The sequence below is a fragment of the Capricornis sumatraensis genome, chromosome 9 (assembly GCF_032405125.1).
Source record: "Capricornis sumatraensis isolate serow.1 chromosome 9, serow.2, whole genome shotgun sequence".
NCBI classification, from domain to species: domain Eukaryota; kingdom Metazoa; phylum Chordata; class Mammalia; order Artiodactyla; family Bovidae; genus Capricornis; species Capricornis sumatraensis.
In genome coordinates, this window is record NC_091077.1 from 6,258,771 (window position 1) to 6,399,306 (window position 140,536).

Here is a 140,536-nt window from a genome sequence, read left to right on the forward strand (position 1 = left end):
TAGCAGCACAAGTCATAAGAGCCAAAAGTGGGAACAGTCCAAATGTTCACCAACAGACAAATGAACAAACCATGATGTGTCTGTGTGTGAGATAATAGAAAATGTGTAGATAGATTTCTGCCACCTGTTCCTGGCACAGGAACAGCAACAAGCAACTCTTGTCACCCACTAAGTGATAGGAGCACCAGGAGCATCTTTTGTTCGAATGAAGTGATTCTGATTGGGCTCCTGGATGGCAGCTGATCACCAGAAAGATGGAGCCATGAGTAGAAGACTGGAATTTTCGATCTTACCCTCTAAGCTCCAGAAAGAGAAGAGGGGCTGGAAACATAGTTAACAATTGACCATGCTTATGTGAGGAAGCTTCCATAAAAATTTCAACAGTATGGGGCTCAGGTTCCAGGTGTGTGGACACATCCACACAGAGGGAATGATGCATCCTAACTCCACACGGACAGTTCCTGGGCATAGCACCCTCCCAGACCTCGCCTACGTCTCGCTTCATCTGGCTCCTCATCTGTGTCTCTTATCATAACCTTCAATAAACTGGTAAATGGATGTGTTTCCCTGAGTTCTGTGAGCTGCTCTGGCACAGAATTGAATCCAAGCGGGAGAAGGTCATGGAAGCCCCTTCTAGTCAAGTCAAACAGAAGTTGTGGGTAGCTTATTACTTGTAACTGGCCTCCGAAAGGAGGGGCAATCTCATAGAACTGAGCCTTTAGCCTGTGGGATATGATGTTTTCTCCAGACTGACAGTGTGAGAATTGAGTTGAATTGTAGTACACCCAGCTTGTGTCACAGAATTGCTCAGTTTTGGGGGGAAGATGACGCATAGAGCTGGTTGTCAGAAGTGTTGTATGATTGTAGCGTGTGAGTAAAGGAGACATACAGAAGGACTGGGTTTTTTTCTTGTACAACTTATAATCCAATATTATTCAGCCGTCAAAAAGGAGTGGAGACGCACACGTGCTGCAGCGTGGACGGAAGCATCATGCTGAGTGAGAGAAGCCAGACGCAGAGGGCCAGGGTGTGTTGTCCTATGTGTATTAAATGCCCAGAACAGAGATGAAAAGCAGGTCAGTGGTTATTAGAGCATGAGGGGAAAGGAGGGAGTCAGGGGTGGCTGTTCAAGGCTACCAGGTATTTGGTGGGCTTGATAAAAAATGATTAGAAAGTGGAGAGAAACAACTTCCCACCATAGAGCACAGGGAATTATATTCAATATCCTGTGATAAACCATAATAGAAAAGAATTTATATATATAAAAAAATGAATCACTGCTGCACAGCAGAAATTAACCCAACAGTATAAATCACCTATACCTCAATAAAATTAAAAAGAGAAAGCAGAGAGAGCTGGTGATTGCACAGCATTGTGGATGTACTAAGTGCCCCCTGACTCATCCACTTGAAGATGGTGAATTGCATGTTAGGTGAATATTCCATGAAATGGGGAGGAGCAGTGCTGTGAGATGTGATAGGGACTGACTTCCGGGATATGTTGTAAGTGAAGACAAATCACAGCACAGAACAGGGCACACGAGGTCTACCCCTGTTACCCGACACGTACGAACAACAGGGAGGTGAACGAGTCCCTGAGAATACGGGTATTTGTGGAAGGAGCGTAATCCAGGGACATCGAGAAAGGATTAGATGTGCTAGAGGTTTGTTGGAGCCCCCGGAGGCCATCCCAACAATGCAGGTGTCACCCTGAGAGAAGAGAGGGAAGGAAAGGGGATGAAGAGAGGCTCCGGTAGGAGCAAGGAGAAGGTTCCTGCCAGGTCAAAGTACTCTTCCCTTTCTTAAAGATTTTATCTTGATGTGGGCCATTTTTAAGTCTTTCTTTAATCTGTTACAATATTGCTTCTGCTTTAATTTTTGTTCTCTGTTTTTGGCTGTGAAGCATGTGGGATCTTAGCACCCTGAATGGGGATTGAACTTGCATCCCCTGCATTGGAAGGTGAAGTCTTAATCACCTTGCAAAGTCCCAAAGGATGCTTCCTGATCCAGTTCAGTTCAGTCCAGTCACTCAGTTGTGTCCAGCTCTTTTTGACCCCATGGACTGCAACAGGCCAGGTTTCCCCGTCCATCACCAACTCCCGGAGCCTGCTCAAACCCCTGTCCATCAAGTCAGTGATGCCACCCAAGCATCTTATCCTCTGTCATCCCCTTCTCCTCCCGCCTTCAATCTTTCCCAGCATCAGGGTTTTTCCAACGAGCCAGTTCTTTGCATCAGGTGGCCAAAGTATTGGAGTTTCAGCTTCGGCATCAGTTCTTCCAGTGAATATTTCTGATTTAGGTCCTGCCTGATGTCAGCGTTAACCTCTGTTGCTGATAAGCTGGAGCATTCCAGATCATCACAGTAAATGGCATGAACCACGTACCACTCCTTCTCTGACCCATGGTCCTTCTTGTCGCTTGCCTACCACGTGGCAAATGACAAAGGCGGCTGACGTTGGCTGGCTGGGTCCCGTGGTCCGTGTGGCTGTACCAACCCTTCATCATGGCGGGTGATTTCTGTGCGCTGTGGATGCTGATACGGGAATTCCTGCGCTTTCGTCCACTCCTGACTCTCCATCGATGCCTCTGCTCCAGACCTCCTTGACTTTTTAAAAATTAATTAACTGATTAACTTGGCTGTGCCGGGTCTTTGCCGCAGTACGTGGGATCTTCTCTACATTATGCAGGTCTTTCGCTGTGGCTCCGGGCTCAGCAGTCGTGGCTTATAGGCTTAGTTGCTCTGTGGTGTGTGGTATCTTAGTTCCCTGACCAGGGATCAAATACTCATCCCCTGCATTGGGAGGCGAATTCTTAACCACTGGACCACCAGGGAGGTCCCCTCATTGCAGTTTTGATTTGCATTTCTCTGATGACCATTGAGCGCCAATACATTTTAGGTTAAGTATTTTCCATGTAGGGGCTTCCCTGGTGGCTCAGCGGTAAAGAGTCCGAATGCAATGCGGGAGATGGGTGTTCAAACCTTGGGTCTGGAAGATCTCCTGGAGAAGGAAATAGCAACCCACTCCAGTATTCTTGCCTGGAGAATTCCATGGACAGAGGAGCCTGGCGGATTAGAGTCTGCAGGGTGGCAAAAAGTCAGGCGCAACTTAGCAATTACACCACCGCCACCAAGGAGAGACTGAAGTGAAAGTGAAGTGAAGTGCAAGTCCAGCTCTCTGCGACCCCATGGACTGTACAGTCCGTGGAATTCTCCAGGCCAGAATACTACAGTAGGTAGCCTTTCCCTTCTCCAGGGGATCTTCCCAACCCAGGGATCAAACTCAGGTCTCCCGCCTTGCAGGTGGATTCTTTACCAGCTGAGCCACAAGGGAAGCCTGACTTAAGGGAGATGACAACTAAATACAGACTTTGTTTGGAACCTGATTCTAACACACCAGCTGTAAAATGTCATCTTTTGAGACAGCTGGGGAGATTGGGAGATGGGTGATGCATCGTGGGAGCCTAGGAAAATTCCCATTGTTTTTCGAGCCAAGTGGCAGAGAAACAGAGAAAAGACTCAAGGCCTGGGAGTGCTCTAAAATAAAGTAAAAATACATTGAGAATAGAGTAACCTTGAAAACATCATGCTGAGCGGAGGAAACCAGCCACGAAACCCCACATCATGTATGATTCTGTTTATATGAAATGCCCAGAACAGGCCAATCCACAGAGCTGGAAAGCCAATTAGCTGTTGCCAGGGACTTCGGAGGAAAATGGGAGGGATTGCTCATGGGGATGGGGTTTCCTTTGGGGGATGAAGGGAGTGTTCTAGAATAGAACAGAGAGAATAGAGAGAGGTGATGACTGCACAACACTGTGAATATATTAAACAGGATTGAATTGTACACTTTGAAGGGCTTCCCAGGTGGCACTAGCGGTAAAGAACCCCCCTGCCAATGCGGGAGGCATGAGAGATGCAGGTATAACCCCTGGGTCAGGAGGATCCCCTGGAGGAGGGCATGTCCCGCTCCAGTATTCTGGCCAGGAGAATCCCATGGACAGAGGAGCCTGGTGGACGAGTCTGTGGGGAGGCAAAAAGTCGGACACGACTGGAGCGACAGCACACACATACCCGTTTGAAAAGGATACATTAACTAAAAATTATGGTGAGGTATCACCTCATACTGGTCTGAATGGCATCATTAAAATGGCTACAAATAACAAGTGCAACAGAGGGTATGGAGAAATCGGAACCCTCCTACACTGTGGGAGGGAATGTAAGTTGGTGCAGCCACTCTGGGAAACAGTATGGAGTATCTTCAGAAAGCTAAAAGTAGAGTTGCCATACCATCCTGAAATCCCACACCCGGGCGTATATTCAGACAAAACTCTAATTCAAAAAGGTGCATGCACCCCAGTGTTCATTGCAGCACTATTCACAATAGCCACAACGTGGAAGCAACTTACGTGTCCATAGACAGATGAATGGATAAAGAGGTGATACATGTGTTCAGTGGAATATTACTCAGCCATAAAAAATGAAACAATACCATTTGGAGCAACATGGATGGATGCAGAGATTATCATCCGAAATGAAGTAAGTCAGAAACGGAAAGGCAAATACCATATGACATCACCTATATGCAATAAAATATGACACAAATTAACCTATCTATGAAACAGAAGCTTCCCTGATAGCTCAGTTGGTAAAGAATCTGCCTGCAATGCAGGAGACCCTGGTTTGATTCCTGGGTTGGAAAGATCCCCTGGAGAAGGGATAGGCTACCCATTCCAGTATTCACAGGCTTCCCTTGTGGCTCAGCTGGTAAAGAATCCTCCTGCAATGCGGGAGACGTGGGTTTGATCCCTGGGTTGGGAAGATCCCCTGGAGAAGGGAAAGGCTACCCACGCCGGTATTCTGGCCTGGAGAATTCCACGGACTGTATAGTCTATGGGGTCGCAAAGATTCAGACACGACTGAGTGACTTTCACGAAACGGAAACAGACTCACAGACGTAGAGAACAGAGCTGTGGTTACCAAGCAGGAGGGATGGGACAGGAATGGATTGAGAGTTTGGGGTTAGCAGATGCAAATTACCAAATACAGAATGGGTAGATGAGGCCCCACTGTACAGCGTGAGGAACTATATTCAGTGCCCTGTGATAAACCGCAATGGAAAAGAACACGTAAAAAAAGACTGTATTATATGTATCGGGCTTCCCTAGTGGCTCAGACAGTCAAGAATCTGCCTGCAATGCAGGAGACCTGGGTTCAATCCCTGGCTCAGGATCCCCTGGAGAAGGGAACGGCAACCCACTCGAGTATTCTTGCCTGGAGAATCCCACAGACAGAGGACCCTGGCGAGTCCATGGGGTTGCAGAGTCGGACACAATCAAGCGACTAACACACACACATACACACACACACACACACACACACACACACACACACACACATATACATGCTGCTGCTAAGTCACTTCAGCCATGTCCGACTCTGTGTGACCCATAGACGGCAGCCCACCAGGCTCCCCCGTCCTTGGGATTCTCCAGGCAAGAACACTGGAGTGGGTTGCCATTTCCTTCTCCAATGCATGAAAGTGAAAAGCGAAAGTGAAGTCGCTCAGTCATGTCAAACTCCTAGCGACCCCATGGACTGCAGCCCACCAGGCTCCTCCAACCATGGGATTTTCCAGGCAAGAGTACTGGAGTGGGGTGCCATTGCTTTCTCTGATATACATACATACATACATATATATGTGAATCACTTTGCTGTACAGAAGAAATTAACACATTAATCAACTATACTTCAGTTTAAAAGAAGTGCATTGTAGGTGGTGTGAAAGCTGTTTAAAAATAATGAAGAGGGTAAAGGAAGCCTGTGAGGCCAATGCTTGACAATTTAGAATCTGAGAAATGGGTCCATGGTGCGGGTAATATATGATTCTCTCAATTTAGCGGTATGTTTTAACATTGCCTGGAGAATCCCATGGAAAGAGGAGCCTGATGGGCTTACAGTCCATGGGGTTGCAAAGAGTTAGACATGACTGAGCGACTAACACTTTCACTTTTTCACTTTGAACATTTTTATAATGAACAGTGGGAGTACCTCATGGAGGATGACGGACATCATTAAACCAGTGATTCTCACCTGCTCTAATAGAGCAAGACCCAAGTGGCTGGCAGCCCTCAGTGATATGTCCTGGTAGGAGGTGGACCAGGGGCTTAGTCAGGGCCTCAGGTTGGGCTGACTACAAGCTGGAGCCAGGACCCAGACTCCAGTCAGTAGGACAGGACAGCAGTCACTCAGGCCTGAGAATTCCCTGTGCCAATGGAGTCTCAGCAGAAGGTTTGCCAAATCACAGAGGGAATTAACATGGACAGTTCCTGGGCACACGGTCCTGGGGCATTGTCAGCTGATTTCCTGGCTACCTGGTTCTGGGTGGGTCAGAGTGGCTTCTTGGGTCTGAATTGTCCAAAGATGGGTTCATGTGTGCCTGGTTTACCAAACTCAGCATAATGAACCCAGCTTTGCTGCAGAAAAGGGGGCTTCCCTGATAGCTCAGTTGGTAAAGAATCTGCCTGCAATACAGGGGACCCTGGTTCGATTCCTGGATCAGGAAGATCTGCTGCAGAAGGGATGGGCTACCCACTCCAGTATTCTTGGGCTTCCCTTATGGCTCAGCTGGTAAAGAATCTGCCTGCAGTGTGGGAGACCTGGGTTCAATCCCTGGGCTGGGAAGATCCCCTGGAGAAGGGAAAGGCTAGCCACTCCAGTATTCTGACTTAGAGAATTCCATGGATTGTATAGTCCATGGGATCACAAAAGAGTCGGACATGACTGAGAGGCTTTCACTTGCTGCAGAAAATAGGTTTGAGGTTTATCAAACAGGTCCACATGGAATTTCTATATGATCCAACAATTTCAGTTACAGGCATAGACCCAGGAGAAGTGATGGAGAAGGAAGTGGCAACCCACTCCAGTACTCTTGCCTGGAGGATCTCATGGACAGAGGAGCCTGGTGGGCCACAGTCCATGGGTCACTAAGACACGACTGAAGTGACTCAGCAGCAGCAGCGGGAGAAGTGAAGACACCTGTTCAAACCAAAACTTGCACACACATATTCAGAGTGGCGCCGGTATGGAGACTAAACAGCATCTACCAAAAAGCCAGTGGGTCGGACTTCCCTGCTGGTCCGGCGGTTGAGAGGCTGCCCACCAATGCAGGGGTTGTTTTTGTCGTTCAGTTGCTGAAGTGCCCAACTTTTTGCGATTTCACGGACTGCAGCACACCAGGCCTCCCTGTCTTTCACTATCTCCCCGGAGTTTGCTCAAATTCATGTCCATTGAGTCGGTGATGTCATCCAACCATCTCATCCTTTGTCGCCCCCTTCTCCTCCTGGGACACGGCTTCAATCCGGGAAGATCCCACATGCTGCGGGGCAGCTAAGCGTGTGAGCCCCAGCTACTGAGCCCGCACATGGCAACTCCTGAAGCCCGTGCTCTACAACAAGAAAAGTCACCACAAGGAGAAGCCCAAGCACAGTAGCCCCTGCTTGCAGCAACTAGAGAAACAAAAAATAAAGAAACTAGCTTGCCTTGAGAATCCCAGGGATGGGGGAGCCTGGTGGGCTGCCGTCTATGGGGTCACACAGAGTCGGACACGACGAAAGTGACTTAGCAGCAGCAGCAGCTTATAAGCATGCTTTATTAAAACCAAAACCAATGGGCCAATGATGAAATCAAAGAGGAGATCTTAAAATATCTTGAGACAAATGATTATGAAAACACAGTCATACAAAATCCATGCAGTCAAAGCAGTTCTCAGAGGGACGTTCATGGCAATCTAGACGATAAAAGGGGATGAAGCCCCAACACACCTCACATCGTGGATGAACCTCAAAGCCATTACAATGAGTTTAAAAAGCCAGACACAAGGCTGCATGTCGTATTACTCTATTTATGAGAAATATCCAAACAGGTAAATCCTTAGAGACAGAAAGCAAATTAGTGGTTGCCGGGGGCTGGGGGAGAGGGCTGGGGAGTGCCTCTTAATGGGTGCTAACTTTCTTTCTGGCATGATGAGAAAGTTCTGGAATGAGGCAAAGGTGGTGGCTGCACAACATTGGGAATGTACTAAACGCCACTGAATCGTTCACTTTAAAACGGTGATTTCTACATTTTGGGAAGTCGGCCGCAATGAGACAGAAGAAGGTGGCTTTGGAACTGCTCTGCCGGTGTTGGGTGCTATGCCTTCTCTTACTTCCTGTATCATCTCAAGACAGCTGCCTCCTTCCCTGACCTCCTTTTTTAAGTTTTGGCCATGCCACGCAGCATGTGGGATCCCAGTTCCCTGACCAGGGATTGAACCTGCACCCTTTGCATTGGAAGCTCAGAGCCTTAGTCACAGGACCACCAGGGAAACCCCCTGGGCCCCTTTGGAGTCCTGTGACCTGGGGGTACTGTAGCACCCTCTCCCACCTGATTCTGGTCCCCACTCAAGGACAGGACAGTCCCCACTTATTCCTATGTCCCCAGCACCCAAAGACACCAGCACACAGTAGGGGCTCAGCAGCTATTTGTCGAATGAATAAATGTTGGGAAAAGCACGAGCTCCCAGCTTTACCCTGAGCCTCTGCTTTGCTGGGGACTTTCTACCCCATCTGGGGGACAGGGGTGAATGGGGGGCTTTGCTTGGCTAGGAAACCCTGATAGAGCCTGGGCCTCTAAGGAGGGCCCAGGAGGCAAGCAGGGTCCGAGCCGCTCTGCCGAAGGAACAGCGTCATGACACGGCCTTTCCACTCTGCGGTCAGCCTCCCAGCCTCTAGAACCATAAAACAGCCCTTCTCGGACTGGAAACAGTTTCTTTTTAATATATTCCTGGAGGCGTTGGCAGGGCCTGCAAGGAAAATTCCAGGGGAGTAAGGAGAGAGGTCTTTGGCATCCACTGAGGGCCTGGAAGGGGTAGCCAGGCCTAGGGCCTGGGGGTCCCAGCTGTCCTCAGGGGAGGCCGAGGGGCAGCAGCAGGGCAATGATGCTATCGGGGTGTTATCTGGGCCTGGGAGGCTCCTGAAGACCAACAGACCTCCCCGAGTCCTGTGGTGGCGCAGATGGCAAGTGGCCTGGCCCGTCAGAGACAGTTCTCCACAGGAATTCATATAAAGCTGCTCTGAGATATTCCCAGCAAATATGAGCAACCCGCAGGGTGCTGACGTCTAAGGAAGGAGCCTCCCAGTGCCCAGCACAGCGCAATGGGGTCCGCACACCTCCCCTGTCTTCCTATTGCCCCAGGATGAAGTCTAGACTTCATTGTCTGGCCTGTCTCCCCAGCCCCCTGCGCTCCACCACACCCAGGTCTGGGAACACGGCCTTGTTCTCACCACCCTCAAGCTTTTGCCCACACTGGTCCCCCCAACCTGAGCACCCTTTGCGGCCTCTGACTGGTTTATTCTCATAGCTCCTTCAGCTGGAGCTTAGATGTCCCCTCCTCCTGGCCCCCCATGGCTGCACCCCAATCATATCTCCAAGCATTCAGCCATGTATTGAGAGTGAAGTTCTTGGTTCTAAATCCTGGGGCATTGCTGGGAAGGTTAGGGGGCCTCAGAGGGGTAGATGTTCCTCAAACCTTGACATTGGGGCTGGTATATCCCTTTGTCCTCGAGAAGACAGCATCCATTTACTGTGTTGGGAGTGATGGTACAGGCTGGGGATAAAAGACTGTTTGTATTTCTGTGAACATACACACAAAGAAGATAATTTCAAAGAGTGAAGAATGTTTGGAAGAAAGTTGAGTGAAGGGAATTTTGCTCAGGAGTTGAGGAGGCCTCCTGAGGATGGTGACATTTAAGCTGAGATCTGAAGGGCAGGAAAGTACCTTGTAAATAGGAAGAATGAGAATTTCAGACAGAAAGGATGGCTCGTGCAAAGGTCCTAGAGTGGGAAAGGGCGTAGCTGTTGGCAGAACAGTGAGGAGGCCAGCGTGGCTGGAACAGGGTGAGGGAAGGAAGAGATAGGCGGGAGGGATGGGATGAAGTCGGATCAGGTGGGGCCTTGCAGGCCACAGACAGGAGGTGGAATTTATTCTGAGAGTAATAGGGAGCCATGGGGGGGTGTGTGAACCAGAGAGGAGCAGGATCTGATTTATGGATTGGAGACATCCCCTGCGGCTATGCTAGGGAAGTGGGGGCAGTGTCCAGGTAGGAGTCAGCAGGGCGGAAACCAGGGCCAGGCTGCAGGGAGGAGCACATTGCTTGGATTTGTATGTTTTGGAGGCTGAGGGGACGAGGGCTGCTGACAAACTGAGCGTGGTGGGGGGTGGAGGGAGGAGTCTCAGACGCGGCCCAGGCCTTAGGCCCAGCGTGGAGTGGATGGTGAGGCCGCTGGGAGACAGACGGCCTGGGAGAGATGACATCAGGGTACCAACAGCCGTGCCTTGGGCATGCGGTCAAGGTGTCTGGTTGGCACCACATGCCTGGGCCAGGCTGGTCGGGATCCAGGTAGAACCATGGGCCTTGTGGGCCAAGAGTGGCCTTTGACATCAGGCCTGGAGCGGCTCCACCTGGGAGAGGCAGGCAGGGGCGCAGACCCGGCGGTAAACCCCCAGGCTTTGTGCAAGTAGGCAGGGCTCAAGTTTTCTCCATGCGGATCCTTTTGTTCCAGCTGGAAACCGGGACCAAGTCGAGAAATCCAGACGTGGAGTTGGAGGCAGCCCCGGGACCGTGCGGTCTAGGGAGGCCTGGCGTCCAGGCATCCGGCGGGTCAGGCCTCCGTGTGGCATCACTGGGCATGGCCCGGTCGGCTGTGGGGGGCAAGAGCGTTTCAGCGTCTGGCTGCAACTGCAAAGGTTACAAAAATAATCACCAGCGCTGAGGCCTCACCCCTCTTGGTGTCAACCTAAGCGCTTGGTGGAAAAACAGGCCGCGGGCCCCCCGCCAACCCACAGAGCTGAGACCCGCCCAAGGGCCTGTTTAGGAGTGGCGACAGGGGTCAGGAGGGCAAAAAGCTAGGTCCCAACATTTCTCTGGCCATGAACGGTGACTCAGTTTCCCATCAGAAATGGAGGCATTGCTCTGCACTTGCAAGGCCTCCTGAAGCACCAGTTGCGCGTCCTGCCCAGGACCCTGCACTGGGGACCAGCCCCTCAGGCCAGCCAAGGCCCACCCTGTCCAGAGGCCCTCCCGGGCCCATGGGGCAGGGTCTGAGATTCACTGGACACGGACTGTCACGTGCCTGGGCCTCAGTTTTCTGTCTCTGCAGGGAGGAGAACAGCAGCCCCCACCCCAGGGAGTCAGCATTATCCTCATGACAACTTCCTCAGGTCAGACCATTCACGACCCAGCTTGGCATCCCGTGGACGAGACCCCAGCACTCCTAAACCTTCCAGAACCGGGGCACAAGTCAGCGGCTTAAAACCAGGTAGGGTGAGAACCAAGTTGGAATCGCTTTCCAGTCTTCTGATCCCAGTTGCTAGGAGGAAGTGGTTCAAGTGTGACTTAAGAAGTGGGGACAGGGGCTTCCCTGGTGCGTCGGTGGTAAAGAATCCACCCACCAATGCAGGAGACACGGGTTCAATCCCTGGTCCCGAAAGATCCCACATGTCACAGAGCAACCAAGCCCATATGTGCTCCAGAGCCTGGGCACCTCAACAAGAGAAGCCGCTGCCTGAGAAGTCCGTGCACGGCAACTAGACAGCAGCCCACACTCACAGGCCGCCGCAGCAACAAAGACCCAGCACTGCCAAAACTAAATTAAATAAATAAAATTATTTTTAAAAAAAGAAGAAGTGGAGACAAGTGGCGGGGGGCAGGGGAGGGATGGAGAGTTACTTAACGGGGACAGAGTTTCAGGTTTTCAAGCTGAAAGTGTTCTGGAAATGGATGGCAGGGACGGTTGCCCAACAACGTGAACACATTTCATGCCAGCGAGCTATACACTGATCATAATGGAAAGTTTTATGTGATGTGTTTTTTTCCGATCATTGTTTCTGGCTGCGCTGGGTCTTCATTGTCGCGCGTGGGCTTGCTCTAGCTGCGGCGAGCTGGGATTACTCTCCAGTTGTGGCGTGTGGGCGGCTCATTGCAGTGGCTCCTCTTGCCGGGCTCCGGGGCACAGACGTCAGCGGCTGCGGCACGTGGGCCCCAGAGCGCGCGGGCTTCAGTAGTTGTGGCAAGAAGGCGCCGTAGTTGCAGCCTGGGGGTTTTGTTGCCTCATGGCACGTGGAATCTTTCCAGACCGGGGGATCAAACCCATCTCCCCGGCGCTGGCAGGCAGATTCCTAACCCCTGGCCCAGCAGGGAAGTCCATGTTACATGTTTTCACTACAATAAAACATAATTTTAAAAACAGAAGGGTGGGGTGGGGGGTGGGGGGAAGGAGGCTGAAGACAAAGAGGCCGTATATCGTTACGACTGGTTCAAGTTGCTGTATGGCAGAAGCCAGCACAACATTGTAAGGCAATTATCCTGTGGTCGGAAAGAAGATGGTGAAGACTAAGTCAGACCTGCTTCTCCTTTACTGTGTGGCCCTGAGCTAATGTCTTGGCCTCTCTGGGCTTCTGCTTGCTCCCTGCCTCCCTCCGTTTTCTGCCCTGGATTATGGTCACAGACCCGATCTTCATGACTCCTTATGCTTCCGTATTACCCCCATTTCAATACCTCAGGGCTTGAAGTGGAGCTGGGGGAGCGAGGGAGACAAACCTCAGGTGAGCAGCCTTGGCATGAGCGATGGGATGAGAAATCGGTAAGCGCGGCTCCCTCTGCCACCGCCAACCGTTTTTAACTAATAAGACTGGTGGCAGCGGCCGTTCCAGGCAAAGCCTGTTTCCTTGTGATGTTCAAGGTTGCCTGGTACCCGGGGGAGGTCAAGAGGCCAGCAGAGGAAGGAAGGTTCCTGGGCTGGGCTTGGAGCTGCCCCCAGTGGCAGGGTTCCAGGGAAGCCTGGGTCAGAGCTGGGACCACCACCCTCCCCACAAGCAGAAGGTAACAAGAGGCGCTTTGAACACAGCGTTTGGAAATGGAGGCAGAGGATGGAGGCTTGGCACAGTACCAGGGTCACCTCCCTTACAGATGGCATCCGAGAGCCTGTAATCCCAGAATGGCCACTAAGACAGGAGGCAGGTAGGGGGTCCAGTGTCCACTGTTCGCCTCTGGTGGCGTCCAGGAGGGGCTTTCCCCCACCTCGAGAGGATGACTTCAGTGTGTGGCCTCTCCAGTCAAAGCCCTGCACCTACAGACAGGAACCTGAACTGGGCCGACAAGCTTCAGTCCTAAGGTCTCTGCTGGGCCTCGCGGGAGAAAGGTGCTCTGTTTCTGCTGGATCGTGGGGATGGGGAAATTTAAGCCTGACCCATCTTTGCCACTCCAAGAAGCAGGAAGAAGGCTGATGAGGGAGACGCAAATCAGAACCACAAGGAGACATCACCTCACACCCACTAGGATGACCGTAATCAAAAAAATCTAAAAACCAGGTGCTGGCAAGAATGTGGAGAGATGGAAACCCTTGTGCATTGCTGGTGTGTCACGTGTTGCAGCCGCCGTGAAAAACAGCAGGGCGCTTCCCCAGAAAGGGAACGGAGCTCATCATAGAATCGTAAGACCCAGCGGTGTCACCCGCAGGCTGAAAACAGGTGTTCAAAAACTTGCACACACATGTTCACAGCGTTCTGTATTCACAACAGCCAAAAGGTGGAAATCACCCAAACGTCCGTCAACTGGTGAACGGATGAACACAACGCGGTCCGTGAGTCCAGTGGAAGGCAATTCTGGCACAATAAGGCATGAAACTCTGATACGCGCTACAACGGGGCTGAGCCCTGAAGACAGGCTGAGTGAGGGAAGCCAGACGCAAAAGGACGCATGTTGCATGATTCAATTTATATGAAATGTCTAGAACAGACAAGTCCACGGAGAAAGCAAGCAGAGTAGTGGCTGCCAGGGGCTGGGGGCAGGGGGATTGGGAGTGACTGATTCTGGGGACGGGTTTTCCTTTGGGGAGAAGATGAAAATGTTCTGGAACTAGATAGAGCTGATGATTGCCTGATATCACAAGAGTACCAAAACCTACTGAATTGTACACTTTGAAATTTGTTGAAATGATCTCCATGTCATGCGTATTTTTTGACAATTCTTTGAGGAGGAAGACAGCTGACAGAAACAGATCTTGAAGGTGGATCCAGCCATACCTGAAGGTAACCCTGATGCTAACATAAGGCAGCAAGGGATGAGCTTTCTCCCCTGTAACTTGGTGTTTCAGAAAATCCGCTGTTTTTGTTCACACCCATGTCCCCATCATGACGAGAGCTGCCGTCCCTGCAGGTGCTGGGGGCTTCGGGAGGGCTGGAATCCCCTCCCTGGCCCTCTGCTTCCCCATCTGTAAGACGGAAGGAAGGGAAAGTTCTTTCACGACAGCAATGCCAGGTCCAGTGAGCACTCACTACGATCGTGTTTGGTCCCCACGGCAGCCCCATGAACAAGAGGATCTGAGTTCGGCAAAGGGAAGGAATTGCCGAAGCCCAGGCTCCCACCTTCCATGCTCGATCACATTGAGAAACAGGAGGATGGGGCTGGGGAAGCCCAAGAAGAAGCCCGTTTTGGTGGTGGCAAGCTCACTCTTGCCAGCAGGCTTGAGTCTGGGTCTCAGCTCTCACCCTCGTGATCCGGGCCAGCAGTCTTCACCTCTGGGCCTCAGTTTCCCTCTCCAAAACAGATTGGTTATTCCGGGCTTCAGGTGTCAGGTCTGCTGGGTGAACAGCCCCTGGAGAGTCCATTAATGCACGGGTATGTCTGGTGCAATCTGAGCTGGGCTGTGACTCCTGGCGTGGGCAGAAACAGTGCTGGGGGGCTGCTTCCTGTCGCCGCCACCCGGAGGCGATGCAGCCAGGATACAGCCTCCCCCTCGAGTCATGTTGCTGTTGGCTTTTAAGAGGATGTGGATGTAGAAGGAGCCCGTTGATTCTTTTTCCACTTGCTGCTGAGCACTCGGCGTCCCGGCGCGCCTGGCCGGAGGCTGGCACTGGTTCTCGGCACCTGGACAGCCTCACTTGGCCCTGGCAACAGGGGACTCGCTGAGTGTTTGGCGGCTGGCTGGCTCCAGGCCTTGATGACGGCGTGGTCCTTCTCTCCTGTGGCTGCCCTAGGGGTGGAGAGAAAGTGCCTCCAAGCTTCCGTGGCCTCTGAGAGCCTCCCTGGCCAGCCAACAGGTGAAGGTGGAGCCGAGGCGGTGTTTCTGATGGGCTCGGTTCTGAGACTCCATCTGACGGCACCTCCTATGTGGGATTTCTGGGTGCTGTGTCTCAGGCCCCCTAGGATTCTGTGGCGTCCACCATCCCACGGTTCTGAGCTCCTGTTGACTAGAGGCCACATTCCCTGAGTCTGTGGGCTTCGATCACTGCGGTCCCGTGGCCCTGGGATCCCACAGTGCCACAGCTCAAGCATGCTGTGGTCCCAGGGCTCCATTAACTCTGTGCTGTGCCCCCGCCATTCCTTAGCTCTGTGACTCCTGTTCTGCGGTCCTGGGATGCCTGGATTCACGGGAACTTCCTGACTTTAGAAAAGAGTAAGTCATTCAACTCAGCAGGAAACAGTCAGGAAAACTCATGGAGCGGGTGGGTGTTCCAGTGACCCCTCTCCCGGCACCCTGTGGGCCAGCAACAACAGCGGCATCACCCCTTTTCCAGAGGGCTCCATGCACTTCTCAAAGGTTACCCCAAGAGTTGCTGTGGTTTGGCCATTCCTGGGTGGGTTTGGGGCTTCCCAGGTGGCTCAGTGGGTAAAGAATCCGGCTGTGACCAGGAGATGCAAGAGACTCGGGTTCAATCCCTGGGTCAGGAAGACCCCGTGGAAGAGGGCATGCCAACCCACTCCAGTATTCTTGCCTGGAGAATCCCATGGACAAAGGAGCCTGGCAGGCTACAGTCCACAGGGTTGCAAAGAGTCAGACACGACTGAGCATGCACGTATACACGCGAAGGAGGGTTTGACTGAACACCCAGTCCCCCTCTGTGGGGCGGGAATAGACACACAGGCCGGCCCGCCTGGTCTGTCCTGAGGGAGTGCCATTTAAGTCGGGGTAAGTAAGGGTCAGGCAGGTGACGAGCAGAAGCAAGAGTGCTCCAGGTCGGGGGCAAGGCCTGTGCAGGCGTCCTGACGTACGGAGAGACCTTAGAGTAGGAAGTTCAGAGCGGGGTGGTCAGCGTGGCTAGAGGGAGCCACGCCCGTTTACATTTCTTTGTCTCACGTAGAAGGTGAGGGAGACAGAGAATGGACAAAGGCACCTGCTGTGTGCTTCGCCTTCTCTCTGGATTGACTTATCCAGTGACTCTGAATGGGGCTGCCACATAGCTCGAGAGGCTCCAAGGAGAGGTATCTGTCCATTCGTCCATCCATCCTCCCATCGGTCTGTGAACCATCCGTCCACCCAGCCACCTCCCCTTCTATCCCTCTGTCCACCCATCTGCCTGCCTATACATCCACCTATGTGGCCACCCCATCCATCCACCCATCCGTCATCTCTCCATCTCATCTGACTGTCTGTCCATCCATCCCCTGATCCAGCCAGTCAGGTTATCTTCTATCCAACTATCCATTTACCTATCCATCCATCCGTCATCCACCCAGCCATCCACCCAGCCATCATCTACCCATCCATTCACCCAGCCATCCACCAACCGTCATCTATCCATCCACCCACCCATCCATCATCTATCCATCCATCCATCATCCGTCATCCATCCATCCATCCACCCATCCATCCACCCAGCCGTCATCTATCCATCCACCCACAATCCGTCATCTCTCCATCTCATCTGACTGTCTGTCCATCCATCCCCTGATCCAGCCAGTCAGGTTATCTTCTATCCAACTATCCATTTATTTATCCATCCATCCGTCATCCACCCAGCCATCCACCCAGCCATCATCTACCCATCCATTCACCCATCCATCCACCATCCGCCATCCACCCATCTACCCACCATCCGCCATCCACCCATCCACCCACCCATCCATCATCTATCCATCCACCCACCAACTGTCATCTATCCATCCATCCACCATCCATCATCTATCCATCCATCCATCATCCGTCATCCATCCATCCATCCACCCATCCATCCACCCAGCCGTCATCTATCCATCCACCCACAATCCGTCATCTCTCCATCTCATCTGACTGTCTGTCCATCCATCCCCTGATCCAGCCAGTCAGGTTATCTTCTATCCAACTATCCGTTTACCTATCCATCCATCCGTCATCCACCCAGCCATCCACCCAGCCATCATCTACCCATCCATTCACCCAGCCATCATCTACCCATCCATCCACCATCCGTCATCCATCCATCCATCCACCATCCGTCATCCATCCACCATCCGTCATCTATCCATCCATCCACCATCCGTCATCCATCCACCATCCACCATCCGTCATCCATCCACCACCCGTCATCTATCCATCCATCCACCATCCGTCATCCATCCACCATCTGTCATCTATCCATCCATCCACCATCCGTCATCCATCCACCATCTGTCATCTATCCATCCATCCACCATCCGTCATCCATCCATCCATCCACCATCCGTCATCCATCCATCCATCCACCATCCGTCATCCATCCACCATCCGTCATCCATCCATCCATCCACCATCCGTCATCCATCCATCCATCCACCATCCGTCATCCATCCACCATCCGTCATCTATCCATCCATCCACCATCCGTCATCCATCCATCCATCCACCATCCGTCATCCATCCATCCATCCACCATCCGTCATCCATCCACCATCCGTCATCCATCCACCATCCACCATCCGTCATCCATCCACCATCCGTCATCTATCCATCCATCCACCATCCGTCATCCATCCATCCATCCACCATCCGTCATCCATCCACCATCCGTCATCCATCCATCCATCCACCATCCGTCATCCATCCATCCATCCACCATCCGTCATCCATCCACCATCCGTCATCCATCCACCATCCGTCATCCATCCACCATCCACCATCCGTCATCCATCCACCATCCACCATCCGTCATCCATCCACCATCCGTCATCCATCCATCCATCCACCATCCGTCATCCATCCATCCATCCACCATCCGTCATCCATCCACCATCCGTCATCCATCCACCATCCACCATCCGTCATCCATCCACCATCCGTCATCCATCCACCATCCACCATCTGTCATCCATCCACCATCCGTCATCCATCCACCATCCACCATCCATCATCCATCCACCATCCACCATCCGTCATCTATCCATCCATCCACCATCCGTCATCCATCCACCATCCGTCATCCATCCATCCATCCACCATCCGTCATCCATCCATCCATCCACCATCTGTCATCTATCCATCCATCCACCATCCGTCATCCATCCATCCATCCACCATCCGTCATCTATCCATCTCATCTGACTTGTCTGTCCGTCCATCCATCCCCTGATCCAGCCAGTCAGGTTATCCTCTATCCAACTATCCGTTTATCTACCCATCCATCGCGTCTGTCCATCCATCCATCCGTCATCCAGCCATCCACCATCCGTCCATCGCTGATTTGTTCTGATGCGTCCATAATGCGGGCGACGCAGTGGGACTCAGCAGAGGATGCAGTCACATGGCCGTGCCGTCCATCTGTGTCCCTGAAGCATGGTAAGTGCCGTGATGGACTCTTGAGGCCCTTTGGAGGCCAGAGTAGCTACTAACCCAGGTGGACAAGGAGGAGGGCACGATCTTAAAGGGGAAACTGCACTTGGGAGCAGTCACTGCCCAAGTCAGGGCCTGGAAGGCAGAAAGAGATGGGGCTGGAGAGGTCCATGGAGCCCAAACATGGCTCAGGGCTCTGTGTCTCCACAAGGCTCCCATCACCACGTCACTTGTGGTCCAGGCTTCTCCCCTCCATCATCCCCTTGACCCTCTGCTCCAGCCACACCTGCCTCCTCACTGAATCTCCTATGTATCAGACACATCCCCCGCCCCAACCCCGGAGGCCTTCATCCTTGCTCTGCTCTCAGCCCTGGATACTCCTTACCACCTGGATCCCGCTCACGTGTTCAGGCCTCAACACTAACACTCCCTGGCACAGCGGTCTCCCTGACTCCGGGGCTCTGTTTCCCAGCCCATCCTGCCGCAGCTGGTATGCACTTGTCCACCTCCAAGGGCCCCTACCGCCGGGCTGAGGGGCTGAGCCCGCCGTCCTCCCATCTGCTTGTGCAGTGGACGACGTTATTTAATCTCATCCTATTGTCTGCGAAGCATTTTGGGGCACCCATTGCAGGCAGTGCTCTGCCTCTGGGGCTGGGGCTTCTCCCTGCCTGGTAGCCTCCCTCCCACACTGGCCCGTGCACCTCTGGGCCTCTGCCTGCCAGGTGGCCAGTCGGTAAACACACCCCTCCCTCGGCCTCCTGCCGTCACTGGCTTGAACAAGGGCCTCCTGTTGATGAGCTGAGGCGGCAGCTGGAAGCAGACGAGGAGGAATTGGGGGCAGGGCTCTGTTTCCTGTGTTCTCTGCTGCCCACCCACCCACAGGGGCCCCTCTCCCTGCAGCAAGGCTGTGTGCCTTCCCTCTCTGAGCATTCCCCAAATCAAGGAAGCATGCTGAGACTGCCATGCTGAGCCTCAGTCTGCCCACCTGTAGAGGGGGGATGAGAGCAACCACCAATATCGAGAAGTGCCAAGTGGGCATTCACCCTCGGCGATGGCCCATACTCTGTGGAGTGTGTTTCTCTCCGAATAAATCCACTTCTTACCTATCAAAAAAAAAAAAAAAGTGCCGGGTGTAGTTTTCATGGATTAATGTACTCGGGTTTTAGGATGAGCCTCAGAGGCTGGGGTTCTTGTTTGTCCTCATTTCACTTGGATTTCTAGTGCCGCTGATAAACTGCAAACAACTTTAGGCATTTTCATGTTTCACTTCACTAGACAGAGAGAAACACAGACTGAGGGAGAGAAGTAAACTCCTATCGTGAGCCCGTAGGCAGTCGCAACACAGACACTGGTTTGTTTTGCTGTTACCTACAAAACGCTCATTAAATGTGAGAGGAAAGGAGAAAAAAGCAGGGCGGTCATTTGTCCAGCCACAGTTATCCCTGGAAAATTCTGAAGAGAATAGTGGTGTAAACCCATTCTCAGAAGTCAGTGCCCATTGAATGCCGCATCATTAAATTCCAGTTGGTCCCTAGTGAAGCCCTTTCTCCCCGAGGCAACTCTGTAGTCCATTCTCTAAACTGGAGAAGTAAAAATCTACATTACTATTAAAAGTAAATCTACTTTTGAAGGTACCCTCCCCTACCCCATTTAAAAAAAAAAAAAGAAAGAAAAGAGCCACAGAGATGCTAAGCACTTGTCTGAAGCTGCACAGCAGAGGTGGGAAATGAAACTCTGGGTCCTGGTGCCAGAGGCTGAGGCTTCCTGGCCGTCTCCTGCTGCCTCCCACGATGGTCAGCTCCTGCCCCCCGAGGCTATGAGGAGAGGGGACGAAAAGGGAAAACCCACAAAAGTGACGTGGCAAGGTTTCGAGCCCTTGGCACTTACTCATGGCACCCCACTCCAGTACTCTTGCCTGGAAAATCCATGGATGGAGGAGCCTGGTGGGCTGCAGTCCATGGGGTCGCTAAGAGTTGGACACGACTGAGTGACTTCCCTTTCACTTTTCACTTTCATGCATTGGAGAAGGGAATGGCAACCCACTCATTCTTGCCTGGAGACGGGGGAGCCTGGTGGGCTGCCGTCTATGGGGTCACACAGAGTCGGACACGAGTAAAGCGACTTAGCAGCAGCAGCAATAAAATTGTAGCCATTATATTTATTGTTATTTTCCTCTTTATCATACCTTTTGGAGAGCCTGAGATAAATGACGACACAGTCAGGGCAAATGGAGGATGGAAAAAAAGTCAGGGCTTGCCAGAGTTCACAGAGCAAGTCAGGGTGGGTCTGCCAGGCTCCAGTGCCCAAATGGCACCCCTTCTGCCCCACCACCCCTCTCCCCACTGCTTGGTCCTTCTGGAGAGCTGGGTCCAGCTGGGCCATCCAAGGCAGGCTGGGTCAGGCTCCTCAGCTGCGGATCCAGCAGTAGCTAAGTGGCCTCCCTCGCTGCTGTAATGAATTCCCCAGACCCTGAGCCTGTGGCTGGGCCCGCCCAGGGCAGGGCGGCTGCCTTCCCGACATACTTTCCCTCTGGATTCACAGGAGAGGCGGCTGGGCAAGCGGGGGGCGCCCACATGTCTCCTGGCCCAGCAGAACTCTGCCAGGGAGGGCTCTGAAGCCTCAACACACAGGCACCAGCCCCTCTGCCCAAGCCTGGCCAGGCTCCCGGAACCGCTGGGTCTAACGTGGTGGGAAGGGGGGCTGGCTGGGGCGCCAGCCAAGGGCTCAGGCCAGGAGGTCCCAGGCAGCAGTCTTCACAGCTAATGAGGGGCCTGGGTTAGCACTTCTCATCTACAATCTGTGACCAAGGGCAGAGAGGGGTGGTGTGAAGGCCTTAGGGGTCCTGCCTTCTCCAGGTCTAATCCTGGCTGTGTGACCTTGAGCTGTCTCATTCCCTCTCTGAGGAAAATGTAAGTAAGAACATCCTGCGGTATGACTGACATTGTGTATAGGTTCCGTATTGTATAATGGGCTAACACTGGAGGCAGACCCTGAGCTCATTCAGTCCTCTCAGCAGTGACCACTCCCACGTTCTCGGCGAGGCAGCTGAGGCACAGAGAGGTCAAGCAACTTGCCTTAGGTCACACAGCGAGGCTTTGCCCAACTGACATTCGAACCCAGGCCATGTGGCTCCTGAGTCTGTCATACAGTACGGCGGTAGCAGGGGTTACTGTTATTAATAGTAACGATGGCACATGAATTATAAGAAACAATATCCATGTGCCACTCATCGTGGCAGGGCTCTCTGCAGGCCCAGGGCCCCCGGGAACGGAGGAACAGAACAAAACACAGACATCCCCAGTCCCCTGGGAGAGCTCATCCTTTCTCTGCCAGAAGCACTCTGTCAGGCATCCTAGGGGAATGTCACGCAGCCCCTAAGCCCTGCCCAAGAAGAACAGGGAAGGCTTCCTGAAGGAGTGGGCATCAGAGCCAGATCTTGGAGGAAGGAGAACAGTATTTGGGATGGTGGGGAACAGCAGGTACAAGGGCCGGAAGTTCACCCAGAGTGAGTGTGTAATGTGAGGCTGCCAAGGTGTGCGAGGGAGGAGGGGGCTGCTGCCTGGAAGTGGGATTTCAGAGCCAGCAGGATCCGAAGGCAGGAACATTAAACCCGATTGCCTGGCTGCAGGCCTCTGCTGTCTGATCTGCAGCCTGGGACAGCCTCAGGACTGCCGCTTTCGCCATTCCCCCTGCCTAGAAGTTTCTTCCTCACAGCTCCTCATGGCCCAGCCGCGAACACGGCCATGTGTGTCCACGCTTCTAGCTCCATGCCAAGCCTGTGGCAGGGGCTTGGCTCCCATGGGCCCTCGTCCTAGCTGCATGAGGCACACGCAAGCCTAGGGGCCCTCCTGGAGCCGTGGTTTTCCCAAGAATCCCAACACCAGCCGGGAGCGGCCCCCAGGTGTGCCGGATGCCAAGGGAAACAGGAGGTGAGCTCATAGCCCTGCCACAGGCATCAGGGCACAGGCTTCACTAGAAGTGCCCAGGTTGGGATTGGCTCTTCCTATTCAGCCTCCCCTCCAGACCCACCACTCCTCACTCACCCCTCTGGGGCTCCCCATTGCCCTCCGGAGACAGCCCCAGCCCTGTACCACCTGGCACCAGTTCTCCTGAGCCCCAAGATTTCTCTACCCTGAGATCAATCTGCCCAGCAGACCAGACTCACTTTTGTCTCAGGGCCTTTGCACATACTGTTCCTCTAGCTAGAATGCCTTTCAGCCATCTCTTTATCTGGCTGTGGTCTCTTCACCTTCCTGGCCATAGCTCTGTGTTCCCTCCTCTTCTAAGAAACCTCCCCCGACTCCCCCTGATGCCCCAAGCTGGGTCAGGCACCTTCTTGGAGCTCCCACTGCTGCCTGTCCCTTGGGATGATTATGGGGGGCTCCCCACGAGGGAGGAGCCCAATCTGGCTTGTCCACTTCGTGTCCCCAGCCTCCTGCAAAGGACATGGCACATAGCAGATGGTCAATGCGTTTGTGGAATGAAAGAATGTGGCTGAAATATCCCCAACTTCAAGCTTCACATGTTTCTCTCTGCCGGAATTGTCCTACCTTTTTTATCCCCTGATCTGAGTCTTCCTTTCTTGTAGATTTCTTGCCACCTCCTCCAGGAAGCCCTCAGTGACTTCTCTGCAACCTCCCACTAGAACAGATCTGACAATGACCCTACCTTGGCTTCATCCCTGCCCCTCACAGTGGCTTTCAGCTATTTGCTTCGCCTCTCTGGACCTCAGTTTTCCTGCTTATAGAATAGAGGCTGCAAACACTGGAGGGTAGCAGTGTATAGGGTTAATACCAGAAAACAGAGGTGTTTTGTAGCTTAAGAGCATGGCTGGGCTGGGAGGATTTTCCTGATTAGCAATAATTTCTATTTTTATTACAGGCTGTTCCCACAGAGCTGGACTGGAGCTCTGATGGTATGGGCAAAGTCTCGACAAACAGAAGCACAGGGCTCCCCTTCAGACCTCCTCCAGCCAGACTCCCTTAATTTGCTAGTCCTCCTGCGGGGAGGGACACACACACAGGCCGGTGCACAGGCCGGGTGACTGAGTGGGCTCCGGCCTCTGGGTGACCGGGTTGTCCCCACTACCTACTCATCAACCAGAGAACTGCAGAGAGGAAAGACCAGAAAGGGGCTGGGGGAGGAGGTAACTCCTAACCTTAAGCCACTCTTGACTCAGTTTCCCCAAGTGTGAACTGAGGGGAGCCGCTATGGGGAGGCTTGGCACGCAGCCGTCTCTCAAACAAGTGAATAAGAGGGCTGGAGGGCGGTCCTGACTGATTCCCCGCCCCGCCAACCTCAGCCCAAGCCCCCGCTGACTCAGTTTCCTCGCCCGATCCGAGTTCAGCAGCGCTGGGCGGGGCCTTGAACGTGGAGGCCAGCGCCGTCTGTTTACCTTGTGGCTGGACGCTGGGCAGGGCCGCGGTGGGCCGTCCCCCGGGCCGGCCGCGCCGCCGGGATAAATAGGCCGCTCGGCCCCCGTGGGCGGCAGAGAGCGAGCCGCAGTCCAGCTCCCCGCCGCCGTCATGGTTCTCGCCGCCGCCCGCGTTCTCTTGCTCACGCTGGCTGCCCTCGGCGCATCAGGCCAGGGGGAGATGCCGCTGGGTAAGCCGCTCCTCCCCCACGCCGTGCCTCTGACCCCCAGAGGGACAGGACTCGCGGGAGGCCTGGGGTCGCGGCTCCTTGAGGCTCGGGGAAAGTTCACCGGGGCGTGCCGGGTGGAGACAGCAGGCAGTGGGGCAGAAGCTCAAGAAATGGGGTGGGCGTCAGGGATCTCTGCGGCGGCGGGGTGAGGAGTGGCGATGGGGGTCGCCGGTCCCCGACGCCCCACCAGCGCCCCCTGTCAGCGCAGGTGGGGACCTGGGCCCGCAGATGCTACGCGAACTCCAGGAGACCAACGCGGCCCTGCAGGACGTACGGGACCTACTGCGGCAGCAGGTGCCGGCCGGGGGTGGGGGGTTGCGGGTCAGGGGAGAAGACAGAGATTTGGAAGAGGGGAAGTGGGTCTCGGAGGCAGGGGAGGGTGGGAAGTGGGAAGGGACCGGAGAAGTTGGTCCTGATGGAGGTGAGAGGGGCCGACTTTATGGAAAGGAAGCGGGGGGCGGTCTCAGGGATGCGGCGTTCTACGGGAGAGAGTATGGATCCTTGAGGGGAGAAAGAAACCCCAGGGAAGGAGGAGAAGGGGCTGGGAGAGTAGGGATCTGGGGGTAGGGAGTCCGTGGGGAGAGGGTCCGCGACGGTGGTGTCATGGGGAAGGAGTCTGAGAGCGGGAGAGGGGAGACCGGCGGGGGAGGAGAAGGATGTCCCGCTGACCACACCCCATCTCCCTTGCTCCAAAGGTCAAGGAGATTACGTTCCTGAAAAACACGGTGATGGAGTGTGACGCGTGCGGTGAGCGCAGCCGGGGCGACGGAGACGGGGTGGCCGGGGAGCGAGAAGAGATGGGGAGACAGAAACAGATCCAGAGAGCAGAGGACAGACCGGGAGCAAAAGAGAGAAGACAGAGGTTGACAGAGATGGAGAGATTGGATGAGAGATGGAGAGAGAGGAACAGAAAGGGGAGAGAGAGAGACTGTGGGAGGGGAGACCTCCAAAAGAGCCAGAAACCTTGCGAGAGACGCTGGGAGGTGGAGTCGCGGAGGGAGAAGCGAAAAAAGACAGTCGGGCGCAGAGATCGAGAGACTGCAGAGACCTGGAGAGCGGAGCGCTCCGTACGGGGCGGGGTCGCGGAACAGCCAGGATGCTGCCTGGATGGGAGCGCTGTCTCGACAGGCTCCACCCCTGGGCGTGGCCTTAACCACTCGCGCCCCACTCCCTGCAGGGATGCAACCCGCGCGAACCCCCAGACTGACGGTACGGCCGCTAAGCCAGTGTTCGCCCGGCTTCTGCTTCCCCGGAGTGGCTTGTACCGAGACAGCCAGCGGCGCGCGCTGCGGACCCTGCCCCGAAGGTTTCACGGGCAACGGCTCGCACTGCGCCGACGTCAACGAGGTGCGTCTGCCACCACCGCCCCGACGAACCCCCAACGCTTGCCCCACAACTCCCCACCGCCCCGCCCCGACGACCTCCTCGTCCGCTGGGGGTCCTCCGGGAGAGGTCTCCCTCACCTCCGGGGGCGCACGTCCAGACGACCTCCCCACCGCCGGGGGACAGTCACCCCTACTACGCCCCTCTCCGCCTAGGATGCCCACCGTGACGACCTCCTCCGTAGCCAGTGACGTCCACCCCGACGACTCCCCTACCGCCGGGAGTGGTCCCCCTCAACGACCCCACTCACCACCGCCCGGGGTGGCCGACCCCAGAGACCCTTCCACCACCGGGGTCCCCCCGCCCCGGCAACCTCCTCACCGACGGGCACGCACACCCCGACGACCACTTCCCCCTTCCGCTGGGGACGCCCGCCCTCAAAATTTCTTCCCCTGTCCATGAGCATCCAGCCCACCGGGTCCCAGAAACAGCCCCACTCCAGGCAGGCCCTTCTCCTCGCCTGGTCTTGCCCTTTCCCACATCAAGGCAAAGCCGTGTGTGACCTGACCTCTGGGACAATAGCCTCTGCCCTACATGGCACCCCCCTCCCTCCTATAGCTAGCTGATGGCCCTTGAACTTTACAAGTCCAGTAAGCCCTAAGGCGCCTCTTTCGGGGAGGCCCCGCTCCTCATCCTCTGATCCTCCGGGCCCTTCCTCCTCCAGTGCACCGCCCATCCTTGCTTCCCTCGCGTCCGCTGCATCAATACCAGTCCCGGCTTCCGCTGCGAGGCTTGCCCACCTGGGTTCAGCGGCCCCACCCACGAGGGCGTGGGGCTGGCCTTCGCCAAGGCCAACAAGCAGGTGAGGGCCGTCGGGGGTTGGCAAGCCGGGAGGAGCATTTCGAGGTGGGGGGCATTTTGTTAAGTAAACTTCAGCCTCGCAGCCTGCTTGGCTCCAGGGGCAACGGATGGGGACAGGAGTCTGGGGAAGAGGAAGTTAAGGGTTTCCCATCAGGGATGGTGGGGACTGGAGGAAAGATTAGGAAAGAGGTAGGATTCAGAGGATTCGTGACTCGGGTGGGAGGTCTGGGGGTATCTGCCTGGGAGCGTTGACCAGTGCGCTCTCTCCCACCCAGGTTTGTACGGACATTAACGAGTGTGAGACCGGGCAGCATAACTGCGTCCCCAACTCTGTATGCGTCAATACCGTGGTAAGGCCTGGGAGGAGAAGGAAGGATTGAGAGATGGGGAGGGTGGGGCGGAAGTGTCAGGCGGCCGGGGCTGACCTCCTGTGGCCCGGGCTCAGGGCTCCTTCCAGTGCGGCCCGTGCCAGCCCGGCTTCGTAGGCGACCAGGCATCAGGCTGCCGTCGGCGGCCGCAGCGCTTCTGCCCTGACGGCACGCCCAGCCCGTGCCACGAGAAGGCCGACTGCGTGCTGGAGCGTGACGGGTCGCGATCATGCGTGGTGAGTGCGGGCAGGCCAGGAGTAGAATGGGATGAGGGTGCGGGTGTAGGGCCACGCCAGAGCACCCACTGACTACCCCACCCGCAGTGCGCCGTCGGCTGGGCTGGCAATGGGCTCATCTGCGGCCGCGACACAGACTTGGACGGCTTTCCAGACGAGAAGTTACGCTGCTCTGAGCGCCAGTGCAGAAAGGTGGGTGCGGCGTGGAGGGCGTGGCCTGGTAGGGGTGGGCGGGGCTACTGGCCACGCCCCCAATGCCCGTTGTGCCCACCCCTAGGACAACTGCGTGACGGTGCCCAACTCAGGGCAGGAGGATGTGGACCGGGACGGCATCGGAGACGCCTGCGACCCGGACGCCGACGGGGACGGCGTCCTCAATGAGAAGGTGGGGCAAAAGTGGGGGCCTGGGAGAGACCGGGTGGGGGGCGTGTCTCCGGGTGACGGGTGTGGCCTCAGAGGATGATCTAGGGGTCCCAAAGGACTGAGGTGGGGTCCATGCAGAGGAGGCGGGGCCTCGGAGCTGGACAGTCTGGGGAGTGACTTTTGACTCTCTAGGACTGCCTATCCCCTAACCGGCCCTCACCTCTAGGACAACTGCCCGCTCGTGCGGAACCCAGACCAGCGAAATACGGATGGCGACAAGTGGGGCGATGCGTGCGACAACTGTCGGTCCCAGAAGAACGACGACCAGAAGGACACAGATAAGGACGGCCGAGGCGACGCCTGCGACGACGACATAGACGGCGACCGTGAGTTCTGGGCGTGCGAGGAGAGGAGAGGCAAGGGCGGGCACCAAGGGGTGGGGTTTGGCTGGAGGTGGGGCTCGGCCTCTTCTGGAAGCCGGAGCGAGTGAGCTCGCCTAGGGCGCCAGGAACCGCTAAACCTGCTCCGCGCACAGAAATGCAAGCTGAGAGGCCGAGGGAAAGAGGGAAGACCTTTTGGAGGAGGGAAAGGGGGACCGTGCGTTAGATGCTGCAGCGGAAAGAGGACAGAGCCGTGAGCATGGGGGACAGGGCCCCATGGAAGAGGTACCATTTTTACAGCTGGGCAGAGACTCAAGGTGGTGCACACGCTGAGCCGGTCCCTTCACCGCTCCATTCATTTAGTCTCTAGGAGGCTGGCTGGGGACTGGGCATGAAGACTTAGTTTAACTTTGTAGTTATTGGGAACCAAAGGTGGAGTGGGGACTCTGTCCCAGGCTAATCCCAGGTCGGCACCTGCTCTGCTGAAGCCAGCCTGGCCCCAGCCCCATCTGGGGATCCGGTTCTGTTTCCTCTGCTTCTCGCAGGGATCCGCAATCCGGTGGACAACTGCCCCAGGGTGCCCAACTCAGATCAGAAGGACACTGATGGTGATGGTGTAGGAGATGCCTGTGACAACTGTCCTCAGAAGAGCAACGCAGACCAGGTGAGTGTAGGCCAGACTCCAGCTGGGGCAGACCCCCAGGTGAGTCCCAGGCTGGTTAGCAAGACTCCAGGCCAGTCGGAACAACTTGGCTGGGGTTGGGGCGGGGGGAGGGGGGTGTGCGGGTGGGTGTTGCTTGGGCTCAGGAAGATCTTGGCTCTGGAACTGGGGGTGGGGGAGAGGCTTCTGAATTCTTCTGCCCTGATTATGAACGTCTGTATCCTCCCCCTCCTCTGGCCCCCAGAGGGACGTGGACCACGACTTCGTGGGAGATGCTTGCGACAGCGACCAAGACAAGTGAGCAGGCCGTCCGGGGCTGAGGTGGGGACCCAGCGTGGGCAGCGCCCGACCCGGCTTTTGCCTCACTGTCCCTGCTCCACCCACTCTAGGGATGGGGATGGGCACCAGGACTCGATGGACAACTGCCCCACAGTGCCCAACAGTGCCCAGCAGGACTCAGACCACGATGGCCAGGGTGACGCCTGCGATGACGATGACGACAACGATGGGGTCCCCGACAGTAGGGACAACTGCCGTCTAGTGCCCAACCCGGGCCAGGAAGACATGGACCGTAAGGCCGGACGCAGGTCCTGTGGGGCAGGGCCAGGGTGAGGTTTGGGGTGGGCATGGTGGGGGCAGTGGCACTTGTGAGCCGAGCTGGAGGCGTGGCCTGGGCAGGGCCAGTAGCTTGTATGGGCGTGGCCAGGCCTGGGGCGGGGCCTGGAGCTCATTCTATCATTGCGGGGGGGGGGGGGGGGGCCTCCCACCTCCTCTCAGGGGACGGCGTGGGCGACGCGTGCCAGGGCGACTTTGATGCGGACAAGGTGGTAGACAAGATCGATGTGTGTCCGGAGAACGCTGAGGTCACCCTCACCGACTTCCGGGCCTTCCAGACGGTCGTGCTGGACCCTGAGGGCGACGCGCAGATAGACCCTAACTGGGTGGTGCTCAACCAGGTGGGGGCGGGGACTAGGCGGGAAGTGAGGGGAGCCCAGGACCACCGCAGCCGGTCCTAAACTGGGGGCGGGGAGCCCAGTCCTTCTGGCCTGACGCCCTTCGTCCTTTGAACCTCACCAGGGTATGGAGATCGTGCAGACGATGAACAGCGACCCAGGCCTGGCTGTGGGTGAGACGCGGGGGGGCCAACTGGCTGTGGGTGAGACGCGGGGGGCGGGCCAAGCCATGCAGGGAGCTGCTCAGGGGGCGGGGCCGGAGGAGAGGCGGGACAGGGGCGGGCCTGGACTCGGGAAAGGCGGAGCCAGGCTAGGTGGTCTGGACTCTGGGCTTGGGCGTTCTGTACTCCGAAGGGGCAGGGTTCGGGGACGGATCCGGATCCCGGTAGGACAGGGGCTAGCGTGCCTTCTTCTCCCCAGGTTACACGGCCTTCAATGGCGTGGATTTCGAAGGCACGTTCCACGTGAACACTGCCACGGATGACGACTACGCTGGCTTCATCTTCGGCTACCAGGACAGCTCCAGCTTCTACGTGGTCATGTGGAAGCAGATGGAGCAGACGTACTGGCAGGCGAGCCCGTTCCGTGCGGTGGCAGAGCCCGGCATCCAGCTCAAGGTGCCGGGCCCTTCCTGAGCGCTCGGTTTCAGCGCCGTCTCTGAGGCCCCCTGCCCTTCCACAGACCCACAAGCCTTACAGTCCCCGGCATGATCCTACGGACCTCGAAGGCTTTCTACCGAAATCCTCCCAGTTCCTCCCACAGGTCCTCAAACATGCCCCCAGGATCCCCTAGTCTTCCTGTGGGCCTCCAAACCCCCTCACAGAGCCCCAGGCTTTCTCTCCGGTTCCAAATCCTCCTGCAGACCCCCTAGAATAGAATAGATCTGCTCAGTCGTGTCGGACTCTTTGCCACTCCATGGACTGTAGCCTGACAGGCTCCTCTGTCCTGGATTCTCCAGGCAAGAGTACTGGAGTGGGGTGCCATGCCCTCCTCCAGGGGATCTTCCAGACCCAGGGATGGAACCCCCATCTCTGGCATCTCCTCCATTGCAGGCGGGTTCTTTACCACTAGCGCCACCCGGATCCCAGTATTTCACTGAAACCCTAAAATTCCCTAAGTCCTCTAGACTCTAGTTTATCCTACCGACCACTGCTGCCCCCTATAACCCACCTGTAAACCTCCATGTGGCCCTCAAGGCTTCCTTGGGGGGGTCTCCCATCCAGGCATACCAGGGATCCCCACCACTCCTCTATGACTCAAAGCTCCTTGCCCGTCTGGGGGCCTTGGTGGCCTGTATGGTCCCTGACCCCACTCTCCTCTTCCTGGATGTGGTAGGCCGTGAAGTCCTCCACAGGCCCTGGGGAGCAGCTTCGGAACGCACTGTGGCACACGGGGGACACAGCGTCACAGGTGCGGCTGCTGTGGAAGGATCCCCGGAACGTGGGCTGGAAGGACAAGACATCCTACCGCTGGTTCCTGCAGCACCGGCCCCAAGTGGGCTACATCAGGTGGGAACCCGCCCTCCGCCAAGGGGCCCGGAGTCCCTATTCATCCCTCGCTCTTGTGGGAGGGAGTTGCTTCGGGGGGCCTTGGTCCCCTTACCTGTAAAATGGGAATAGTAGAGGCAGAAATAACTGTTTGGCCTTGGGGTATGATACCCCTCCGAGGACACAGGGAGGGTTCAGGTCTGGCAGAGAGCTGCTCAGTGGGCGGGGCCAGAGGGGAGGCGGGACAGGGGCGGGCCTGGACTCAGGAAGGGCGGGGCCAGGTTGGGCGGCCTGGACCCAGGACTGGGGGTTCTGAACTGTGCACATACATAGCAGAAGGTGGGGTCTCACCCACTCCCCGTTTCCCAGTCCCCACTCTGCGCTGCCAGGAAGTCCAGGCGCTATGTTTAGCATCTACTGTATGCGCGCCCTGCACATCCATCGTCACACAGGGGAACTGAGGCTCAGATCAGGAGCTCGCTTTGTCCTGAGTGTGGCCCAGGCAGGGAGACACACAGTCCCTTCTCCTAGATAAGAGATGCTAGTTCACTGGGCAGGGTGCTGACGCTCTGAGAGGGGAGGCCTGGCCTAGGACCCTGGGTCACGGTCCCCTCCTGCCCCGCAGAGTGCGATTCTACGAGGGCCCAGAGCTGGTGGCAGACAGCAACGTGGTCCTGGATACAACCATGCGGGGTGGTCGTCTGGGGGTCTTCTGCTTCTCCCAGGAGAACATCATCTGGGCCAACCTGCGCTACCGCTGCAATGGTAAGAGGACCCTCATCAGGGCAGGCGGGGAGTCTGCACCCCCCAGCCTCACCCGCCTCACCTGATCACCCTCTCTCCACAGACACCATCCCCGAGGACTACGAGGCCCAGAGGCTGCTGCAGGCCTAGGGATGGGGTTGGGGACCCGCCACTGGGTGACAGCCACCCGCGCGGCTGCCCTCCCCATGGGAGGTCGTCGGCATCAGGCCCCAGGAGGCAGTTGGCCTGGGGGGTAATGAAGGGCTCAGGGAAGACAAAATAAAGTGTGTCTGTGTGGCGGAGGGGCTGGCTGTGGTCTCTGCTTTGGGGAGACGGTAGGGTCGAGTCTCTGAGGGGAGGCTGGCCTAGAGACCCCAAACTTGGCAGTGGTGGTGGGGACTGCCATTGACTCCCCGCTGACTGCCTGGGGCCCTAGCAGCCTGACGAGGTGTCGGGCTTTAATTTGCAGGCCCCAGGCCTGCTGCTTCGTCCCCTCCGCGCCCCTGGACCATCTGGCCTGGGATCCTGTGGAGTGTGTGTGAGGGCCTTAGGCCTGGGGGTCCGTGTTCATGCGTGTGTGGTCTCTGGGCAACTCCCACCTGGTGCACCGGCGAAACCCACATCTCACCCTTGAGGCGGGAGAAGAGGGGAGGTAGAAAAGGGAGGAGGCAGAGGCGGAAACAGTGAGTTTTTATTATGTTTCATCACAAAGGGTGCAAAGGTACAAAGCTGACGGCATCCGCGCCAGAAGGATGGGCAGGGGCTGGCCGAGTGCGCCCTGAGCGCCTGCCCCCGCCTGCCATGGGCACCCAAGCGTGCAGCCCACGGGACGCCTACAGCACAGTGTACATGCTGGGGAGGGCAGAGCCAGCCTGGAGAGAGGGACACAGGCGGGGCAGGGCCGGGACTACAGGGTTTGCATATATCAGTGGTACTGCCCAGCTCCTGGAAGGGGAAGGGCAGTTTCCTATGGAGGGCGTGGCAGGGTCAGTGGACCTCAGCTGCCACAGCCCTCCCTCCCGAAGTCTGGTGGCAAGTGCCACAGCTGTGTCCCCTTGTCCCCAGTTGGCAGGAGGTCACAAATGACAGGCTGGGCATTGACTGCCCCCAGATTCCACAACCCTGTGAGAGGAGGGCAGCCCACGTGTCTGGCTCCTGAGGACAGGGTGCTGGGCGCTGGTCAGAAGGTGAGGAGAGCTGCCTGGAATTAGCTCCTGACATCTAGCCCCTGCCTGCTACCCTGCCTTGGATGAGCCTAGGACCCAGATACCATGGACCTGAGCTCCTAATGACAAGAGGGAACTGAGGCCTGGGTCACAAGAGTCTTGCTCGCCCCCTGGTGCCTTCAGAGGTACCCCAGTGCCCAGGCACTGGGGCTGCAGGTCACCCCGCCTCTGCTAGGGGAGAATTCTTGTCTGTGGCCCGGTGCCTGTGGCATACCCATGGTTACGAGAGGTGCCTGAGGCCCACCAGCCAGGACCCCCAAAAGCTGAAGGAAACCAGAAAGAGCTGGCTCAGGCCAAACTGACGAAGGAACGTCCCAGGGACCCCATCATACACCGTAAGACCCCCTCCCCCCAGGCATGGGGGCCCAGGGTCCCCTGAGAATGGAACAGGGTGGAAACAGACCAGGCTGCCCACTCACCCCAGACAGGCCTCCCAGGGCAGGGAGAGGCACCCAGTCCCCCCCGCCCAGCTCTTCAGGTTGTGTGGCGGGGGTGCAGGCTCAGGCGGCCACAGACCCCTCACCTGAAGCATCACGCCCAAGAGCACCAGGTACCCTTGACCTGGCACCTCGGTGCCCCAACCCCACGCCAAAGGTACCCTGGTGCCTCTGACCACAGCTCCCTCAGAACCCAGGGAGGGTGGGGGGGGGTGCTCCCGTTTTGTCATGACTGGGGTGGGGGCAGGGGAGGTGGAGGGTCTTTCAACCCCACCAGGCCTCACCACGCCCAGCCCACACCCTGGGGTGGGGATGCCTTCTTTAGACATGCGGGAAACTTGGCATCCCGAGTCGGGGCAGGAGGGTGGCAGCATGTCTGGTTATGAACTAGCTCAGGGTCGGCCCAGGCGTGGAGGTCTGGGGAAAAGTGTGGCATCCCAGGAGAACTCAGCCCCCAGGAGGTCTCTGGGTCCACAGAAGCCCCTCAAAGAGCAGTGCTCGCAGGGACTCTTCAGACCCCGGCCGTGGGAGCCCTGCCCAGCCCCACCACAGGCCTCACACCTTCCCCCATCTCCCGTGAGCAGGCCACAACCAGCCCGCACCCAGCACACAGCCCCTACAGCAGACAGCTACCCTGGCAGGACGGACAGACGACACGGGACCTCTCATCCTCCACGCAAGGGTCTCACCAGCATCTGATGGACAGACAGATGGAGAGCCACTCTCGCCCACCCCCATGTAACACATGGGCCTCATAACGGCCCCACCTGGCCAGCCATCCTCCTCGGAGGTCGGCCGCCTGAAGCAATCAGGCCCAACACACCTAGGATGTCATAACTCTCCTGGCTCAACCCTCAAAATCCGCAAGTAGATAACGGTACACAAAAGCCAGTCAAGCACCCAAAGCCGGGCTCCCAGCCCCTGTGCACACCCGCCAGGCAGGCAGGTGGCCCTAAGGCCAGTGGAGAGGCTGGAGGTTAGCACAGAGGTGGCATTACACACCCACCTGCCCCTGCCTTCCGGCCCTGCAGGCCCGGTCCCAGAGAGCTGCGTGGACTGCAGTTGGGGTGGGAGCTGGACCCAATGCTATCAGGGTCCCTTCTGCTGTGCGCCTGTCCCCAGCAGGGAGCCTGGCCAGCTTCTAGGTATTACTGGCTGTGGGTCCCCAAATTTTGCTGAAGGACGGATCTGCCCCCTGAGCTTTCCACTGAGGGTCTCAGGGCCCTCTACCCCAAGGGGCTGGCCCCCACCGTTCCTGCCCAGGAGAGTGCTGGGGGGAGCAAGGTGAGCCGGGAAAGTGGAGGGGGCGCTGCAGTCTACCCCAGCAGCGCTGCCGTCTCCCCTCTGGTAACAGCACACGTCCTCACAGGTACCTGTGATGGGGTGTGACCCCCAAACAGACCCGCCTTCTCCTCCCCCACGTCCACCCTGGGCACTGCAGGGGGTGAAGCTGAAGGGCGGGGGTGGGGCAGGGATACAAACTCTCCTCTCTGGAGAACACAGAAAGAGGCTGACCCCAGGTCTCATCCTCATGGGGGGACACGCTCCCCAGCCCGGGGGCTCAGAGGACAGGGGGCAAACCGAGGCACGGTGCGTGCTCCCGAGGGATGGATGAGGGGAGCTCAGCCGCGGCGAGTGAGGGCGCAGTGGCGGGTCTGTGTACATGACGCAGGGGCCCCGGCTCACCCCTCACGGCGCAGCTCGCCTGGAATCACAGTATTTTCACATCACAAGTCAAAGGGCTGATTGCCCTAAGCTGTCCTTTTTCTAAAAGTCTTGGCAATTCAAGAATACTTGGAGAAGTGATATATAAGAAAAAACCCAAATCCCCTGTTGTAGACTCCCCCTCAAGGCCTGCCCAGGGCTAGGAGGGGGCAGTGAATCCTTTGAGGATGCTTGGCCGCTGCTTTCTGGCTGGGTCCCCTCCCCAGGAAAGCTCTGCATCCACGCCCCTCATGGGCCAAGGCCGCCGTGTTAATACAAAGCCACCTGTGCTCCTGGCCACGGGATTCGAGAAACGGGCCACAGGGCTGGACCCCCCTCCTTCCCTGCCCACCTGCACCAAGAACCCAGTGCTGGGCAGATGGGAAGTGTGGGCTGATGGGGTTCCCTCATGTGGTCCTCTCATGGGGTCCCCAGTGCCTTGTTTGAAAGTTGCATCCAGGAAGGTTGTTTGTAATTTTATTAAGGCCATTTTTTTAAAGTTCTACATACAAGTCTAATGGTAATCAAACCCTTCTATGTACATGTAGTTCTTCTTAAAAAAAGAAACAAAAAACAGTCCCCATTCTTTGCCCCCAGACCCCGCCACCCAGAGGACAGGCCCCTGACCTGGATGGACTGACACTGTGCCCCCCCAGCCAGACGACAGCGGTGGAGGCCAAGTGACAAAGGACAGGGGGCTCCCCGTGGGTGTGGCCACCTGGCCACTTGGCTATGTGCTAACAGCCCAGCTGGGGAACAAGAGAGGGTTGGTCACTAGGATCTGGCTCCCACAGACACGAGGCGGTGCTCCGGAGACCCTGATGGAGGTGGAAATGCACCAGGCAGGAGGGGCCAGCCTGGCTGGCAGGCAGAGGAACAAGAACGAATTCAAAATGCGGTGTCGGAGGGAACCAAACAGAGGCTCCGGTTCCAGGGCAAAGCAGAATGCGAAACCTGCCCTGCTGCCCGCTTGCGGGGCCTGGAAGGCAGACGGCCGGCCTCTGCTGCACCAGTGAGCCCCGCAGACGGTCACCTGGGCCTCCTGAGGCACTGTGAGAAGCACCTGGAAACCAGCCTCTGAAACGCACTCTGCTATCTGCCTCCAAAGCCAGCCCTGCCGGAAGTGGCCACCGAAGAGATGGTGGGAGAGGATGAATGGTGGCTGGTTCTCGGGGCGGGCTTGCTGAGGACAGGCTCGTCTCTGGGGCGCCTCAGAGCAGAGGGGCCGCAGCTGCCGCCAGCCACGGGGTCTGGGATGGGCCCGCCCTGAGGACTGGCTGGCACCTTCAGGAGACCCTTAATGCAAGCCGGGGCTCCTTCCCGGAAGTCGGTTACGAGACCGGAGGGGAGGCACTTCCGGCCGCTGCCGCCAGCTTTCACCGGAGTGTCCGCCCAGTCCAGCCTAACCTCACGTCCTTCTGGTTTGGGATAACGGAGCAAAACTAAAAAGACAGGAGATGCAGCTCAGACCTGAGCAGGCAGCAGGCTGCTTCCAGTTAGCTCACAAGTATTATAAGATTGGATTTCTAGAGTAAAAAAAAACAAACAAACATGCTCTCAGGCAAGCGTTGGCTTGGAGGGGTCAGTTCCTCATCCACAACCATAATGTAAATACAAACCGAAAGAAACGAAACGTAGCGCAACGAAAAATGCCCTGGCCACCCCTCCCCACCCCATTCTTTAAATAATAGAAACAGTGACCACAGTACAAAGATGGAAACAAGTTGCACTCCCCCCCGCAAATATCTGCCTCCACGTGCGCCCGGACAGGCTGGGGTGGGGTTTCACAGCACAGGTGGCCGCAGAGGGGCCTGGCCGGAGGGTGGGGGGTGGGCGGGCGAGGCAGGGACTCTGGAGGAGACTTAGCAGCTCCCCGTGCTGTTCACACGTCCGCATCCCACCTCCATGCGATGGATGCTAGCGTTCTGTGTGTGCACAGAAATATAAAAGACAGCAGTCCAAATAGTGTTTATTTCGCTTCACGTCCGCCCCCCTCTCTCTGGTACTTTCTCCCTTTGGCAGGGTGGGGCTGGCTCGCTACCTATCCAAGGGCTGGGGGCGCGGGCGGGTAGGGGGACCAGGGACAGAGGAAGGCAGTGAGAGCTGGACAACAGTCGCAAGATGTACCTCAGCCCACTACCGTCACGGAGCATGGTGCCCACCGAGGCTGGCAGCCCTGCCCAGCACGCTTTCCGCATCTTACAGGGGATGAGAGAGCAGGGAGGGTCCGCGGGGGCGACGACGCGCGGCCTCACGCGGGAGGTGAACGACCGGGGTGGAGGGATGGGGGGGTCGGGCAGGGGGCGCTTGGCGGCATTGCAAGCTCAGAATCACAAGCTCGGCCGTTTGCGAGGGACGGAGCGCCGCTGTCCCCAGGCTCGGGGCGATGCCGTCGGGACCACTGGCCGGCGGGGTGACAGAGCCGGGGGCTGGGCGGCCATGTGCCACGCGACCTGCTCACAGACGGTCCATCCGGAAGGTGTCCTCGGTGGCCGGGTCGGCCAGGACCATATCTGGGTCATTGAGCATGTGCAGTCCATCCAGGGTCAGGGGGTCAATCTTGAGTTCGTCCAGGGGGAACTGGTTGTCAGAGTCGAAGCTGACATCACCGACCCCGGCCAGCGTGCTGGTCAGTTCTTTAGAGAGGCTGGGAGGGGACTCTCCTGTCACTGGGGTAGGGGGTACACACAAAAGGCTCAGCTTCGCCCTGGCCCCCGGCACCCCCACTCTGCACCTCCACGGCCCCTGTCGATGCTCAGGCTGCACCTGGAAGCTCACCTGAGTGGTCTGTGCTGCTAAGGACATTTGCAGTGTCTGGGGATATTTTTAGCCGTCACTACTGGAGGGAATGCTACTGGTGTCCTAGTGGAGGCTGGGGATGCAGTGACGCTGCTCAGCACCCCACAGTACACAGGGTGGTGCCAGCCCACATGTCAGGGTGCCAAGGCCAGGACGCCCTGAGATGAGGTTTGTGACACAAACCAGCGTGACCTGAAGGGAGCAGGGGGCCTCTCTGACTCTGCCAGGCAGTCTGCCCTGTGTGCATCAGGGGACTTGGCTGTGGGCTGGAGGGAAGGCCAGGTTTCTCCGCAGAGACCCAGCTTCAAACCTGGGCTCTTGTGAGATCATGGACCTCCGTTTCCCACTCTGGGAAATGGACATGCAAGTTCTAGTCTTTCTGGGCCACTGGACAATCACAGAGGCCTGATCCTTCTCATACAACCTCCAAGGCCAAGGCTTCTGCACTCAAGAGTATCTCCTGCAGACTCTGGGTCCAGGCAGGTGGCCCTGAGTCTAGTCCAGGCTGTGGGGGCTCTGGAGAGAGAACCCTCCCATTCTAGAGATGCCAGCGGGACTGCAGAAAGGGTCTCATCCTCAACCCCACGTCATCCCTGGCTTATGAGGGAACTGCTTCTTCTTTGATAATACCTGGAACCTCCAGGGGCATGACAAAGGGTGGGGAGAGAAGACTGGAAGGTCTGAGCATGGCTGGGTGGAGATGTGTGTGTGTGCGTGCGTGCGCGCACCCGCGTACCCAGGCAGTGTGTGTGTGTGTGTGCCCAAGCACTGTGTATATGTGTATATGCATGCGTGTGCCCGGGCACTGTGTGTGTGTGTGTGCCCGGGCACTGTGTGTGTGCATGCCTGGGCACTGTGTGTGTGTGCACGCATGTGTGTGCCCAGGCACTGTGTGTGTGTGTATGCGCGCGTGTGTGCCCGGGCACTGTGTGTGTGTGTATGCACGCACGTGTGCCCGGGCACTGTGTGTGTGCGTGCCTGGGCACTGTGCTAAAGCTGCTTTGGGATGCCCAACATGGTATGTGTGAGCTCTTATGTGTGTGTGGCTGCACAGGACAAATCCCACCGGGCATGTTCAGCTACTGGGGCGCACACGCTTGGGCACGGGGTGAAGGGCGGGATGAGTGAGTGGCCCTGTCCCGCCCCTGCTCTGTGTCCCGTCCACTGGGCCAAGTCCAGGCCTCAGTATGTGTGCCCCTGGCCTGCACCCCGTAAGCCCAGCAGAGTCAAGGGGGGGTTCTGGCCTCCGCGGGTCTGCACCGAGGCAGGGGCTCCATCTCCCCCTAGGCTCCCACGGGGACACTGACATCAGGACCCGCCGGAAGACGCCCTGACGGGTGGCCTCACCTGTGAGGATGATGTTGGGGATGCTGCTGTGGCTGGGGTAGCCGAGCTGCTGCGTGTCCGGCAGGCTCCCGTGGCTGCCTGTCAGGCCCATCATGGCCGCCTGGGAGTAGTTGAGCGTCGAACCTGGGCTGTACAGACTGCTGGAGCTGATGGCGTTTTCCATCATGTTGAACTGCTCCAGCTGGAGAGGAAGCACAGGGGTGTGAGCCAGCTCCCCCAACGCTGGCCGGCCAGCTGTCCGGCCCACCCGCCCCATGGGACGCCCAGCACACCCATGCTGGAGGCTGCCAAGCACGAGTTGCCCTGCCTTCGGGTCTCCCCGTCTCTGAACCTGCCTGGGCTGGCCAGCACACGGCCCCGTCCGAGCGTGTGGAGATGGATGGATGGATGGATGGTTGAAATGAGTGAACAGCTCCGGGTAGCAGTCCACCCTTCCCATGCGCAAACCCCCTCCACCCCGGGGTCCACGCAAAGCCAGTGCAACATCCCGGCAAACCCACGTGCACGGCCCACACCAGGGCACCGCTGTCAGAGCCACTGCCCATCCCTGCCAGCGTCCACCGCCTGCCCTTCCTCCCCCTCTGTGGGTGGCCTCGCTTTTCGGGAAGGGTGCAGACACAGGAGGGCCAGGCCAAGCCACCCCCTCCAGGGCCGGGGCCACCACAGCCCGGGGAGCGGGCCGAGGAGTGGGCGGGGTCTGGCGAGCGTCTGCGGTGGGCGCCCGCTCACCTGGTGGGACAAAGCATTGGCCTGCCTGGCCGCCATCTGCTGCTCATAGAATGAGTCCCCAAACACGCCGCCCAGGGTGGAAGAGTGCTGCAGACGAAAGAGAGGCCCGCTGTCGTCAGGGCTCCCAACCCAGGCAGCGGGGTGAGGCCGCTGGGGGTGGGGGCGGGTGCGCCCGCGGGCGGGCTGCACCCAGGCCCGTCCCCCAGGGCCTCACCGCCAGCCTGGGCTGGGAGAAAGGGGAGGCCTTCGGAACTTCCTGGAAGGTGCTCGGAACGTGAGAAGCTGACCCTGTCCATCTCAGGGCCTCTGGGAAAGCCCATGCCCCCTGTGATGGAGGGGTGCACGCCTAACCTCAGGACGATTGTTCATTTCCACCACCTGATCCCGGGGGGCCTTTGCACCCCAACTTCCCTCAAAGTCCCATCCCATCTCCTCTCTGTGAGCCCATTTTCATCAGATGGAAGCCAAGGGGCCACAGGGCCCAGGAACCCCTTGTGACAGGCCAGAGGAAAATGTGTGATTGGGGCAGGGCGGGAGGGTCTCTGGATTTCCAGGATGCAATGAGTACCTTGTCAGACAAGGGAGACACGGGACAGAAGGCAGGCCACACATGCGGGCAGGAAGGCTTCACAGAGCAGGACGAGACAGGTACAAAGAAGGCCCTGCCCCCTGGCCCCCACGGCTGAGAGGGCAGAAAGCCCCACTCCTGTCTGCCCAGTGCCAGCTGGGGCAGAGGGATGGGGCTGCTGGGAAAGCAGCAGGGAGCTGCTGCCCACTCCTGAGATGCTGCCAGCGAGGTGGCAGGAGGGAGTCTGCAGGGACGTAGTGGGGAGCAGAGGCGGAGCGGCGTGCGTGGCCAGCTCACAGCACAGGCAGCAGACCTGGGGAAGCAAGTCCCCAGCCCAGCACGCGTCCAGGTCAGAGTCTTCACACACCACAGACCCTGGACCTCCTCCCTTGGAGTGCCCTGTTCTAGAAAGGTCCCCATGTTCTCCGACAACTACCAAAGCGTGACTCTCAGGCCTCCACTGCCAAGAAGAGTTGGTCAGAAAGCCAGCAGCCACTCCGAGTGTCTAGTGGGCTGAACACAGGAAAGGGACAGCCAGCCACGTGGAAGGCCGGGCGGCTCCTGGGGACGGACACGCCACTAAAACACCACAGAAGAGGTAAAAGCGCTAACGGAGTAAGGAGGGAGAAAAGCTAACGTGGCAAAAGGCCACCTCTGCCCTAAAAATCGCCGGCTTCAGGTTTGGAAAAGGGGGCGGTGAGGCTGCTGGAGGCGGCAGGCGACCACCTCGGCTGAGGCCGGGGGCACGCCTCTCCGGGGCACCTGACCCTGTGGCCCGGTCCTTGGCCTCAGAGAGCCCCAGCGCACACACAGGAGACCCCAGCTTCCCTTGTAAAGCTGCCATGAGGGTCTGCCAGCAAGGTCTGCTCAGAAGGAACCAGAGAGGGAATGGAATGGGCCCAGTCCCAGCTGCCTCAGGTTCCAGCAGCAGCTAGACAGGTAAGACATCGACGCGAGGGCAGGCGTGGCAAGCCGGCTGCCTCGTGCCGCCAGGGGAGATGCTGGCTGGGCTGGGAAGGCGGGGGCTGACCCGGGCCCAGGGGGCTGATGAACGCCTCCTCTGAGATCCAGCTTCAGTGGGAAACCCCGTCTGCCTTCTGCCACGGTTTGCCCCCAAGCAAAGCCCCTGAACGGGGCTGAAGGGCCTCCCAGGGCCATCTTCACATCTGAGCGAGCAGCCTTCCTCCCCTGCCGGCGCACAATGGATGAACAGACAAACGGACACACAGACACGGGCGTGATGAGACAGCAACTTGCTCTCTGCTCAGGACGGACCACTCTGGTCCAGGCAAACCTCTCCCAAGAGAGATCTGTTCCACTGTAACCTTCCTGTGCCGCCTCATGCATGAGAAGGGCCGCTACTCTGAGACCAGCCCAGGCAGGCTGCCCGTCGCGGCTTCTCCTGCCTGGAGCAGCGTCTCCCATTCCCACAGCCCTCCAGCATCACGTGACAAGACCAGCCGCAAGTGCGCAGAGCCCACAAGATGGACGGGGAGCACACGGACACCAGGCTGGCCCTCGGCGTGCCCTGAGCTCACCGCGCCTTTCCCGTCTTCTGCAGAGCCAGGGGAGAGTCCCAGCCCCTGGCTGCCGTGGGTGGTGGAGCGAGAGGCCCTCTTGTGTCAGTGAGCCTCGAGAACAGCCTCAGGTACCCCCAAGGGGAAGGCCACTGTCCTGACACACAGGGCCTGGCTCGGGGTGTGCTGAGAGCCTGGCAGACAGGGAGAGTGGGGCACGCCCCCCACGACCCTGCCTGAAGGAACAACTCCTTCTGCTCTGCCCGGGAAGGACTTGGGTGCTGCAGTGACTCCTGAAGTCTCTCGACTTGGTGACATTTTGGGGATGGGGTGGCCGGGTCCTGGGGAGGCTTCACTGCTATGGCAACAAGCTTTGGTCCCAGATGTCAGCTTTTCGGGAACCCCTTACCTGATGGCGGGTTCTGGACAGAATGCAGCCCAAAGGGGAGCAGCACCAAGGGGGATTCTGAGGAACGTGTGCGTGTGTCACAGATCATTGGGGAACCTGCGTGTGCGTGTGACTGGGGACCTGTGTTGTGTGGGTGTGTGTGTCAGGGATTGGGGACCTGTGTGTGTGCCAGGGATCAGAGTCCTCTGTGTGTGTGCATGTGTGAGATTGGGGACCTGTGCTCTGCGTATGTCAGGGAACCTGTGTATGTGTCAGGGAACCTGTGCTGTGTGTGTGTGTGAGGGAACGTGTGTGTGTGTGTCAGGGACTGGGGACCTGTGTTGTGTGTCTGTCAGGAAACCTCTGTGTGTGTGTGTGTGTGTGTGTGTGTGTGTGAGGGATCAGGAACCTGTGCTGTGTGTGTCAGGGAACCTGTGTGTGTGTGAGACTGGGGACCTGTATTTGTGTGCCAGGGAACCCTGTGTGTATGTCAGGGATCGGGGACCTGTGTGTCTATGTGTGTGTCAGGGACTGGGAACCTGTGTGTGTGTGCGTGTGTGTGTCAGCGATCGGGAACCTGTGCTGTGTGTGTGTCTGTGTGTCAGGGAACCTGTGTGTGTGTGCGTGTCAGGGATCAGGAACCTGTGTGTGTGTGAGACTGGGGACCTGTATTTGTGTGCCAGGGAACCTGTGTGTGTGTCAGGGATCGGGGACCTGTGTGTGTATGTGTCAGGAAACCTGTGCTGTGTGTGTGTGTGTGTCAGGGAACCTGTGTGTGTGTGCGTGTGTGTGTCAGGGATTGGGAAGCTGTGCTGTGTGTCAGGGAACCTCTGTGTGTGTGTGCATGTCAGGGAACCCCTGTGTGCGTGCGTGTGTGTGTCAAGGAACCTGTGTTGTGTGTGTGTGTGTGTGAGGGAACCTGTGTGCATGCGTGTGTATGTCAGGGAACCTGTGTGTGTGTCAGGGATCAGGAACCTGTGCTGTGTGTGTCAGGGAACCTGTGTGTGTGTGAGACTGGGGACCTGTATTTGTGTGCCAGGGAACCCTGTGTGTATGTCAGGGATCGGGGACCTGTGTGTCTATGTGTGTGTCAGGGATTGGGAACCTGTGTGTGTGTGCTTGTGTGTGTCAGCGATAGGGAACCTGTGCTGTGTGCATCTGTGTGTGTGTGTCAGGGAACCTCTGTGTATATGCATGTGTGTGTCACAGATCAGGAACCTGTGCTGTGTGGGTACGTATGTTTGTGTGTGTGTGTGTCAGGGAACCTCTGTATGTGTGCGTGTGTGTGTCAGGGATCGGGAACCTGTGCTGTGTGTGTGCGTGTGTGTGTCAGCGATCGGGAACCTGTGCTGTGTGTCAGGGAACCTGTGCTGTGTGTGTGCGTGTGTCAGCAATCGGGAACCTGTGCTGTGTGTGTGTGCGTGTGTGTCAGGGGCTAGGGTCCCCTGCGCTGACTTGTATGAAGGGAACCTGATCTGATGGACACGCTCTAGCCCTGCCTGCTGTCAAGGGTGAGCCTCGGGCTCCTCATTCATGTGAAGAGGACAAGGACCTTGGATGGGCCGCCAGGCCACTCAGAGAAGCTTCCCAGGCTGGAGGCCTAGAGGTGAGAGACACACCTTCACAAGGGGTGGAGGGCACTGAGAAGCAGAGCCCCCGCACAGGCTGGCTGTCACTCAGCTGTTCCCCAAAGTGCGGGGAGCACTCCCCCACCTGCAGAAGCCTGGAAGCAGGAGGTCTCGGGGGCAGACATGGGCAGGGATGGAGCACAGGCTGCTGGAAGCCTGCTCCGAGCCGCACGCTGGGGTGAAGCTGGCACCGGCGTCACTGACGTGAATGGGGAGCCCGCCACCCAGAGCGGGGCCTAGGCACAGACTCCAGAGGTGCTGTGGGAACGTGACGGCTCTGGGGGGAGGGTGCCTTCTCCTTGGCCACTGCGTAGGATGGCTGCGCCTCACCGGTCCCCACCCCGATGGAGTGAACAAGATGGGGTGGAGTGAGACAGGAGGCACAGACGCTGGACAGGTGCACAGGGGCCACGCTGGGGGCGCCAGCCAGGCTGGAGTTGGGGGGGAGGAGGGGGCGGCGTCCCTTACTTGCGGGGAGCTCCCAGGGGAGAAGCCTTGATTGGAGACGGGCGAGGTGGGAGACTGGTTGGCTGGGGAGCCGGCGCTAGTGCGGTACTGCTGCAGAGCCGGTGCCTACGACGACAGACAGGTCAGGACGCTCGCAGGGCCCCGGGCCTGGGCTCCCAGGCCTGGCCGCCCCCGGCCCAGTGCCTGGCGAGGCCCCCACCCCTCGGGCAAGCAGAATACCGGGCATCTGTAGGAGGGCACCTGAGCCCTGGGCCGGAAAGGGGCCCGGCCTCCAAACCCAAGTCTGGGAGGGGTAGGAGCACACGGTCAGAGTCCAGAACCCAGCCTCTCAGAGTTGCCTTGGGGGCTATGGAAGGGCAGAGGGGTCGGCCTCTACTCAGCAGGTTTAGAGCTCTCACACGAAGGCACACCAGTACCCATACACACATGCACACAGCTGTGCACACACCCACACACACGCTTGGGCAGGGAAGGCCCCAGGCGAGTGAGACGCCTCGCGCGACGGCAGGATTGGGTGCAGAGGAGGGGTCCTGGTGCCCGGCGGCCACTATCACCCATGTTGCTTGGGACCGGCCCCCTGGGTAATGCACAGACTTCTAAAGGGCAGTCACCTCTTCACTTGAATGACAAAGGGTCTTGGCGTCTCACCAGACCCCTGGGGGCCAAGACCCGCTAGGCCAGGACCTGAATCTAGTCTCTGCTCTGGTCCCACTCAGGGCAGCCCTGCTGTGTGTCTCTCAGCAAGCTGCTTGACCTCTCTGGGCCTGCCATTTAATGAGACCCACCTGGCCGGCTCAGGGCCCCCTAAGTACTGCGTCTCCTTCATTTCTTCAGCTGCCCGAGAAGTTTGGAATAGGGGTTGAGCCCAGATAGGGCAGGGGGCTCACGCAGCAGGGTTTGAGTGTCCAAGACACAGCATGGTCGCTTGGCAGTGACCAGCTCAGGTCTTCTTGGAGTTGGGAAGATGAAAATGATCAGAGGGACATTCTCCTCACTTGAGCGGGTGTGTGGAAGCTCACAGAGGCCGCCCCTGGAGCCCGAGCCCCGAGCATGCCAGCTCCCGTGGGGGTGGTGGGTGGATTACCCCACCACAGGGTCCTGATTCAAGAGTTTGGCTTGGATACCCCATGCCTCCACTGTCCCTCCAGCTCCACCACAAGGTTCTGCCACTGCAGGGTGTCATGGGACAGGGTGCCCCAGGCAGCTCCACCATCAGAGCCACCCCCGTAACTGCTGTGTCTCTGCCAAAGGCAAGGTTTGGGTGCAGTCCCGTCCTGGGGACCCCTGAGGTCTACCCTCTGAGGGATCAGAACGGCTTGGAGGTGTGAGCCTCCCCGTTCGGGGACCTGCCGGCCCTGTCCGGCCCAGGAGGCTTGTTCTTTACAGAACACACAGCGTTCTGATGACATGTACCCTGGGGCTGCTGGCCATGGGCCAAGTGAGCAGGGAGGGCTGGCTGGGCCCCCAGCATGCGTCCGTTTCTCTGAATGTGGCCAAAGGTAGCTGTCACCACTCCCTTCCCACCAGGGCAACCTAAATAAAAGTCTGAACAGACAAGAAGGTTTGCAGGTGCTGTCAAACCGCCCCCAAAGCTAGCATTTGTTACCCTGCGCCTGGTCCCAGGCAAGGGGGTCCCACGGGCTGAGCTGCAGGCCCTGGGCCCAGGACACCGTGCTGTAAGAACCGCAGAATTGGTTTCACCCCTTCTACTCCTCCCAGGTCATCTCTACCACTCTGGCTCCTGGAACTCCATTCCCCAGCCCCTGCAAGCTGTGTGCGCCCTGCCTCTGAGGAAGCCTTGGGTGGGAAGGGCTGAGGGGGGCATCCAGGCCCACGGGAGAGGGACACAGGGTGGCCCATGCCGCGTGAAGTTTGGAGTACCTGACCCTGCTCATGAATCAGTTTCCCCACCTCTGTGAGGAGGACAAACTTGGCTTGAGGACCTCAGGCAGAATTCCCCATTGAGCCCCTGGCCGCAGACAGCGTGTGCCTCTGCTCCGACCCCTGGACAAGCTGGCCTCAAAACAGAGCCTCGAGGTGGCTGCAGATAAAGCCAGGAGCCTTGATGGCCCCCCCAGCCCCCAGGTTCCTCCTGCACAAGCCCCCCCGCCCCAAGCCAGGCCCCTTCCCGCCTTACCGAGGCAATGTCGATCCCCATCGGTGACTGGCCCGCGTTCTCTGGGGGGGACTGGGGGAGAGAGGACGGTACCGTGACCGCGAGTGGGGGCAGCTGGGGCCCCCGTGTCAGGCTGGCACTCGGCATCAGGGAGCCGCCCTGGGGGAGGCCGACAGGCACCTGCGGGGGCTGTGGGGGCGGCTGCTGCTGGGAGGCTGGCGGCGGGGGCGGCGGGGGCTGAGGCTGGGGTGGCGGCGGCTGCTGAGAGCCCGCCTGGGTGAAGAACGCGTAGGGCAGCTGCTGCTCCAGAGACAGGGCGTCCATGGCCACGGCCTGGAGGGAGAGGAGGGCGTCAGACAGGAGGCACGCTCAGAGGTGGGGCCCCCACGGCCCGGTGCGCGTGGCGGTGAAGTGATGGACAGACCAAAGGGTGTCCTGACTCTGGACTGGGGCAGCAAAGGCTGAGCAGGCAGGCCTCCCCCAAGGGCCACGGAGGATGGGGCTGCAGCTCGGTGGGCCTGCCCCCAGCGAGGTTTTCTCCCCACATGCCAATAGGGGGCACCAGTTTCCATATCTGCAGACAGAATCCTCTCCTCCTCTGGCCCTTTGAGCTGGAGCTTCCCTGCTGTAGGCAGGCATGGGGCGTACACTGGGGAGCTCAGTGGGGAGCCAGCACCTGGCCCCTGTGGAGTCCTGTAAGGGGAAGGAACCCCCTCTAGCCATCTGCAGCTGGTGAGGAAGGCGCTGGTGCGGTCACTGGGCAATGACCAGCTCTGGGCTCTCTTAAGAGTTGGAAAGAGGAACACAACCAGAGGGAAGTCTTTAACACTCATCCACCCACACGGGCAGCTCCCCAGGCAGCCAAGGGCTCCTGCCTTCTGAGGGAGACTGGAAGTGTCCGGGGCTACAGGGTATAAACGCTAAGCGGAAAGCCTGGACTCCCATTAGCCGGTAGGCAGTCTGTGAACAGAGAGGAGTTTTCGAAAGAAGGCAGGCCTCAGGGGTGGGGCGCGGCGGGGAAGGGAGATGAGGCTGGGGTCCCCCAGATGGAGAGACAGAAGACGGTGCCATGAGGAACCATCCTCGGCTCTGGCTCCTGATCTGAACAAGAACTGGATAAGAGGTTCTTAACCTGGTGGGAGAACAGGGCCCAGGCCAGGCATGGGAAGATGTTATTAACAGAAGAATTATTGTTAAATTTCATCTTAGGTGCACAAGACCATCAAGGTCATGTTAAAAAAACACACACACAAAGCATTGTCTATTAGGGACTATAAAACAGTCAACATGGAGAAATTCCTCAGAACACACAAACTACCAAAATGGACCCAAGAATCTGGAAAAGGAACTCTGAGTAGATTGGTATCAAGGGAGAAGTCAGATCAGGCACCACAGACTTTCTCATGCAGATCCGTCAAGACTGCGGCACCTACACTGAATTCTACCAAACATTCCAAGAAGTAACATCGATGCTTCTCGAACTCTTCAAAAAAACAGAAGAGGAGAGAATACTTCCTAATGTTTCCGGGAGCCTGGGCTAAGTAAAAAAGATAAGATTCCAACTGCAGAAATAAGAAAAGAAAGGGGGAATGTAACTTGACAGAAATTAAAAGGATTATGAAAGAGTGGGCTTCCCTGATAGCTCAGTTGGTAAAGAATCCAACTGCAATGCAGGAGACTCTGGTTCGATTCCTGCAACGGGAAGATCAGCTGGCAAAGGGATAGGCCACCCACTCCAGTATTCTGGCCTGGAGAATTCCATGGACTGTATAGTCCCATGGGGTTGCAGAGTCAGACACGACTGAGTGACTTTCACACACACTGCCTACAAACGGGCTTCCCAAGTGGTGCTAGTAAGTAAAGAATCCGCCTGCCACTGCAGGAGACTCAAGAGATAAGGGTTCAATCCCTGGGTCAGGAAGATCCCCTGGAGAAGGGAAATGGCACCCCACTCTAGTATTTTTTCATTGGAGAATCCCACAGACAGAGGAGCCTGGTGGGCTGCAGTCCATGGGGTTGCAAAGAGTCGGACAGGACTGGGTGACTTAACCCACAGACACTGCCTATGAACAGCGACGTGCCGGCATGGGGGACAACCTTGATGAAACGGACCAATTCCTAGACACAATCTACCCAAGAAGCAGGTGAAGGAAACCTGGTAAAGAAAAAAAGACTCTCTAAATATCACATTTTGAGAGTTGGGACATGCCAACGAGCTCCTAAAGAAGAGACTACCATACTAAAGAGTGGCCAGTCACACAGGCACAATCTATCAGCTGAGATGAACCCAGGAGACTCCAGGCCACTTGATTTCTGCATTCCCCATGTCTTTGAAAATTAGACCACAAAAAAGCAAAAAAAAAAAAAAAAGGAAGATTTTTAGAATTCTGCTCCCAGAGAGGAGCATAAGGCCTCCCAGAGAGGCACAGTCGGGCCCCACCTCCCCTGCCCCACTGAGCCCTCGCACCTGAGTAATGGGTGACAACGGGGACAGGGTGGGCGACACCTGCTGGGCCTGCTGCCGCCTCGCCTCTGCGCTCAGCGACAGTGGGCTGACCCCGGCCGGCCGGTGCTGCGGTGAGGAGCCAGGCGTGCTCAGCCCTGAAAGGGAGGGAGGGTGGGTGTGACGCCAGCCACTGGGATGCGGGCAGGAGGCACTCACACACGAAGGGTCACTGCTGAGGACAGCCCATTCATTCAGACAGGTACCAGCAAGCGCATCCTGATCACCAAACCCGGGGTGCCGCCTCTGAGGCCCTGATGCCCTGACCTGAGGCTCCCCCAGCGCGGCAACGGCTCCCACCTCCAGGGCTGGCCAGCATGCTCCCCAGTGATCCTGCCATCCCCCCAGGAGGGGCGTGTCCCATAGGCCCAGCCAATCAGCACTTCCCCTGCTCTGGGCTACCACATGATTGGCTCCTGGATGGACACATGACCAGGCGGGCCAAATGAGATCCTGCCCAGGGGCTTTTGATGAAATTCCAGGAAGGGAGGTTGAGTTGTGTGAGGGGTAACCACAAGGGAGCTGAGGGGCAGAAATAGCTGCCCCCAGAGGCAGCCATGCTGGCACTTCCTGGTTTCAGGAGACAATGAATCCCCTCCCTTTTCTTTTTGCTTAAAATAGCTTGCGTTTGATTAGCTCCAAAACCAAGCCGGTCTTGCCTGATGCTGCGTTTTCTTCCTGAACCTCATCGTTCTCCTCATCCTCATCCCTCCCCAGGACGGCTCCTTCAGATAGCTCTCCTCTCGGCCTCTCCCCGCAGAGGGCACATCCACAACCTTCTCCCCGCCTCCCACGCACTTGCCACACTGCAGCACCAACCCCACTACAGTGACCCCACTAGAATAACTCAGTTACTTTTATCTGTTTCCTGCTGGAGCGCTCCAGGTCGCCCCTTCCTTCCCTCACTCTGGCCCCCTCCCCCAGCAAGCTGATCCCTGGATGTGTCTGTTGGGAAGGAGCCAAGCGAGGTCAGGTTCAGTGTGGCAGCAGCTGGGGCCTGCAGGCTGGTCTTGGGGTACAGGGCCAGGAAAGCACAGGCCCCCTGACGCTGGGAGCAGGAGGGGTGCCCTGGGGGCCTGGCCTGATGCCCCCAGACTCAGTTTCCTTATCCCTTCCAGTTCACCGTGAGGCCTCAGTGAGGCGCTGAGCAGGCTTGGAAGACAGTCTGGCTTGCAGTCAAGGCCAGGTGAGTTGCCTGACTCACCAGGGGAGCTGGGCCCAGCCCGTGGAGGGCACCAGATCAACTTTATTCCAGCCGATGAGGTGGCAGGTTCAAGGGTGGATGAGGGTACAGCTCGCACACACTCCGGAAGGGAGATGACAGGCAGCCTTCCCTCCAGCCCGAGGCCGCTGTTAGCTGGGGCCGTGTCATCGGTGCAGGGCGAGCCCAGTCATGCCTGCACTTCCCTCTCAGATGCCCTGGCGGCTCCACTCAGCTGGACACCGAGGTGGGCGGCAGGGGCAGACACTGCAGCAAAGCCCCCGGGGGCCAGTTTCCACACAGACCCTGGGCCCAGAATCAGGCTGCTGCCAACACAGCAAGGTCAAGGGAGCCGTGCACAGAGGCCCAGGCGGGTGGCGTCTGGAAGACGCCCGCTGAGGGCGCCCTGGAGTCAGGACCCTGCGCTGCCCCCTCGTCTTCTCCAAGCATCCAGCACTCCACTCGTCCAGCAGGCCAAGGGACGCTTGCCGCCCTCAGCAGGAGCGGATGTCGGGAACTGATACGCATGAGAGGCAGATGCCAGGGGTGAGCAGGCTGGAGGGTGACAGGGCCAGCAGAGGCCTGCCGCCAACCGGAGAGCTTGAGTCCCTCTGAGGTGCAGGACCTTGGCCCACCACACTGGGCCTGATTCTTCCAGTGAGGCCCGAAATCCAGGTTTTTACATGCATGTTTGAATGTCCATTCAAAGCATCACACACACAGTCGGAGGCCAGCCAAAACACACTGGGCGGTTAGGCTGCCCGCCTCTAACGGTCTGTGCTGAACACAAGGGAGGTTTTTAATCCTCTGCCTGGCTGCAGTGAGCTCCGGGCCTCACAGGAGGGCAGGCACCACCCCCAAGACACCGGCTGGGCCTAGGGGAGCCTTGCTGCCGAATTCCTTCAGACAACCTGGATCACCTTTGGGAAAAGAAGTGGGGCCAGCTGGCAGGGAGGCCAAGCGTGGGCAGGGAGAGCTGCCAGGGGAGGGCAGGCTAGGTGGCGGGAGCCTGGCCTGGAGGCATGCAAGCCCTCTGTGCGGGGATGGCTGGCCCCAGAGGTGTGCTGCGAGGGAGGACCCCAGCCTGCCCACCTCCCACGCCCGGGAAACGACTTTAGCAAACGTGGAAGGAGAGAGAGGGGCCTTCTTCTTCCTCCCTGTCCTGACTGCAGGGTGGGCCGGACAGGCAGGGGGAGGGGGCAGGCTCCACGTGTGCCAGGGGCCGAGTGGCGGCTCTGCTTGATGTAAAACGCGCCGGGAAAACGAGGCCTCGGCCAGGCAAGCTGCCGTGGAGTGGCAGGTTCGCAAACAACCGAACACATGTCAGACATTACTGGGCCAATGCGCCGAGCCAGGCAGGCTGGGGTGTGGGCCCCGCTCGGGGTCTGCACTCGGTCCTGCATCTATGGTTTTCACATGTGTTGTGTTTTCCTGTGCTTGTTTAGACTCGGCTCCGGCTGGAAGTGCGTGGCTCCTAGGCGAGCGCTGGGGCTGCGGGTGGGGGCGGGGCTGCCAAGGACCCTCGGGCAGAGGGGGTGGTGCTCTGGAGGCTGCTGCAAGGCATGAGGAGAAAAACAGGGGCCAGGAAACAGTGACCCGGCGTGGGGGGCCCTCCCTAGCAGCCCCAGAGGCGACCTTCCAATTTCTCGCCTTGCACAGGCACGTGGGCACTGCTCACCCACTGGTCTCTTGGAGGGCCCAGGATCTTGGGGTCCCCTGAAACTACTTGTTTTGTGTTCCGGGCCTTCCCTGGAAGAGGGGGACAGGGGCATGGCCAGGGCAAGTGTCTTCTGCCTGATGGCTGAGCCAGCTTTTCACTTGAACACCTAGGGAGCGTGTACCGCCCTCAACAACCCTCACCTGCCCCCAGCCCTGTCCGCATCAAACCCAGTAATGACTCCGGGTTCCTTGCTCTCCTTCACTCCCAACTCCACCTGGCTCCAAGGCTGGCCCACTTCACCCCGAAACCTCTCTGCACAGTTGCCCATGGGGCCCCGCCCTGACCCAGGGGCCGCCGCCCATTCTTTACAGTCGGCTTCCCCAGAGGAATTGCGGCCAACGGGAATCTGAGTGTGTGATTCTCAGAAAATCCTGTGTGGCACCGCCCAGCAGCGGGGAGCGCGGGGTGGAGGTGCAATGGGTCTGTGGACCAGGTGAGCGTGGGGCCCAGGCTGTGGCTCTGGGGCTGAAGGAGGGCATGATGAGGTGGTGCTTATCAACCACTGAGTCCCAACACACGTGGGGACACGTGTGAGTCCCCATGGCCCCTCTTGCCTGTCCCGCCACCAGGCTGCTGGGGGACTGCCCCTTCTCCCTGTATGCAAACCCACACCCCCACAGTCAGCATGGGTACAGGGGTCACAGCAAGGACGTGTGAGATCAAGGCCCAGCCCAGGGGATGATGAGAGCAAAGCAGTGACTTGACAGCAGCTGGGTGAGTGCAGAAAAACCACTCGGTGTGAGAAGGGGCAGGTCATGGGCAGGGGGTCAGGAAGCCTGCAGAAGGGAGAGCGGGTGTCTGAGCAGGGGATGGGGGGAGGAGGTGGAGGAGGGGGGTCTGTGGGGGAGGGGCAGCATGTGCCAGGGTGCCCTGTGTAAGCTCACTGGCTGGGTGGGGAGCAGGATTCGGGGGCTCCCAGGGGCCTGAAGCTTTCTCTAGGAGGAAACTGGAGACCTGTGCAAGGGCCTGACCAAAAGAGAGTCGTGAGCTGATGGCCATTCTGGGTGGGGGAGGGGTGGGGGACCCAGCACATGGGGGCCACAGAGGGGAGTCTGGGGTCCTAAGTCACAGGGGGACAGTGCCACTGGAAGTCCTCAGGAGAGACAGGGCCAGGGTGGTACTGGGGGTTTCTGGGACACTGGGACCGTGAAATATCCTCAGGGATGGATGGCTGCGCAGTATGGAGAGGTGGCAGGGCTGGAGTGTCCTAAGCTGGCAGTCACAGTGGGGCACGGGGAGCGGGGAGGGAGGTGAGAAGGGGGAGGGAAGCGGTCGGGGCAGGACAAAGAACGGATCAGGCCTGTCCCTCAATGAGGGGGGCACATGGGGAAAGCCTGGCCCACTCCAACTCCCTGAAGCCCCCAATACGCCCTAAGAACCGTGGTCCAATCCCTGGGGGCATGTGCCTTCCCTGCCCCGGGCCTCTGCCCAGATGCCCTTCCCCTTGGGTCGGCCTGGCAGCCCCAAATCCCCACGGTGGACTCTGCCCTCGACCCCCACGAGCTGGCTCAGCCCTCACTCACACACACATGCGCGTGCGCGCCATCCTCACTGGAGGGGCAGCCCAGTTGGGCAGGGGCGCCCACCGCCCGGCCAGCTTACCCTGGCCGGCAGCACCGATGCCCAGGTGTGTCAGGTTGGCTGCCAGGTTGCCGGTGCTGCTGGAGCTGCTCAGCGCGGGGAAGGTGGGCTCCTCGGGGTCCAGCGGGGTCGGGAGGGGGGAGGGGAAGTGGATGTTGGTCAGGTCAGGCAGGGAGCCCCCTGTGTTGTGGGTGGCGGGGATCAGGGCTGTAGTGTTTTCCTGGTCGGCGGATGGAAAGATGCTGGGGGGGGAAAGGCCAGACAGAGGGGAGGTGAGCTCTCAGGACGGCAGCTGGCCTGTTCTCCCCCAGAAGCTGTGGTGGGGGCAGGAGAAGGCTGGTTACAAAAAAAAAAAATCAGCAGGTGCAAAATGACACCCCACAATGAGGCGCTGCTCTGCTGGAGAAACAGCTACCAGCACCTCCAGTGGAAACTGAGGAAGAGGCTGGTGGCTCGGGGCTGGGAGGAAGGGCTTCCCACTGACCAGAAAGGGGTGTGTCTGAAGTGCAAGGGTGCTGGGGCTGGGGAAGGGGCTCCGTCATCTGAGGCAGGCAGGGGCAGGAGTGTCCCCCAGCGTGGGGCTTGCTGGGTGGCCGCCAACAGCACAGAGCCCTTCTTATCAGGAGGTATGGCCTCATGAGGGGATGGGAAGACCTGGGGTTGTCCAAGCAGCCCTTGGTGGCCTTGGGCACACAGGGTGGGCCCTGCTGAGACTTACTTGATTCCAGGAACCTCGCAGGACTTGGGCCTGGGCCCCGTCTGAAAGAGAAGACAGCAGAGCCTGAGCCAGCTTCCTCACGTGCACTGCGCCCCCTCACAGTGTGGCTGACCTCCCTACAAGGGCTAAGAAGTACTCCACAAGAATTGAGTTTACTGGGACTTCCCTAGTGGTCCGGTGGCTAACAATCCAGTGGCAATGCAGGGGACACAGGTTCAAACCCTGGCCTGGAAACTCAGATCTTACATGCCACGGGGCAACTAAGCCCATGAGCCCTGGAGCCTGTGCCGCGTAACAAGAGAAGCAATTGCCGTGAGAAGCCTGCATGCAGCAACAAAGACCCAGCGCAGCCAAAATTCAACAGATTAATTTAAAAAAAGAAGAAAGTTTAGTCTCAGATAAAGAGTATATGGCCCCAAAGAACAGGAGGAGGGGCTGCCCCAGACATACCCAGGGGCAAACCAAGAACTGTGTGGAGATGGCTTTCCTACAGCCCCCTCCCGGCTTCACTCTACCTGGTAAAATGGGCATGGACCGGGGTGGTGTGGTCCCGTCAGGGCAGGCACTGGGGAAGCAGAGGAATCCTGCCCACTCTTCACATCCGAATCCCCTGGGGCTGTACCATGGGTGTTGGCAGCCAGCGGGGGGGGCAGGACCACTGAAAACCCACCCAGGTGCCTGGAGGCCAGCACCTTATGTCACTTCTGAATCAAGGCAGGAGGGGCTCTGGTGGCAGAGGCTCCCGCTGCTCAGAGTCCCTCTGTCCATGGCAAGGAAGGACATCACAGGGAGAAGCCTCAGGAGGCTCAAACCGGATGTCACAAATAACACGGAAGATGCTGACCACGCCCCCTGCTGACCTGCCTTCCAATGGCGTGGGGGCCTGAGCTGTGATTCCCAAGGGGACCCTGCTGCTGGTGTGCTCCCTGGCCCACGCTGCCCAGGGACGGACACTGTGGCTGCCCTGCAGACCAGCCCCGGGGAGAGGGTCCCGGAGAAGCTCTGCTTCCTCTTCCTCTTCTGTGAACCCAGGACACTATCCAAGAACCAAAGGCTCCAGGCAGGGTCCCTAGACTCTCGTCCAAGGACAAAGAAGGAACTCTCTTCCGTTGGCAGTGGACATGACTGGGCAGAGCCTCGCATGCCAGCAGAGGGCTCGGCTGAGTCATGTCCCCTATTCGTCTCTGCCTCTCAGGCCCTCGGGCACACACTCCCGGTATTCTTTAAGGATTATCAGACAAGAACGTGGACACACCGGCAGAGGGCTAGGCCTGCCTTCCATGCGCACAGCCAGTGAGCTGGGGAGTGGGGAGGAGGGAAGGCCCAACTGGCAGTGATTGGGGCACCGGAGGGGTGGCATGTGACCACCCGGCATTTAGCCCCTGCAGGGAATGCCGGAGGAACGGGTTTCTACTTGGCCATAGGCTCCTTAATTCCGTGAGTAAACACTCGCTTCATTACCAGATTATTTTTTTGCAAAGTGCTTTGACAATGACTTTTTCTAAAGAGTCTTTTCAAACGCATTCCACGGATGTTATGGGATCCTAATGGATTTCTAAACAGTACGAAGAATTCACCCATCACCCTCCGTCCCACCCCCAACGAATCCACAGGAATTCCTTTGCTGACATCGTCACAGATGCATCGTATGGTTCCGCGGCAGTTAAAAGGAGTGCCCCCAGATGCTGGGCGCGACACCCTCCTCTCACTCCCATGCTGCTGGGCTCCTTCCCTCCCCAGTTGAGACACTTGCCATCTCCGCTGGCTTCACAGCAGCAGCACATTTGGGCAGGTGCAGGGACCCCGCTCTCCTTACTGACGCACCTCTCTGCAACTAGACGTTTCAGTTACTTTTTCCTTTGGGTTGTTAGAGTTTCAAAGGTTTTTACCGAGTAAGAAATCATGTGTTCCTCAGGCAAAACTGGAACATGCGGACCGGGTCAAGAGAGCTGGCCACACCCGCGCGTGCGTCTCCCCAGGGCCTGGTCCAGCACATCCAGGGATCTGTGGGCGTCTGTGTGTCTTGTGCCTTTCTAAACAGCTTTATCCTCCTCTTTCTGCACGCCAGTTTTCTCACAAGTCTCTCATGCCTTTAGATCCCAACTCACACACACAGAGCTTTCCACACAAGGGCCTGAGGACAATCTCCCCCACTGGCAGACATTCAGGCTGTTTTCAGTTGATTTCAGAGGCTCTGAACACACACCTTCACGAGCACAGTGCTGTCTGCTTCATCATCCCCATCATCCCCCTGAGTTCCTGAAGGGAATGAGCGATCTGAGTTGCTGCCCCTTTTACTGCAACTTGACCAGCAATAGGTGTCAATTCTTTTTTTTTTTTTTTTTCACATTCAAAATCGCCTTAGTGTTAAATGCATTTTTGTTCTATTCAAATTCTTTGAAATCTATTCATGGCACAGATTCTATCTTATCACCAGATCTTTTTGTAGGCTGAAACTGAGAAATTTGTTTCTGGACCTAGAAATAATACAGAAATCTCAATCCAACTGGGAATTCCAAGCAGACTCTGTACTCCAATAAAAGCTCCAATTATTGTGCAAATAAACAGAAGTTTATGTTTAAAGAGGACGATAAATGACGATAGTTATCCAATACCATGGGTTAGTAGAATGACCACAGGCTAAGAATTATGTAGTGTAGGTTCTAAACCCTAAGTATCTTCACAAGCTTGCGCACATCACCTAACCTCCCTGGCTTCAATTTCTTTTTTAATTGAGATATAATTGGCATATATTATATTAGTTTTAGGTGTACAATGTAATGATTCTATATTTGTATATACTGCACTGATCACCATAAGTCAATAGTTAACGTTCATCAGTACATGTAAAAACAGAGAATGCTTCATGAATCTGCCTGTCATCCCTGAATAGAAGCCATGTTAATCTTCTCTGCATTGTTCCAATTTAATACACGCTATCAAAGTGAACATGGATTTTAATTCCCTACATGGTTTTTCCCAGTGTTAACAGGCCTTCTGTTAGTATTCAAGGCCTAACAGGTTAAAGCTAAATGAGGTTTGGGGAATTCCCTGGCAGTCCAGTGCTTAGGACTTTGTGCTCTCACTGCCAAGGGCCTGGGTTCAATCCTTGGTTGAGGAACTAAGATCTTGCATGCTGGGAAGCAAAAAAAAACAAACCAAAACAAAAAAGAATGAGGCTCACATTTCAGGAAAGGAGATGTTCCCCCAACATACTATTTCACCATCTTCACTTGGGTTGTGCTTCTAAAAAGGAATTCTTAAAAGGTCAGGAAGGGAAGCCGCTTTCAAAAGCGTTTAGGCTCTTACCTTCTTGGTGTCCCATCCTTGCTTGGAAAGATTCTTGTCCGTCTCTGATGTGGTCTCCTCCATACCCGGGACTGTTAACAGCAAGACTGGGGTGGGGTGGGGTTGGAGGAGAAGCAGAAAAGGGATCTTTGCAGCCTCGCAGTAGTACCAGGTGGTTCCCAACACACAGAGCCCCAACTGTGACATGACTAACTGCCCCAACAGTAACTTCTGGGGATTGTACTAAAGAACAACAGAGCTTCATTTTTTAAAAGTTTAAAAAAAAAAAAAAAATCAGAGGACCTGTGTTTTAAAAAGAAATGAAACTGAAAGCTCTGGAGCTCAGGGCGTGTGTGCCTGCTGCCCCTCACAGGGTCCACTCAGGCTTCCGAGGCCTCGAGCCGCAGAGGACCGCCAAGCGTGTCTCCCAGGAGTGGCTGTCTTGCCCCATGTGCCCCACCTGCAGCCCTGTGGACACCGGTCTCCTCCTCTGGGCTGTCAGCACCCAGAGGCTGGGCCCCTCGGGGGGTCCTGGCACCGAGCCACGGAGCTCAACAGAGGCTGAGGCCCACGCACCCATGGCAGCTATGGCCCCGTGAATGACCTGGAGTGCTAACCGGTCCCGGGGAAAGGAGCGGAGAAAGGAGCCAGACGGCATCACTCAAGGCCCTGGGACCCGGTGCACCTGAGGCTCCTCTCCTTAACCCTTTCAGGTAAGGTGAGAGCAAACACTTTATGAGATCCAATTTCTTTATGCCTGTCGAAGGCTGCTTTTCACCTGGAATAGCGGGATTAGGAACCTAGCCAGATGGGTTAATTCCTCCTTCTCAAAACCTCGACGAGGGCATGGGAGGTCAACCAGGCTAATCCTACACTCTGTTTCTGCCTGGGCCCCTCCTAGAGGAACGGGAGGGGTGATGTGTTTCCCGCCCCTGACCTCAAGGCCAACAGGACTCAGAGTTGCCAGGGGTCACAAAGAGTCCCCGGGAGGGTAAAGTCCACCTGTCCATGCCAAAAGCCCAAGCCTCTGTGGGGACCTCCCTCAGGGTAGACCGTGCTCTCTAAGCTCCCTCCAGCATCAGGAGCAGGAGGGCGCGACAGGCGCACTCTCATCCACCCAGGAGTCTGGAACCCTTGCTTTATTATGGAGACATTCCCTTCTGCGATCTCACTGCTGGTGCCCAATGAGCTGGAAAGCTCATATGAGCAGGGTGCCTGCCAGCCGAAAGGTGAAGTTCTGGTGTCCATCCTCATCCTATCAGCAAAATCTCCCCAGTATGTTCACATACTTGCACAGTGAAATGCTACCAAAAAGGTGGGAAGCATCTGGACATCAGCGTACATGATTCATTCTCTGGTTTCAGGGTCCTGGAGCAGGTCAGGCCCACATGGGTTTCGAGGGCTGGCCTCGCAGCATCACACTGCCCTCTCTGGGTGTCACTGCCCCAGTTTTTAAGATGCCGTGGACCTTCCTGGAAGGTCCCAAGGACACTGCCTCCACACCTGGCTCCAAGGAAGGACCAGGGCCTGGGTACAGATCTGCCCCAGCTAGAGGTGTGTGCATGACCAGAGTGCACACCAGCCTCTTCCACTCAGTATCTCAGGACGGACCTGAGGGACCAAGCGGGTTCTGAGCATCAGAGCCAGGAAACGATCCAGTGCGAAGCCAGGGATTGAATGGCCCCTGAAGGTGAACATCTAGCCCCAGCTGTTGGTCATGAGCTGATAAAAGCCCCTTCTGCTTGGGCTTGCTGCTCCCAACATTTGAAAGAATCTGCAAGGACCCCTAGACTGTGAGCTCTTACCCTGAGTCCATCAACAGAAGCCAGTGTGAGTTCACCGGGACTGTTTTCTCTGCCCAGAAGACCCCTACGCATCCCTCAAAATCCAGCTCAAGCAGCGCCATCTCTGTAAGTTTCTCTGAACTCATGTTATACAGCATTGGCTGAGTCTTCCTTCTTAGGTCCGTGACCTCTGAGGGCATAGTGGCCACCTACTGGACTTGCCTGACCCTAGGAAAGGTGCCCGTGGGCTCTGCCGATACCTCTTTTCTGGTGCGCATCCTGGGACCCACCCGTAAAGGGCTCTGGCTGGGTGGGCGTTATTGTGCTCTGGTGCAGGGCGGAGTCAGAATTGGTCCTAGAGAGAGGAGAGAAACAGTGAGACTCAGGCCCAAAGGGGACAAAGGAAGAATCTTGGCTCCACTCCACCTGGGACCCACACGACAGAAGAGGGTGACAGGTGTGGGACATTTTTGTGAGCTGCGACCTGAGCAAAACCCTGAAGAACCACAACAGTGACCATGGTTTTCGCCTGCAAAGCCCCTGCCCATCCCTGCCCCTCGGACGGGCATCTCAGCTTCAGGCAAAGGGTGGTGCCTTCATGCTGAAACCCTGAAGAAAGCAGGCCTGCCAGTCCCACAGCGGCCATCACGGAGGCCCCACCAGTGACAAATAAGCCAAGGAAGGTCTTGCTCCAACCCACCCAATGCTGCCCAGCACCCAGGAGGGCCTCCAGTCTCTGCCCCAATGACACAATACGCCTTGAGCTGCAGGTGCCTGGAGGGAGGCTGCCCAAGAAACCAGAGGCAGCCTTGGGAAGCTGGGCCGACACACAAAGGGCAGGACCAGCTGCACCGCCACCGTGGGGGTGAGAGTAAGAACCATGTGCACCCAACAGGAATGTCCCAGACGCTGAGAGTGACGTGGAGGAAGCCTGGCTTAGGGCCAAGAGCAGACGACAAAGGGTGGTGCTGTCTCTGACCCTGGGGCTGGATGAGCAATGAGGAGCTGGGGGATCCTGGCCCACCCCCCCACCAGCTGTGTGTCCCTGAGCAAGTGTTCTGACCTCTCTGTGCTCTTATGCCTAAAAATGGGGAGAATGACAGCCCCAACTCTATAGAGCTCTGTGTGTCTTACATCAGTTGACATGTTATTGACTGGAGACGTTATCAACGCCACAGGCATTCGTCTCTGCAGAAATCCCCTGGTCAATAATGTGTTAATGTATGTGATAGTTGAAATAGGACCTAGGCTATGACTACGTGGTCATAAATGGTGGGCATTTAACTGTGTTACTCAATTACATATATTTTGTGGTTTTTTTTTTTTTAACAGCTTGCTTACTTTTGATCTTTGTTTCCTGAAATCACCTACGTATATTTTTTTGTGTATATGTACTAAAAAAAAAAGTTTGCCTTTTTAACCATTTTTAAGTATACACGCCTGTGTCATTAAAGCATATTCATGTGTGTGCCCATGTGTGTGTGCTAAGTAGCTTCAGTCCTGTCTGACTCTTTGCGACCCCATGGACTGTATCCCGCTAGGCTCCCCTGTCCGTGGGGATTCTCCAAGCAAGAATGGTGGAGTGGCATGGCGTGCCCTCCTCCGGGGGATCCTCCTGACCCAGGGATCAAACCTGTGTCTCTTACGTCCCCTGCACTAGCAGGCTGGTCATCACTAGCGCCACCTGGGAAGCACCGAGTACATCAACACCGGTGTGCAACTATCAACTGTGTTATTGTGGGTATTTATATTAGCTATATTGCTGTTGCTATATCTTCCTAGATGATGACATTATGGGTTTTTTAAATCTTCTACATGTATTTATTTCCCTGATTTTCTAGTAATATATAATACTGTTCCAGTCATATTTTCTATGGCTTTTTGGGAATGTGGGAAACAATCATAATGGCACATTAAATGAAATAAAGCAAGTGACGACACTGAATATTCCATACAATCCCAACTTTGGTAAAAAAAGAAAAGAAAAAGAAAGTCATAAATCAGAGAAAGAAAAAAAAAAATCCCTGGAAGACCCCAAAACTGTGACCTCATTGTTACAGGGATAGAGCTGATTTCTAGAGTTTTGCCATTTTTAAGGGACTACATCTTGGTTTTCCAAGCACAACCACGATGGAAGTATTGCTTTGTTTCCAATGAGAGGGCTGGGGGTTGGTTCTGGGTCACTGACCTTCTCCAGCTGGTGTCCGCAGGTGGCGAGAGGTACACGGTGCCATATGGGCAGCTGTCCACGTGCGTGTGAGTTAAGGGGATGGTGCTGCTGGCTCAGGCCCTCCCTGAGCCCCAGGAACCCTGCATGGGCCAGCCCGAGAAGCCAGGCTGCTGGGAGGCTGCGAACAGCTGGGGCCTCGGGGCGGGGGGCCTTTCCTGCCTGGCTGCGAGCAGCCCCCAGGGTGCAGCCCCGTCCACCTAGCACTCAGCACTCACCCCCTGCAAGCGCACGTGCGGGCTGCGCCCCTTCCAAGAGAGGCCTCAGCCGTGAAACAGGGGCCCGTGGGGGCGGGGGGACTGCAGGGAGTCTAGTTCAGCTGACCCCGGCCTTGACTCTTAATTCTGGGCTGACGGGGTGGCTCCCGGGGCCCCGAGCGCTCAGTCTGGGGCCCAGCTGCTCAGGCTCCCCCAGCCTGTGGAAACAAGAGGCAGGAAAGAACAGCCTTCTCTGTGCTCAAGAGCTGGGCTTCCCAGGAGCAGCCACTCGGACGCTGGGGGCGGGGGAGGCTGGCTGGCGAAGCACCAAGGGGCAGCCAAGTCGGTGGGGGGTTGGATGGGGGGATTCTTGACAGTCTTCTCTGCTTGGCCAAGGTGCAAAGGCAAATTTTGTGTCTTCTGATAGCCTCCCTTTGATCTGTCTGGGTCCGGCTCAGGCTCAGATCCCCCTCAACCCCCCTGCCTTGGGCCCCGGAGGGTTCACCACCATGTGGCCCCCGGAGGGTTCACCACCATGGCCCTGACGTGTGGGTGCCCGGCTCACAGCTTTCCTGGGCCCCCTGCTCAGGCAGGCGTCTGAGTGCACCCTCCCAATGCATCCCAGGCTGGTGATGGCCCCCGGAGGGTTCACCACCATGGCCCTGACGTGTGGGTGCCCGGCTCACAGCTTTCCTGGGCCCCCTGCCCAGGCAGGTGTCTGAGTGCACCCTCCCAATGCATCCCAGGCTGTATGCTCCAGGGGTCTCTTCCGTTTTCACTGTGCTCCCCTAACCCCCCGCCTGGCTAAAGTCGCCTCAGCTTGCACTGCCTCCTCCAGGAAGTCTTCTGGGGTTGCCATGTGATTGTACGCCCTTCCTGGTGCTGCCCAGTAGCCCTGGGAAGACTGGACCAGCCCTGATTCCATCATGGTGTGGGTAGCAGGCCGCGCTGTCGGCTGAAAGCGGTCCCCGCCTCCATCTCCACCCCCACCCCACCCCCGCTGCCCACATCCTCTGGGAAAGGATATCTGCCTTCCGTGTTTGTCCACTGACAGGGGTCGGCGATGCGGGGAGCCCAGCCGGCCACGCTCCCGGTACACTCTGTCCACTAGCCCATGGTGCCGGGTAGTTCGGCTGGTGTCCAGGCCCGAGGACTGGAACGGTGTCTGGGGGTGGGGAGGGGACCGATGCAGGGAGGGAGGAGAGGAAGAGAGGGAACAAGAAGAGAGGAACCCACACCACGGTTATCCGCTGTGATCCGAGATCTGACCCCCCAGAATCTGACCTCAAGTTCCCCCCAACAGCCCCCACCGCCTCTGGAGACACCCTCGGCGATTCCAGATGGGCCTCCTCTCCTCTGGGGCCCCTGCCCCCAGCCTCCGAGCACTGTGCGGGGGGCGGCGGCGAGCCGGGGGTCCCAGGCTCCGGGGCGGCAGGCGTGCAGTGCGGCCGGCATGCACGGGCCAGGCAGAGTGGCGCAAGCTCGGGGCCCGGTGCCGGCTGGGGTGCCAGGGTGCAGAGGGCCCCCCTCCAGCCTCGCCAGGTGCAGACGGGCCTCCGCCCTCTCTCTCCGGGCCTGGCCGACCTCCTCTCCCCACCTACGTCATCCCTGGAGGGGCCTGCCAAGAGACAGCCCCAGGGCTTCCAGCCCAGGACGTCAGGGGCCCACCTGGCCAAGTTCTGGCTCCCTGGAGGCTCCTCGGCGAGCCTGGGGCTGGTCTTGATTGAGGCTCGACCCCCGCGCACCCTCCCCCACAGCCTTGTCCCAGCTCCACCGGGAGCCAAGTGCAGGCGCGCTTTCCGGAGCCCGGGACCACAGCTTGGCCGGACGGGGCTCCCTTCCAGAACCTGGGGCTGGCATGAGGCCCCCGGTCAGGCCCTGCTCCCACCCCGGAGGGCCTCAGGAGCCTGCTCTCTGCCTGCCTTGGCGCCACGGGGCCCCCACACCATCTGACGGGGGCAAGACTGGCAGCCGTAGACTAGCTCTGGATGCAGCTACCGGCCCCCTACCCAGCCATCTGGCCCTTGGGCCCTTTCTCTCTTCTCTGCGCAGCCAGGCGAAAAGCAATTTCCTTGGGAAGCCTGCTCATGGCGGCCTCATCGCTCTGCCCCACCTGTCCGAACACCTCGGCTAACACTTGGGGCTGACTGCTCTCCCTGGCGCCTGGGGACCCGTCTTTCTTAGACCCTGCCAGCTTGGGTCTTTATGTGTTTCTGCTTCCAAAAGGCTGCAGGCCCGGGAGACGGCAGCGACCTCACCATCCAGGCATGGGAACCAGAGGGCACAGGCCGTTCATCTTCTCCCAGAGATGCCTGGAAGCCCAGAGGGGAAACTGAGGCAGCTGAAGCGGAGCCAGAGGCAGAGAGCAGCTCAGACCAGCCACAGCCCCGCTCGCCAGGCCAGGTCTAGGACCTGCGCACACGTGTGTGTGTGTGTGTCACAGGAACGAACCCATGCAGCGTCGGCGCGCATGCTTGGATCCCCAGGGCAGGGTCTCTGGACGCGCCCACACGCACTTCCCCAGACCAGGGGGTGCAAGGCAGATTGCTTCCACTGGCAGAGGGGACACCTCCCACGGGGCCACAAGGGCGGCCGCACAGGAGTACCTAGCGCCCGCGCACGTGCCGGGGATGCCGAGACCTCAGCCCAGGGGCTCATTTACCAGAGAGACAGGAGCCGCTGCCAGAGCCTCCCCCAGAAATCCGCTGGGCTGAAAATGCAAAGAACCGAGACTTTGAGACACTCCTGCCTCGCCTGGTCCCCCAGCGGGAAACCCAAAAGGCCCCCCTTGGCCCTCGGGGGCCCTACGGTAGCCCCAGACCAAGCTTGGGGTGCCCAGAGAGACACACTCCTTGAGGAAGGAAGGGATGGGGAAAACAGAGGAAGGGGAGAGCAGGGAGGAGGGGAGAAAACCCACCAAGCGGGGGCCCTGGCCAAGATGAGCAAGACTGCCTGGTGCATGTGCTCTGACGCGGAGGCCATCGGAGGCGGCCCTGGGGACTGAGGGCTGAGCCAGCTGGACCCCGAGCCAGCCCGTGGGATCCGGGGCCCCGTCACATCCCCACAGCGGTGCGGGAGGAGCACAGCTGGGGAGCGAACGGGACTGAGCTCCCTGCGGGGCCGACCCAGCTCCGCCTGGCCTGTCAGCATGCACACGGACGTGGCTGTTTCTGGGGCTCTGTCCCAGCCACGGGACAGGTGTGTGGCCGCTCAGTGGACCTGTCGCTGCAAAGCCCAGACACCATGCTGGGGGGTTGGGGGGCAGGCAGCTCTCGGCCCGGCTCCTGGGCCCACCATGCCCCCACTTCCACTGCAGATCAGGGTAGAGGGACCGGGCCCTGGGGGAGAGGCAGGCGGTGGGCCTTATCTCTTCTTATTTACGATAAGGATGTGCGCGGCAGCTACGCGGCCTGCGGGAGCCGCGCTGTGTGCGTCTCTGCCAAGAAACGTTTGCAGACAAGTGGGGTCAGGCCGCGGGGCGTCCTTCTGAGAACTGCTGGGCGTGCGGATTAGTGAAGCGGGACGGAGCCAAGCCCCAGAGGCCCTGAGCGGTTCCCGCTGCTGCACAGCCGGCCAACAGGTGTAGCGGCTGCCGAAATGCTCACCGCCAGACCTTGGCCTTGCTGCGGGGTCTGCTGACTGGGGACGGGCAGGGGGGATCCAGGAGAGGCCTGGCCAGGCCATCCCAGGGGAAGGAGTGGGCGGGGGGGTGGGATTTGCGGCAGGGGGACAGGTGGCAGCAATTGCCTGGGGATCCCCGACGTTCACAGGCTGGCATACAGGCACTCTCGCGCAGTGGACAGGGTGGGGCCTAGCCTGCAGCACACCCCAGGGGGGAGGTGGCGTGGGGGAGGGGTGGGGGCTCACCTGGAAGGGCAGATCCACGGTGCTGCTCCCAATCTGGTTCACGTTAGGCAGGGACCCGCCGTAGTACTGGCCACGGCTCGGGCCCAGCTGCAGGTACTGGGATTTCTGGAGCTGGAGCTGCAACAGAGAAGCTGACAGCTATAGTGGGGGGAGGGAGCACACCTCCGGAGCACACTCTGCGGAGCGCCATTCCCAAGGGCTCTACGCGTGACACCAGGCGCAGAGGATGTGGACGCCCGCGACTCAGACTCTCACAGGAGCCGTGAACCAGCAGAATCAGACCCAAGGTGCCCCAGGTGGCCCACCCCAGGCAGGGAAGCTCGCCTCCCCATCCGGGAGGGTGCTGCCTCCGTGAGCTTGAGGGAGCCTCGCTGGCTGCTTCGAACAACTGGTGAATAAGCAAGAGTATCCAGTGGACCTGGAGCCTGGAAGCCTGAGCAGGAGGCCCCTCACCCACCCAGGGGAGCCATTTCTTATCACGCCAAAGGCTGTGTTCCTGGGGCGCGGGCCAGAGGCTGCGAATTTACACCCGGACACGGGAGAAATTGTCTTTCCACTGGTCTGAATCAGAGGGGCCGGCTCTGAAGTGCAGCGCTGGCTTCTCAAAGTACAGCCTGAGCTGGCCTGCCAGATCCTGCCTGAGTCCTGAGGAGTCCGGCCCAAGCCCCCAGGCCCCCTCTGCCTGTCCCACCAGTCTCACCCACTAGAGAACCTTCATCCAGGCTGGCCACATCCCTGCACGGTCCTCCGCCATTCACTCACATGTGGATTTGTCCCCCTGGGCCAGGACTCAGAATCAAGAGCCCGGGGCTCCCTGACCGGTCACAGCTGCCTCCGAGCAGGGCTGGGACCTGGCCTTCCCTCGCCAGAGCATCCATTCCACTTTGCCAGGAATAGCAGAGGCTCCTGACCCGGCTGACACCACCGGTGGCCTTCGGGCAGGTCCCCGAGGCCCATCAACCTGCCCTGGGATGCAGTGCTGTGACAGAGGGGCGGCCGCTGGGCACCAGGGGAGGGGTGGGCGTCCGCCCCGGCCAGCCAGGATGGTTGCTAGGGTCGACAGTGTGTACACAACAAGAGCAGCTCACGTTCCCTCACAAACAGCTCCTGGCAGTGCGCCGCTCGCTGGCCGCCCACGCCGCCCCACTCTCCCACGCCAGCCCCAGCTTCCTGGGGGGCCTTGGACACCGGAGGGGGAAGCGGAGCTCAGGAACTGGCCGCTGGCCCGGCTGAGCACCTCACCCAGGTAAACAGCTGTTTCCTGTGAAGGGCGGCAGGGCCGGGAGGGAGCCTGACCCTGCTCCATGCCTCACGGGTGGCTCTCAGGCATCTGTGGACCCAGACCCTGGCTCCCAAAGCTGGAGATGTTCGCCACGAACACCCCGGGTCCCTCCTCCCCAGGGCCCTGGGTCACGCAAGATGACACAGGCCAGCCCCTGGTCAGGAGGGGCCAGGCGAGGCCAAGCAGGGTGGGCTCAGGTGTCCTTGGACCTGAGACCCGCCCCCCAGGCCCTTCTAGTGTCTGAGCCACAGAGCAGGAACCCACATTTATCCCCACCTCTCAAGTACCACCTGGCCCTGGAGGCTACAGCCCCCTCCTGGGCCTCAGTTTCCCCTCCCATAGAGTGGGCTGTCCAGACTGAGTGTGTGTGTGCGTAAACACCAGGCGTGTGATACAGGAAGTGCTCACATCATACCTTCTGGGCCGAGGGAGCCCAGAAGGGGAATGCGCTGCTCACGGCTGTGTGTCTGCGATAATGCGGGCCCTCCTGGCCATCTCGGCCAGAGCCTCTCCTTTCCACAGGGGCCCCCAAACCCCATCCACTTTGTTGCAGGAATGTAAGGCTTTGTGGTACGGCCTCTGGAGTGGACCCGGTGTGGGGGCCCTCTCTTCCTCTGGGGAACCCCCGTACTCATTCTTGGTTGTACGTGGAGCGCCACAGGCAGGCCTTCCCAGGTGGCTCAGTTGGTAAAGAACCTGCCTGCAGTGCAGGAGACCTGGGTTTGATCCCTGGGTCGGACCTGAGTTGGGAAGAGCCCCTGGAAAAGGAAATGGCAACCCACTTCAGTATTCTTGCCTGGAGAATCCCACGGACAGAGGAGCCTAGTGGGCTACAGTCCACAGGGTCACAAAGAGTTGGAAAGACTAACACTTTCACTTTAGAGTTAACCTGGCCCAGGGCTGTTTGACCTTTGCTCCCAGCTCCTGGGAAGTGAAAGTCCTGCCACATAAAAGTGTGTTTGTTTGCCTGGGGCCCCGGGCCACACTGGGTATCTCTGCTAACAGCGTGGGCAAGCATGGGGGGCTCAGGTCACTGAGGTTCTCAGCTCTTCCTCTGCTGGGGCTGCATCTGTATGGTGAACCCCAGTGAAACCCTGGACACCAAGGCGTGGGGAGATCCGTGGCTGCCGGCCCCCGGCGTTCCACCACACACTGGTGCTGGGAGAAGCAAGCGCTGTCCACGTGGCTCCAGGGGGAAGGGAATCTCCAGCTGGGTTTGGAAGTCCCCTGGCCACTGCGCCATTCCAACTGTGACCTGCACCCTTTCACTGAAGCAGACCATGACCGAGGGTGTCCCTGGCAATCCGGTAGTTACAGAATCCACCTGCCAGAGCAGAGGACACGGGTTGGATCCCTGGTCCGGGAAGATCCCACATGGCACCAGGCAAGTAAGCCCGTGCGCTGTGCTCTAGAGCTCACGATCTCTGATAAGAGAAGCCACCCCCTCAGAAAGGCCAGGCGCCGCAACTAGAAAGGGCCCCCGCCTGCTGCAACTAGAGAAAGCCCGCGCACAGCAACAGACCCAGTGCAGCTGTAAATAAAAACAAACGCATAGATAGAACTAAGAAACAGGCCATGACCGTGAGTATGGAGGTCTTCAGTGACTTCTGAGTCCTTCCAGTGAACCGGTGAGCTGTGTGTAGTGTTCTTTTTATTTTTTTTCAGTTGCTCAGTCGTGTCTGACTCTGTGACTCCAAGGCCTGCAGCCCGCCAGGCTCTTCTGTCTCTGGAATTCTCCAGGCACGAACACTGGACTGGAGTGTTCCAGAAATGGCAAGGAAATATTGCCATTTCCTCCTCCAGGAGATCTTCCTGACCCAGGGATGGAACCCAGGTCTCCCCCACGGCAGGCAGGCTCTTTACCATCTGGGCCCCCAGGGAAGCCCTAGTATAGTATTGGGAACCCTCAGTCTCTGCAGCTGGTGTCAGACGTGAAGGCGGTCTTACGGGCCCCTTAACTTTCGCAGGGGCTGACTGCTGTCCCCTGCCTGGCCAGGAAACCCCAGGAGTAGGCAGACGCTGGGGTGAGGAGGTGCCAGCCTAGGCTCCACCCGTGGGCCTGATGCCTCCAAAGGTGCCCAAGGAGGCCAAAAGAGTGATGCTACCGGGCAGGGTCTGACTAACTGCTGGACACAGAGCTCAGGCCTATTCCCCTGTCAAACCACAGTCCTTCCTGCATCCCTCTACCCAGAGAGAGGTTCTCGAAAGTACTTCCTACCCTACCCTCAGCCTCACCATAAACCCAGCATCCAGGCTAGGGTCTAACACTCAGCAGCACCTGCTGGTGGAACAAAGGAGCACAAGAACCCGTGAGTGAGTACCGAAATGAATGAATGAATGAGCATCATGGCTCCCGTGCTCGGGAGCAGACATCCACGAACCAGGCGACCGCTCTACTCGGAGGCCACACGAGGACCCTTCAGGACAGCCCCTGCTGCCCTGGGGAGGCTTGGGCCTGCCCCTCCCCTTGCCCCGCTCTCGTGGGTTTTGGCGGAAGGCAGCACGGCAGGGTGGTGACGCCTGGACAAGACCTGCTGGCATGGAGGAGCGCCGCCTCTCAGGCTCCCCTTAGCTTCTGGCCCAAGGGTCAGACAGCCTGGGGCCCAAGACCAGGCTCCCCCGCTGTGAGCGCAGGCCTCACTCCAGGTGCGGAGGGCGGGCAGGTGCCCTCTCACTCACTCACAGGGGCCTCCCTGCCCTCTGCTCTCCCCACTCCTCACTCCCTCCAGGCGTCCAATCCCAAAGCACCCCGAGTTTGTGCTCCCCCACCCCAGGGAGCCGCCTGTGACAGCTCCACCTCCACATCCGCCCTGGAGGGGCCTCCCTGACACCCCACTCAAGGAGCAGGCCCCCCAAGTCACCTTCACATGGGCCTCTGGCCTTGTTGTTGCTGTTGTTGTAAGGCATGTGGGGTCTTAGCTCCCCAGTGAGGGACTGCCTGTCTAAGCCTGCATTGGAAGCGCAGAGCTCTAACCACTGGACTGCCGGGGAATTCTCCCTGTCGTTGCTCTTGACCTCCGTTTTCATTATCAAAGGTTCAGGTTCACAGGAAGACTGCGAAGAGGGTAGAGGGAGGTCCCGGATTGCCCAGCCAGCTTCCTCTAAAGCCACCCTCTTCCTCCACTGAGTTAAAAGGGATAAAATCACAACAATAAGAGCTCCACTGACCCAGACCCTTCCGACACGCCCCTTGGTGTGTCTAGCCACACTTGCGCGCTCCACAGTGCCTGGCCCTCGACTTCCCTACTGCTGCAGCGGCTGAGACTCTCTGCATCCAAGGCAAGGGGGTGGGTGCGGGCCCTGATCAGGGGATCCGCATCTGGACCCCCATCTGGAACCCGCATGCCAGTGCAGGGGACACGGGTTCGATCCCCGGTCCGGGAAGATCCCACAGGTCGTGGAGCAACTTAGCCCACGCACAACTACTGAATCTGTGGGCTGCAACTAGTGAAGCCACAGCAATGGGAAGCTCGTGCAGCACAACGAAGAGTAGCCCCCATTCAGTGCAACTAGAGAAAGGCTGCTCACAGCAACGAAGACCCAGTGGAACCAAGACTGAATACATACTAAAAATAAAAGACCTTGTGTGCCGCCACTAAGACCCAGTGCAGCCAAATAAATTCAATATTAAGACAAGACAAACAAATGCCTGACCTGAGACCCTGTCTACCGTCCCCATCCTGCCCCCACCAGGAGGTGGGCCCCCGAGATTCGCGGCCTGCCAATCACAATGTGTCTGGCGCCGACCCTGTGTGCGGCCACACCGGGGCCCCAGGCAGTGCTGCCGTGTATCGGCCTTGCCTCCCGCCAGCATTCCGCAGCCCCAGATCTTTCCAGAATGGTCCAGTTCACGCCTCTCAAACCTTCCTGCTCTCAGGTGTGAACCAACCAGCCAACCCCGTGGGGCCACACCCTAGGGTCAGAGATGGGGCCGATGGGGCCACAACAGACAACCAGAAGCACAGCACTGAGCTTAGCCACCCTCTGGCCAGCATCTCCCCACCCCACGTGCTGCAGACGGCACCCCAGAGCGGAGCGCCCCCCGCCCATGGGGCACAGAGCCCTTCAGCATATTTAAGCATCACAAATGCCCTGTCTTAAGTATCCCGGGCTGACTGTAACAAATTCCCATCAAGTGGGTGGCTTAGAACAACAGGAATTCACTCCCTCACAAGTCCAGAGGTGAAACCCAAGATCAAGGTGTGGGCAGAGTTGATTCCTTCCAGAGCCTTGGACGGAGGATCCATCCCTGGCCTCTCTCGGCCTGAGGGGGCTCCGGGTATCCTTGGCTCACGACTCCGACCTCTGCCTCCGTCTCCACACAGCCTTCCCCTCTGTGGCTGTGTCCCACACCCTCTCCTTTCTCTCAGAATAATACCTGTCATTAGATTCAGAGCCCATCCTATTTCAGAATGGCCTCATCTTGGGACCCTTAATCACATCTGCAAAAGTGCTCTTGCCAAGGAAGGCCACGTTCCCAGGCTATGGGGTGAGCATGCGGACATATCTTTAGAGGGGACACCACGTAATCTAAGACAGGGCCTTTGAGGGGGTTCCCAGATGGGAAAACTGAGGCTGAGCAGGCAAAGGAACGGCCTAGGGCCACCCGGCTCAGAAGTGGGCAAGCAGGCAGGGACTCCACTCCTGGAACCTGAGTCCTGGATAACCTTGCGGACCAGCGGGTGGCTGGGATCGCAGAGCGTCACAGAGGCGACGTCACATCACAGACCAGAGCACACCACCTTGTCTGGAAGCTTCGAGTCAGAAGCATCAACCCAACCATGTCGGCTCTGTCAAGGTGGGGATGCGGCACGGGCCTCACTGTAGAAAGCCCCCTCAGGGGCCTTCCCTGGCGGCACTAGTGGTAAAGAACCCCTCTGCCAAGGCAGGAGACGTCAGAGATGTGGGTCTGATCTCTGGGTCAGGAAGATCCTCCCTGGAGGAGGAAATGGCACCCATTCCTGTATTCTTGCCTGGAGAATCCCATGGACAGAGGAGCCTGTGGGCTACAGTCCACAGGGCCACAGAGAATCGGACTGAAGTGACCTAGCCTGCACACACGCGTGCAGTGCAGGCCGAGGGTTCGATCCCTGGTTGGGGGAACTAAGATCCCAAGTGCCTCTGGGACACCAAGCCCCCATGCCGCAGCTACGGTCTGCGCAGCACAGCCAAAGGCTCCAGCACGGCGACAAAAGGCTCTGTGCGCTGCCACAAAGGCCCAGCACAGCCAGAAAGTGAGCAGACTCTTTAAAAGGCCGCCTCAAGTCCTGCCTTCGCCCTGGGGCCCCTGTCTTTAGGCAGGAAAGCCCCACTGGTCCTCCCTGACAGCCTGAGTCAGGACCGACCCCCTACACCCATCCCCACTGCCCCTACAGAACGGTGGGGAAACGGTGACTTCCCCAGCTTCCCCCAACCCCCTTGCTGGCAGGACCTCATGGGGACAGAGTTGCCCTTCAAGGTGTGTTTCCCATTTCTGTGTCCACACCCCTACTGGGCACGGCCCGCCCACATCCTGGCAGCATCTGAGGGGCTAGGAGGAGTGGGGGCCACAAGGCTGGGGCACGATTGGGGGCCAGTGGCCCTGAGAAAGCATGGCAGACGCAGTCACACCCCCCAGAGTAGTCCCAATCCTTCGCGAGACCCCACAGGATGCAGCGAATTCCCGTCTGTCAGCTCTGCCCAGGCCTCGCTCTCTGGAAGGAGCCAGCCCTGCTCGGGCCCATCACAACCACCATGGCAACTGGCCAGCCTCCTAATGAGATTAAGGGGAGTGGCCACACTGAAGGCTGAGCTCTGTCCTGCAAAGCCAGGGCAGGCGCGGGGGCCACAGCACAGGGTCCGGGAGGAGCCTCGAGCTCTGAGCAGACCTGTTCCCTGCTCTCGCCATGAAGGCCTACACTATCTGGCCCCTTGCTCCCCACAAGTCACCGCACTCCGCCCACCGAGGGGGCTGCCTCAGGGCCTTTGCACTGGCACTCCCTCCTCCAAGAGGCTCTTCCTGCTGGGCCGGCCCAACATGGTGCACCTCTCCACTGTGGAGTCACCTCCACGGCTCACTCTCCAAAACCACTCGAGGTCTATCTCTTCCCATCAGACCGTCAGCCCCGCAAGGACCCTGGCAGAGCGGTGCGGCATGGCATCCCCGTGGGGGCTGAGAGACCAGACGCCGGAAAAGCCTGTGAGTGCAGAAACGGTGACTGTGTGCTTGGAATCCCAGGCGGGGCCCGTGTGCCTCCTGTGCCCCCGTGGGACAGAGCATCCTGCCTCTGGGGCAACTGAGGCCCAGGGATGAAGGACAGCTTCCCGGGTGCACGGCCAAAGAACCACGCATGAGAGGGCGGTGGAGAGCAAATCCATCGAGAGGGCACCCTTTGGGGACCTGAGTGCTGAGCAGGAGCCTAGGGGATTCTCACACCCTGGCCTGAAGCCCCGCCCACTGGGCTCCCCAAGGCGGAGTCCTCAGGAGGTTGCTGACATCAGAGGTGCCCTTGAAGGGGCCACTTTTGGAGGCTGCCCCCAGGAAGGGAGGGGCCTAGGCTTTGCCAGGTTCTGCAAGGATTCCAGCAGCCGGAGGGGCCTTTGCAGGGAGCCCCCGAGAGCCCCTGAAAGGACCTGACTCTGAATCCCGTGGAGCTGCTGCTGCGTTCTCCAGAGCCAGCGTTCCCCACGGGTGCCTGTGCCCCACTTTTGTCTGGCTGTGGCCCTGCAGGTTCTTTCCAAGGAACTGGCCCCAAGAGGCTGCCCAGTCTCAGCTGCTCCAGCACCAGACGAGAGTTTGAGGAGGGGAGGCGGGCCCTCCCAGGCTGCGTTCACCACAGCCGTGGGACGACCTGTCTCTCCCCACACCTCTGCTGCCCACCCCGGGAACAAACACCTGAGGCTCGGGCAGACTGCTGCGCTGGCACACGCGCCCAGCCAGGAAGGCCCGGGATTGCTTTTCTCTTTTTAAACTTTTTCCTTTCCTTTTTTATCAAAGTCATGCAACAGAAAGTGAACCATTTTAAAGTGCACCAATCAGCGGCGTGTAGTACATTCACAGTACTGCACGGTCACCACCTTTAGCTAGGTGGAGAGCATTCTCATCACCCCAGAAGAGACCCAGTGCCCATTAACGGTCGCTCCTCAGCCCCCTCACAGCCCCACAACCACCAACTTGTTTTCTACTTGTCTGCTGCTGCTGCTAAGTCGCTTCGGTCGTGTCCGACTCTGTGCGACCCCACAGACGGTAGCCCACCAGGCTCCCCTGTCCCTGGGATTCTCCAGGCAAGAACACTGGAGTGGGTTGCCATTTCCTTCTCCAATGCATGAAAGTAAAAAGTGAAAGGGAAGTCACTCAGTCGTGTCCGACTTTTAGCGACCCCACGGACTGCAGCCTGCCAGGCTCCTCCGTCCATGGGATTTTCCAGGCAAGAATACTGGAGTGGGGTGCCATTGCCTTCTCCATTTGCCTATTTCTGACATTTCATGCAAAGGGCATTGGGCTTCCCAGGTGGCGCTACTGGTAAAAAACCAGCCCATCAATGCAAGAGACATGAGAGGTGCGGGTTCGATCCCTGGGTCGGGAAGATCCCCTGGAAAAGGAAATGGCAACCCACTCCAGTATTCCTGTCCGGGAAATCCCATGGACAGAGGAGCCTGGCAGGCTTCAGTCCATAACAGTTGCAGAGTCAGACACGACTGAAGTGACTCTAACACGCACAAAGGGGATCACACACTATTTGCCTGTGTCTGGCTTCTTTCTCTCGGCGTGTTTTCAGGGTTCATCCGCCTTGCAGCATGTGTCAGAGCTTCACTCTTTTTTATGTCTGAGTTAACACTCCACTGCATGGATGGACCACGCCGTGTTTATCCACTCATCTGCCGATGGACGTGTGTCGGCCCACCTCCTGGCGACTGTGACTAGTGCTGCTGTGGACGTGCATGTACAAGTACCTGCTTGAGTCCCTGCTTTCAAATCCCTCAGGAATACACCTACAGGGAGAACTGCTGAATCATACGGTAACTTCACATTTATCTTATTAGGGACCGCCAGACTGTCTTCCACGCTACCACACCATTCCTACAGCAGTGTACAGGGTTCCAATTCCCCCCCGTCCTCACCAACACTGGTTAATTTCTGCTGTTTTGACAGTAGCCATCCTGACGGTTGGGAGGGGGTACCTCATTCTGGTTCCGATTCTCATTTCCCTGCTGACTACTGATGCTGAGTGTCTTATCATGTGGTTACCGGCCATTTGTGTATCTTTGGAGAAATGCCAAGTCCTTCGCCTTTTTAAAAACCGAGTTGAATGTTTTTTTCCTTATTGAGTATATATTCTGGGTCTTTCTTTTTAATTGGAGTATAATGGCTTTACGATATTGTGTTGATTTCTGCCGTACAACAATATCAATCAACTATACGTATTAGTCGCTCAGTTGTATCCAACTCTTTGCGAGCCCATGGACTGTAGCCTGCCAGGCTCCTCTGCATGGGATTTCCCAGGCAAGAACACTGGAGTGGGTTGCCATTTCTCTTCTCCTGACCCAGGGATCGAACCCGGGTCTCTTGCTTTGCAGGCAGACTTTAATGTCTGAGCCACCAGGGAAGCCCTTGGTTAATCAGCTATATGTATACCTATATCCCCTTAAGCCTCCCTCCCAACCCCACCGTCCCACCCCGCTAGGTCATCAGAGGACCAAGCTGAGGTCCCTGTGCTCTAATGCAGCTTAACATTCTGAATCTTAACCTCTTGCCAGAGCCTGGTGGGCCACAGTCCACAGCGACCCAGCACACGTGCACAGCTGCATGGTTTGCAGATCTCTTCTTCCTCTGCCTTTCCATTCTCTCGACAGTCTTCTGACGCACAGAAGCCTTCAACGCCGACAGGGTCCACTTCTGCGCTTGTGCTTGTGGTGCTTCCTTCTAGGAATTCTGCAGGTGGTCCTCCTCCATTTCGGTTCTTAGTTCATTTTTAAGTCACTGTCATTGGGAACGCCCTGTGAGTAGGACTCCGCACTTTCTCTGCCGAGGCCCCGTTTCAATCACCAGTTAGGGGGACTTTCCTGGGGGCTCAATGGCCAGGACTCCCTGCTCCCACTGCAGGGGGCTCAGGTTCGAACCCTGGTCAAGGGTCTAAGAACAAGTGCAGCCAAATAAATATATTTAAAAAAGAAAATCCCTAGTCGGGGAACTAAGACCCCACAAGGCAGATGCAGCCGAAAATAATAATAACTCACTGTTGTTAACTTTGTTGCTACCCCAGCCCCACCCCAGCATGGGCCCCCACGTCAAGGGAGGGTTCCACAGTGAGGCGAGGCCAGGCTGACTCCCCCGAAGTGTGCCTGGTACACTGGAGTTTCTCATGACACGTCTGCTGAGCACAGGAAGGAATAATGAATGAGTCAGGGAATGAATGAAAGCGTCACAGGCATGCGGCCGAGCTCGGATTCCAGGCTGAGTCACTCCAGCCCCCGGCCCCTGGCTGGTGGAGACACTCCCCAGCTGCCTCCTTGCTCGTTCCCAAAGTGTAAATACAGAACCAGATACACAAACACCGAGTGTGCCTCGGAATGCCTTTAATCAGACTCGGCTGCCGCTGCCAAATCCCCAACCCTGGCGGAATCAGAGGGTCCACTGTGAGCACGTTTTGTTTCCTTCAACGGTGGCGGCTGTTGAGCCCAGACACTCGGGCTGGGGAGGAGGAAGGGTCCCTCGAGGTCTGAGTGCAGCACAGCTGGCGCCTGGGGGCCTCTCCCCCGGCCCGCCAGCCAGGCGCCCACTCTGGGTGGGACCCTGAAGCAGCCCTCAGAGGGAAAGAGCTCCTCTCCACTTGACAAGTAGGGAAACTGAGGCCCTGGGGGAATGACAGGCTTACGTGGAGGCCACCTGAAAGGGGGACAGGGCCTCCGGTACGATCCAGACTCTTGCCCTGGCAAACTGCAACTTCCTGGTGGCCCAGAAGGCCGTCCCACGCCTCCTGCCTCTGGGCCCTTGGACCCACCTTGCCCTTTTCTGGAACCTTCCACGGAGCTCCTTCTCATTCTTTGGGTTTCAGCTCAAACATGACATCCTCAAAAAGCTTTTCCTGACCCCTTCCTTCCGAAATAACCCTCTGGGGACTTCCCTGGCAGTCCAGTGGTTAAGACTCTGCACTTTCAGCACAGAAGGTGCAGGTTTGATTCCTCATTGGGAAAGTAAGATCCCATGTGCCATGTGGTGAGGCAAAAAAAAAAAAGCTCAGGCCACCATAACCAAATCCCACAGAATGGGCGGCTTGTATTTCTCACAGCTGTGGAGGCTGGAGTCTGGGAGGAGGCTGCCAGCACGGCCTCCGGTGAGCACCATCTGCGGGAGGCCGCCGTGGCCCAGGGTCCTCGCGTGGCCTTTCCTCAGGGTGTGCTCAGGGGCAAGTCTCCCTCTTAAGAGGACACCCGCCCTATGGACTCAGGATGCCTCCTTATGACCTCATGTCACCTCAAGCACCTCTCAAAGCCCCATCCTCCACCTCTGGTCACACTGGATGCTAGGGCTTCCACACAGCAATCTGGGGGCCACAATCTGGCCCACAGCCCCCTCTCACGGGCAAGCAGCTGGCCTGTGTCTGTCTGGTGGGCCAGCCAGCCAGACAGCTGCGGCCCTGCGTGCCCAGCCTCCGTGAGTGCCTAGGGGACCAGCTCTCATCCCCAGGAAGGGAGCATCGACAGCTGTATCTGGAACTGGGAAGCCCAGAATCGCCCCACACCCCGCGTCCTCTGACATCACCCTCAGCTGGCCAGGCCCAGGCAAAGCCAGGGAGCCCAGGACTCTCCCAGCAGAAGCCCCCAGGCTACAGGATGGGATGGCCTGCGAAGAAGGGTCTTCTCTGGGCCTGGGCTTGGAGAGGCCGGAAGTCAGTGAGGCAGAGGTGACAAGAGATGCATGCTGTCCCCGAGGCTGCTGGCAAGAGAGACACGATGGGTGGAAAACCACAGCTGGCGTTTCTGGAATCAGCTGCCTAAATGTAAGGTCGCGTGCCTGCTCACCAGGGGCATGTGTGAGGCAGCACCAAGGAGAAGGACCAGCCTGGGGTGAATCTGCTCAGCCCCTCAACTCGGGCTGTAGGCCCATATGGAACTTCAGGATGGGACCTTGTCTGAAAACAGCTTTTGCAGTTGTGATTAGTTAAGGCTCTTGAGATGAGGTCATCTTGGGTTTGGGGAGACCCCTAAATCCAATGACTGGTATCCTTACAGGAAGAGAGCACGGAAGACAGGAAGGAGGCCAGGTGAAGGTGGAGGCAGAGATCAGGGGACACAGCTGCAGACAGGAGCCTCAAAGGCTTACCAGCAGCCCCCAGAGCTGGGAGAGAGGCCTGGGATGGGCTTCCCCTCGGAGCGCCAAGAAGGGTCCAACCCTGCCCACATCTGGACCTGCGGGCTTCCTGTCTCCAGAACCATGAGCTCTGGTTTTTGTTTTTTCCTGTTTTTGTTTTGAATCTCTGTTCGCATGCTCAGTCGCATCAGTAGTGACAGGCTCTTTCCAATCCCACGGACTGTAGCCCTCCAGGCTCCTCCACTCGTGGGATTCTCCAGGCAAGAGCACCGGAGTGGGTTGCCATGCCCTCCTCTAGGGGGTCTTCCCGACCCAGGGATCGAACCCGAGCCTCCTGTGGCTCCTGCAGTGCAGGCAGATTCTTTACTGAGGAGCCACTGGGGAACCTCTGTTTGGTAGTATTTAATGCTTGTGATTTTTTTTTTTAACTGCACTATGCAGCGTGTGGGATTTTCCCTGACCAGGGATCAAACCTGTGCCCCCAGCAATGAAAGCATGGAGACTTAACCACTGGACTGCTAGGGAAGTCCCACTATTATTGAATTCTTACATCATTATTAAATTCATTTTTCCCCCCAAAGCAAACCGCTTTTATTGAAATATAGTTGACTTACAATATTGTGTTAGTTTCAGATGTAGAGCAAAGTGATTCAGTTATACAAACACAGACATATATACACACACACACACACACACACACATCCATTCTCAGATTCTCTTCCACCGTAGGTTATTACAGTGGAACGGAATACAGTCCCCTGTTCTATATATCAGTACTAGGTCCTTGTTGCTTATGTTATATAAAGTAGTGTGTATCCGTCCTTCCCAAACCCCTAACTTATCCCTCCCTCCCTACTCCTTAGGTAAACAAAAGTTTGCTTTCTAGGTCTGTGAGTCTGTTCCCACTTTATGAATTCATTTGTGCCTTTCTTTTGGATTCCATACAGGAGAGACGCCATGTGGCATCTCTGCCGGGTTTGCTTCACTTAGTCTAATACTCCCTCGGTTCATCCGTGTTGCTGCAGACGGCATTATTTAACTCTTTGCTATGGCTGAGTAATACTCCACCGTGTAGCTGCACCACATCTTCTTAATCCAGTCATCTGTTACCGGGCACGTGGGCTGCTTCCACATCTTGGCTATCGTAAACAGTGCTGCTGTGAACACTGCAGAGTATGTATCTTTCCAAATCAGAGTTTCATCTTTTCTGGATACATGCCCAGGAAGAGACTTCAGTGGTTTCAAGCCTCCCGGTTTAAGGTTTTTTGCTGTAGCAGCCTCAGGAAACTAACTCTGGGGGCCCAGAGAGGAGGCAGGGCCTCTCAGAGCCGAGCTTGGGAGAGGCAGGGACCTTGAGAATGGATGATCAGGGAAGGCCGGATGATGGGAACCTTCAAGTCAATACTCCACGGTGCAGACTGGTCTAGTAAGCGTCCAGGCAGAGGGAATATTAGGGGCAGAAGCAGAAGCCCAGGCAGAGCGGGAAGAGAAGGCCAGGCCGGCTGTGGTGGGCCGTCACTGCAGTGGTGAGGAGGGCAGGACTGATGCCCAGACCAGGAGGGTACAAGGAGGCAGTGAACGCCCAGGTGGAGACCCAGGGGTAGGTCCACCACAGCGGCCCTGACAGGCTGGGGTGGGGGGGTCTTGGCACACTGGGGGCTGCAGAAGGGCCTCTCCCTGAAACACGCTCCTCCTGGGAGGTCCTCAAGGTGTCCTCCCCCAACTCTACGCCAACCCCACCCCAGGGTCCAGGGGCTGCACTGCACGGGGCCGCAGGGATGCGGGGTCTTAGCGGACGCAGAGCTCAGCCGGGACTATACGCCTGCCTCTGGCCTCCATGCGGGCGCCACCCCCAGGGAGGGGCCTGGGAGCCTGGGCAGGGTGGTGGCCGCCAGCCCGGGCGCCACACACTGATCTGGGGCCACAGCCTGTCACTGTCAGGCCCACAGGGGGCCCGTGTTTGCTCACCCAACCCTGCCCTATACATGCCCAACAGGCTCTGGAGAGGTGGGAGGGGCCCCAGGTGGGACGTAGGGGAGCCATGCTTTACAGGCCCAAACGCAGCGCGGAGACAAAGCCCAGTGTGCCGGCAGGACAACCAGAGACGCTTCTCCCTGCTTCCACAGCCCGGTGTCCGTGGGAGAGGAGGCCGACTACCCCACAGGCCCAGGAGGACCTGCACGTGAGCGCCGGCCCCGAGCCCATCCGTCCGGGCGCCACGTCCCCAGTGCCTGGCTGAGCAGCCCCCAAGGCAGGCAGCCGAGCCCAGCACACGCTGAGCTGAGGTCCCTTCCAGACGGCCAAGCGCACCGGTGGCACCTGTGCCCTCAGGAAGCTCTCCCGCCTCCATGGGGGCTCCTCAGCCCTGGCCCAGCAGGAGGGTGTGGGGGAGGCCTCGGGGCTGGGTGGGGAGGGAGACTGGAGGCCAGAGGGGCTTCCCAGAGCGAGACCAGCAGAATGGAGCGCATTTTGAAAGCAGATCAGGCTTGAAGAGCTGCCCGTTTCTATTCGGACTGTGGTCTAACTAACATGACTCAATTTCTGGAGCTGATAAGATCTAGATTTCTGATATTTTTAAGTCCAAATCCCTTAGACATTGCAGTTCTCTTCTGGTTTTGCTTATCTACAATTCATTCCGTGGAACTAATTAAGCTGAAGAAGCCTGGGAATGAAGTTTGGAACAAGGTTAATAAAGTTCCTTGCCTGCTAACTAACAACAAAAAGACAAGAAAGAGGGGGGCATTCTGGACAGTGCCTGCTCCTGAGCCCTGGCAGCCGCACTGGGCGGCAGGGCCCAGTGGGAGGGGGTGCGTCTATGGGGGCACGAACCCTGACCCCAGGCCCCCTACGTCCACCCCCTACCCTGAGGCACGATACCAGCTTCCTGGGGCAGACCTAACAAATGACCACAGACGGGGTGGCTTAAAAGACAGGACCCTCAGCGTTCCGGAAGCCCGAAGTCTGAATTCAAGGTGTGAGCAGGGTTGGACCCTTCAGGAGAGAGAATCTGTCCCAGGCCCCTCTCCTGGCTTCAGGTGGCTTTCAGCAGTCACTGTTGCCCCTGAGCTTGGAGACATGTCACCCTGATCTCTGCCTCTGTCTTCACAGGGCCTTCTCCTGTGTGACTCTGTTCTATCTTCTTAGAAGGACCCGGTCACTGGGTTCAGGGCCCACCCTGTTCCAGGATGACCTCACGCTACTTGAGGTTCTTTGCTGTTTCTGTTGTTTAGTCACCGAGTTGTGTCTGGCTCTTTGCAACCCCATCAACTGTGGCCTGCTAGGCTCCTCCGTCCATGGGATTTCCCAGGTAAGAATACTGGAGTGGGGTGCCATTTCCTCCTCCAGGGGACCTTCCCCAACCTGGGATCGAACCCATGTCTCTAGCACTGGCAGGCGGGTTCTTCACCACCGAGCGGTCGAGGAAGCCCAGAGAATGAACTAGTGGGCTAATAATTAAAAACGACCTGGGAGTTCAGGCAAAGAGCAGCTGAGAAGCATTCCTCATTTCTTCGTTTTCCCTCTGGATGGGACGAGAGCGCCAGAGATCCTATTTCCAAATGAGGTACCACGCACGGTTTCTGGATAGACACGAACTTGGGGGGACTTCCCTGGTGGTGCAGTGGCTGAGACTCCATGCGCACAGTGCAGGGGGCCAGGGTCCAACCCCTGGTCAGGGAACTAGATTCCACACGCCGCAACTGCGACTCGGCGCAGTCAAATAAGGAAATGAATAAATGCTGTTCAAAGTGACAATAAATATATTTATTTAAAAAAGCTAAAGATTAAAGAATAAGTTGAGGGAGTGAGGCTACTCTCTAACCCCAAAGTCACCCAGTCCTGTGTCCCCGTGAGCCCCACAGCACCTGAAAGCCCCAGCCCCAACCACGGTCCTGCAGCCTGCGGGCCCCCGGGCGCTGTTCCCGCCTTCACTTCCTCTGCTGTCACCGTCGGGCTGAGGGTGAGGCCAGGTCGGCACACAGACCCGCCCAGCACACGTCAGCCACGGAGGACATGCCCAGACCCTGAGAGGCAGGTAGCCAGCAGCTCTGCTGGGAGCCTGGACAGTGCTCCTGCCCCATGCCTGCCGGCCCACTTCTGGGAACTCTCCTGGGGAAGATCACCCAGGAGGCAGATTTACGCACGAGGGTATTGTCCTGCGGCGTCATCGATAAGAGCCCAAGACTGGGGGAAGGACTGAGGCAGGGCCTCACCTCTGAGAAGAGCAGGGGACATGTGCGCCCCAGGGCAGGGGGTATGGATGCTGGGGAGTCCTCCTTCTATCACCATGTCTGGACCATCTCTGTGGCTGGTCCATGCAGACGCAGGCTGACCCGGGAGAAGGCTGGGCCACCCGCTTTCCAGGGAGTTCCCAGGTGGGAACAGAAGCTGAAATGTGCGGGTTGCAGGGTGGCCCGCAGCACCAGGCATGCCCCATGGGGGACTTCCCTGGAGGTCCAGTGGTTAGGAATCCAGGTTCCCAATGCAGGGGGCCTGGGTTCAATACCTGGTCAGGGAACCAGATCTCACAAGCCATAACCAAGAGTTCGCATGCCCCAGTGAAGAACGAAGATCCCGCGTACTGTAACTAAGATCCAGGCAATCAAAATGCATTAGTTAAAATGAATTTTTATTATTTTTAAAAATTAACAATCCCCATCGAGTGCAGGGGGAAGTCCAGGTCAAAGGGAAGGCCACGACAATCCACATAACCTGGGCACTGAGGCCACCTGGGCTCAAGGGGGGACCAACACACCCGGTTCGCCCTCAACAATCCCGAGACTGACGTGAACCTGAAAACGGGCCAGTGGGATCAATGCACCCAACCGTGACGGGTTCTGGGGGCGGGGCCCCCCTGGAGGCCATGAGGGACCCCCCAGCTCTGCAGAGGTCAAAGAGGAGGCTTCACCCTACCCAGGCCAAGGGGCCTGGGGAGTGCTGAGAGTGTGATCTCACATACGAATGGCAGCTCACAGATGTCTTCCCGGTGTCCTTGGAGGGCGCAGAGGGGCACCTCCAGCTCCAGGCAGGCCTCCCAAAAGGTTGTGGGAGGAGCAAGCATGCTGGGGTGATGTGAGGGGATGTTGGGTGGGCAATAGGGTGAGAAGCCCCTAAGTGACAAGGGCAGCGGAGATAGATGGTGACAGCAAGACCTAAGGGGCATCTTCCTACAGCCCAGCCAGGTGCTGTCTCAGCCCCTGATGCAGGTCAGCTCGGGCACAGGCAGTGGGTAAACTTGTGCCCCTAAAAACTTAAGTTCACATCCTCACCCCAGAAACTGGAGACTCTGACCTCATTTGGGAAGAGGGTCTTTACAGATGGAATTAAGTACCTTGGGATGGAGAGGTCTTCCTGAGTTATCCAGTGGGCCCTAAATGCAATGGCCAGTGTTCTTACAAGAGACAGAGAGGATGGCGCTTCCCTCGTGGTCCTGTGGCTGAGACTCCATGCTCCCAGGGCAGGGGGCCTGGGTTCCATCCCTGGTCAGGGAACTAGATCCCACATGCCGCAACTAAGCTATCACTGGCTGCAACTAAGACCCCGCACGGCCGATAAAGGCAGAGACAGGAGACACACCAGGAGCAGGCCTCAGGGAGAAGAGGCCGTGACTGCGGAGACGCAGTCAAACCAAGGAGCGCCGGAGCCACCAGAGGCTAGAGAAAGCCACAAAACTCCTCCCCCAGACTTTCAGAGGGAGCCATGCGCCTGCTGACACCTCGATTTCAGACCTTTGGCCTCCAGGGCTGTGAGGGAATAAACTGCTGGCTTAAGCCCCCCAGGCTGCAGAACCTGCTTCAGCAGCCCCACGACACCAGGAGCCACGGATGGCCCAGGTCAGGACGGGCGCGGTGGGTGGGGGGGTGGGGGCGGCAGGCCTTGAGCCCCTCCCCCACGCACAGACGGCGACCGATTACCTCTTTCTTTCAACTTGAAAATGAACCTGAACTCCAGCCGGCCCAAAGATCAGCAAGCCACATATGCCCACCTCGGCCTAGCAGCTGTCACCGCGCTGCCACCTCGGGCTCTCACTCTTCCAAGTGACAAGGGGGCCCTGAAGATGCGGCCAGGGTGCCCACGTGCCGGCCCGGCTTCCCTCTGGGCCATACCGGACCCATCACCCCGGGTGCAATGACTCATGACCTGCCTCCTGGGGGGCTCCGAGGGGACAGAGACCAGGAGGAAACCATCTAGCACCATCAGGCACCACCCGCCCCCTGCTCACAGGCCCCTCTGACCATCCAGGGCACAGGGCTCTCTAGGACACCCACCCCACCCCCGCACCCTGCCGGCCACAAAGGGCCCTGAGGCAAGAGACAAAGCAGATGAGCAGGTGCCCCTGGCCTTCCAGAGCTCCCCGCGAGCTCCTCCATCCAGCAGGCACCAAGCCCACTGCCGGGAGCACTGCCCTGAACCCGACACAGCCAGGAACTCCTGACACTTGAAACGTCAGGAGGGCGCCGCCACATATCCCAAGAGGTCAGGCAAGCCAGGGCCAGATCCAGCTCAGCACCTGGTGACCCCAGCAACATGCACACCCACCTGCCCTTCCCAGGGGCTTTTTCCTCCATTCCTGAGCGGAGCTCCAAGGGGCAGGAGCACTGGGGAGGACGGAGACAGGAGTGGGGAGACTTAAGGGCAGATGCAAACACGTTTACTAATCACGGATGCACTGCTCACAACTGCCAGAAGGCGGACACAACCAACCCGATGAAGGGATAAAGACAGACGTGCTCCAGCCGTCCCATGGAATAGTACTCAGTCATACAAAGGCCTGAAGCACTGACACGGGATGTGACGAGGATGAACCTTCCAAACAGGCTGAGTGAAAGCGGACAGACGCAGAAGGCCGCAGCACATGAGACTCCACTTACACGCAGCGTCCAGGGGCAGTGAGTCCAGAGACAGAGAACAGATCACAAGTTACCAGGACCTGCCAGAGGGGTGTGGGGAGTAACAGCGACTGCTAACGGGGGCCGGCTTTCCCTCCGAGATGACAAAAACATTCTGGAACTAGACAGACAGGACAGCCATCCAACACTGCGTTTACTAGACGCTGTTTTATTCACGTAAAAATGGTGAGTTTGGGGACTTCCCTGGCAGTCCAGGGGCTGAGACTCAGCACTTCCTCTGCAAGGGGCACAGGTACCACCTCTGGTTGGAGAACTAAGAGCTTACAGGCTGAGCAGTGCGGCAAAAGAAAAAAGTGGATTTTATGTTTTGTGAACTTCACCTCAGTTTACGGCCATCCTTGGTGTTCCCCGGCTCACGGATCCATCACACCCGTCGCTGCCTCCACCCTCACAAGGCCTTCTTAAAAAGACACCAGTCGCTGGATTCAGGGCCCGCTCAGCTCTGGAGGATCTTAAGATCTCTGACGCGGTCACACCTCCAGGGATCCTTTATCCGAAGGTCACAGTCTCATGTTCCAGGGGTTAGGAGTTGGACATACGTGTTTGGAGGACACTGTTCAGCTTACTCCACGAGGGTTGTCATCAGGCTGACAGCCTGTGTCTGTGCCAATCCCCTCATCCCCCAAACCTGCGGACTGCCACGCTCCAGCCCAGAGACCACAGGCAAACGCATACCCTCTCGGCCTCAGCCGGCTCATCCACAGCACGGGGCTGGGCATGCCTCCCTGGCAGGATGGAGGAGCGGTCAGGATGGTTCTCACAGGGAAGCACCTCGTGCTGGGACACGGCTAGTCTGCACAGGGACACCAGGGGTCCACAGCACACGCACACAGACCCCCAGCTCTGCGCCCAAAGGCAGAAGACCCCACCCACACCTGGAGCACCCTCGGCCTCACTGGGACCCAGACGCCCCCAGCACTTGAGCGTAAGGACAGGCCACGTTGCTGTACCTCTCAGGGAACTGGGACCTCACCAAGAGCCGGTGGACCTACTTGGTGGAGGGTCTGCTATGGACTGAACTGTGTCCCCTGCCTGCAAAATATACAGGCTTCCCTGGTGGCTCATATTATAAAGAATCTATCTGCAATGCAGGAGACCCGGGTTCACTGGGGCGGGAAGATTCCCCGGAGGAGGGCACAGCCACCCACTCTAGTACTCTTGCCTGGAGAATCCCATGGACGGAGGAGCCTGGCGGGCTGCAGTCCATGGGGTCGTGTCCAGTAGAGTTGGACACGGCTGTGGACCAACACTTTGAAATACGTGTCCGCAACCTAATGTTGGGAACCTGGGAATGTGACCTTATCTGGAGACAGGGCCACTGCAGATGTCCTCAGTTAAAGCGAGGTTGTACTTGAGTAGGACAAGCCCTAAGCCAACAACAGATGTCTTTTTTCTGGCATGTATGAGCTTAGCTCCCCAATCGGGGATCCAACCACCGGGGAAGTCCCAGAATCCTTTTTTCACCCCCATTTTTTAAAGATTTTTTTGGTCACACTGTGCGGCATGTAGGATCTTAGTTCCCCAAGCTGGGACTGAACCCAAAATCCCCTGCAGTGGAAGCGCGGCGTCTCAACCACTGGCCCGCCAGGAACAGTCTCAGACAACTGGTGTCTTTGCGAGATGAGGAGTGACACCGACACGCGAGGGGCAAGGCCGCGTGGAGACGGAGAGAGGCTGGGGTGGCGCAGCCACGACACAGCAACACTGAGGGCGCCAGAAGCTGGGCCAGGCAGGAAATGATCCCTCAGTGCAGAGCCCTCGCAGGGAACACAGCCCTGCCCGCACCTCGCCTGGAACCTCTGGCCTCCAGAACACGAGAGGACCCATTTCTGCAGCGGATTCACCCAGTTGGTGGTGCTCTGTTATCACAGCCCCAAGGCTATCATAAAAGCACCAAGACAAGGCCGAGCTTCCACTTGTGCGTGTGTGCTGTAGGCGGAGAGAGACAGATGATGACTCTGAAACTCAGAGTTTCTTCACCTTGACTCGGAACACACATTGCATCCAGAACGTGTGAACATGTGTCTCTGTTTGTAGCCGGAAAAACGGACCCTTTGCAATGGAATCTTTCACAATAGCTATCATTTACTTGGCTGCACCGGCTCCTGGCGGCAGCACACAGGACCTTTAGCCGTGGCCTGCAGGATCTAGTTCCCTGACCAGGGACTGAACCGAGGTCTCCTACACTGGGAGCATGGAGTCTTAGCCACCCAACCACCAGCAAAGTCCTGCAGTTTAACCTTAAATCTCATCACCGACAGGAGGACACAAACCTCCAGCCGGGATGCCGGCCCCTGGAGACCGGGGCTGCCTCTCAGCAAGCAGCCCCTCAGCCCAGGTGGGGAGAGGAGCCTGACTTTACACTCGGACGGGCCACGATGGGTCCCGCGCCTCCCTTTGCCCCTGCCATGAAAACCTCAGGCTGAGTTTATGGCAGGTGCCTGAGCCGCTTCGGGGCAATGGGGCCCTGGTTGCAGGGGAGAGCGCGGCCTTCTGCACGCGGTGGGGGTTCAGCACCCGGATCCCGGGCGCCGCAGGGCAAGCCGCCAGCAGCTGCTTCAGGCCGATGCCAGACAAATGACTTCTGAAAATGGCTTCCACGCAGAACTTGGGTTCTGGGTTGAAACCGCCTCGCCCAAGCAGCTCCTTCAACGTTGCCTCCCCGCCCAGGATGGCAGGGGCCACAGGAAGATAAGACAAAAGCGAGATGCCCTCATTACCACGGGCCCAAAATAGCTTTTATGCTCCATTTTTTTAGACATAGCACAACTCTGGAGTTACATAACAACACTGCATGTTGCTGTGTGGTCCGGGAGGCAAGATCCTGGACCTTTGCAGGCCCACCCCGTGCCTCTTGAGCCCTGCCTGAGCCCCTAAGACCTCCAGCCCCCAGAAGGGCCCTGGATGGCACCCGCTCCACCCAGGAAAACGGACAGGGTCAGCCCCAGGGCTGCCTCCCTCAGGCCACACTCTCGGCCTGGTGGACATGGTGTCCAGGGGCCATGCCCTCCAGGGAGAAGACCGCAAAGACAAAGGCCCAGAAAGGTGACAAGGGTCACCCTCAAGCTTGTGGGGACAAGCAGCTGGACAGGCAGACACGATGGGGAGGTCATGAGATGGTCAGGCCAGAGAGGCAGCCGCAACAGGCTGGAGAGGCCTGAGAGCAGGCCGAGGAGGCGGGGGTGGACAGGGAGCAGGAAGTCTCCACGGCTTCTGTCCCTCTCCCTGTCCTTCCATGAGCAAGCCCCAGTGGGGTCCCCAGCAGGGCCCCTGCGCACCCCTGCCCCGCTCCCCACCACGTCCCCCCACACCAGGACGCCCCACAACTTCCTCCCCAACCCCCCACCCGGAGCCCCCTGCACCACTGCCACCAAGAGCGCCTTTCTTTCCTGCTTTAATTCAGTTCAAACTGCGTCACGCTCCTGTTTTAAACATGCCAGTAGGTTGCCATCCCATTTAGAAATCAAAGCCGACCCCGGTTCGGCGGCTCCTGGACAAGCTAAAAAAGAGTTACCACGGGAGGCGGCTGTTTCACTCCCTGGCACACACCCCAGTCAAACGAAGACCAACGCTTGCACACACGTGTTCATGACGGCCAAAAAGGTGGAAGCAACTCCCGGGCGCATGGATGAGAAAACGGATAAACAAAACAGGGGCCATCCACACAACGGACTACCGCTCAGCCGTGAAAGGAACGAAGGCGCTGACACAGGCTGCGGTGCGGGTGGACTTCGAAAACACCGCCGAGTGAAGGGCAGCAAGACTGCGAAGCCCACGTGGTGTCTGAGTCTATTTACATGAAAGGTCCAGATCAGGCAAGTCCACAGAGACAGAAAGCAGATCAGTGGCTGGCTGGGGCAGGGGGTGCGGGTGACCGCTCACGGGGCTGGGGTTTCTTCCTGGGGTGATGGGAACACTTCCGGACTAGACGGTGGTGGTTGCACCGTAAATACATTAAAAGCCATTCAACTGTTCCCTTGAAGATGGCTGATTTTATGTTATGCAAAATTCACGAATACTCCATCAGCTGATGAAAATGGAACCTGAACTCGTCACAAGGCTGGCCGTGCCGTGCCATCTTCTCCCTGCCCCGCCACCGGGGTCTTCTTTCTCCTTCCTGAGATGGCCACGTGCCTCTTCCCTCGGAACCTCTGTCTGTCCAGCCCCTCCTCCTGTCCACGCTCAACCCCCCAGCTCTGAGAAAAGCTGTGCCCCAACCTGGGCAGGGTCACAGGCCAAGCCCTCTCCTCCCAGAAGCCCAGCCTCACCTCAGAGTCCTGATCTGCTTCTGGCCCAACCCTCAGCCCTGCCTCCTTTGCTGGCCCAGGACAGGAGGAGAGTCTGCAGGCCTCCAAGCCCCCTGGGGTCACAGGGGGCTGCTGACGAGGGCCAGGCCAGGCTGGCTGCTGGACTGGGGAGGTGGCCATGGCCCCGCCCCTGCATGTGGCGTGGGGCTGCAGACCTGATCCTCGTCACCGTCCCAAGAAGACCAGAGCTGGGCCCTAGGGCCGCACTTGACCCCCAGGGCCACCCCTCAGAGTCTGGGAAGAGGGAGGAGCCCTCCCCTGGCCCCTGCCTGAAGCCCACTTGGATCCCAAGTCCCAAATCCAGCAGCGTCTTCTCAGCCTCCGTCTCACACTTGTCAGGATTCCCACAAAGCCTCCCACACTCACGACTTCCAGCCCAGTGCCTGCCCCGCTCCCAGAGGGGCCACACAATCATCCAGGTGAGACAAGCATGTGCCTTGCTCACACGTGTGTGCAGAGGCAGGTACGCACATCTGCACGCACAGGCTCACAGAAATGCACCCACACCCAGTACTGAAGGCACACACGTGCACACACACTCACCCACACTACGCACGTGTGCCCACCCATCCATCCATACGTGTGCTCACCAACTGGTGCACACGGACCTGTGCACACACGCCCCTCCCACTGGGACTGCACCTGAGACACACCCCCATCTCGCTCCCACACCTGCAGCAAGAGCACGCAAGGCCCTGCCACTCCCCGCCTCACCTTCCCTCACCTCCTCTGTCCACACCCAGCTCCAAGCACCCCCCCACCTCTGGTTCCACAAATGCAGAAGCTTCCTGCCTGGGGCCCCAAATCAACCCTGCAGCCTCTGTGCAGGGGGACACCAGAGTCACGCCAAACTGCCCACCCGAGCAGGTAGGGCCTAGAGTACCTTTTCTCACCTGGCCTCTGACACTGACCTTGGGCAGCACCCTCTCCCAGCACATGGGCACTGCCCCTACACACCTGCCCCTGCCCCCAGCTCTGCGGGAGCCACGGGTCAGCACCACCTCCAGCACTGACCCTCAGCCCCGGGTCCTGCTCCCATGAAGGTGGGAGTGGGCGCTGTGCACACAGTGGAGCCCCCAGATGTTGCTGGGAGCCCCCAGGATCTCCCCACCCACAGGCCAGCAGGGGGCTTGGCCCTCGGGGTCACCCCTCCCACCCAGCTCAGTTGCACAGGCCTCAAGCTATGAGTTTGAGAATGCAGATGGAGCTCCAAACAGCAGCAAATCGCAAGAGGCAGCAGGAGGGAACACCAACCCATGCCAGACTCAACCAGAGAGCTTACTATAGCGCTGAGCAGGGTGGGGAGAGCAGGGCACACTTGCCCTTTAAGCGCTGCCTCAGAGGAACGCCAGCCCTGGGGGTCCATCCGCACACAAACAGTGCTTTATCCTGGATAGGAAAATACCCTGGATATCAAAATGATGCAAGCACAGGTGTGACCCCCAGCGCTCTGCGTTTGGGTCCAGGGTCTTCACTCTGGTGTTGGTCTTTAAGCCACATTCATATATTACTTATCTTCCACTGTGGGTTGAGGGCGTCCCCGATGGCGCTAGTGGTAAAGAACCCGCTTGGCAATTCAGGAGACGAAAAAGACACAGGTTCGATCTTTGGGTCAGGAAGATCCCCTGGAGGAGGGCATGGCCACCCACTCCAGAATTCTCCCATGGACAGAGGAGCCTGGTGGGCTACAGTCCATAGGGTAGCAAAGACTTGGACGTGACTGAAGCGACTTAACACACACACACGCACACACTGTGGGTTGAACTGTGTCCCTTAAAAAGACATCCAAGTCCTAACCCACTTACCTGGAGCGTGACCTTGTTTGAAAACAGGGTCTTTACAGATGTCGTCAAGCTAAAATGAAGTCATGCCGGAATGGGGTGGACCCTAAAACAGGGACGGCAGTCCTCATGAGAGAGCAGGAAGGACTTCCCTGGTGGTCCAGTGGCTAAGACTCCACAATCCCAATGCAGGGGGCCCAGGTTCGATCCCTGGTCAGGGAATTAGATCCTGCATGCTGAAACCAAGACCCAGTGCAGTCACACAAACAAATGTTTTAAAAAAGAAAGAGCCAGAGAGGAAACAGAGACACAGAGAAGGCGATGTGAAAGCAAGAGATGCTGTGTGGAAAGCTGTGGCCACAAGCCAAAGAATGCCTGACGCCCCCAGAGGCTGGAACCGACAAGGAGGGATCCTCCTCTAGAGCCCAAAGAGGGAACCAACCTGGGCACCATCTTGACTCTGGACTTTGGCCTCCAGAAGCATGAGAGAGTAAATGCCTGCTGTTTTAAGCCACCAGGTTTGTGGTTATTTCTTGTGGTGGCCCCAAGAAAGCTGAAGGGGATGGCAGGGGACAAGACGGTCGATGGCATCACTGACTCGATGGACGTGAGTCTGCGCGTGGTCTGGGAGGTGCTGAAGGACAGGGAGCCCTGGCATGCTGCAGTTCATGGGGCCACAAAGAACTGGACATGACTGAGCGACTGGACAACAACAGGAGGCTAATAAACGTGGCACTTGGACTGTCCTGGAGCCTCTCAGGGGGCCCCCCGAGGTCAGCTCCAGTGGGGGAGCGAAGGCACCAGAGCCCAGCGGCAGCAGGAAAGGCCCTAGAGAGGCGCTGAGGGGAGCACGGAGGTGCAGGCAACAGGAGGCAGCCTGCAGGGGGGCCCCCGAGGCCATCTCCACCCCTCCAGGTGTGCAAACAACACCCTTATTCCTAACCCACCGCCCTGAACACAAAAGCTCTGCAGAGACCCTTCTGCTGCGTGTGGGACAGGCCCGCCAGCAGTAACATGACCAGCGGAGGAGAGGCTGCTCCTGTTTCCTCACAGAACATCAGTTTTGCTTTGAACTTGTTCCAGGTCCACACCGTGACGCTGCCCAGACCCCACGGCGTCTGCACAGGCCCTAGACCACCTTCCTAGAGATGGAGCCAACATGATGCCGGTGATTTCCCTGACCCCTTCCTTCTCCCTGCTTCCCAGGTGTGTGTGGCTTGCCCGGGGGCCAGTGGGGGTTACTGTGTGAACCCCAGTGAGCACTGCTAGTCTGCTGCCTCTGGGTGGGCCTGGGAGTAAGGGGAGGCGGCCAGCATGGGCTGCCCACTGGAGGCATGTGGCTGCTATTTCCAGGGTGGGTTTCCACACTCGCAGGCAGCACTGCACGAGCGTCCAGGAGCACCTCCCTGGGCTTGCAGTTAGGTGTGCATGAAGGGGTTTCCCGCTCTGGCCCACGCCCTGGGGCTCTGTGCCTGGTGTGTTATGCAACATCTCTGGGCCTTTATGTCTTCACATATAAATGGAACATTCCAGATGGACCAAGGCAGGAATCCCAGCCTACAACGAGCCCCCAGACACTGAGCTAGGAGAAACGAGCAGTGAGTCTCACAGTTATAGAGCTGCAAGCAGACAACTCAGACCTCCACAACGTAAAATAATATAAAATAGCCCCCAAGCGAGGGTGCGGCCGAGAACACGGGAAGGGCGCTTTGCAAGACCAACTCAGACCTCCACAACGTAAAATAATATAAAATAGCCCCCAAGCTAGGGTGCGACCGAGAACACGGGAAGGGAGCTTTGCAAGACCAACTCAAACCTCCACAACGTAAAATAATATAAAATAGCCCCCAAGCTAGGGTGCGACCGAGAACACGGGAAGGGAGCTTTGCAAGACCAACTCAGACCTCCACAACATAAAATAATATAAAATAGCCCCCAAGCTAGGGTGCGACCGAGAACACGGGAAGGGTGCTTTGCAAGACCAACTGGCTCTTGGAGGACGGTCTGGTGGGTCCTCAAAAATGAAAGAGAATTACCACATGACCCAGAACAGAGCTCAGGGGTTGAAACAAAAGCTTGTATGCCCATGTTCAGAGCAGCACCAGTCACAGTCACCAAAAGGTGCAAACAACACACACGGCCACTGACTAAGGAGAGGAGACACAAATTCAGTCCACCGTGCTGCGGATGAAGCGCTGACACACGCCACACCGCGCTGTAAACTCGAAAACACCATGTCCTCCACTGGCAGGAAACCAGGTACACAGCCCAGCGGAACAGGACTGAGAGCTCAGAATCAAACCCTGGCATGCACGAACAATCAAGACAGAGGAGCAGGACTTCCTTGGTGGTCCAGAGGTTAAGAACTCACCTGCCAAGGCAGGGGACAGGGGTTCCATCCCCGGTCCAGAAAGATTCCACATACCGTGAAGCCCACGCACTCTAGAGCCAGGCTAGGCGGTAAGAGAAGCCGCCGCAAGGAGAGGCCTGTGCAGACCCCATCTGCCACAGCTAGGGAAAGCCGGCACGCAGCGACAGAGACCCAGCACAGCCAATAATAAATTAATTTTAAAAATTTAATGTCTAAAAAAAGACCAAAGGGCAAAGAATACACAATGGAGAAAGGATAGTCTCTTCCATAAACGGTGCGGGGAAAACTGGACAGCCACATGCAGAAAATAGACCACCATCTCATACCATACACAAAATATCATCTCCAAGTGGATTAAAGACTTAAATGTACGACCTGAAACCATAAAATTCCTGGAAGAAAACACAGGCAGTACACTCTGTGACATCAGTCTTAGCAGTACTTTTCCAGCTATGTCTCTAGATAGGAAAAAGAAACAAAAGCAAAAATAAGCAAATGGGGCTACGTGAAACTCAAACGTTTATGCACAGCAAAGGAAACCATCAAAACGACGAAGAGACAGCCCACAGAATGGGAGAAGATGCTTGCAAACAACGTGTCTGCTAAAGGGTTAATATCCAAAATACACAAGGACCTCGTATAATAACCAAACAACAACGAAAGCAAAAGGAACCGAGTATACAAATGGGCAGGGCAGCAGAACAGACGTTTCTCCAAAAGACATACAGCCGACCAACAGGCCATGCGAAGATGGTCGACATCCCTAATCAGTCAGTTCAGTTCAGTCGCTCAGTCGTGTCCGACTCTGCGACCCCATGAATCACAGCACACCAGGCCTCCCTGTCCGCCGCTAACTCCGGAAATGCAAAACTGCAGTGAGATCTCATCTCACGCCCGTCAGAATGGTTATTATCAAAACGGCAAGAAATGAAAAGTGGTTGGCCAGGATGTGGGGAGAAGGGGACCCTCATGCACTACTGGTACAATGTAAGCTGGCACAGCCACTGTGAAAAACAGTACGGAGGCTCCTTTAAAAAAAAAATTTAAGACTAGGGACTTCCCTTCTGGTCCAGTGGCTAGGATTCCCAACGCAGGGGGCCTGGGTTCGATCCCTGGTCAGGAACTAGATTCTAAGTGCTCCACTAAAAAACCTTGCATGCTGCAAGGAAGATGGGGGTGTGTGTGACACAACCGAGACCCGGCTCAGCCAAGAGTATAAATAAAAATATTCTTTAAAATTAAGAGTAAAAGCACCTTATGATCCAGCTATTCCACTTCTGGGTATTTATCCCAAGAATCTGAAAACACTAATGCAGTGTATGAAATTTAACTGAATCACTGTGCTGTACAGCTGAAGCTAACACAACACTGTAAGTCAACCATACTTCATTAATAAAGATACACATATATGTCCGTACCTGTAAGTTCACTGCAGGGTCACTCACAACAGCCAAGACACACAGACAACCAAAGTTCCCATCAACAGACGAATGAATGAGTTAAAAAAGATGTGGTGTATGGGTACAGCAGAATACTAGCCAGCCATAACAATGAATGAAATGTTGTCATTCGAAACAGTATGGATGGACCTTAAGGATGTCATGCTACGTGAAATACGTCAGATGGAGAAAGACCAACACTGTATGATTTCACTCTCACGTGGACTGTAGAATAAATAAATAACCAAACAAAAACGGACAGATACGGAGAACAGCGTAGGGGTTACCAGAGAGGAAGGGGCAGGGGGTGGGGAGGGAGAAATGGGTAAAGGGAACCAACCCAGTGGATGGTAACTAAATTTTTGCCGGTGCACAAACTATAGGGGAAGGCAGAAATAGAAATATAACGTTGTACACATTAAACTGACATAAGGTTATAAACCAATGTCACCTCAATTAAAAAAAATTTAAAAAGAAAACAATGACAGAAGCCAGACACGAAAGGCCACGTACTGTACGATTTCACTTATATGAAGCGTCCAAAACAGGCAAATCCAGAGAGACAGAAAGCAGATTAGTGGTTGCTGGGGGACGAGGGGAAGGAGGAGGGCGTGACTCTCCTGGGGATGGGTCTCTTTCTGCAGTGAGGAAACGTTCTAGAACTAGACAGACAGAGGTGGCGGCTGCACAAACGCATATGTGCTGAATGTCACTGACCTGTGTGCTCTAAAATGGAAACTCCACGCTATGTGACTCTCACCACAACAAAACAATACACAAGAGACAAGAAAAGCGTTCCCAAGGCTCTGGCAACGAGCAAAAGGCACATTAGTGAGGAGGTGAGCGGTGGATGAGACCCGCAGGCGCCTGTCCCAACCCCCCGCCTGCAGGACCACAGCCTGGAGGGGGTGGTCACCGAGGACCACGCTGCGGTGCAGAGCAGCGTCATGTAATCGGGCAGCCGCCACGATCCCACCACGGTCCCACACGTGTACACAGAAGAGAAACACAGACTGCTGATCGGAGACCCTGGGCCACGTGGCTTCTGGGCCATGGCATGCCCCGTCTCAGGGCAGCCCACGGTTGACCTGCTGGGCACCCACTCCAGGAGTTGGGGCGCCTCGGCCCACGTCAGAGCCTGTGACCTGGCAGGCAGCAGCACCACGGCCACAGCTGCGGCCTTCCTGGGGTCTAAGAAGCGTTTCAAAAAAATGCAAAGTACTGGCCAACTTCTAAATTTTGTTTTTGAAATTAACTTAAACAACAGAATTTGCTGGCTCCTCCTGAAACGCTGAAAGTGCCAACAACATGGGGCCTGGACTCTGGCTCACGATTTATTATCAGCCAGTGCAGGGCCACATTCCCCGCACCAGGACGTGGGGTCAGCATGGGTCCGTTCATGCCCCACGTGTGAGCCTGGGTTCTGAGGGGTCAGCCAGCCTGAGGTCACCCAGTTGGCTGCAGACCCGGGGCTGCCAAGTCCAGCTTGTCCCTGTTGTCCTTCCCTCCAGCTCAGCAGCTGCACGGACTGACCCAAGGCCTGGAGGGAGGAAGACCCCACCCCACCCCTAGAACCAGGCCAACTGGGGCAAGAAGGTACAGAGGTAGGAGGCTGCAGGTGGGCCAAGAGAGGCCCGGAATGCAGGCCTCGCCCTGAGCCAAACCCCTGGAAATGCGTCCAGCGTTTAACCACTAGTGGCTCCAGCCAGAGTGGACACTGGGAGGTCTGCAAGGCCCCAGGGAGGGGACAGTGGCAGACAAGAGGCCAGCAGCCAGGCCCAGGTCCATGTTTGCTCAAGAGCCAGGGCTTCCTGGGGGAGAGCCCATCGGGAGGGTCCACCAGGCACTGCCCGGGGCCTGCAAAACAGGAGGCCCAAACAGGCAGCTGGAAATATGGGGAGCCTGCCGAGCAAGGGTGCTGGAAAGGGGGCTGGCAGGGAAGCCAGCAGGACCTGGGAGGAACTCTGTAGCTCACTGCTCACTCACCAACATAAAGAGGTCCTGGGGCACTCCAGGCCCTGGCTGGGCGGTGCCCTGCAGAAAACAAGCAGGAAATGGGGCGGGGGCGGGGGGGGGAGCAGGCGGCCAGGAAGGTGACCCTGGAGCTGGGAGGAGCACTCTAGGCAGGAGGCCCAGCCAGTGCAAAGGCCCTGGGGTCGGAGTGAGCATGACAGGGGGAGGGCCAGTATGAAAGGGAACACGGGGCCAGGCCACCCACCAGTGAGCAAGCCGGTGCGGGGGGCAGGGCTTGAACCACATGGGATCTCACTCTGAGTGTGACGAGAAGCCACAAGCAGTACGAAATAAAGCCAGGGACCTGGGACTTCCCTGGTGGTCCAGGGACTAATACTCCACGCTCCCAATACAGGGGCTCAGGTTCGATCCCTGGTCAGGGAACTGGATCCCACACATTGCAACTAAGAATTCGCATGTTCCAACTGAGATGTGGTGCAGCCAGAAAATCAATTAAGATTTTTAAATAAATAAATAGAGCCATGACTTTAGCCGTCTCCCTCTGCAGAGTGCCAGGGCAGGGAGGAGATGGGCAGAGGAGGCAGTCAGGCAAGCGAGGGGCGGCAGGCAGGGCACAGGGCAGGAGGCCTTAGACCCCCAACCCCAGCCCCCTTCCAGGCTGGGGCCCAAGGCGACGTGTGGATAGAGAGGTCGGGTAGGCAGGAGAAGAACTGCCCAGGGCAAGCGGGACCCGGACGCTCGCCTGCCCAGGGACCAAGCGCTCGCAGCTGGCACCCCTCCCTGGGCGCACTTGCAGCTTCCCAGCAGGTCCCAGCCAGGTGTCAACAGGCAAATGGGTGGCCCCCAGTCTTCACCCGCCACCCCCGGCTGGTCACCAGGCTCTTTCTGTCTGTCCTGCTCACCTCCCCATGCCATGCTGGCCAGCCTTCCTCCCAACCTCTGCCTCCTTCTCACCCAGATCCCAACTCAGGCCATGCGACTGCTCCTTGAACAATGATGACAGGGGCCCCAGGGAGCTCCCTGGTGCTCCAGTAGCCAAGACTCAGAGTTCCTGATGGAGGGGGCCTGGGTTCAGTCCCTGGTCAGGGAACTAGATCCTTCACACCACAACTAAGACCTGCACGCACGCATGCCCAGTCGCTTCAGTCCTATCCAACTCTGACCCTACGGACCGCCACCCTCCAGGCTCCTCTGTCCAGGCGATTCTCCAGGAAAGAATACTGCAGTGAGCTGCCACGCCCTCCTCCAGGGGATCTTCCCAACCCAAGGAGCGAACCTGCGGCTCCCGCATTGCAGGCGGATTCTTTACCACTGGGCCACTGGGGAAGCCCAACTAAGAGCTGGCGCAGCCAAATAAAGCAAATAAATAAAAATAAATTTAAAGAGAGAAGAAAGGTGCTCCAGCGGTCTCCAGGGCCAGTCACCTGCCGCTCCCCTGCTCCAGCGGCTGTGCCCCTCACTGCAGGCTCCCTGCCAGTGCCCTCAGGATGAAGGCCCACATGCCTTCAGGGGCACAAGGCCAGGACGGGCGCCCTCAGGATCCTGTCTCCTTGGTCCCCACCTTCTCAAGTGCACCCTCCCCCATGCCAAGCCTCTGCAGCTGCTGTGACCTCTGCTAGCGGAGCCCTCTGGGCAAACTTCACTCAGGGCACCACTGAGCCCCATGTGGTCCCCTGCCCCAGGAGCAGCTGGAGCCTGGCACCTCCAGCACCATGCAGGCTCAGAGCAGGCCTCTGGACGAGGGGGGGTCACCTCTCTAGCCTGATGCCCGTGGCTGCCCTGGCGAGGGGACCTCCCCTGCCTTGCTTCACTCCCCCCACCAGCCTCCAGCCTATGGTCCCCTCCCAGCTCCCTCCCACATGACTTTTTAAGGACTCAGGGCCCCTGCTTCTCACGGGTCGCCCCATCTGGGGAAGCCCTGGATGCCGAGTCAGCTGGCAACACCAGTGTGCCACCTGGTCCTGCGGAATGCTCTTCGTGATGCTCATGGGACCCTCCTCCACCCCAGCACCCCTCCCCAGGCTCGCGTTCCCCCAGACACTCCATTCCACTCCCCCGCGCCTCCCACCGCTGGCAGACAACACCATGACTTCTCCTGTGCAGCAGCCAGAAAGCCGAGGGCAGTCACGTTCTTCTCTGGGCCTCCAGCTGTGGCTGGCCTCATGGCCACTTCTCTGCCACCGCTCCTGGGCCCCCAAACCTCCCTCTCACCGTGGTCATGTTCCAGGCAGTCCCCCTCCACACTCCACGCCGCAGGACATGCCGTTCCTCCTCCTCTCAAAGACACTGTCGCTCCCCACCCGCTTCCTGTCCCACCACAGAGCTCTCCTCCTCCAGGCAGCACTCCTGGCTTGGCCTCGCCCTCCAGTAACCTCTGCTCCTCTCTCCGTCAGTAGCTCCTCAGGGCAATCGGCAGGCACAGTGTGTGCAGAAACAGTCCTAATGGCTATTCACACGCTGACAGGGTTGACCCCCTCCACAGCACATCTGAGGGGCGGCGATGGGGAAACTGACAGGGGCCAGTTATGTGATTGTCCTGGGTCACACAGCCGGCAGAAGGGGAGCGGAACTTCATACTGTTAGGATGGCAACAATACCCAAAGCAACCTTCAGAGTCAATGCAACCCGTATAAAAATCTCAACAATGTTTTTGGCAGAAATAGAAAAATCCACTGTAACATTCATATGGAATCTCAAGAGACCCCAAATAGCCAAGAGCATCTTTAAAAAGAAGAACAAAGTTGGAGGACTCACACTTCCTGATTTCTCTTTTTTTTAAAGAATTATTTATTCTTTAAAAGGATAAAGAAGGAGCCTGGCGGGCTGGTCCATGGGGTCGCAAACAGCCGAACACGGCTGAGCGGATAACACACACACACATTTGTTCATTTGGCCACTTTAGGGATCTCTGACCTTCATCGCCGATGAGAAATCTTTAGATGCGGCACGTGGCATCTAGTTCCCTGACCAGGGATCAGACCTGGACCTCCTGCATTGGGAACACAGTCTTAGCCACTGAACCACCAGGGGAGTCTCCTGATTTTTAAACTCGCTGTAAAGCTACAACAACCAAGACAGGGTGACACTGACATAAAGACGTGTTCACCGGCGCAGCAGGAGAGCGAGCCCAGAAATGAGCTCTCGTGTACACAGTCAAATGATTTTTGACAAGGTTGCCAAGAACGTTCAATAAGGAAAGAACAGTCTTTTCAACAAATAGTGCTGGGAAAACTGGATGTTCCCATGCAAGAAAACTGAGGCTAAACCAATTCTTATATCATATACAGAAATTAACTCAACATGGATTCCAGACCTAAAGCTGAAACTATAAAACTATAACTTTATAACAAAAACTATAAAATCTAAGACTCCAAAGAAAGCAGAGGAAAAGTCTCATAATGTTAGATTTGGCAATGACTTCTTGGCTATCACACCAAAAGCACAGTCAACAAAAGAAAAATATATATAAATTGGACTTTCCCAAAATTGGAAACATTTGTGTATCAAAGGACACCATCAACAGAGTGAAAAGGCCCCACTCCCATGGAATGTGAGAAAATGCTTGCAAATCAAGTATCTGACAGGGATTAATATTCAGAATATATACACGGAACTCTAAAACTCAACAGCAAAAAACAACTTAATTCAAAAACGGGCAAAGTAACACACACACAAAGAATCTGAAAAGATATATGCTCTCTTATGTTCATTTCCGCACTATTTACAATGGCCAAGATATGGGAACACTCTGAGTGCCCATCGATGGAAAAATGGATAAAAAAATGTTTTATATATATGCATTTATACATACATACACAGCACCACTCAGCCATAAAGAAGAATGAAGTCACACCATTTGAGACAACATAGATGGATACGAGTGTTACGCTCTGTTAGATGAGTCAGATGAAAAAAAACCAAATACTGTATGATTTCACTCGTATCTGGAATCTTAAAAAAAAATGAACAAACAAGAACTCATAGATAGAGAAATGATTAGCCATTTCCAGAGGGAGAAGGGGTTGAGGTGGACAAATGGGTGAAGGGCTCAACTGTGGTGACGAACGGTAGCGACCTGCGCTGGGGATCACTCTGCAGTGAACGCAGCAATGAATGAGAATGCTGTACACTTAAAACTTACATTTAAAAAAAGAAGGGCAGAGGACCCAAATAGATATCTCTCCAAAGAAAGCATACAAACGGCCAACATGTGCATGAAAAGACGTTCAGCATTACCAATCATTAGGCAGACGAAACTCAAATCCACAATGAGATGCCACCTCACACCCACAGGATGGCTATAATAAAAAAGCCATACAACAGAAAGTGGTGGTGAGGGCGTGAGACAACTGGACCCCTGTGCCCTGCTGGCAGGAAGGCACAGCCCCCGTGGAAAACAGCATGGAGATTCTCCAAAAAACGAAACACCGCGTGACCACATTACTCAGCGATCCTGCTTTTGGGTATATGACCCCCCAAAATGGGAGCAGACATTTGTACATTAGTGTTCACAGCAGCATTACACACCACGGCCAAAAGGTGCAAGTGACCCAAGTGTCCACTGAAGAATGAATGGATAAACAAATGAGGTCCATTCATACAATGAAATATTATTCAACTTTGAAAGAAAGGAAATTCTGACACACAGTACTACACCATGGATGAACTTTGAGGACACTATGCTAAGTGAAAACAAGCCAGTCACAAAAAAAACAAACATTATGAGTCAGTCCACTTACATGAGGTCTCTAGAGCAGTCAAATTCATAGAGACAGCAAGTGTTTAATATGAGAACAGAGGACTTCCCTGCTGCTCTAGTGGTTAAGAATCCACCTGCCAATGCAGGGGACACGGAGTTCGAGCCTCAGTCCGGGAAGATCCCGTGTGCTGCAGGGCAACAGAGCCTGTGTACCACAGCTGCTGAGCCCATGTGCTGGGGCCTGAGCGCTGCGACCCACAGAGGCCCAAGCGTCCATGCTCCGCAGCAAGAGAAGTGCCGAAGCGAGAGGCCGGTGCGCGCAACCAAGAGCAGCCCCCCCGCTCACCGCAACTGGAGAGCGCCTGCGCGCCGCAAGGAAGACCCAGCGCAGCCAAGACTGAAGCTGTATACACAGAATCCCCCTGGCGATGCAGGGGTCTGGGGCTTGATCTCAGGAAACTACGATCCCACATGCCATGGAGCAACTAAGCCCTGAAGCAGATCAAAAAATAAATCCTTTAAAAACGAACAACACAAAATCAGACTCCCAAACGTGAAACGGAATGAATGCCCCTCCCCAGTAAAGCTGAATATAGAGTTTCTAAGCTGTTTCTTGGCGACTGTCATGTGTCTAGTCAGGGCACGTGGGGGCAAAGGGCAAGACCCTGCCCTCAAGGCTGCCCCCCGGGTTACTCTGGTGCCCAGGAGGTGTGAGGTCAAGTGCTTCGGGTGGGCACATCATCCAACCTGTACAACTCTACACATGGGAAACTGAGGCACAAGAGGAGGTGTCATCTGGGGGAAGCCAGCAGAGGCAGGGCTTTGAGCCACAAGAAAAGCCACTTTAGCCTTGCATGGGAAAGGAGAAAATGGGCTCTTGGGCACAAGTGACCCCCTCCATCCCCACAGGCCCCTGTTACTGGCCCTCAGGGCTCCTTCCTCTGCATGCGCTGAGCCTACAGGGACGAAATGAGCATCTCCCCGGCACCAAGGCCACTGGCCCCATAAAGCTCTCTGGAGGCTGTGCACTGAGTCTGTGATGTTGTGACGAGCTGCTCCCATCCTAATTACAGCCGTCAAAGCCCTCCTGCCTGGGACAACAGAAGCGATCAAAACACCACAGGGCTCCTGGGTGCAAAAGGACCCGTGAGGAGGGCCGCCCAGGTTTTTGTCTCCAAGTCACTTGAGAAACACTGAACTTGACCTCTAAAGTGGAAGAGGCTCTGGTCGGCCTGGACCAGGGCACAGCAGCCCCTCAGAGGCTCCGGCAGGGCGGACGACCCTCGGTCTTGGCGGGGCATGCTCTGCCTCCCCGTGTCCCCCGCCCGAGGACTAGCCAGCCCTGCAGAGCCAGCCCTGGGCACTCTGCCTGGCTAGGCCGACACTTCCTCCCTGAGATTTCCGGGCGAAGGACCAGCTGGCACGCACCCAAGCACCCTCTGCGCCCAGGTGAGCTGCGTCAGATGCACAGAGGCAAACAGAGTGCTTAGGGTTTTCTGTTTTCAATTCTCGTCAAAGTTTTGATATATAAACAATTTATTTTTTATTTAAAAAAAACAAAAAACATGACAGAGTGCATCCCTGCAAGCCCAGCTGGCCAGGAAAGGCAGTCTGCAAAAACTCTCCTGGAGCTTCTCCCTGGGTGAGCATCCTTGCAGGAGCAGGGCAGCTCAGGAGGCTGGAACCAGGGATGGAGGCTCAGATGCTACACAGCCATCGGGGGAAAAGATCTGTCCACAGCAGAGACTCACCCCTCTGGAGAGGAGGCCAGGCCCCGGCTTTGGGATGAAACCCTTGTGAGCTCTGGGTTGTTGGCGTGGGACCGCCCAACAGAGAAGAAACAATTTCACATATGAAATTAGAACTCAAGCCTCTTATCTGTTGTGGAAATGCCTTTCCTCATTACAGGGGCCACTGGAACATGACGTGAAAGCGATTTCATATAAACCTCCCCCGTCAGCCCCCTTGGGAACCAGCTTCCTGATTCTTGGGTGAAAGAACTTTTGCCAAGTCAGCAAGTCCTGGTCTGGAAGGAGCTGGGTGTTCATTCCCTAGCACGCAGTCCCCTCCCAGGCCCCTGCAGCCCCTGCCCTCACTCTCCTCAGGCCTGTCCCCATCTGGTGGCTGGAGGGGTCTCTGCTAAAACGACATCACATGTCACTGCCCTGCTCACCACCTTCCTGCAGCACCCCGCCACCAGACTCTGACCCATCACGGGGGCTCATGACACATCGCCCGCAGCCGGGCCAGACTCTCCCTAACAACAGGCCTCACCCACCTCCCCCCAGCTCCACGGTTCACTCTTGTGCCCTGTGGCTCAGCCTGAATGCCATCTCCCCCAGAGGGCCCCCCACTCCCAGCCCATTTCCCTCGCACAACCATGACCTCGGGGCGAGGACCAGCTAGCTGCTGGCATGGTTCCTCCCTGGGGCAGGGATTCCAGGTGACTTGTTCTGTAGGGTATCCCCAGGGCCCAGTACTAAGTAGGTGCTCAATGAGTACTAACTGAATGAATCAACGTTCCAGTCCAAGCCCTGGCCCCTGCCTGGAGACCTCACTGGGGGCCCAGTGCGTCCCATGTCCCCCGACCCAGGTCAAACAGGCACCATACTGCCCCAGGCCCTCCCCAGCACCCACGGGGGTCTGCCAGTCCACCCCTAATACGTCGTACATGGTCAACAAACTTCAGGTTTATCCTTCAAACTGCAGAAACACTGGAGTTCCGGGAAGACCTCACTAGCTGCCTAGCTCCGGGCCCCTCACCCTGGGTACACAGACATTCCCTGGGGGAAACAGGACCTCACACCACAGTCCCACAACTTAAGGGGAGAAGCCGGACGGTGTGGTGGGAAGCTGGCCCTTTCAGAGGACACCTGCACCTAGAAGATTCCAGAATGGACTAGTGATAGGCCTGCCCTCGGGGAGGTCACACTCCAGTGTCTGCTCAGTGCCTGTGGAATCCCCACTCGGGGCCGGCTGAGTGTATCTGCCTGCTGCCAAGTGCCTGCTGGGCACCTGCTGGGCACACCCTGTGCGCCTGCTGAGGGCCTGCTACATGCCCATCGGTCGTCCACTACTGCCTGCGGAGCACCTGCTGAGCACGAGCCAAGCGCCTCCTGCGTGCCTGTCTTTGGACCACCCAGTGCCCGCTGAGTGCTGCCATCCGTTCCCCGCGCACACGCCCCCAGAATCTCAGCGACAGCAAGCGCACAGTGAGCGGCTATGTGCAAGCCCCATTCCGGACACACTCCACGGGTTAGCCCATCTCAGCCTCACCACGATCCTGTGAGGCAGACAGCACCGTGACCCCCGGAGCCCCCCAGGGCTAAACTCACCCAGGAGGAGGCAGGAAGACACCCAGTGGCAGGCCCACTCCGCACCCTCGCCACCGCCATCCCAGGCATTTTCTCTCCTCCGTGCCCAGCTGAGAACCCTGAGGAGGAAGCCCCAGCTACGCTTCACTTCCATCTGGCAAATAATAAATATTGACTCTCTCTGAATCCTCGGCCCACGAGGCACGCGGTGGCTTCCTTGTTTGCGCACCTGGACCCCCAGCCAGCCGGCAGCACCAGAGCCACACCCGGCCGGGGCAGGGCAGACCCCCTGCTCTGGGACAGGGCTGGATGTGGTGGAGGGAGGGAGGCGAGGAGAGGGGGTCCGAGACACTCCAGCCAGAAACGTGGGGCAAACCCATCCAACGAGCTCCAAGGTGAGCTGAGGCTGCCCCATCCCCACCCCTTTCTCCCTGGCTCCCCCATCACAGCTGGAGCGGCCCCACCTCACTCTCCTTGCTGCTTACCTCTGAATAAACCCTGTCGTCATTACCTCTTTTGTTGTGGGTTAGTCACTAAGTCGTGTCCGACTCTCTGCAACCCCATGGACTGCTCTGCCAGGCTCCTCTGTCCACGGGATTTCCCAGGCACGAGTACTGGAGTGGGGTGCCATTCCCTTCTCTAGGGGGTCTTCCCAACCCAGGCATCAAACCCACATCTCCTGCACAGCAGGCAGATTCTCACTGCTGAGCCACAGACGGAAGCCCCCGTTATTTCCTCTGAACTGCCCCAAATTGGCTAGCCCTCTGTCCTCACCATGACCAAGTCCAGGGTGCTGCACCCCCTCCCTGCTGCAGGGGCCGCGGAGACAGACGCAGAGCGGGCCAGGCGCAGGGAGCCCCCGCGAGCCTCCTGGGCCAAGGAGTCAGAGTCAATATTTATTATTTGCCAGATGGAAATCAAGTATAGCTGGGGCTTCCTCCTCGGGAACACAATGAACCCCTGATTTGCAAAACACCAGGGGAGACCTCCACGGTCCTCAACAGATGGATAGGACTTGAAGCTCAGCCTTGGACAAGAGTCTTCAGTGGCTGCCTTAAGAAAAATGTGAGCCCCGGCTTCAGACACAGGGTCGATCCCAGCACCTCCACACCCAGCAAACCGCCCAGTGCCCTGCCAGGCCCTGGCTTCTCCTCTGTGCGCCCAGGGAAACCACGGGCTCGTCTTGGAGGGACTGCGACAAGTCGCTGGGCATTCGCATCCGGGCTCCAGCAAGTCTGGCCCCTCACACTCCCACACCTTCGTGTCGCTCAGGTCGCCATCCTGCTGGAAACTCCCAAAACACTCCATGGCCCACCCACCGGGCCTGGCCTGGGGTCCTCTTCCCCCCTCGCCCCTGCCTTCCGCCCAGGCCCCCTGCCCGTGCAGAGTCCTCAGCAGTCCCCTCCACACACAGGGTTCCAGCAGCCTGGAAGGTTCTGCCCTGCCTGGAGCAGTGGGCCAACACCCGGAGCCACGTGAGACAGGAGAAAACATGTAAGGGGGTAGGGGACTTCCCTGGCGGTCCAGGGGTTGGGACTGTGCGCCCAATGTTGCGGGGGTGGGGATAAGTGATTCCTGGTCGGGGAACTAGGATCCCACATGCTGCAAGGTGTGGCCAAAAAAACAAAAAAGAAAACATCTGGGGCCTGAGTCTGTCCGACTGGGGTCAAATCCCAGCTCTCCCGCCTCTAATGCTCTGTGACCTTTGCTCCCTGAGCCGCTCCATAAACCCAGGAGGAGGCCATCGGCCGCCTAGGGTGTTGTCAGGGCGCCAGGCTTGGGGTGTGCACCTCAGGGAACCAGGGGCCTCCACCAACCTCTTTGCATCTGCACAGCCCTGGCACGGGGGACGCAGAAGCAGGGCTTCTCTGCCTGAGCGCCGCTGGCGTCAGGGGCCTCGTGGGTGCTGCCCTGTGCGGAGCAGCACCCCCGGCCTCCACCCACCACGAGCCAGGTGCACACCCTGCCCCGAGCTGCGACCACCCGAAACGCCCCCAGATGTGACCAAACGCCCCCCGAGGCAGAGCCGGCCGGAGCGCGCACCCCGCGGGGCCCGTTTCTATGCCCCCACCAGTGAGCTCCCACTGGGCTTCCCCGGTGGACCAGACAGTAGAGGACCTGCCTGCCATGAAGGAGACCCAGGCTCCACCCCTGGGTCGGGAAGATCCCCTGGAGAAGGAAATGGAACCCCACTCCAGCATTCTTGCCTAGAGAACCCTATGGACAGAGGAGCCTGGCGGGCTACAGTCCATGGGGTCGCAAAGAGTCAGTCATGACCGAGCGATTAACACACACACCACTGTGGTCAGGCCAGTCTCTCCCCAGGCCAGACCCCAGCCCTGACATGCACATGACGTTTTCTACAAGGTCCCTGTTTAAAAAGAAATGCCCAACACCAAGGACTCTGCATCCCGACCCTCTCATGGGACAGCACGGAAGGAAGACCATACCACCGAGCTGAAACCGGGATGCTCCCGGGGCCAGGGACGGCAGAGAAGGGCCGGGACACAGCCTTCCATGACATCCGCAGCAGACCTGCTCGGGCCTGGAGTAACCTGAGCAACCCTGCACCCCCAACCAGGACCAGAAGGCCCACGGTGTCAAGAAGAGGCACCCGACACCGCGCCCAGGCCAGCCTCAGGAAGTGACGGCAGACCCTCCCTGGCCGCATGGACCACGTGACCACCACAGCACTCACCGAGGCCAGACAGCCCGCTCACTCATGCGATGGAGGCCAACCGTCTCCCCCGGCCTGGCAAAGCCCTGGTGAGCCCGCTGCCTGGGGCAGATCCTGCAGAAACAGGATCTTGGGGGAGCCCGGGAACCTGCATCCTTCAGCTCTGAGGCGGTTCAGCAGCCCCCAAGAGTGGCGGAACCACTGCCCACCGCCTTCTCAACCTTCCTTGTTGCTCTAGGTCAATGGGGCTCAAACTGTGGGTGAGACTCATTGGCCCAGGGCCAACAAACTCCTCTGAAGGGACACATGGTAGCTATCTGCACCTCCTCAGGTCAACAGGCCTCCGCCGCAATGATTCTACTGCCACAAACAAGGTATAAATGAATGGGCGTGGCCATGTTCTAATAAAACTTTCTCTACAAAAAACAGGCATAGCTTGTCGAACCCTGGATTAACAGGTTATTAAATCAATTTAGTGGGTCCCTGCTGGCATTTTATAATAAACAGAAGGGACCCAATTATATTAATTTTCCATACACACAGGGAGGGCTGAGCTCCTTGGAGAAAACTATGTCAATTGTATGTTTGGTAGTGGCTGCTGGTATGACCCAACAGTGGGTCCCAGTCAAGGAAGTGAGAAGGTGGCCTGGCCTTGGAACTAGGCCCTGGGTGCCCATGCCTGACCCTCACCCAGCCACAGACATGTCTGGTTCCACACCTACTGCAGGTCCAGGAAGCATTCCTGGATTACCCCCAGCACATGGGTCCTCCTAGCACTACACACCCTGCCCGTCGGCTACCACCTAGTCAATCCATAAGCCAGGCAATCGCACTTTCAGGCATATGCCCGCAAGACAAAAACAGGGGCTTGTGCAAACACTTACACACACACGTTCACAGCAGCGCCATCCGTGACAGTGAGAGAGTGGAAAGAGCCCACACACCCACTAACAGGTAGCAGACAAGCTAAGGGTGGTCCACCCACATGGCTGAATCGTCACGTGGCCACAGGAAGGAATGCCCCTCGATACAAGCCACAGTGTGCAGAAACCTCAGAAACCTCACGCTGACTGGAAGTAGCCAGACAGGAAAAGCCACGAGCTGCAAGGCCTCGTTTCCACGAAATGTCCAGAGGGCCACTCCACAGAGACAGAAGGCAGATGAGCGGTTCCTGGGGCTGGGGGAGGGGAGGCTGGGGAGTGACAGCTCATGGGGATGGGGTTTCCTCCTGGGGTGACGGGAATGCTCTGGAACTAGAAAGAGGTGATGGCTGCACAGCACTGCAAACGTCCTAAATGCCACCGAAATGTACATTAAAGTGGTTCATTTTAAGCGAATTTCACCTCAATTTTTTCAGGATTTTTTTTTTTTTTTAAGGTCACTCTGGGACTTCCCTGGTGGTCCCCTGGCTAAGACTCCGAACTCCCAGTGCAGGGGGCCTGAGTTTGATTCCTGGTCGGGGAACTGGATCCCACATGCCACAACTAAGAGTTCACACGCTACAGTTAAAGATCCCACGCGCTGCAGCAAAGACCGAAGATCCCAAGTGCCACGACTAGGACCCAGCAAAGCCAACTAACTAACTAAGTTAAAAATATATACATATTTAAAAACAAGAAGGCAAGGGCCACTACAGTTTTGTTTTACAGTTTTTATTAAAGAAAAAAAAAAAGTCACTACTCTGCACAGTTCTGAGGCCCTGGGCTGGCCACGAGCTTCGGAAGGGTTCTCTACACAGGACCCCAGACAGGCAGGGCCACTCATCAGTCCCCTGAGGATGTGTGACTGGAAAGGTCAGATCAGAACCAGGGCTCCCCAAAGACAGCCTCCTTCCAAATGACCACTGGACAAATTTATCTAGAAGTGTGTCCCGTGTCAGCCACAGAGACTTTGGCAACCAGCCTGATATGGGCTGTGGCTTTCACAGGGAAAAGAGCCGTAGGCCTTGCACAAAGGTGTATGTGATGGTGTCCCAAGGCTGCTGCCTTCAAGACAAGGACAATTAATGGCAGGAAATATGGATTCCAGGGTCCAAGTCAAAAGAAAAATGTGGGTGTGGCTGGAGAAACTCAGTCATCTTTCAGAGAAACCATGGCCCAAGCGGGGCCAAGTAGTCTCTTGTGAGCAACAGAAGGTTCCAGTTTGTGTTCTTAATTCCTTGTTTCAGACATATCATACATGCTCATCCCAGGGCTGAACACCAGTTCTGTCTCTTCCCAACTGGGATGCAGCTCTGGGCCTCAGTTGCCCCACTGGCCCACAGGCAAAGAAGAAACCTCTTCTCTGTGGGCTGGCAGAGGGGGCAGGAGGGGGTGAGCAAAAACCACCCAGTGCCCAGCGTGGAGCAGGAACCAAGCCTGCAAAGAGCAAACGTGACCCACCCACCCAAAATCCTCATCCTGCACTTTTGCCACACTCTAATATTTATTTATTTATTTTTTTTATTCTTTGGCTACGCTGGGCAGCTTGCAGGATCTTAGTTCCCCGACCAGGGACTGAACCCAGGCCCTCGGCAGTGAAAGCTCATAGAGTCTTAACCACTGAACTGCCAGGGAATTCCCAACCCCTGCCCCACACTGACTGCACTCTTGGTCAGCTCCTTGACAACAAGATGCCCTCTCCTGGGACTTCCCTGCCTGTCCAAGCAGTTAAGACTCCGCTCTTCCAATGCAGAGGGCACGGGTTCGATGCCTGGTCAGGGAACTAAATCCCACCTGCCACTCAACACCCCTCCTGCCCTAGGGCCCACGCTCCTGCTACTGTCTTTCCGGCTTGTCCACTATCCCCACCAGGCCCAGTTCAGAGTGAGAGGCCCCAGTTCCTGACAACGGGTGAAATGACAGGTTCACTCGAGGAAAACATGACCGAGTGAGCTGCCAGAGAAAGACAAGTGTGCACGTCTGCAGGTGACCCCTGAGGCCCACTGCAGCACGGCGGCTTCCGCAAGGTACTCAGACTCTGCAGCCCAGGGAAAAGTGTCCTGGGGCTGCCATCATAAACAACTGCCAATCGGGGGAAGGCAGGGGCATAAAACAAGAGGAATTTATTTTTACACAATTCTGGAGGCCAGACACCCAGAATCGAGGTGTCGGCAGGGCCACAATCCCTCTGGAGGACCCTGTCTCGCCTCTTTCAGCTTCTGGGGGCTCCATGCATTCTTGGCCCAAGGCTGCAACACTCCAATCTCTCCCTCCATCATGCACGGCCTCTCCCAAGTGAGTCTGTGTCTTCTCCTCTGTTCGTGAGGGTGCCAGTCATCCGATCACCCTAAATTTAGGACAAGCTCATCTAAAGATCTTTACCCTACTCATATCTGCAGAGACTTTTTTCAGAAATCGGTCACACTCACAGGTTATTGGGCTCTGCTGGTGGCTCAGACAGTAAAGAATCCTCCTGCAATGCAGGAGATGTGGGTTCCATCCCTGGGTCAGGACAATCCCATGGAGGAGGGCATGGCAACCCACTCCAGTATTCTTGCCGGAGAATCCCATGGACACAGGAGCCTGGCAGGCTATAGTCCATGGGGTCACAGTCAGCCAGCCACGACTGAGTGACTAACACTTCACTTCACACGTTCTGGAGGGCAGGATGGGGCCTATCTTCTTCAAGGCCCCCATTCCACCCACTATTGGGCAGGCAGCTCACAAGCTGGAGCGCACGGAGACTGGGGCCTTCTGGAGGCGGGCGACGGTGCATCCCATGCTCTCCACAGAGCAGCTCGGCGAGTCCTGCGTGCATGCGTGTGTGTGTCAAGGCTGCAGATGGCACCAGACACTTGAAGCAGCCGGCACAGAGGCAAACAGTGCCAAAGCCAGGACGGAGGCCAGGACTGGGGGCGGCCTCTACGCTCAGCTAACCCAAGACACCACTGCGCGGTGGCTGCGGCCCAGGGGCCTGGTTTCCCAACACCCTGTGCAGAGCCACCCCCGTCACAGGGTAGGACCCGGAGAACACCCGCCTTCAGCACAGCGAGAGCCAGCAGCCCCAGCCGGGTCCCCATGGACCGCTTTGTAGGCAGGCTTTTCCTGGCCCAGGCGCTGCTCCCTGGGATGTTCAGTGATCGGTCACAGGCAGAGCCTCCTGTGTCCTGAGCCGCTGGCAACTGGGCGACTCGCCTGCATCCCTTGCCCTCACCTCCCACATCCGATCCACCCACACACTCAGTCACCTCTGCTGCCAAAATATCACTGATACCCACTGTTCTGGGTCACTGCCATGGACACCTTCTCCATTCTCCAGCCCAAGGCTAACAGCGGCCTCTCACCCTCTGCCTGCTTCCCTTCTCACCTCTCCTGCCCATTCAGTTCTTGGCCATCTTGGTAAGACACGAAGCATCCTTAAATGATCAAATGGAGAGTTACCACTTGACTGAGCAACTCTACCCCATGGCACAGACACCCAGCGGCAAGGAAGACCTGCGTCTGTACAGGCAACCGGACAGGAACGCCCCCGGCAGCGCTACTCACAATGGCCTAAAAGGCAGGGGCAGCCCAGGCGTCCCCCGGTGAATGAACAGGCGCTCAAAATGTGGTGTCTCCACACAGTGGAGTATCATTCACCTTAAAGAGGAATGAGGCGGGGCTGTCCTGGTGTTCCAGTGGTAAAGAATTCGCCTGCCAATGAGGGCACACGGGCCTGATCCCTGGTCCTGGAAGATCCCACGTGCTGCAGAGCAACTAGGCCCGTGCACCACAACGCCTGAAGCCCCGTGCCTAGAGCTCAGGCTCCAAAACAAGAGAAACCACCACAGCAAGAAGCCACACTCCGCAGCGAGGACCCAGTGCGGCCAGAAACGGATACTTTTTTAGAAAAGAGCAATGAAGCAAGATGATGGAGAAAGCACGTAACACCACCGAACTGTTCATGATGCTTAAGACGGTAAATGCATGTCGTGTATGTTTTACCGCTATTTTTTAAAAGGGAAGGAAGGCCTGATACACCCTACAACACGGGTGAACCTCAGAAACATACCGAGTTTATGTCTGAGACATCAGACATATAAGGCCACATCTTGCATGATCCCATTTCTCTGAAACGTCCAGGACACGCAAACCCACAGGGATGGAGGGTGATCAGTGGTCGCCGGGGGCTTGGGGAGTGACTGCTCATGGGGATGGAGGTTTCTTTTTTTTTTTCCTAAGTATTTCTTTTTCAATATTTTATTATTCTCATTGTTATTTTCATTTTTTGGCTGTGCCAAGCAGCATGTGGGATCCTGGTTTCCTGACCAGGGACTGAACCTGTGCCCCCCGCACTGGAAGAATGGAGTCCCAACCACTGGCAAGCCAGCAAAGTCCCAGGGACGGGGTTTCTCTCTGGGGTGATGAAAACGTTCTAAAGTCGACAGGTGATGGTTATATAACTCTGTGTATATGGTAAAAACCACTGGATGGTACAGCTTCAATGACTGGTCAGAACGTATTGGGAATGGTATCTCAATAAAGCTGCTACAAAAACAAGCAAAGGACCAGGCCGCTGACCATCGCAAATCTTCCCAGGGCTCCTTGCTCAGGGGCCGGTTTCATCTCTCCTCTCTCTCAACATGCACCTTCAACCGTGCCAAGCCCTTCTCACCTTGGGGTCTCTGCACCTGCCTCCCTCACAAGGGACAACCCTCCCCGGCATGGGGGGGCTCTGTCTCACTGTCCAAGCGTCAGTCTCCCACCCTAGCCATTCCTAGCACATGGATTTGCTTCTCTCCGAGAGCTTCTGCCTTGTTTATTTGGAGCAAGTCTCTCCTGTCCCATGCTAAAACCACGCTGCCTCTCCAAGAACACGGTCCTCACATGCCTCAGTATGCTGCTGGCTCCACTGTGGTGCTGGGGAAGACTCTTGAGAGTCCCTTGGACAGCAAGGAGATCATACCAGTTAATCCTAAAGGAAATCAACCCTGAATATTCACTAGAAGCTGAAGCTCCAATATTTTGGCCACGTGATGCAAAGAGTTGACTCCTTGGAAAAGACCCTGATGCTGGGAAAGACTGAAGGCAGGAGGAGAAGGGGGCGACAGAGGATGAGATGGTTGGATGGCATCACCGACTCGAAGGACACGAGTGAAGATAGTGGAGACCAGTGAAGGACAAGGAACCCTGGTGTGCTGCAGTCCTTGGGGCCGCAGAGAGCTGGACATGACTTAGCTACTGAACAGCAACCACCCTAGTACCTAGCACTGCCTCTGGGATATGCTGGGCAAGCAAAAATGTCATTTTGTGGAGTAAGCACAGATCAGGATTCTGAGGCCCAGAGAGGTTAAGAAACCCGCCCCAAGTCACACAGTAGTGTCACAGCCCTCCCTGCACATCAGGCTGCCCAAGTCCAAGGATGAGGAAGGAAGGTTCACGCACTCACCCCTCTACCCTGCTGCTCGCAAGGGGACCTCACTCCCCACCCCCCGACCCGACCTAGCCCTTGGGGTCCCTGCCCCGAGTAACGTGACAGCATGGATGGGCCCCAGGCTCAACACCTCCCATCCACCCTTTCACAGGAGGAGGCTCGGTGGGCACACCCATCACCACAGAAGACCACGGGCAGAGAGTCGACACGAGTGGCGCCGCTCGCTCCAGGACGGACGGCTGACCGCAGGCGGAGGCAGCATGGCAGGCTGCGGCCACGGGGGGGTGCGCAGCAGGAGACCCGCCCCGAGCAGGCTCGCCTGCGCCACACGCCGCAGCTGTGCCGCGCGCCACAGGCAGTCCCGGGAACGGCTGGGAACCAGCCTGCCAGCCCAGGCTCAGGCGCAGGCAAAGGCCCACCCAGGGTGGGCGCAGAGTTTTGAACTATCTGCCCAGGCACATAGCTCGCACGCCCCTGCCCACACAGAGTTTCCTCCAAACCAAAGGCTTCTCGGCCCTGGCACTGCTGACAGCTGCGGCCAGATCACTGTCTGTGCATTGTGGGGTGCTGGGTGGCACCCCCACTCTCCACCCACCAGACGCCAGTAGCTGCTCTTTGCCCAGATGAGACAACCAGAAATGTCGCTGCCCAGTGTCCCCTAGGACAGAACTACCCCCAACAGAGAGCACTGCTCTGTTTGTAACAATCTAGTATAAGCTCACCTCTGCCCAGGGCCCACCCTCACCCCACCTCCCCAGCTTCCATTGTAAAGGAGGCCAACAGAGAGATGGGAAATGGTTCCCGGGGGCCAAGGGAAGTGCTGTCTGCAAATCTTTAAAAAGCTTTTCTAGGGACTTCCCGGATGGTCCAGTGGTTAAGAAGCCATCTTCCAATACAGAGGCTGCAAGTTCAATTCCTGCTCATAGAACTAAGATCCCACATGCTGTGGGGCAGCTAAGTCTGCACACCGCAACTAGAGAGCCCTTGGGCCCCAACGAACCCCCAGCGCAGCCAAAATAAATAAACTTTATATTTTAGAATCTCTAAATCCATCAACCAATAAATGGATAAACAAATGTGGTCTGTCCACACCCAGGAATAGTACTCAGCTGTAAAAAGGGAAGAGGAGGACATGGCAACCCACTCCAGTATTCTTGCCTAAAGAATCCCACGGACAGAGGAGCATGGCGGGCTATAGTCGCAAAGAGTCAGACACAACTGAAGCGACTTAGCACATAAAAAGGAAAGAAGTTTCCCGATACATGCTAAAGCGTGGATGAACCTCAAACACACTACACTGAGTGAAAGGAAGCAGACGCAAAAGGCCACATCTTGTATGATTCCATTTATATGAAATGTCCAGAACAGCTAAATCCACAAAAACAGAAAAGTTGGTGGCTGCCAGGGGGGAGCAGCAAATGAAAAGTGATTGCTAACGGGTAAGGAGCTTCTTACGGGAGTGATGATAACGTTCTGGAATTAGACAGCGGTGATGATGGCACAACTCTGTAAATATACTAAAAACCACGAACTATACACTTCAAATAAGTAAATTATATGATGCACAAACTATATCTTGAAAAAGCTGTTATTTTAAAGAAATGTTTTCAACAATAATTCATTTCCAACCTTACAGCTGAAACCTGAAGACTGCCACAAATGAGTGTGACCCCTTCTTCCTGTCATACCACATACACTGGACACCTACTGCATGCTAGGACATGCCGCATGCTGGAGACAAGATGAAGTGGACGCTCCTGTCCTTAGAAATCTTGGCGTATGGAGGACACTCAGGTTGCACACTGTCATTCATTCATTCAGCAGCCACATCCTGGAGCAGGGACAGGCAGGACCTGCCCGACAGTGAGCACCCAACTGATATGTGCTGAACAAATGCACGGAAATGGAGATATACATTCTAGTCTTTAGCTCAAGATCTCAAAGAAGAACAAGCAACTTATTAAAAAAAAATAACATCACCCCAAAATCCCACCCGAGGAATCAGAGACTGAGGCTCACATCACAAAGCTACAGTGGATCTGCCTAGAAGAATCAAATGTTAGTTGCTCAGCCGGGTCCAGCTCTTTCTAACCCCATGGACTGTAGCCTGCCAGGCTTCTCAGTCCATGAGATTCTCCAGGCAAGAATACTGGAGTGGATAGCCATTCCTTTCAGGGGATCTTCCCAACTGAGGAATCGAACCCGGGTCTCTGCATTGCAGGCAGATTCTTTACCATCTGAGCCACCAGGGAAGCCCAAGGACAGTCAACTCAGATGCCAAATCCAGAAACCAGTGAAGCAGGTGTCTGTAGCTCCCACTCAACCCCTCCCCGAGGCCCCAGGGTGCAGCATGGAGGTCCCATCCCTCCGCAGGATCAAAGCAGAGATTTACTGCCACCTGTGCAAAGCATGCTCCCCTCCCTCAACCACCAGGAAGGGCTTGCAAGACACACTCCACAAAGGAGGCCACCGAGACCCAAGGAGTCTGCACTTCAAGGCGGTTGCCAGAGGGCTGGGGCCCAGAAGGAGAGCCAGGCCCCCAAGCCCAGCCACGACCAAGCCCCTGCTCCAGGCCCACAGCGGCTCCCCAGGCAAGGCTGGCAGGCCAGCTGGCCTGCCCCTGCACACCAAATGCACCCGCCATCTGACAAAGAACTGTCCCTCCACCCCGGTCTTGAGGGGCCAGGGGCCATCTGTGGCCAGCTGTCCCCTGTCCTTGTGGGAGGAACAACACCTGGTCCCCACCATACGGGCTGCATTGGGGAAGGGGCAGCTGTTGCCACTCCAAGTTCCAAGACTGAGCCCAATCTGCCTTCCTGACCCCACTCAGGTCCCCACACGGGAGGCGCCAGACCTTTCCCTCAGATATCCAAAAGGAAGAAACACCTATCCCACCTCAGGTCTGCAAATAGGGGCACCTGTCCTTCCCCCAACACTCAGGGAGTGCGTGCACAGATGACAGTGATGTAGAGACACCTGTCCTTCCAGGTAGCAAGGGCGAGGGGGCAGCTGCACCCTTCAGGTACCAACGATATAGGAGCACCTATCCCAGCTTCCCAGTTAACAGTGATGCTTGCAAGCAGCACCCAGTGCAAGCGCCTCAGTATCACTCCCCTAGGGAGCAGTGATATAAAAGCACCTATCAGGTAGCAATGTGGGGACACCTTCCCCCCCTCAGGTAACAATGCTGTAGCGGCACCTGTTCCCTCCAACTAGTAATGATAGAGGCTCCTGCTCATACAGGGAACCGTGATGTGGTGACACCTGTCCCCCACTTCAGGTAGCGGTGATGGAGAGACACCTGCACCCCTTCAGGTATCGATGATGTGGGGGCACCTGTCCCCGCCCACGACGCCCGGGGCGTGGGGACACCTGTCTCCTCGGGCCGTGCCAAGCCCCGCCCCCGCCGCGCGCCCCGCCCCCGCCGCGCGCCCCCCGCCCCGTGCACGCGCGGGACACGCGCCCCCTCCCTCCCTCTCCGGCCCAGAGGGGTCGGCGAGCGAAGCCCCCTTACCCGCGCGGCCCGCGTCAGGCTCAGGTCCTTCATGACCTCCTCGAAAGCCGCTGTCTCCTCCGCTTGCTTCTGGTTGTGCAGCGCGATCTTCTCGCTGAATTTCCGCGGATTGTTCGAAGTCGCCATCTTCTCGCCGCCGCCTCCTCCTCCTCCTCCTCCTCCTCCTCCACCTCCTCGCCCCCCCACTCGCCGGTGCCACCACGCAAGCGCCGACCAGACCCGCGGGCGGCGGGCAGTGCGCAGGCGCGTCGGCGGGCGTGAGAGCGGCGCGTGCGCATAGGAGAGGCGCGCGACGCGGGGGCGATGGCGCATGCGCGCGCTTCGGCGGCGCGCTCAGAGGCCAGAAGGGGAGGTGGGAGCGGGAGGGCAAGAACTTCGGCGCAGGCGCCGTGAGCCGTCTCCTGGCCCGCTGGACAGCGGCTGCTTGGCTGTTGGCCACGGTCCGGGAGCGGACTGGGGCGCTGGAGCCCCTAAGAGAGTGACTCCTCGAGGCAGGTCCTTCCAGGTCACCAGGATGGAGCAAGCACCCACTCCAAGGACAGGTAGCTCTCGAAGCTGAGCCTCGGCTCGGACCAGTTCCGCTCAGACACCAGTTCAGGGCATTGCTCATCCATGCATGCGTTCATTCATTTATTGAATGCCTGTGTATGCCAAGCATATTGGGGAAACGGCATGAGCAAGGAGACGTGGTCCCTGCCCTCATAGGGTGCACAGTCGAGGAGAGGGGAACCAAACCCACCAATAAATAACCCAAAAACTGTTCAGATGGAGAGAAATGTAATGTGGAAAATAAAACTAGTAATGGGTAAAGAGGAGAGTGGGCTTCCCTTGTGCCTCAGCTGGTGAAGAATCCGTCTGCAAAGCGGGAGACCTGGGTTCGATCCCTGGATTGGGAAGATCCCTTGCAGAAGGGAAAGGCTACCCACTCCAGTATTCTGGACTGGAGAATTCCATGGACCTATAGTCCACAGGGTGCAAAGAGTCGGACGCGGCTGAGCCACTCTCAGTTAGAGGAGAATGATGTTAGGAAAGGAGGCTCCTGTGGCTACCATGGTTTGGGGGGTGTGATCAGTCACCAGCCCAAAACCCCAATGTCATCCTTAACACCTTTCTTTCCCTATTCCTATTCCCTCTCCAGTCCCTATTCTCTGGATCCTTAAGCTCGGAAAACTGGAACTACAGAGCTTCGGCCTCCTCTCTGCGAATTTCTCCAGTCCAGTTTTACTCAAGGAAGTCCAGCTTTTTCATCGGGTGCTAAAGGACAGGTCCAGAAACCCCACCCAGACCCAGCAGTGAAAGGGAGAGCAGAGTCTCCCCAATGACCTTGGGGTGGGGGCAGACCTAGGGAGGGGGAGGGACTCTGACATCTAGTTGTTCCTACCCAAGCAGAGGGACCAAAACCACCAGTGTTGAAAGTTTATATTCAGGAGGCTCTAGGGATTTCAGGGTATGGGCAGGGCAGAAATCAGGAGGGGCAGCCAGGGGAATTTGGGGTACCTGTAATTTCATAACAAGCACACTTTTTTTACCAGAGCGAGGGATGGCTGGAGGGGACACTGATGGAAATCATAGGGGGACACCAATGTTTTCCAAACATACTTTTATTTACATCTGGTAACATTTTAATGAAATGTCCACATTAAATACATACACATACACATTTTAATTTGGAATATTCTGGGAACTGCCATTTCATACTGTTAATGGGGTTCTCAAGGCAAAAATACTGAAGTGGTTTGCCATTCCCTTCTCCAGTGGACCACATTTTGTCAGAATTCTCCACCATGACCTGTCCACCTTGGGTGGCCCTACACGGCATGGCTCATAGTTTCATTGAGTTGGAGAAGGCTGTGGTCCATGTGATCAGTTTGGTTAGTTTTCTGTGACTGTGGTTTTCATTCTGTCTGCTCTCTGACCAGGATAAGAAGCTTATGGAAGCTTCCTGATGGGAGAGACTGACTGTAGGGGGTCGAAACTGGGTCTTTTTCTGATGGGCAGGGCCATGCTCAGTAAATCTTTAATCCAGTTCTCTGTTGAAAACAGGGCTGTGTTCCCTCCCTGTTGTTTGACCTGAGACCAAACTATGGTGGAGGTGGTGAGGACAATGGGGAGCTCTTTCAGAAGGTCTCCTGCGTGCACTGCAGCACTCAGTGGCCCCAGCCCTGCAGCAGGCCACTGCCAAGCCACGCCTCCGCAGGAGACTCCTGGACACTCACAGGCAAGTCTGGGTGTCTCTGTGGGGTCACTGCTCCTTTCTCCTGGGTCCTGGTGCACACAAGGTTTTGTTTGTGCCCTCCAAGGGTCTGTTTTCCTAGACCTGTGTAAGTTTTGTGGTCAAATCCCACTGGTCTCCAAAGTGAAATTCTCTGGGAGTTCTCAGTCCCTTTCCCAGATCCCCAGGTTGGGAACTCTTTGTGGGTCCTGGAACTTTCTTAACACTGCATGAATTTCTGTGGTGTAATTGTTCTGCAGTTTGTGGGTCGTCTGCTTGGTGGCTCTTTGGTGGGGTTAATGGCGACCTCCTCCAAGAGGGCTTATGCCACAGGCTGTGTGTCCCAGGTCTGCTGCGCCCAGAGCCCCCGGCCCCTGCAGCAAGCCACTGCTGACCTGTAATTCTACTGGATACTCAAACACAGGTCTGGCTCAGTCTCTGTGGGGTCTCGAGGACCTGGTGCTCAAAAGGTTTTGTTTGAGCCCTCTGAGCATCTCTGGTGGGGATGGGGTTTGATTCTAAACACAGCTTTGCCCCTCCTGCCATCTTGCTGGGCCTTCTCCTTTGCCCTTGGACATGGGTTATCTTTTTCTGGTGGGATCCAACATTTTCCTCTGAATGGTTGTTCAGCAGCAAGTTGTAATTTTGGAGTTCTAGCAGGAGGAAATGAACACGTGTCCTTCTAAGAATTGATGCTTTTGAACTGTGGTGTTGGAGAAGACTGGAGAGTCCCTTGGACTGCAAGGAGATCCAACCAGTCCATCCTAAAGGAGATCAGTCCTGAATATTCATTGGAAGGACTGATGCTGAAGCTGAAACTCCAATACTTTGGCCCCCTGATGCGAAGAACTGACTCCTTGGAAAAGACCATGATTCTGGGAAAGATTGAAGGCAGGAGAAGGGGACGGCAGAGGATGAGAGGGTTGGATGGCATCACCAACTCGATGGACATGAGTCTGAGCAAGTTCCAAGAGTTGGTGATGGACAGGGAAGCCTGGCGTGCTGCAGTCCATGGGGTCACAAAGAGTCAGACACGACTGAGCAACTGAACTGAACTGGGAACTGCCACTGCTCTGTTTTTAATATTTATTTTTATTTATTTGACTGCACCAGGTCTTCTTTGCAGCATGTAGGATCTAGTTCTCTGACCAAGGATCAAACCCAGACCCCCTGCATTGGAAACTCAATGTCTTATCCCCTGGACCACCAGGCAAGCCCCCACTGCTCTTTTTATCCTTCTTCATATTGTTTTGAGCACTTTCTTGGACTTCTGGCCTTTTTGCCTACTAAGTATCTGCCCCCTATCTGGGGTATTGACAACCACCTGCCCTTCACTTCCTAACTTTCAGTCCCTGATTTGGGGTAGAGTTGGTCTCATGGCTCACTCTCCCTACAAAATCTCCCCCTAAAATTGATAGTCTTGGCCCATCATCAGAGCCACTGCTCTGACCCTGATTGGATGAGGGCAGGCACGTGACCCAGTTTGCCCAATGAGATACAAGTCTGGAATTTTTGTTTGAAGCATGGGAAAGAGAAGCACTGTCTTTGCTTGAGTAGCTGATCTGAAGGATAACACAGACCTCTGGGCTTCCCTGGTGGCTCAGATGGTAAAGAATCCACCTGCAATGCGGGAGACCTGGGTTCGATCCCTGAGTTGGGAAGATCCCCTGGAGGAGGGAAAGGCTACCCACTCCAGTATCCTGGCCTGGAGAACTCCACGGACTGTATAGTCCATAGGATCGCAAACAGTCAGACACAACTGAGTGACTTTCACTGCAGAGCCAGAGGTCACCACTTGAAGAGAGGAGGCCCGGGGATTTCCCTGGTGGTCTAGTGGTTAGGCTGGCGTGCTTTCACTTGAACAGCCTGGGTTCAAGCACTGGTTAGGGAACTATCCTGCAAGCAGCACACCACAAGTACAGACAAAAGGAAAAAGAGAGAGAGAGAGGGCAGGGCTTCCCTGGTGGCTCAGTGGTAAAGAATCTGCCTGCCAGGGTAGGAGACACGGGTTCGATCCCTGGTCCTGGAAGATGCCACATGCCGCCGAGCAGCTGGGCCCATGCACCGCGACTGCTGAGCCTGTGCTCTAGAGCCCGAGCTCCGCAGCAAGAGAAGCCGCTGCAGAGAAGCCTGCACACTGCAGCCGAGAGTACCCCCCGCGCACCGCAGCTAGAGAAAAGGCCTGCACAGCAGCGGAGACCCACCACAGCCGGAAGTAAACAAATAAACAAAACCAAAGAATGAAGAGGGAGGTGACCTGAGAGGGAACCCACACAAAAGCAGACAGGACCAGAGGTAGAGATACTGTCAGAATTCCTGCATCCAGCCTTTCCCGAAGCTGGACACTCCTGCCTTTTCAGTTATATGACCCAATAATTCTCTCTCTCTCTCTCTTTTTTTTTTAGGCTGCACTCGGTCTTCATTGCTGACCGCAGGTTCTTTTATTGTGGTGCACAGTCGCCAAAGCATGCAGGCTCAGGAGTTGTGACATAAGGGCTCATTTGCTCCATAGCATGTGGGATCTTAGTTCCCTGACCAGGGATCAAACCCAGTCCCCTGAATTGGAAGGTGGATTCTTAACCACTGAGCCATCAGGGAAGTCCCCATTCTCTTTTATACTGAAGTCGATTTGAAATCCATCTTCTCTCTGTAGCACTGAGCCTGGAGCTTCTGGGAGTCAGATAAGGGGCTGGGCATTCTATTTATGTGACTTCTAGTTTCTGCCACTATCTTGTGAGGTTGGAGAGGAAATAGTGACAGAGAGCAGGGACAGCAGCTGCCCATAGCCAGTTAAGTGCCAGACCAGGACTAGAACTCAGACCTGACAGCAGAGATCAGCTTCCTTCTCTAAACCGAGTCTTGTAAGGTTTAAATGAGGTTAACATGTGTCAAGTGCCTGGCTCATAAGTGTTCAAAAAATGCTGGTTACCCTGATCACTTACATGTGGCTGTGTTAAACTTGGTTCTGCACACAAAGATGCAAGAGAAGAGATTTGGGGGGTAACAGCAGCCGCAGCAAGGGGCCATGCCTACAAGGCAGAGGTGAGGGGCCTGTGCGTGCCCTCCTCACCCCCATTTACCCCACACCCCGGCGGTAACTTGATCCATCTGAAACCCTAGTGATGAGTCAGAGGGAGCCACAAGGCTGCTTATTGCGCAATGGCCGGACAGTGACCCAAGCCCTCCTCCTACTCCACTGACCCCCAGCCCCGAGGAGGGTGAGGCCAGGGTGTCTGGTGACCCAGGCAGAACCCAGCCCTGATGTTTTCACTTTCTCCCTTCATCAAAGGCAGTTTCCGCCACGCAGTGTGGCCCGGGCAGGACTTCTGGAGCAGCTCACAGTCTTTGTAAAGCGGGGTGGATCGCATGCTCCACATCACATTCAAGGGGAAAAAAAAAAAAGTCCACCGTCTTCCCAGTGGCCCACAGGGTCCTTGCACACCCTGCGCCCTCACTCCAGCCACCCCAACTTCTGTGCTGCTCCACCTCCAGATCTTTGCATGCGCTGTTGCCTCTGCCCACACTGCTCTCCCCCCAGATCCTTTCACGGCTGGCACCTTCTCGTCTTTCAGGGCTCTCCTCTGACAGACCCTCCCCGAGGGCCCTATCTACAGCGTACCCTTGGATGTGCGTCTCACGACCCAGGACCATCCCATTCTCTGAAGGCAGCTATGTCTTAGGGTACTGTCTGCTCCCCTATAGACTGAGCAGAAATTGGAAGCTAAAAGCATGTTCACCCAGCTAATACGCTCCAGGGCTTGAATTTCCTGTGGGACGCAGAAAGAACACAGACACACCCAATTCACTACTCCTAAAGCTTGTTCTTTGTGGATGGCTCTGAGCACTTTAGGCTGCATTTTATATTCATCTGTGTTCCTTCTGTTTCCCTGGATCCCCAGGGCTAACACAAAACTAGGCAGAGAGAGGGCATTAGGAAGTGTTTGTTGAATGATTCGTTTTCTGACTAGGAAACTCCTATCTGTCCCTCAAAACCCACCTCAAATGTCCCCTCCTCCAGAAAGCCATTCCTGACCCCAAAGCAGACCTGTGCCTTCCTCTAGACTCACACAGCCATGGATCCTTCTCCAGCCAGCCCTGACGCAAAGGGATTGGGAGTATCCCATTCTTCAGAAGCTCCACTTGAGTTACAGAACACATCTGAATGTAAGCTCAGAGGCAAGTCACATAAGCCACTTCTTGCTGCCTCCCTGAAACAGGTTTCTCTGCTACGCTCCATAACTCCGCCTGGCCGCCTGTTTTCTCTGCCAGCTTCCTCTCCCAGCCTTCCCTTTCTTGTGCTCTCCACCCAGCTTTGCTGATCTTGCCTCAGGGCCTTTGCACAGGCTGTCTTCCTGCCCAGAATGCCCTGTCCCCTGCATCCACACCACAGCACCCCTCAAAACACAGCTTCTAGATACAAGCTGAATTAAAAGCCTAAGTTCCTGAGCATTTCTGTGTGGCCCAAGCCCTTGCCAGTTCCCCAACTGTGTGACAACGGGCAAGTGACTTCACCTCGCTGAGCCTCACTGTGCTCCCATGTGAAATGTGGATACTTGCGCTCCTCAGAAACCAAGCAGGGTCCTGTGGGGCTCCTGTGCACAGAAGTCTCTGTGACCCCCATTTGTTTGATTACAGGAAATAGGCTTCATTCAGTCTGCATGACCTTTCCTGAGTTCCAGCAGGCAGATTCCAGCACGTGTTAATTAGGAAAGGGAGGGGACGCAAGGCAAGGGAGAAACAGTCAAGAGAAGCAGTCGTGCAGGGCCTTCCCTGGGGGTCCAGGTTAAGGCACTGCTCAGAGTGGGTTCAATCCCTGGTTGGGGATCTAAGATCCCGTATGCAGTGTGACGCCACCGAACAGTAGGGGGAGAAAACAGTGCAGGCTCGGGGCAAGGTCCTGGCTCCCCATGCAGGGGTGCACACAACCATATTTTGGAGCTGGGTGTTTTGTTTGTCTGTCTGTTTTTGCTGCAGTGTCATATGGCAGCAGGGTGAAGGGAGCTCTCTAGGTCTCTCTTTTTCCTTCTTTCCTGGCTGCACTGGGTCTTCATGGCTGCACACAGGCTTCCTCTCCTTGCAGCAGGCAGGGGCTACTCTTCATTGCGGTGGTTTCTCTTGCTGCAGAGCATGAGCTCTAGGCTCACGGGCTCAGTAGCTGTGGTGCCCGGGCTTAGCTGCTTCACAGCATGTGGGATTCTCCCCGACCGGGGATCGAACCTATGTCCCCTGCAATGGCAGGCAGATGCCTAACCACTGGACCACCACAGGAGTCCCTCTTTTGAACTGTTTTGCAGATACTGAAACCCCTTCCAGGTGGGAAAAGCTAACAGTGGATGATGGTACGCTGCCTTTGGGCATGCAGACCCCAGACCAGTTGGAACCTGAAGGTTGATGGTGCTGACTCCCACTCACCTCACAACCAACCCCTCAGAAGAATGTCCACAAGCTGATCACGCCCTCTTTGAACCATTGCTGTAAAACTTCTCACTATCCTCTCTAAGTGGGACATGTAGATTTTCAAGGCAGGCGCCCACTGTGTCCCCCTTTGCCTGGCAAAGGAATAAAGCTCTCCTTTTCTACTTCACCTAAAACTCTATCTCAGAGATTCAGTTCAGCACTGGTGATAGAGAAGCTGAGCTTTCGGCATCAAGAGTAGGTTCTTGGGAAGATTAAATAGATAATGCATGTACAGCGCTTAGCCCAGTGCCTGCTTCCTTGCAAGCATTCAGTCACTGTTAGGGAAGCAAAACCCTACCTCGAGATGTTAGTTTTCATGGCTTGCTTTTCTGCACTGCCTTATATGGAATCTTAGTCAATCTGGGGTACCCACATTGCTGAAGGTGAACTCAGGCCATTTGGAGCAGGAAGACAAAGAGGAAAACCATCCAGGGCCTGTCTTTGACTTCCAAACCAGGCCCTCCTCAGACAGTTTTGAAAAGCAAAGCAGGAGCCAGGTTTGATTATGAGGCAAAAGGGAAGAACGCGATGGGAAGTCAGAAACGTCAGACATGGAGCTCGCTCCTTTCGCGATTGAATAAGAGGTTAGATGAGGACCCAGGCCTCTTGGCCTCCCACCCCAGGCTAAGTGAGGGCTGGAAGGTAGGGCTGCTGAGAAGGCTGGAGGTGGGGAGCGGCAGGGACCCAGGGGGATGGCTCTAGGACACGGTGAGGCGGGAGGAGAGCTAGCAGTCCAGTCCCTGCTGTAACCACCATGCTGAAGGGATATCTGGGGCAATGACCCCACAGTGCCCTGAGGCTTGGGCGAGCTCCGGCTGAACTCCCCACACAGAGCGCCCCCTCCATTGTCCAAACGCTCAGGACACTTACAGCCCCAATCTACCCAACAGTAAAAGAGAAGGGTTCCCCACCTTCTCAGGGATAGTGTCTGCAGAAGAGATGCAGCTGACTTTTCTTTCTGATGGCCCAGCAGCTGGAAGCTGGGAAGTCTCCATCATGGGAATTTGGTCCCCCAATGACAACAGAGGCTCCAAAGCCAACGGCTGTTCAGTTGCTCAGTCGTGTCCGACTCCAACCCGGAGGACTGCAGCACGCCAGGCTTCCCTGTCCTTCACTATCTCCCCGAGTTTGCTCAAACTCATGTCCATTGAGTTGGTGATGCCATCCAACCATCTCTTCCTCTGTCACTCCCTTCTCCTCCTGCCCTCAATCTTTCCCAGCATTAGGGTTTTTCCAATGAGTCAGCTCTTCATATCAGGTGGCCAAAATATTGGAGCTTCAGCATCAGTCCTTCCAGTGAATATTCAGGGTTGATTTCCTTTAGCATTGACTGGTTTGATCTCCTTGCAGTCCAAGGGACTCTCAAGAGTCTTCTCCAGAACCACAGTTTGAAAGCACCACAGAATTGCAAAGAATGTTTACAGCCAGTGGTATGATCAATCACATGACAGGCCCCTGCTTCCCATCTGTCTCTGTTCTGCTGCCCTGCGCCACCCCGCTGTGCACTCCTCCTGCACAAGGTGGGGGATATTCCTCCAACCCCGATTTTGACCTTGGCCACATTATTTGCTTTGGCCAAAGGAATACGGGTAGAGGTGACAGCACAGGAGTTCTGAATTTGGGTCTTAGGAGGCCTCACCTGATCCCACTTGCCCTCTGGCACCACTGTAGGGGGAGAACATAGGTTAACAAGCTGTTGGTCCCAGGAGGATGCAAGGCAGGTGGAGCTGAGCATCCCAGTTACTCCCCAGTCTTGCACTTGGAAGCAGAGCTGCCTAGCCAAGGGAAGCCCAGAACAGACACCCTGCCCTCCAGCTGAGTCACAGATATATGAAAAAACATTTGTTTGCATGCCATTGAGAGTTGGGCTTGCTTGTTACTCAGCAGCAGTAGCTGACTAATACACTGATGTATTAACTCTCCCTACCCCCGGGCAGCTAATGCATTGGCACAGGCCATGGGCTGGGCCAACAGCACGTTTCCAAGCGATGGAAAGAAACAGCATTGGGGCAGGGGCATCTGGTTTCCAGGGGCAGCTGTGGCGGAGTGCCAGTGGCAGTGCCATTTGAGGCATCTGGATTCTGTGCTGGTGGGAGGAACGACCTCCCCAGCCAAGTTTCCCGGCATGATTTCGGCTGATCACCCTCGCCTTCTTGATTTCTACCGTTTTCTGAGCCTGGTTTTCCAGCCTTCCTGCCACTTTTGTGAGGAACTGAACAGCATTCCAATGCACGTTCTTGCTATTTAAATTGGCCAGTGTTTTGTTACTTGCAAATAAAACCTTGACTTACATAAGATGGGGAAACCCCAGCATCTGTTACACTTATAATTTTGGAACTGTTTGAATTACAATTATCAGAATATCTGACCACTAGTATCTTAAGCAACACAGACACTGTGATTTCTCATAAAAAGAAGTCTGGAGGTTAGAGGTTCCAGCGTGGGACTGGTGCCCCCACGATTTCAGGGCTCTGGGAGGCAGCATTTCTGTGTGTGTCTTAACTTGCTCCTCATGGCCACAAGATGGCTGCAGAAGCTCCTAGCATTGTGTCCTTGTAGGAAATAATAAGGGAGGGAGGGGGTCAACAGCACTTCTCCTGTGTCCAGAAACCCCAAGCCCAGACTCCCCCTTAAAACTTGCTGGCCAGAACTGGGAAACATGCCCAGATCGACAACAACCCCCACAAAAGACGTTGCCAAGAATGGCTCAGCCAAATCCTAAATTAACCCCTGAGGCTGGGCACCAAACCGTGGCTCTATTGGTGAGGGGGGTGAAATGGCCACTAGGATGGCAACAAGCACGGGTCAGTCACAAGAACTACGCTGGGGCCTTTACTGTGGGCAGCAGCTTGGTTTCGTGGCCCTCTTGCCCCTAGGGTCTGCAGGCCCATCATGCCCATGGATGCTGGAGCCAGACAGGCTCTGCTCCTACCTCCCCACCCCTAAAGCTCTCATTTGTGCAACAAACGTTCAGGCTGTGCCTCTCGGGATACATGGCCAGGTGCCCCTAATAAAACCCGTGCGCCGAGGCTCCACCATGAGAAGCAAACTCTCCAGGGCCCGTGAGAACAGAGGAGCTGGGGCTGCGTTCTCAGAGATGAAGCCAGGGGCGGCTTTCCAAGCTAGCCAGGTCTGGGGCAGATTCCCACCTCACACGGCTCCCCCGAGGCCCCCTTGGCCCTCGCTCACTGTGAGGCCCCAGAAGTCACACTTGGCCTCCCTCTCTCGGGCCTCCATCCCACCGTCCCAGGAGAGGGCGTTTTCCCACAGCCCGAGCCCAGGTGCGGAGGGAGGCTCCTGCCGGCCGCATCCAGAGCCACGGCAGGGAAGCAGGACGTCTGGAAGCCGAGGGGATCTCCACACACTCAGTCCCTCTGTGCCCGAGCTGCTCTGGGCAAAAGGTGAAGGAGGTGACGGGGTGATGAGCTCCAGACCTCTGCACGGTGCTGTGTGGAGGAGAGTCAGGCTGGTCCTGGAGCGCGTGTGTAACTGTGCGTGAGCGAGCACGTGGGTGCACAGCACAAGCCTAGGAGCAGGCTACCTGCGGGCGTGAGCGTGACCACGTGGATGAGCGTGTCAGATGCCTGCGTGCAGGTGTGCGTGTGAGGGTCTGCATGCCTATGTGCACGCATGTTCCGCCTCTCTCTGAAGGACGCAAACGTGCCCAAGAGTGAAGACTCAAGCCAGTTTCTGCTAAATTAGAAACAGCTTTTTCGTGTTTAAAGTTTACAATACGAAAAATAATTTTCCTTTCGTTGGGGATGGGGGGGGGTTCGTGGGTGGGTATGGAGAGGGAGGGGCATGGGGCCCCCGGAACATTCCATGAACCAGCCCAGACGGTTATGCACAATCGACCCGGTTAGATACGGCAGCCCCCACCCCATCCCCTGCTCCGTGCCGCCATCCCTGCCAGCTCACTGGGGACAAGATGTTCTAAGGTGTGAGCTGAGCTAGGGGGGACTTGCAGCTGGCAAAGGCTTCTAACTGCCCCCCTGAAGGGGCCGTGCCTCTAGCAAGGAAGGATTCTCTTTGCGGGAAGCTCAGGTTGGGGGGTGGGGATGAGAAAGGACTGGAATGTTCTGGTAAATCCCCGAGGGCTGCTCTTTTCATTTCTACGCCGCTGGCAGTGTGGACTCATCACAGGTTCCCCATCTAGTTTCTATTTCGACCCTGTCCCCCCGCCCCCACACAGACTCCGCTTCACCCCTGGACCCTGGCGGCCATGGCGCAGGAGCACCGGGCCTGTGGGTGCGTTTTGAGGGTGATCCCGGAAGCCGGCCCTTTCAGGAGGCTGTCAGAAAACTCCATTCTCCACGAGGCAGCAGTGGGGTTTGCAGCGAGGCCTGCTATAGGAGCAGGGATTGGGGGCAATCCACGGAGCTCTGGGGCCCATACGAAAGCACGGTGACTACATCATTCTTTGAGGACCCGCCCTGCTTCTCCCCTATCCCACCCTCTGGGGAGAGGGCTCCTGGCTGCCCACCCTGGAGTCCTGCGACTGAGTACATGGAAACAGAACCCGCCAGGAGCTCTGGGGCTGGCTGATGGCAGGGGGCTGGGCCACCAGGCACAAGGAGCAACATGGAAAGAGTCTCTCCAAGGCCGCCCCTCCTGGGCCGGGTTTGCCCTCTGTCTTCCCCACTGGAAGTGGAAGTCCTGGCTGCACGCCCACAGCCGCACGGGTACATCCGCTCAGTCATGTCCGACTCTGCGACCCCATGGACTATATCCCTCCAGGCGGCCTCTGTCCATGGGATTCTCCAGGCAGGAATCCTGGAGCAGGCTGCCATTTCCTCCTCCAGGGATTTCCCCAACAGGGATCAAACCTGCGTCTCCTGCATTGGCGGGCGAGTCCTTTACCACTGCCCCGCCTGGGAAGCCCACTGCCCCCACGGCTCTGAGCCAAAGGCTGGTCCTGCTCCTCTGCAAGGCTAGGAGAGGGGGAGGGGGGAGAGAAGCCCCCAGCATGCAAGGCCATTAGGAATCTGCATGCCGTCATGCCCCACAAGCTCAGCCCTGGGCCCACTCCATCTTTTTACCATAACATTTTTATTAAATATAAGGAAAATAGGCGGCGACATCTGCTAAGGTCTGAGGTCAATTCTTCACATGGCGCGAGGGTCACAGAGACACGACATCAATCGTCCATTAGCAGCAGAAGAGACACTTTAAGTTGCCCCAAGGGTACAAATCTCGTTTATAAGACAGCAGTGCTGGCCTCTTAAGAAAAAGCAAACGAGAACCAAACAAAAAAAGAGGTTTTGAGGTTTAGACTCCAAAACAAACGTGGCCACAGATACTGCAAATCCCTCGTAGGGAGCAGCCTCACAGCCTGCCTGACTTCCCGCACCAAGTGGGCACAGGCCCGGCGGCACACCAACCTGCACACAGGGCGGGGGTGGGGGAGCAGAGGGCTAGAAAGGGGCAGAAATAAAACCATGGGACAGATGCGCTGTGAGATTCTGAGGCCCGTGTCCCTGCTCACTCGTGGGACAGGGCCAGGGACGAGGAGCCTCAGCCCTGTTCTTGTCACGGCCCTGCACGTCACCCAGAGCCAAACGGAAGGCCTAAGGCCCCTAAGGACCATCTCTGGGAGGTGGCTGTGGTTTTCCCTCCTGAAAGCAGGCGATCGCACACCCTGAAGGTGCCAGGATCCAGGTCAGGAATGGAGAGGAGCACTGGTCCCCTCCCACTCAGCAGCTTGGGCTCACTGGGGAGGCAGAAACATGCCCTTCTGGCCACCCCGAGTCAGGCACCTCCCAGCCGCCTCTCCTGCTCCTGGGTGTCACAGAGATCTGGGGTGTGTTTTTTTAAAAAAAGACACATGCAACTCAGAGTGGGCGGGGGGAACTGGAGGATCAAATGAGTTCGCATCTGAATGTCTCAGACCTCCAGGCGGAGGGAGGGGAGAGAGGGGAGACAAAGCCACACACTCCAAACAAGACCCCTATTCCCACCCGCCAGGGAGAACATGAGGTGGGCAAGGAAACCGCCTCGGGTGTGAGCTGGCGGCCACAGCACGTCAGGCACGCTGCTGGCAGGCTCCCCCCGAGGGCGTGGAGCCAGAATCTGCTTCAGGAAGGAAGCAGGGGACGCAGAGGGTGCCGTGTCCACACAGCAGGCCCCAGGAGGCCGGCCCAGGGGTAGGGCGGCCCAGTTCTCTGCGGGAACCTGCGCCCTCCAAGCCCCTGGCAGAAACAGCAGACAGCCAAGCCGGTGACCGGGGTCTGGGGAGCTACCTGCGGGCCCCGGCCCGGGGCAGCAGCACGGGGGCACAGGCGATGCCGGCAAAGGACTCGGGAAAGTGCAGGTCGCGCTCCCACTCGTCAGTCTCGGTGTTGTACACCTGCACAAGGCCGGTCACGTTGTTGAGACGCCAGTTGTAACCCCCGACAATGTAGATCTTCCTGTCCAGCAGGCAGCAGCCAGCCTCAGACTGGCCGGCCCGCATGGGGGTGACGCTGGTCCACTGGTCCGTCTCGGGCACGTAGTACTCCACGGCCAGCACGTCAAAGCAGCGGTCCACGTGGTCCATGCGGCCCCCGAGAGCGTAGATGCGGCCGCCGGCCCCCACCATAGCGTGGAGCACCCGGGGCTCGCTCATGGGCGCCTTGAACTCCCACTGGTCGGCCTCGGGGTCGTAGCAGTGCAGGGCCTTCTTGTCCTCCACCGAGATGCCGTAGCCACCCGAGATGTACAGGCGGCCCCCCGCCGAGGCGCCTGCGTGGCCCCATGTACGGCGCTTGAGCGAGCAGGCGTAGCCCCACTCGTTGCGCCGCGGGCAGTACCGCTCCACCGAGGCCAGGCTGCCGGCCCGGTTGCGGCCACCCGTGGCATACACCATGCCGCACAGCACGTTCAGCTGGAACTGGATCCGGCTCTCCTGCATGGCTTGCAGGCGCAGCCAGCGGTTGAGGTGGGGGTCGTAGCGGTAGCAGGCGTCCACGGCGCCCTCACCACTGCGGTACTGCAGGTGCTGGCCCCCGGCCACATACACGAAGTTGTCCAGCACCGCCACGCACGTGTGGCTGCAGCCCACCTCCATCTCCGTCAGCTCACGGAAGTGGCGGGCACCCGGCTCGGGCAGCTGGTACACCTTGCTGCTGACGGAACGGTCACTGTCTGTGTACGGGGTGCCACCGAAGGCCACCAGCGAGGGCACGTCCGAGCGCACGGCGGTGCGTGACGACTGCATCTCGTGCTGCCGGAAGGGGAGCACTTGGTAGCTGAAAGCCTCCAGCAGGTACTGGCGGCACAGCACGTCCTCCACCATGATGTCCAGCGTCTGCACGTTGTCCACCAGGTCCGAGGGCCGCATGAGCGGGAAGCGGATGTGGCAGAGCACGTGGCTGGCACGCAGGCGCCGGGCTGGGTCGTGCTGCAGCCAGCGCACGGCCGCCCGGAACAGGTCAATCTCGGCGCAGCTCTGCAGCCGGTTGCTCTGCAGGAAAAAGACCAGGCGCTCGAGCGGCAGGTGCAGGAAGTCCTCCTCCTCGGCTATCTGCAGGAAGTGCCGGAAGGTGAAGGCGTCCACTGATTCCTTGAGCGAGGCCAGGCTGAAGGTGGTGGCCATGTGGCCGATGTGCAGACAGGTCTCGACGCTCATGGCGGCCTTGAGGAACTCCTCGCACAGCTCCACCACAGGCAGCATCTGCAGGAACACGGCGGCGCCCAGCACGTCCTGCACACAGTCCAGGTCCAGGGTCACCTCGGCGCTGTAGGCGAAGTCGATGATGTGCCTCAGGCCGCGGGCCGACACGCCCTTCAGCTCAATGACGTCCTGGCTCGCCTCCCGCATGCCACCCGTGAACATGGCCCTGAAGGTCGGAAACACAGCGTGGAGGCTCAGGCCAGCCCAGGGGCCATGTGCTGCCCGGGAAGGCCTGGCCCCCACACCCCGGACACTGTCCCCACGAGGGGCCCTGCCCAGCCTAACCCAGAGGTTAGCAGTGCTAGGGCCCACGGACTCAGAGGGTGAAGACCAAGGGTTGTGAGCTGCGGGGTGGGTGCAGTTCCACAAAAGGAGACCAAATCTTGGGTTTGGCTTTGACTCTGAGGACAGGACTTTCTTAGGAAGGACTGATGCTGAAGCTGAAACTCCAGTACTTTGGCCACCTGATGCAAAGAACTGACTCACTGGAAAAGACCCTGATGCTGGGAAAGACTGAAGGCAGGAGGAGAAGGGGACGACAGAGGATGAGATGCTTGGATGGCATCACCAGCTCAATGGACATGAGTTTGAGCAAGCTCCGGGAGTTGGTGATGGATAGGGAGGCCTGGTGGGCTGCAGTCCACGGGGTTGCAGAGAGTCAGACATGGCTGAGCGCCTGGACTGACTGAGGACGGGTCCCCCTGGCCCACCTTAACACCCGCCCTGGGAGAGCTCCCCCGCGGCAAGCTCCAAAGACAGAGCAGGGTCCCCCACGGCAGTGTGCACCGCGGGTCACGGACAGCCTGGCCCACCGGAGCAGGAGGCTCCACCTTCCCCAGCCTGGGTCTTGGGTCACTGTCACATGGGTTGGAGAGGGGTGAGAGTCCCCAGGTCAGAGGGCCCATCAGGAAGCTATGCTAGGGTCCCTGCCATCTCCGAGGCCTAGGTGGTCGGAGAAGCCCCCTGAGAATGGCCTAAAGGAACACCAGTCCATTGTGAGCCCCACCCCAGCAGCAAGTGACCCCGGCTCTGTCCACCCCGCGCTCCTGCTCCAAGAAGCGGTATTCACCTGAGTGCTGATAAGACACATGGGCCCTGGGTCCCAGCCCCCCACGGCTCCAGAGGGTCCCCTACCAGGAAGAGGGGTGAGAACCCCAGTGCCTGCTCAGGGCTCCTGGCAAGTTCTAGAAGATGGAGAGTGGCAGGGTCCTTTCATGGGACCAGCTGGCACCTTATCAAGAGTTGTAACTCCCATCAGCACACATCCGTGACAGCTGCCTGAGGGGAGAACTTCAGACACCGCCTGGCAGATGCACACCCCTAGTCCCCGCTGGGTGGGCCCAGCTCAGGCCAGGAGCAGAGACAGCCAAGCTGGGGGCAGCCGGGGGCCACCGACTAACCACCACCCAACCCTTGGCAGCAGCGCTCCACCAGCCCCCAGACCCCGCTTCTTCGTGTCCCCACAAGTTCCATCAGCCCATCGAAGGCAGAAGCGATCACGGCGATGGGAGGGAGCATTGCCTTTTAAGGCCTCTCCGACTGCAGTGCCAGCGCAGAGGAGCCTTTAAAGGGCATTTCTGGCTCGGCCGGCCCGCCCGTCCCCAAATCCAGAATAAAAATAGAAGCGGCGCCCCAGATGGCTTGGCTGCTCCAGCTCCCCAGAACGGCCTCTCTGAGCCCGTGGGGCGGGCAGCCAGGGGGCACATCAGGCAAGGCACCCCAGTTGCAAGGACCGTGAGGCTCAGGGTGGGCACTTGGGCTGGGACTCTAAGAGACGGCTGGCAAATTGGGGCTGAAGAACCTCCCCCAAGTGGCACCCCAGCTCTCTCAGGTGGCAGGAGGAAGCTGACCAGTTGGTCACTAAGGGAATGAGGGAGACTGTCCCCAAGCTGTGACAGCTTTCCACGGGTAAGAATGGCTGGGTGGGACCCTCACTCCCCTGCCCAGCCGAGCTCTTCAGGAAAGAGACTTTGGGGCAGAGAGACCCGGACACCCAGCAAGGCCTTACTCATAACACGGCGTCTTGGACAGAGTCTGGCACCCACAGGGGCTGCCAACTAGGTGTACCATCCATCCCCCGGCATGCACACAGGCTCGCAAGGGCAGAATTCATGCCTTTGATCACTGCCAAATTCCCAAGGCCCAGAACAGCATTAGGCACAAGCAGGCATCAAAGACAAAATGAAAACCCAATGGCGCCCTGCCGCCTTTGCAGGGCAGAAGCTGCTAAGCGGGCTCCCACCTCTGCCCCCAGGCATGCTCGGCTTATCTGCTCCGTGTCCCCCCGGGTTGAACAAGCGGCAAACCTGGAAAAACCTGCAGGCTTACTGGACATCTGGCTTCTCTCTAAACCCAGAGATGGGCGAACCTCAGCCTCTTTCCCTCAAAGCCATCCTGGGCTGGAGACACAGCCCTGGGATGGTCCCTCTGGGACGGGCGGTGCCCCCACTCCACCCCGGGGCCCGCGCGCACCTGAAGTAGTCGCTGCAGGCAGCCAGGACCACCTTGTGCGCGTGGAAGGTCTCTCGGTTGACAGTGAGCACGACGTCCAGGAGCTGGCCCTGGGCGCGGAGGGCAGCGAGGCCCTGCAGGAGGCTGGTGCTGTGGCCAGGGGCCGAGAAGGTGCACTTGAGGGCCCCGTTCTTGTCAGCCATGCTGTGGGGGAGCAGAGGTGGGCAGGCAGCTGAGAGGCCATGGAGCCATCTGCTCTCCACCCAGGGGCCCTGAGCAGGCTTGGCAGGAAGCTGCCCTGGGTGGAAGTGAAGTTGCCAGAACCCATCCCTGAGAAGCGGAAGCCGGACCTGGGTCCCAGTGGTGACTGCCACCTGCCCGCTGGCTGGCCTTGGCAGTGGAGGTGCACGTACAGACTCCATTTGTCGCCTGTGAAATAGGCGAGGTTTCATGCAAGACCCACAGAGGCTCCCACATATCCTTTTCCTTCTAATTTAATTGAGGTGAGATTCATATAACAGTCATCATTTTGCCGTGTACAATTCAGTGGCATAAAATCCACTCACAAAGTTATGCAACCATCACAGCTATCGGCGAGGCGAAGGCAGACCCATGCCCACTGCCAGTTCCCCCTAGTCACCGCTGCTCTGCTTCCCGTGGCCATTTGCCTGATAGGACCAGGGATCACACTCGGGCCCCCTCCAGTGGGAGCATGGAGTTCTGATCACTGGACCAGCTGGGGCGTCCCAACCCCATGGACCCAGGGCAGTAGGAGGACACAGGCACACTGAACCCGAGCTGAGGAAGCAGCAGGTTGCATGGGATCTTCCTGTCACCCTGGGGCCAATATAAAGAAGCCATAAAACCAAGTATAACTGCCCTCAAGAAGATGGATTTACCTGTGGGGGCAGCTTGCTGAGGGGATGGGAGAAGGAAGACACATTCTGGCACATCCCATCAAAATAAGGGTGCACAAGGCAAAGGCTGTCTTATAATAAAAATAAAGTTTTGAAAAGGAGAGGGGTGGCCACAACCCAAATGCCCACCAGTGGATGAATGGGTAAACAAAATGTGTATGCATATGAAGGAATATTACTCGGTCATGACAAAGAATGGAGCTGATTCAGGCTACCATAGGGAAGAGACTTGAAGACCTCAGGCTAAGTGAAAGAAGCCAGACACAAAAGGTCGCATGTTCATGATTCCATTTATATGAAATGTCCAGAAATCCACAGACAGAAAGCAGGTCAGTGCTTGCCAGGGGCTGGGGGTGGAGGGTGGGGAGTGACTGCCCACCCAGGGTTCCCTTTGGGGTGATGAAAACGTTCTGGAACCAGAAAGACACGCTGGTTGCACAACACTGTCGAGGCACTTAACGCCGCTGAATTATCCTCTTTAAAATGGTGAGTTTTATGTTATATGAACTTCACCGGAAAAACAAAACAAAACTCAAGGTCCTTGGAGCCTTCTCAGGTCCTGTGTGAAGGCAGCCACGGCCTCCAGGGCCTCACAGTACACGAGGCCCTCTGTGGCTCCATCCCTACTGTTCCTACTCACTCCCCTTCATCCCCTTTGCTATTTCATCTTGGAAAACTTTTGCAGAAATGCATCAATAAGGGAAGCGTTTACGGAGAAGGAAATGGCAACCCACTCCAGTATTCTTGCCTGGGAAATCCCATGGACAGAGGAGCCTGGACGGCTACAGTCTATGGAGTCTCAAAAGAGTCAGACACAATTGAACAACTAAACAACACCAAAGTAAAAAAATAAATAAGTTAAGAGTTTAGGAGGCCCTAATGTATCACTTCATCCTCCAAATGCAACAGAAACAGACAATGCCTGGACTTCCCTGGCTAAGACTTTGAGCTCCCAATGCAGGGGGGCCACATTGATCCCTGGTCAGGGAAGTAGGCCTGCATGCCACAACTAAAAGTTCACCAGTCACGTGCTGCAAGGAAGATCGGAGATCCTGCACGCTGCAGCTAAGACCCAGCCCAGTCAAATAAATATACATGTTTTTAAAACTCCAAACTTATAAAAAAAAGAAAGAAAGGCACATGCCCCTCAGCCTCCATGGAGTCAATAACCTTCCCAGGACTCTCCCAGACTCCCCCTCACCCAGGCAAAGGCCAGCGTCCCCAGTCCTCTGCTCACTCCCCATGGCCTCCAGCTCTCTGGAACGTGCTTTCCCATTCCTGGGACAGACGCCTGCCCACAAATGAGGGCCAGGAATGTGGGCACTGGTCTTTCCAAGAATGCAGGAGGAGAAAGAAGGCTTCTCGGCTCCCACTGCCCACCAGCTCCCCAAACATGATCGGGGCCAAGCACACGGCATTCAGTTGCTGCCGACAGGAGGTCCACAACTTGCACAGGCTGCCCACCTCAGTGGCCCTTCTAGAAGCCTCAAGAAAGGAGATGAACTAAGTCAACGGGCAGAGGGGGTGCAGGGCCCTGGGCGCTGCCCACAGACCTGCAAGGTGCTCAGGATTCCGAAGGTGTGGGGACGTGTCGGGGGACACCACCTGGTCTGAGTGAAAAGCCCTCCTGTCCCCGGAGGCAGGAACACAAGCGACTCAGAGCATCTGCGCTGGAGAGGCTAGCGGGCCAGCGGCGCCAGGAACCAGGCCTGGAGGCTGGGTGTGCAGACTGTGGGAGGAGGGAAGGGAAGGGGCCCAGGAGGACCCGGAGTCTCTAGCCTGGCTGAATGGAGTGCGCGCCCCCCTCTCATGCACCCCCCCCTCCCAGTGCCGCTCTGTCCGGGCCACCCTTCCTGGGCGGGCCACCGCCAGGACCCAGGTCTCCGTCCTTTTGGTTTCCCAAGGCCCGCAAGTGACCCCGTTCTGAAGATCACGGATCCTCGGGATTCAGAGGACCTCAAACTGCACCCATCCCCTGGCCAGGACATCTCCAGGGACAGGGTCTCACTGTGTCCTCTCGCCGACACTCCACAATGGGCTCTGGACTGCCGGAGCCAACACCGTGTCCCACAAGAGCCTCCAAGTATCCCGGAGGTGCTCGGGTCCATCCCGAGCTCCTCAGAGCTTTCTGTCAGCCCCATGGTCCCCTCCCAAGGGTGGGAGGACACAGAATGAATGAGACAGAGCAGCCGGCCCTTGCCAGGCACACAGTCAGGGAAACGGGGACCCAACATGGTCAAATTATCCAGAACGGGCCTGTCAGTGTCCCGTGGGAGGGAACAGGAGCTGGGAGCAGAGAGGGGCAGAGGCCAGAAAGTGGGGATGTCCCCAGCTTCTCCTCCTCCCAGCTCCGCCACCCCTGAGGTTAGACAGAGGCGCCCAGCCTCTCCCTGGGAGCACAGGGGCTTGGTATGGGTGTTGGCCCTATAGCCTGGCTTCCATCAGGGCCATCCCTGTGCGGGGTCACCTTCCAGCCCACAACGGGCCCCCTCCTGCCTGGGGCCAGGCGCCATCTTCCCTGCGCAGCACAGTGGCCTAGGATCAGCGATAGCTGATGGGAACCTCCCTCCCGGGGCCTGGCAGTGGAGAAGAGGCCCACCTCAAACCAGGGACGGTGTTAAGACATCGACGCAGACTTGGCTGGACTAGGTGACTCCAGGGACGACAGAGCCACTCTCCACAGACACCACTCTGTGTGCACAGCAGGAGCTGCGGGTGAAAAGTGACGCACAGACAGCACCAGCATGCCACGTGCATCGCCAGGATCTCCTAGAGTCATGCAAACCTGGAGCCTAGCCCTGAGCAGTGTCTGGAAGGCTGAGCCAGGACCCAAAGCCTGGGAGACTCATCTCAGCCAGACCCACTCGAAAAGCCTGCCAGGGCCACACTGCAGCATTCACCACTCAAGGCCCTGGCACCTGGAGTGAGGTGCAGAGGGCAGGACTCCGAGGCCGCCCTGCTATCTGCCAGCCACGTGACTCAGGCATGTTCCTCAGACCTCTGAGTCTTGATTTTTCTCAGCTCTCAAACGAGGCAGAGGGCTGCCAAGAGGCTCCGGGGCCCCCATCACCTCCCAGGAAATGAGGGACGGCAGACTCCCTATTTTCCCCAGCTTCACTTTGGGCTGGCCAGGCCCAGTGGGGGGCTGCACCCTGCCACCACCCCTACAAGCTGCCCACCTGCCTTTGAACGGGACCAAGTGCTTGGGAACTTGAAGCTTGGAACCACCCACAGAGTGCTGGCTCATGGCAGGTGCCAACTGAGCCTGGCTGGCCTCTCCATGGACACCTCGCCTCACACATTTTTACACTCCCACTACCCAGCCTTTGCCATTTTGCTTTTAGCTGGCCTTAGTTTATTCTTCGAAGTTCCTCTGAGAGTGTGAGGCAAGGTAGGAGGATTTCCTGTGATTCCACTGAGCCCTGGGGACTGGTACACCCACGCATATTTTCACCAGAAGAAAGATCTCACACCTGAGGTAACTTCATCCTGGAGCTGCTTGGTCCCTGAGTATATATTTACTGTGGTCCTTCATATATAAAGAGCACCAAGAAATCAATACAAAGCCAGCAATGTCACAGAAAGCTGTGCAAAGGTTGTGGGCTGATGGTTCATGGGAAGTGAAGCACATCTTCTCGGAAGGACCTCAGAGTCAGCTTCACTTATGATAAGAAAAGTATGCTCCCCAAAGGACTGGCTTCACCCCTCGGCAGAGGGGGGGGCGGGGGCAGAGTCATCAGGCAGGCCATCTGGCAGCAGACACTCTTGTCTATTCCCAGAGGCAGTTTGAAATGGGTCAACACCCAGGAAGGCAGTTTGAGAGACCTAGCAAAATTCTAATGGCTCATCTTCTCAACCTAGCAAGTCTGCTTCCAGGATTTTTCTGAGATACACTTACTTGTGCAAGTTGAGAGATGTGTGAGGATATTCGCTGGGGCCTGGAGATGGGAAACAAACTAAACACCCTTTAAGAGAGCACAAAGGGCTGCCCTCCAGCTGAGCATGGAGGCCATGCATACTCTGAGCATTAAAAATCTCCTATAGGGCTTCCCTGGTGGTTCAGAGGTAAAGAATCCGCCTCCCAGCATAGAACATGCAGGTTCGATCCCTGGATCAGGAAGATCTCCCAGAAAAGGAAATGGCAACCCACTCCGGTATTCTTGCCTGGGAAATCCCATGGACAGAGAAGCCTGGCGGGCTACAGTCCATGGGGTCGCAAAGAGTCGGACACGACTGAGGAACTAAACAACAGCAACAATGTGGGATTTAGGACACCTCAGCCCAGAAAACCCCAACCCAGCCCAGAGCACTGCCGCTTACAGGGCGT

The 140,536-nt window shown here is 57.1% G+C and overlaps 3 protein-coding genes and 1 non-coding gene across 5 annotated transcripts; 1 reads left to right on the forward strand and 3 right to left on the reverse strand.

Annotated features, from left to right (window-relative positions):
* The first annotated feature begins 24,125 nt into the window (after nucleotides 1-24,125).
* On the forward strand, nucleotides 24,126-31,769 carry COMP (cartilage oligomeric matrix protein). The gene is made up of 19 exons (XM_068979651.1): nucleotides 24,126-24,204; nucleotides 24,452-24,537; nucleotides 24,939-24,990; nucleotides 25,421-25,590; nucleotides 26,291-26,428; nucleotides 26,703-26,777; nucleotides 26,873-27,031; nucleotides 27,119-27,223; nucleotides 27,309-27,416; nucleotides 27,621-27,780; nucleotides 28,320-28,438; nucleotides 28,680-28,732; nucleotides 28,825-29,006; nucleotides 29,213-29,391; nucleotides 29,513-29,561; nucleotides 29,809-30,005; nucleotides 30,724-30,896; nucleotides 31,501-31,640; nucleotides 31,723-31,769. The coding sequence occupies exons 1-19, from the start codon at nucleotides 24,126-24,128 to the stop codon at nucleotides 31,767-31,769; spliced, it is 2,271 nt and encodes a 756-aa protein (XP_068835752.1).
* A 5,240-nt stretch (nucleotides 31,770-37,009) lies between these two features.
* On the reverse strand, nucleotides 37,010-117,647 carry CRTC1 (CREB regulated transcription coactivator 1). 2 transcript variants are annotated; one of them, XM_068980401.1, is made up of 15 exons: nucleotides 117,522-117,647; nucleotides 65,633-65,749; nucleotides 62,793-62,930; nucleotides 61,530-61,591; nucleotides 59,602-59,696; nucleotides 57,579-57,664; nucleotides 54,270-54,310; nucleotides 53,573-53,793; nucleotides 49,014-49,147; nucleotides 46,727-46,879; nucleotides 46,568-46,618; nucleotides 44,431-44,535; nucleotides 39,862-39,948; nucleotides 39,133-39,313; nucleotides 37,010-37,655 (listed from the first exon to the last, which is right to left on the reverse strand). In XM_068980401.1, exons 1-15 carry the CDS (start codon nucleotides 117,645-117,647, stop codon nucleotides 37,444-37,446), a joined length of 1,809 nt encoding a protein of 602 aa, XP_068836502.1. In that variant the 3' UTR covers nucleotides 37,010-37,443. The 2 variants fall into 2 exon arrangements, with proteins under 2 accessions (XP_068836502.1, XP_068836501.1); XM_068980400.1 differs by adding an exon at nucleotides 64,428-64,475 and having other exon boundaries at nucleotides 46,568-46,879.
* On the reverse strand, nucleotides 57,118-57,219 carry LOC138086689 (U6 spliceosomal RNA). Its single transcript, XR_011145401.1, has one exon. It is a non-coding gene; the product is annotated as a U6 spliceosomal RNA (small nuclear RNA).
* A 13,778-nt stretch (nucleotides 117,648-131,425) lies between the features above and the next one.
* Nucleotides 131,426-133,007, reverse strand: KLHL26 (kelch like family member 26). Its single transcript, XM_068981163.1, has one exon. It carries the CDS (start codon nucleotides 133,001-133,003, stop codon nucleotides 131,426-131,428), a length of 1,578 nt encoding a protein of 525 aa, XP_068837264.1. The 5' UTR covers nucleotides 133,004-133,007.
* Between the last annotated feature and the right edge of the window lie 7,529 nt (nucleotides 133,008-140,536).

Bases quoted from the DNA above. Each gene is read 5' to 3' on its own strand.
- COMP (XM_068979651.1), top strand. From the start codon at position 24,126: ATGGTTCTCGCCGCCGCCCGCGTTCTCTTGCTCACGCTGGCTGCCCTC. The intron at 29,007-29,212 runs GTAAGGCCGGAC...ACCTCCTCTCAG, and splicing joins GGGCCAGGAAGACATGGACC to GGGACGGCGTGGGCGACGCG. The intron at 29,562-29,808 runs GTGAGACGCGGG...TCTTCTCCCCAG, and splicing joins CGACCCAGGCCTGGCTGTGG to GTTACACGGCCTTCAATGGC.
- CRTC1 (XM_068980400.1), bottom strand. From the start codon at position 117,647: ATGGCGACTTCGAACAATCCGCGGAAATTCAGCGAGAAGATCGCGCTG. The intron at 65,750-117,521 runs GTAAGGGGGCTT...TCTCTGTTGCAG, and splicing joins GCCTGACGCGGGCCGCGCGG to CTCCAGCTCCAGAAATCCCA. The intron at 49,148-53,572 runs GTAAGCTGGCCG...CCTCCCTTTCAG, and splicing joins CATCGGTGCTGCCGGCCAGG to GGCTGAGCACGCCTGGCTCC.
- KLHL26 (XM_068981163.1), bottom strand. From the start codon at position 133,003: ATGTTCACGGGTGGCATGCGGGAGGCGAGCCAGGACGTCATTGAGCTG.